Source organism: Saimiri boliviensis, chromosome 17, assembly GCF_048565385.1.
Source record: "Saimiri boliviensis isolate mSaiBol1 chromosome 17, mSaiBol1.pri, whole genome shotgun sequence".
Lineage (NCBI taxonomy): Eukaryota > Metazoa > Chordata > Mammalia > Primates > Cebidae > Saimiri > Saimiri boliviensis.
Window position 1 is genome coordinate 64,629,289 of NC_133465.1, and position 111,853 is coordinate 64,741,141.

A 111,853-nucleotide genomic window follows, 5' to 3' on the forward strand; every position below is an offset into this window, starting at 1 on the left:
GAGGTCAGCAGATCAAGACCATCCTGGCTAAGACAGTGAAATCCCATCTCTACTAAAAATACAAAAAAAAAAAAAAAAAGCCAGGTGTGGTGGCATGTGCCTGTAGTCCCAGCTACTTGGGAGGCTGAGGCAGAAGAATCGCTTGAACCAGGGAGGCAGAGGTTGCAGTGAGCCGAGATCGCACCACTGCACTCCAGCCTGGGTGACAGAGTGAGATTCTATCTTTAAAAAAAAAAAAAAAAAAAAAAAAAATAGGCCTGGTGCAGTGGCTCATGCCTGTAATCCCAGCTCTTTGGGAGGCCAAAATGTATCACTTGAGCTCAGAAGTTTGAGACCAGCTTGGGCAACATAGCAAGACCCTCTCTCTACAAACATGTAGCAGATCATGGTGGTGTGCACTTGTAATCCCAGCTGCTCAGGAGGCTGAGGTGGGAGGATCATGAGCCTGGGAGGTCAAAGCTGCAGTGACCTATGATCACACCACTGCACTCCAGCTTGGGCAACAAAGCAAGATTCTGTCTAAAAAAACAAAAAAGTGCCGGGCGCGGTGGCTCAAGCCTGTCATCCCAGCACTTTGAGGCTGAGGCGGGTGGATCACGAGGTCAAGAGCTCGAGACCATCCTGGTCAACACGGTGAAACCCCGTCTCTACTAAAAATACAAAAAGTTAGCTGGGCATGGTGGCGCGTGCCTGTAATCCCAGCTCCTCAGGAGGCTGAGGCAGGAGAATTGCCTGAACCCAGGAGGCGGAGGTTGCAGTGAGCCGAGATTGCGCCATGGCACTCCAGCCTGGGTAACAAGAGCGAAACTCTGTCTCAAAAAAAAAAAAATAAAAATAAAAAAAATAAAAAATAAAAAAACAAAAAAGACTTACATAATCATATCTAGATATATAAATACAGCACATGAAGAGATACACAGTGTCGCTGAAGTTCCTGGGGGAGGAATTGGCAATTGGGAGAAAATGTCTAAATAGGCTCTTTGAGGTGGGAAGGGGGGGGGCGATCGTGGGAAAAAAAGATTGAGAAATGCTCACTGAGGATGGTCAGGGCGCTGCTGGAGAGGTGATGAGGAAGCTGAAACCTGAAGTCTGGGGAGGAACCAACGGGAAGACCAGTGCAGGCCCAGGGAGCAGCCGGGGCAGAGGGTGGAGGCCAGCTCCCAAGGGCTCTGCAGGGAGAGCTTGGGCCTCCTCAGTGCAATGAGAAGCCACTGCAGGGAGTCCAGGGCCGGACTGACACCCTGAGTAGCCATGAAGGACAGAGAAGCTGACCTGTCCTTGGGGAGCCACCCATTGATGACACAGGTGGGAATGACAAGAGGGCCATCTCCTGGTGTTTTTCAAGCTGATAATCCCCACACCTCTCTTCCATATACATGAAAAACCTCACCACTCCCATTCTTCCTCGGTACATAGAGGGGCTCATCTTCTGGAGGGGTCCCCGTCACCCAGATTGCACCAGCCTCCCTCTTGTTCTGGAGGTGCAGCCACTCTGTTGGGTCTTCTGTTTTCCTCAATGCAAAATGATAGGCCGTGTGCAGTGGCTCACGCCTGTAATCCCAGCACATTAGGAGGCTGAGGCAGGCAGATCACATGAGGTCAAGAGTTTGAGACCAGCCTGGCCAACATGGTGAAACCTGGTCTCTAATAAAAACACAAAAAAATTAGTCAGACATGGTGATGCACTCCTATAATCCTAGCTACTTGGGAGGCTGAGGTGGGAGGATCACTTGAACCCGGTAAGTGGAGGTTGCAGTGAGCCGAGATGGTGCCACTGCAGTCCAACCTGGGTGACAGAGTGAGACTCTGTCAAAAAAAAAAAAGCATCAGGGGCGGTGGCTCACGCCTATAATCCCAATGCTTTGGGAGGCTTAGGTAGGCAAATCACAAAGTCAGGAATTCAAGACCATCCTGGCCAACATGGTGAAACCCCGTTTCTACTAAAAATACCAAAAAATTAGCTAAGTATATTGGTGGGTGCCTGTAATCCTAGCTACTCAGGAGACTAAGGCAGGATAATCACCTGAACCTGGAAGGTGGAGGTTGCAGTGAGCCAAGATCACACCACTAAACTCCAGCCTGGGCAACAGAGTGAGACTTGGTCTAAAAAAAAAAAAAAAAAAAAAATGCAAAATGGTAATGTTTTTTTCAAACTTCTCATGCTCTACCCAGCTCTCTCCAGATTTAGTAATTTCCATTCTGAACCTGAGAATTGCTGTCCAAGCTCAGCTATTGGAAGCCTAGAAACAGGACGGTGGGTCTTGATCAAAGGGACACCTCTGGGTATCTTTCTTCACCTCACACCGCCAACCCCACCCACCCCTTCTTGCACCAGCAGCCTGAGTAACTTCCAAAATCGGAGAGGAAAACGCTCCTGAATCTTTGAGGGGTTTCTTGCTGGCTTCTTCACTCTCCTATCTCCAGACAACAAAGGCAGCTCTGTGGACCCCAATTCCACCAGCCCACATGACCTGAGTCTGTGGAAAAGCTTCCAAGTCTTCCTGGGGAAGTAGATTCAGGACTCAGCTGGAGCTGGGGAGAAATGTAGCCTTCCCTCCAAAACTCTTTCCCTCATTGTCCTCACGGGGAACAACTTCCCTCAAACTCAGGAGGTAAGGTAAGTGTGGTGTGGGGCCAGGTGCAGCGGCTCACACCTGTAATCCCAGCACTTTGGGAGGCTGAGGCAGGAGGATCACTCGAGCCTAGGAGTTGGAGACCAGCCTGGCCAACATGGTGAAACCCCGTTTCTACTAAAAACACAAAAACTAGCAGGGCGTGGTGGTGCACACCTGTAATCCCAGCTGCTCCGGAGGCTGAGGTATAGGAATTGCTTGAACCCAGGAGGTGGAGGTTGCAGTGAGCCTAGACCACACCACTGCACTCTAGCCTGGGTGGCAGAGCCAGACTCTGTCTCGAAAAAAAAAAAAAAAAGTGATGTGGCAAGCCCAGGGCTGGGCCCCAAACTGCTGTGCCTACTACATCAACCGAACAGCATGGGGGTTTTACAAGGGCAGCATGCAAGTGGCTGTTGGGTTTTCCCATCCTGTTGTCACCTGTCACCAACAGGAGGGGAGCAGGTGGTGTTGTATACACGGAGCCATCACATCCAAGAATCACATCCAAGAGATGAAGGGAAGCAAGCCATGGCGTGTATCCAGCTGCCCTTCTTTCCCTCAGCATGTTTTTTAAGACAGGGTCTTGCTCTGTTGCCCAGGCTAGAGTGCAATGGCACAACAGTAGCTTACTGCAGCCTCCAACTCCTGCACTGAAGTGATCCTCTCTAGTAGAGGGGACTACAGGTGCACGCCACCATGATGGTTGTTTTTTTTTTAATTCGTTTTTGTTTTTGTTTTTGTTTTTGCAGAGACCAGATCTTACTATATTGTTCAGGCTGGTCTTGAACTCATGAGCTCAAGTGATCCTCCCACATTGGCCTCCCAAAGTGCTGGGATTACAGGCGTGAGCCACCATGCCTGGCCTCCCTCAGCCTTCTAAACTGCCCTGTGGATGCGTTTCTTTCCCTCTTCCCTCTTTGTCCTTGCTCAGTGGACAGATACTCCCTGCTGCCTCCCCAGGGGCTCTTCCCTCATTTTCTCCTCCCCTGAACTGGCACCCTTCTCCTCTCCCAGGCCAAACCCACTGCACCGTTTGGAGAGGGGAGCCAGCCAAACAGACCTGCCTCCACCCTCCCTGGGGATCCTGAGCTGAGAGCTGTGGGGTGGCTCCAGTTTTAGGGGACCAGACAGATAAGGGGAAGCAATGAAGGAAGTACCTTCCAGGGAGAGGGGGGCAGCTCTGCGCTGCCCATCCCCTCAGGGAAGAAGGAAAGAGGGTTTGGAATAGAGCTTGTCAGCCTCGATTTTCCACTCCAGGGCCGCAGAGGAAAAAAGACAATAGTAATCAGGTCTGTGAAAGAAAAAGAAAGTTCCCTTAAGGAACCTGCATCCCTCAGCAGCAGCTAATTTTTGTTGCCTGCTGAATTCATGCCAAGCACGGTGTTAAATGTTTCATATGTGTTTACTATCCTCAAAAACTTTATGAGACAGCTATAAAATCTATAAAATCTCCATTTTACTGATGAGGATACAAAAACATAGAGGTTGGGTTAGTAATTCAAGGTCACATTGAAATATTCGAGCTTAGCTAGGCACAGTGGCTCATGCTTATAATCCCAGCACTTTGGGGGACCAAGGTAAGCAGACTGCTTGAGCCCAGGAATTCAAGACCAGCCTGGGCAATATGGTGAAACCTTGTCTCTAAAAAAAAAATACAAAAATTAGCTGGTACATGACTGTGATCCCAACTACTCAGGACGCTGAGGTGGGAGGATCACTTGAGCTGGGGAGGCCATGGTTGCAATGACCTGGGATCACACCACTGCACTCCAGCCTGAGTGACAGAGCAAGACTTTGGCTCAAAAAATAATAATACAATTTTAAAATAAAGTCAGTCACAGCTACCAAGGGTTAGGATATGGACTTTTTTTTTTTTTTTTTTTTTTTTTTTTTTTTTTTTTTTGAGAGAGAGTCTCACTCTGACACCAGGCTGGAGTGCAGTGACACAATCTCGGCTCACTGCAACCTCTACCTCTCCGGTTCAAGCAATTCCCATGTCTCAGCCTACAGAGTAGCTACGACTACAGGCGTGTGCCACCATGCCCAGCTAATGTTTTGCATTTTAGTAGAGACTGGATTTCACCATGTTAGCCAGGATGGTCTCGATCTCCTGACCTTGTGATCTGCCCACCTCGGACTCCCAAAGTGCTGGAATTACAGGCATGAGCCACCGCGCCTGGCCTCCATTTGTTTAATAAAAAAATAAATATTCCAACTTAGACCTGACCAATCCACCATGCCTCATCAATCCACCATGCCTCATTGCACAATCCCTATCTACACAAAATGATGAGTTTGGTTTTTTGTTTATTTGTTTGTTTGGTTTTTTTTTTTTTTTGAGACGGAGTCCTGCTCTGTCACCCAGGCTGGAGTGCAGTGGCACTAGCTCAGCTTGGTACAACTTCCGCCTCCAGGGTTCAAGCAATTTTCCAGCCTTAGCCTCTTGAGTAGCTCGTATTACAGGCGCATGCCAACATGTCGCTAATTTTTGCATTTTTTGGTAGAGACAAGATTTCACCATGTTAGCCAGGCTGGTCTCAAACTCCTGACCTCAGGTGATCCACCCACCTTGGCCTCCCAGAGTGCCGAGATTACAGGCAAGAGACCATGTGCTCGGCCAGTGATGAGTTTTGAGGCCATCTGACCTGGGGCAGTCCAGAGAAGAAGAAAGGGGAATCCTGTGGACCCCCTACATAGGAATAGTGCCCCAACTCATGGGCCCTATAGAAGGGCTGATGTCCCCAAGCTCCCCAGCTGCCAGGAATGACCTCTTTCCTCTCTTCACTCATGAATGTCCCCTCCCTGAAGCACCATCTCAGCCTATAGAGACCCAAGGAGGGGAAAGGGAAGACTGGCCTCAGACTTCAGTGCCCATCTTTCTGGGGGAACAGGTGGCCCCTTTCTGGTCTGTTTCTCCCAGGGCCCCCATTCTGGATAGTTCACAGCAGCAGCAGGTAAGAGGAGTTTGCCAGCTGCTCTTCTCTCCACCCCAGGACAGCTTGTCTCTTTCTCTCTTCTACCCACCTCCTCTCCCAGAATCCAGGCCACCAGATGGCCTGAGCAGGCTGTGTTTATTTGGGGCCATGGAAACCTGCAGCTTCCTTTTCCTATTGCCTTGGGTCAGGTGCAGGGCTGGAGCCCAGCCTCTGAGCAATGATGTCATGGAAAGGTTCTGACTTTATTACTCATAATCCCTTAGCCCCCGATCTGAGTGAATGCCTGATTTTGCTCCCCTGAGCAGTTATTCCAGTTGCCATGGAGATACCCCTATTCACTTTGAGGTCTTGGGACTAAGTCAGATTGGGAGGGACCCAGGAGACTCCTTCCAACCAACTGCCGCCCCTTCCTAATCTAAACTTATAAAGCCGTTGCTTGGAAAGTGGTTTATTCCATCTTAAAGATTTGCTGTAGCAGTGATGTTAAGATGGTAAAGGCATGGTTTGATGAGAGTCTCCTGTTTCAATCAGCTAGCATCCCCAGGCTGCTAAGTTGTTTGCTACGCTTTGGGACGTTACACTGTCCATTGCCTCTGCTAACCCCAGGACAAACAAATAAAACGGCTTCTTTTTTGTTTTTTGTTTTTGTGTGTGTGTGTGTTTTTTTTGTATTTTTTTTTTTTTTTGTTATTTTGTTGTTGTTATAAAACGGCTTCTTGTTTGTTCCTTCAGGATGCATTTATTTAGCTTTTTCCTAAAAATAGAACATAACTATGATTTTTCCTAAAAATAGAACTCTTTATTAAGAAACCACTGCTAGCATTACTAATAATTACCAAAATTTATTCAGGTCTGTTTCCACTTAACCACATTGCCTTTCAACAAAGTAACTTAACTAAGGTTTAGCTGTTTTCAAACACTGCGCTCTACTTTGAACCTTTTTCAGAATTATAGCTTGTCTGGAGTTCATCCCCTAACAGCCCTATGAAAAGGCTCTAGTTGGCTGGCAGTTCTCTGAATTCTCTTCCTACCTCCCCAGGCTCCCCCTCTCTCCTGGCTGGAAAAAAAGCACCATCTTGCTCCATAAAGCTAGGGGGCGGGGGATGATGTTCGACGTTTTGGAAACATTTCTTTCGGTGACCTGCCTCCTTCTCCTCCCATCTGGTATTTGTCCTGCAGAGCAGCTGGGTATAAGGCATTGCACACACGTGCTCGGCGGGGAGTTTGCTCATAGGCTGACAGGTGAAAAGAGCCTAGCGTTCCCTAAAACTCAGCTCTACCAGAGCTCACCTTTCAAAAACACATTCTCGCCGGGCGCGGTGGCTCGAGCCTGTAATCCCAGCACTTTGGGAGGCCGAGGCGGGTGGATCACGAGGTCAAGAGATCGAGACCATCCTGGTCAACATGGTGAAACCCCGTCTCTACTAAAAATACAAAAAAATTAGCTGGGCATGGTGGCGCGTGCCTGTAATCCCAGCTACTCAGGAGGCTGAGGCAGGAGAATTGCCTGAACCCAGGAGGCGGAGGTTGCGGTGAGCCGAGATGGCGCCATTGCACTCCAGCCTGGGTAACAAGAGCGAAACTCCGGAAAAAAAAAAAAAAAAAAAAAAAAAAAAAAAAAAATCCATTCCCACAGGATTCATTTTATCAATACTCATGGGGTGCCCACGATGTGCCACGTTCTGGGTGCTGGGGATACAGCCGTGAGCTGGTGCCCTCCTGGAGCTCACATTCTGGCTAGCAGACAGCAATAAGACAATTAGGACTGAGTGATTATTTTTTTTATTATTAAAATTTAGAACTACCACTCAGACTAAATTTTTTTTTAAAAGAAGAGAAAAAGGATAAAGTAGAGCAGAGTAAAGGGGCTGGGAGACACGGGGCGGGCGGGCAGGAGATGGCCCAGGCTGGCCGGGAAGGCCTCGCTGATGTTTGATTTGGGCGGTGGACGGTCCAGGAAGGCGGCACGGACGCTGACAGGGAGAGAAGTGGTGTTTCTGGGGGACACGAGATCGGGGCACTCTTCCCGCAGGAGCTCGCTGTCTAGCTACTGTCTCCGCCCCCGCCAACCAGGCCTCCCCGAGGCGGCCGGCCCGGGAGCATAGCCGGGACCCCAGTTCGCCGCCTCCCCTCGGCGGGCCCTTGAAGCTGCGCGGAACCAAATCTTGGGAGCAGCGCGAGCTTGCGGAGCGCGAGGAGGAAGCGCCCGCCGGAAACAGTCGCAAAGCCTGAGCATGGCGGCCACCAGGTGTCTGCGCCGGGGCCTGAGCCGAGCCGGAGTCTGGCTGCTCCCACCGACCGCAGGGTGCCCACGCCGGGCTCTGCACAAGCAGGTAGACGGCACTGAGTTCAAGAGCATCTACAGCCTGGACAAGCTCTACCCCGAATCTCAGGGCTCGGAGACCGCCTGGAGGGTCCCGGTGAGCCAGGAAGGGCTGGACGGAAGGGGCGTTTTGTCCAGCTTTTGGGTGACGTTAGGAACCCTAGGCCCCATTGGCCGGATGTGGACCTATGTCGGGGGGCTACATGATAGTCGCCGCGAGAGGGGGCTGGCTGTCGGCGCAAACCTGGCCGGAGTGGGGTGCTCGCTGTGACGCGAGATGTGCGGGAGCCGGAAAGGCCGGCTGGGTATGCTTCCTTCGGGGCTGCCAGCTTTTTTCCACGTTCGTTTCCAGGCCTTCAAGACCAAATTCCAGTCCCAAGGGGAAATAGCATTCTGGCTCTCCAAAGCGGACAAAAAGGCAAGAGGCTGCCAATATATTTGCTACCCTTTGGGACGTTACACGGTCCATTGCCTTTAGTAACCCCAGCACACGCGAATAAAACGGCTTCACGTTCGTTCCTTCAGGATACATTTATTTAGCCCGCTGTGTGCAGGCAGTGTAGCAAGCCCCGGAGCAAGAAAGATAAGACCCACCCAAATCCACTGGGCTTCCGCTTACAGGACTGGAAGAGAATATTCGTTTATTCATTCACTCAACAAAAGCTGTGCGCACTGTGCTAGTCTGGGGCATGGAGTAGCGAACCATTTTAAAGCTTGTGGAGCTTATGTTCTAGTGGAGGGAGACAGGCAATAAATAACTAGGACTATAAGCATGTACCACCATGCCTAGAATGTGTGAGGTGGTACTTGGAGAAAAAGCCAAGAAGGAAGTAGTAGTACCAGAGGTAGGGAGTAGGGTTGCAATTTTAAGTAGGATTGTCTGGGAAGGCTGTCAATGACAAGGTGACATTTGAGTGAAGACCTGGAAGAAGCCAGACAGCAAGTCATGAGCATAGTGGGGAGATGAGCATCCCAGGCAGAGGGAAGACTTAAGTGCAACAACCTGAAGGCAGTAGCAGATCCCAGGTGCGGCTCAGCAGGGGAGTCAGGAGGGAAAGCCCGAGAGGAATGGCTGGGAAAGGCCTGTTTCCAGAACTTACTGGCCTCCAACCTTTCCTCTGAATGCAGGGGAGACCTTTTGGAGAACTTGAGGCAAGGGAGTAGAATTATCTTAGTTTTACAAGGATCATTCAGCCTTATAGAGAACAGATAGAGGATGCCAAGATCATGGAGACAAGTAAGGAGATTGCAATATATAGGCAAGAGATAATAAGCAGAGTGGAAGCAGTAGGAGTCATGAGAATTGGTCAGATCCTAGACATATTTTGTAGAGAAAGCCTGCAAGATTTGCTAACTGATTGGATATAAGAAGTGAGAATAAAAGACAAATTGAAGTCTGGAACTTTTTTTTTTTTTTGAGACAGGATCTCACTGTCATCTAGGCTGGAGTTCAGTGGCATGATCTCAACTCGCTGTAACCTCTGCCTCCTGGGTCTAAGTGATTCTTATGCCTCAGCCTCCTGAGTAGCTGGGATTATAAGCATGTACCACCACACCCAGCTCATTTTTTTTTTTTTTTTGTATTTTTAGTAGAGACAGGGTTTCACCATGTTGGCCAGGCTGGTCTCGAACTCCTGACCTCAAGTGATCTGCCTGCCTCAGCTACCCAAAGTGCTGGGATTACAGGCATGAGCCACCATGCCCAGCCAGGACTGGGACCTTGAGCAATGAAAGGATTGAGTTGCTATTCACTGAGATGAGAGAGTGGCAATAGCATTCGTTTGTTCATTCATTCAATAAAATGTTTATTGTATACCTACTGTGTCAGGCACTACTTCAGTCTAGCATATACTGCCATGATAAATAAAATAGACAGAATCTCTCCTTCATGGAGCCTAATTCCAGTGGAAGGAACAGACAGTAAACACATAGGGAAAACATCAGGTAGTGAGAAGTAGTGTAATGAATAGGCCAGGATGCTGCAGCAGAGTGCTGAGGCTACCTCAGATTGTTAGTAAGGGAAGTCCTCTGAGGAGGTTTGAGGTTTGAGTTCATTAGACATCTAAGAAGAGACATCGAGTTAGGTATATGAGTGTGGAGTTGAGGAGAGAGGTTTGAGTTTTAGCCAGAAAGTTGGCTGTCAAAGACAGGCTATTTTCTGGCCAAGCACAGTAGCTCACGACTGTAATCCCAGCACTTTGGGAGACTAAGGTTGGGGGGGATCACTTGAGGTCAGGAATTCGAGAGCAACCTGGCCAACATGATGAAACCCCATCTCTACTAAACATACAAAAATTAGCCGGGCATGGTGGCACACACTTGTAGTCCCAGCTACTCAGGAGGCTGAGGCAGGAGAATCACTTGAACCCAGAAGGTGGAGGTTGCAGTGAACCGAGATCGTGCCACTGCACTCCAGCCTGGGTGACAGAGTGAGGCTCTTTCTCTCAAAAAAAAAAAAAAAAAATAGGCTGTTTTCATCAGTATAGATGAAGTATTCCAGGGAAGGAAAGAGGAGAGAGAGGGAAGTATTTCAAGGGCATGTCAGTGTTTAAAAGTTGCAAAGACCTAGCAAAGGAAAGTGAGAAAGAGTCCTAGGGAGGTAAGAGAAAAATCTCAGAAGGAACAGGAAGAACATGCTTTAGGGAAGAGGCTGTGGCCCGTGATATTCAGTGCTGCAGACAGGTGGAGTAGGATAAGGGTGTCACCCCCAAATAATTCTTTTTTTTGTTGTTCTTTTCTGAGACAGAGTCTTGATCCATCACCCAGGCTGGAGTGCAGTGTTGTGATCTGAGCTCATTGCAACCTCCACCTCCTGAGTTCAAACAATCCTCCCACCTCAGCCTCCTCAAGTAGCTAGGATTACAGGTGTGTGCCACCATGCCTGGCTAATTTTTTTGTATTTTTAGTATAGGGGCGTTTCACCATGTTGGCCAGGCTGGTCTCCAACTCCTGACCTCAACTGACTCACTCATCTTGGCCTCCCAAAGTGCTGGGATTATAGGCGTGAGCCACCATGCCCAGCCAACCCCCAAATAATTCTAAGATAAAAGAAATGAAGGCAAGCCTGGCACAGTGGCTTACGCCTGTAGTCCTAGCACTTTGGGAGACCAAGGTGGGTGGATCACTTGAGGTCAGGAGTTCAAAACCAGCCTGGCCAACATGGTGAAACTCCATGTCTATAAAAATACAAAAAAAAAAAAAAAAAAAAAAAAAGCTGGGCATGGTGGCATGTGCCTGTAATCCCAGCTACTTAGGAGGCTGAGGCAGGAGAATCGCTTGAACCAGAGAGGTGGAGATTGCAGTGAGCTGAGATCGCACCATTTCACTCCAGCCTAGGCTACAGAACAAGACTTCATCTCAAAAAAAAAGAAATGAAAGTAGTCAGTGGGAGTGCCCCTGAGGATACTGATGCTTTGAGCTTAGAGGGCCAGAAAAGCCTCGGAGTGGGTAGAGTTTGCACTGGGCCTTGTAGATACAAAGATTTAAGGCTGAGGGGCATTGTTGCTTGAAGAACACCAAGGGAGAGAGAGACGTGGAGGTGAGAAGTCCTGAAGTGAGTATTTTGACAGAAACCCCCAGGGTGCATTTACAGCCACTGTCCAAGGTGGACTGCCTCATGTGGGAGCCTCCTGTGGCCCTGGAAGGAACAGGGTGGCCTACTGGGCTTGTTGCTCCAGGTTGACAGAGAGCGTGCCTTTGAAGGCTCCCTGATGCATGTGCACTGTGGCTTCCCCTCACCCTGGAGCCAGGCCTCTGATAGTGCCTAATGTTAGTTAAGGCCAGGGCAGAGAAGGCTAGAGACATCAGTTCCTTTTTCCTGGAGGAATGTTTCTGAGGTGTTACCCCTGGGGTCTGAGGATGCTTTTTCTGTCGTTGTGATATGATTTTGCGGTGAAAATAATATAATATTTGTGTTGTGGCTTTACATCTTTTTTGTTGTTGTTGCCTTGGACCAGCTAGGAGTCACCCAGCAGATAATACTTATTTATTTGACACTGTCTCATTACAGGATGGTGCAAAGCAAGGCGACAATGACATCCCTCTAGGTAAGTAATTTTGTTTTCTTAAAAATCAGTTGGCTGTGTGGTGGCATGTGTCTGTAATCTCAGCTACTCAGGAGGCTGAGGCAGGAGAATCACTTGAACCCAGGAGGTGGAGGTTGCAATGAGCTGAGATCATGCCATTGCACTCCAGCCTGGCGACAAAAGCAAAACGCTGTCTGAAAAAAAAAAAAAAAAAAAAAAAGTCAGTTGGCCAGGCATGGTGGCTCACACCTGTAATCCCAACAGTTTGGGAGGCTAAGGCGAGTAGATCATTTGAGGTCAGGAGATAAAGATCATCCAGGCCAACATGGTGAAACCCCGTCACTACTAAAAACACAAAAATTAGGCCAGGTGCAGTGGCTCACACCTGTAATCCCAACAATTTGGGAGACCGAGGCGAGTGGATTATCTGAAGTCAGGAGTTTGAGATCATCCTGGCCAACATGGTAAAACCCTATCTCTACTGAAAATATAAAATTAGCCGGGTGTGGGGCAAGCGCCTGTAATCCCAGCTACTTGGGAGGCTGAGGCAGGAGAGTCACTTGAACCCAGAGGCAAAGGATGCAGTGAGCCAAGATCCTGCCATTGCACTCCAGCCTGAGCAACAGAACGAGACTCCGTCTCAAAAATAAATAAATAGGCTGGGCCTGGTGGCTCACGCCTGTAACCCAAGCAGTTTGGAGGCCAAGGCAGGCGGATCACCTGAGGTCAGGAGTTCAAGACCAGCCTGACCAACATGGTGAAACCCTGTCTTTATATTTAAAAAAAGAAGAAGAAGAAGAAGAAAATAAATAAATAAATTGATTGATTGATTTAATCAAATTCGAAAATTAGCCAGGTGTGGTGGTGGGTGCCTGTGATCCCAGCTACTCGGGAGGCTGAGGCACAAGAATCACTTGAGCGTGGGGGGCAGAGGTTGCAGTGAGCTGAAATTGCGCCGCTGCACTCCAGCCTAGGCGAGACAGCGAGACTCTGTCTCAGAAAGAAAAAAAAAAATCAGTCATTTCTCTCATCCCTCACACATTCCTTCCAGATTTCTCCATCCCAATTAAAGTAAAGAGACTATCTCCGGGTGTGAAAAGTGGAATCTTTGCGACATATTTAGAATAAGAAATGAATCATGATTTATTCGAGCGTGGCCACTTGTGTTGTACTGTGCAATGTTCTGCATGAGTGGAGAGCTCTTAATGTTCTCATGACGTGGAGCACTCTACGATATATGAACTGAAAGAGGAAGATGCAGGAGAATGTATAAGCTACCATTTGTGTTTTACATATCTATATCTCTGAAACATGTATTTATTATTGTTTGTTTGTTTTTGAGACACAGTCTTGAGACACAGTCTTGCCCTATCGCTCAGGCTGGAGTGAAATGGCACAATCTCAGCTCACTGCAACCTCCGCCTCCCAGGTTCAAGCAATTCTCCTGTCTCATCCTTCCAAGTAGCTGGGATTACAGGCATACGCCACCACGCCCAGCTAATTTTGTATCTTTAGTAGAGATGGTGTTTCACCATGTTAGACAGGCTGGTCTTGAACTCCTGACCTTATGATCTGCCCGCTTCGGCCTCCCAAAATGCTGGGATTACAAGCATGAGCCACTGTGCCCAGCCTGAAATACCTATTTCTAAATATCTGTATCAGTATATGTGTATCTATATTTTTATCTATATCTGTTTGGAGGCATATGTGTATGTATGTATGTGTATATATATATATATATATATATATATACACACACACACATATATATATATGTATGTGTGTATGTGTATATATCTCTCTGAAAGGAACACCCTGGATACAGTGACTGCCTTGAGGAATAGAGAGATAAGAAGACAGGAGTGAGAGACATTTCCATGTAAATAAACCATTTGCATAACTTTAAATTTTTGTAGCTGTCAAGCAGAAGCAAGGCCTAACACTTATAGCCTATAAAGAAACAATGAGCCTTTTTTTAGACTCAGAGAGTGTATGATTTCCATAGATAGTGTGAGGAAGAGCAGCCAAAAGTGCTGGTTCCCTGTGACCCTTGTCAGGGTGACTCTAAAACAGGCCAGATGACTGCAACCCACAGGACACCCTGTGGCTGAGAAGCCAATACATGCTGCAGCGAAGCAGCTTTATAGCTTGAAGCTGTGCCCACCTGTAGTCTCAGCTACTTGGGACGCTGAGGTTCAAGGAAGGATCCCTTGAACCCAGGAGGATCGCTTGAGCCCAAGATGTTGAGGCTGCAGCAAGCCGTCATTGTGCCACTGGACTCCAGCCTGGGTGCCAGAGTGAGACTCTGTCTCAGAAAAAACTTGCTTTCCCAAAGAAGGAAATCCTCTTAAAAGTAGTCACAAGATAAGTCACTGCCGCTCACGGAGGCTCTCTACCACCATGGTGCCACAGTTCTTTGCCATGCAAAATTCTTGCGATTTACCATCCAGTCTTCTGAAATTTTTCCAATATCATGCCTTCCTTACATTCCTCAGACATGACAAGACTGCTTTTCATTAATTATAAAAGGGGAAGGATAAAACCTCTTTTTACAGGCTAAAAACAAACAAAAATGAGACCCAGAAAAAAACAGTGAGACTTTGTCAAGATCATGGTCACTTCATGATCAGGCCAGTGTTTGAAGCTAGAGCTCCCAGCTCCTCATTCATCCAACAGATGTTTTAACACTGTGATCTAGGCCTGGGGAACACCCATGAACACACCATGAATTAGATACAGTCCTGCCCTCTTGGAGCTTATAGTCTGTTGAGATTCCACAGCTGCCACATCTGGAATGAAAGTAACTCTGTCCCTTAGTTTGAACTTTTGAAATGATCCTTGCTTTGAAACAAACATAAAACAATCAGTAAAAAGCGAGGGCAGTAGATCTGGGGCAATGTATGGGAGTAGAAGCAGACAGCCAAGTCCTGATTTTACTTTCTTTGCTGTCTGTGTGACCTTGGGAAAGTCACTTGCTCTGATTTCAGTTTTGACATCTGTGAATAACTTCCAGCTTCACTGATCTGAATGTTACTTTTATATATACAGTTGACCCTCTGTATCTGTGAGTTCTACATCTATGGATTCCACCAACTGTGAATCAAAAATATTTGAAAAAGAGGCTGGGCACAGTGGCTTACACCTGTAATCACAACACTTTGGGAGGATCATTTTAGCCCAGAAGTTCAAGAACAGCCTGGGTGGGCAACATAGCAAGACCCTATAACTAACAAAAAAAAAAAAAAACAACTTAAAATATAATCAGCAGGGTATGGTGGCACATGCTTGAAGTCCTAGCTACTTGGGAGGCTGAAGCAGGAGGATCAGTTGAGCTCAGGAGTTTGAGGCTGCAGTGAGCTATGATCATGTCACTGCACTGCATCCTGGAAGACAGAGTGAGATCCTGTCTGTAAAAAAAAAAAAAAAAAAAAAAAAAAATTGAAAAAGAAAAAAGATGTTTGCAGCTTATGCAGAATTTTTTTCTCATTATTCCCTAAACAATACAGTATAACAACTATTTACATGGTGTTTATATTGTATTAGGTGTTATAAGTGATCTAGTTGTAAGTACGCAGTAGGATATGTGCCGGTTATTTGCAAATACTACACCATTTTTTTTTTTTTTTTTTTGAGGCGGAGTTTCACTCTTGTTACCCAGGCTGGAGTGCAATGACGCGATCTCAGCTCACCGCAACCTCCGCCTCCTGGGTTCAGGCAATTCTCCTGTCTCAGCCTCCTGAGTAGCTGGGATTACAGGCACGCGCCACCATGCCCAGCTAATTTTTTGTATTTTTAGTAGAGACGGGGTTTCATCATGTTGAGCAGGATGGTCTCGATCTCTTGACCTCGTGATCCACCCGCCTCGGCTTCCCAAAGTGCTGGAATTACAGGCTTGAGCCACCGCGCCCGGCAAATACTACACCGTTTTATATCGAGGACCATGCATTCGTGGATTTTGGTATCCATAGGGGTGCTAGAGCCAATCCCCCACAGCTACTGAGGGATGACTGTATATAAAAGTCATTGAAAGAGAAAGATACATAATAGGGATAGTTATGTTGATAGTAAATTAGTGGTTTGCACATTTGCCAGGAGGTAATCAGTTTTGCGTGTGTACTTTCTTCTATTTTACAGATTGCTTGACAATATCTTACTGTCGCAGTAGTGGTCCTGGGGGGCAGAATGTGAACAAAGGTACGGGGTGCTCGTTGCTTTCTTTTGCTTTCAAATGTAGCTGGGAGATGGGCTTTAGGAGCCCTGTGTTTATGTTCATATGGAATAAAGGGGATTTTCAGCAGAAGCTTAAGTACTGCCAGTTTATAATAATCCTCTTTATTCTTTTGAATGTGGTCTGATTTTCAGACGTTCAGCTGTGGGTTGCTAGGACTAGGATTGGCTTGTGAGTCTAAACAAAGGGAAATCACAGTGTGAGGCGGCAGCCAGCTCCAAGAACAGCTTTCCGTCATTCTGGTGAAATCCATTCCCTCCATTTTTTTTTTTTTTTTTTTTTTTTGTACCCGGTAAAACTGTAAGAGAAGCACTAGACGCTTAGTTACTGGAAGTCTATTTTTGTCCAAAAGTGCCTCACTGTCTTCGCAGGCTTGTTCATAGCCAACTTGGACGTAAGCTAGAATGTGCATGGTTGGGTGTCTGGCCTCCCTTTGTTTCAGGATGGTCACTGGTCACGCAGGGGTTGATCCTTCCCGGAAGTCTCAGGCACCCATGCTCCCCTCTCCCTTTCATCCACAGTGAATTCCAAGGCGGAAGTCAGGTTCCACTTGGCAACTGCCGACTGGATCGCAGAGCCTGTGAGGCAGAAGATAGCCATCATGGTAACCACCATCCCTTTCTTTCCCTAGAAATCCCTCAGTGGCTTTTAAACCTTTACTCTGTAGGACTCCAGTTTTTCCTTTGTTCTCTGCAGCACAAAAACAAGATCAACAAGTCAGGAGAGTTGGTCCTCACCTCTGAGAGCAGCCGCTATCAGTTCCGGAATCTGGCAGATTGCCTGCAGAAAATTCGAGACATGATCGCTGAGGCCAGCCAGACACCCAAGGAGCCATCGAAAGAAGATGCTAAACTTCAGAGACTCAGGTACCGGGAAATGTTCTAAACTGCTATAAACTGATTTGTGCGGACGATAGTCTACACAGGTAAGGAAGTGGCAGCGGAAAGTCCAGGACGTGCCCTGGAGAAGCTCTAGGAAGAGGAGGGAGCGCTAACCTGGGACGCAGGCCCGGCTCTAGTGCCTGCTAGTAAACTGCTCAGCTTGCCGTTGAGCTTCCAACTCTTCTCACCACTTTGAAAAGCACTGATTGGGCATCTGGGCCTAATTGCAGTCTTTTTGTTTTCAGGATAGAAAGCATGAATCGGGAAAGGCTGAGACAAAAGAGAATTCATTCTGCCATAAAGACAAGCAGGAGGGTCGACACGGACTGAAATCGCCCTCTGCAGCTGGAAGGCGCTTCTGGGCGTCCCGGCAGCTGCAGCTGAGAGGCCTTTCACACCATAAGGAGATTTCCTGTTCTCTTTTTTCACTGTTAATGCTTGTCGATAACATTGGAGCCATCACAAGAACGTTCATTGGGAATGAAGGTTGCAGGCACTGGCTGCAAAGGTCTTTCTAGGCAGTCACCATGTTGTCCAACCTTAATAATGCATCTGATGTTATTAGCCACAATAAAACTCGAAACTCATAGCGTTCCCTTCTCATTCAGAATGCTTCAGAAAGCAATTCCTACTTTCTCTCTCAGTTGAATTAGCCTCACAGTTGTTGACACAGCACCCAGGAACAGGAAAGGGTTCTGGTGTCTGCTGTGAAAGAACACACAGGCCAGGCGTGGTGGCTCACGCCTGTAATCTAAGCACTTTGGAGGCCAAGGCAGGAGAATCACACGAGGTCAGGAGTTTAAAAGCCTGAGCAACATAGCGAGACCTCATCTCTACAGAAAATACAAAAATTAGCTGGGCGTGGTGGCATATGTCCATAGTCCCAACTACTCAGGAGGCTGAGGCAGGAGAATCACTTGAGCCCAGTTCAAGGTTGCAGTGAACCATAATGGCACCTGAGTGACACTTCAGCCTGAGTGACAGAGCAAGACCGTGTCTCAAAATAAATAAATAAATAACCCACTGGGCACAGTGGCTCACACCTGTAATCCCAGCCCTTTGGGAGGCTGAGGCAGGGAAATCACCTGAGGTCAGGAATTCAAGACCAGCCTCGCCAACATGGTTAAACCCTGTCTCTACTAAAATACAAAAATTAGCTGGGTATGGTGGCAGGCACCTGTAATCTCAGCTACTCAGGGGCTGAGGCAGGAGAATCATTTGAACCCAAGAGGCAGGGGTTACAGTGAACCGAGATCACGCCACTGCACTCCAGCCTGGGCAACAGAGTGAGACTTCATCTAAAAAAAAAAAACCAAAAACCATACACACAGCCAGGTAGGAGGGCCGAGACAGGCAAGTGGGCATTTGAGCTTGGCTATGGAAAAGGTACAGGACTTTCATCAGTAGAGCGGAGGAGGACATGCCATTTGAAGGGGACACTGAACGCAGGAGACAGAGAAGAGGCAGGGGTGGAGGAGGTGGCAAGGAAGGTAGAGGCACTGAATGGTGGATTTGTGCAGGGCGATTCTGGGAAGTGAGCCTGGAGAGAGGTCAGCTTGATGTGGAGAGGCTTGAATTCAAGTTAAGGAGTTCAGGTTTTTTGTTTTTGAGACAGAATCTCACTCTGTGGCCCAGGCTGGCATGCAATATCGCTATCTCAGCTCCTTGCAACCTCCACCTCCCGGGTTCAAGCGATTCTCCCATCTCAGCCTCCTGAGTAGCTGGGATTACAGGCGCCTGCCACCACACTTAGCTAATTTTTGTATTTTGTAGAGACAGGGTTTCACCATGTTGGCCAGACTGGTCTTGAACTCCTGACCTTAGGTGATCTGCCCACCTCAGCCTCCCAAAGTGCTGGGATCACAGGTGTGAGCCACTACGCCAGACCAAGGCATTTAGGTTTTAAGAGACATGGGTAACAAAACCACCGCGTGTCCTGAATGAGAAGTATTTTGTGTCAGGTGCCGTATTAGGCAGTGGGTTTTAGAGGCAGGAAGAATAAGTTGGAACTGGAAGGAGATTTTTACAATGCTCTCAGGCTAGCATTGCAGTAGTACATTGCTCTAGCATGTATGAATTTCTTAAACTGTTCTATATGCTTTTGATCTAGTTTATGTGAGCACATGAGCCTAAGCAAGGGGGAAAATCATTTATAAATGACTTACAAAATACAAACATTTGCTCACTTCAGCAGCATATATACTAAATTAGAATGATACAGAGATCAGCATGGCTCCTTTAATGTAAATCAAAAATGTGTAAGACGTGGTCCGTGTCCTCAAGGCACTCATAGCCTGGGAGGGGACCAAGACTCACATGCAGGATGTGCATTTACCAGTTCATTCCATAATTCAGTAAGCGCTAAGTGAATCCCAGGCACTCACAGCATGAGGTGGGGAGGAGTCAGAGGCGAACAAAGCAAAAGTGTTTTCTTCCAGAGAATTGACATTTGATCAGGTGATAGTAAAAGCTGAGAGGAAAAGTGGATTCCTGTTCCGGTAGCAAGACCCGAAGCATGATGAATGACAAAAGAAAGGTCTCAGTAGATTGCAGGAGGCAGAGGAGTGACTAGTTCAGCTTGAGATGGGCCTGAAGGGAGGGGAGGAACCGGCATGATAAGAGCATGTCACTTGGAGGCTCCAGTGGTGGCCAACGGCAAAGGCTAAGAAAATGGCAACTTCAAGGCCTGCCTGTGGCTGGACAGGAAACTTGTGATTGAGAGAATGGGCCCTGAAGTGGACCGCATGGGTCAGTGCTCACCCGTCTACCTCTCCAGCTGCTACCTAACCTCTCTGAACCTTAAGTTTCCCCACGTATAAACTAGGATGGTTTGTTTTTTTTTTTTTTTCGAGACATAGTCTCACTACGTCACCCAGGCTGGAGTGCAATGGCACAATCTCGGCTGACTGCAACCTTTGCCTCCTGGGTTCAAGCGATTCTCCTGCCTCAGCCTCCTGAGTAGCTGAGATCCCAAACGCACACCACCACACTTGGCTAATTTTTGTATTTTTAGTAGAGATGGGGTTTCACCATGTTGGCCAGGCTGGTCTCAAACTCCTGACCTCAAGTGATCAGCCTGCCTTAGCCTCCCAAAGTGCTGGGATTACAGGCACAACTAGGCTCAGCCTAAACTAGGGGTTATGTTATTAACACCTACCTCAGGGTTACTGTGGGATTTCAGTGAATAACTACATGGTTAGTGGCACTGAGCTGATACCCGGAGAATGTCTGCCGCGATTTCTAGCCCAGTTTGGCTGGAACCCAGAGGACAAGAAGCTGTGAAAGATGAGTCTGCCAATTGACTGGGATCCAGGTCTAGAAAGGACTTAAAAGTGACAGCTAAGACATTTAGTCTTTCCCCTACAGAGGCTGAGACAGGAAGCCTGCTCTGCCCATGACAGAATGAAGAGAGGCTGTAGGAAGGTGTGCATGGATGACAACTGACCCCGTGTGAGCAGTCAGGGACTCGCTCTGGAACTAGGGCGGCAGCAGCAGGGGTGGGGAGGAAATACCGGATGCTGGAGGATTATGAGGACAGAAAATTGGCCTGGGTGGTGTGGGAGTGAGGGGCGTGACATGGGTGATGCTGTGCACTCACACAGGAACATCGTGAAGGGGAGTGGCCTTGGGAGGACAGCTTGATCATCGTGGTTTTGCCTGTGAGCAGAAGTGCCCAGTGCTGTTACCCAGGAGAGGGAATGGAGTGTTGGAGCTGGGAGTGAGGCTGGAGCTGGAAGATCCAAGACCCAGTGAGACAAGTGGACTCCTGGGGATGAACACAAGCAGCTGAGCGAGGCAAGGCTTAGTGGGGGCCGGAGGCGGAGGGGACGGACGCCTGGCTAGAGGTGGTGGTGGGAAAGCAGAGAAGGAATCCCTGCAGGTTGACCCTGGAGCAGAGTGCTGGGTCCCAGCAATGGACAAGTTAGTTAACTTAAACGGGGGCATCCTCAAGGCAGTAAACTGGAGCCAGGTGGGTTAAATTCTTCTTGCTGCTATTAAGGGGAGGAGGAGACAGGTTTCTGCAGACTATACATTTTGGAGAGAAACAAAAAAGAATATCCCCATGTTCCCTTTGCCCTGTGATGCTGGAGCAGATGGGCAAGGTCCCAAGACAAGCACAATGGGGACAGGCCCTTTGCTGACCTGTTAAATCCTTCGGCTGTGCGTAAGACTTTTTTTTATTTATTATTATTATTTTTTAATGAGACAGTGTCTCGCTATGTTGCCAGGCTGGTTTTGAACTCCTGGGCTCAAGCAATCCGCCCACCTCAGCTTTCCAAAGTGCTGGGATTACAGACGTGAGCCACAGCACCTGGCCTGTAGCCTTTAATAATGGATTTTATTTTATTTTATTTTATTTTATTTTTTTGAGACGGAGTTTCACTCTTGTTACCCAGGCTGGAGTGCAATGGCGCGATCTTGGCTTACCGCAACCTCCGCCTCCTGGGTTCAGGCAATTCTCCTGTCTCAGCCTCCTAATAATGGATTTTAAATGTGTGTTAACATTTTTAAATGTGCTTATTCTTTATTAGAATTAGGGTGAAATAGCTACTTGGCTGATTTTCCTTTCTATCTATGTATTTTTATTATAACTGGAAGGACTTGCTCCCCCGTTGTACATTCCCTCATGATAAGCAAGATTTTCAGTTTTTTTGTTTTTTATTTTTGTTTTTGTTTTTGAGACAGGGTTTCACCATGTTAGTCAGGCTGGTCTTGAACTCCTGACTTCAGGTGATCCGCCTGCCTCGGCCTCCCAAAGTGCTGGGATTACAGGCGTGAGCCACCGCGCCCGGCTACAAGATTTTCAGTGTTTATGTTTCAATATTCATGATTAATACTTCTCTGTTCTCCTTCACTTCCTATGCTACTTTTTCCTAAAATTCCTGGACTTTTTATCAGTTCTGTAGAGGCGGACAGAAAGGCTCCGGGCAGTAGGAAGGACACCCCTCCAAACCTCAGTCTTCATACATCATGGTCCGGGTGTGCAGGCAACCTCCGAAGGGACCCTCCAGACTCCATGGAGCGTCCCAGTGTGGGGGTGGGGCACGGAAGGGGGAGGGGGCTGGGGCCTGGTGCTTGCTAAATGGGGCGGTGGGGGGGCAGGTCCCCGAGCACTGCGGTATCCTCCAGCCAGCTCACCAAACGTGCGTGTGGCAGGGACGGAGCCCACTCGATGGAGCGCGCCTCTCAGACCTTGTCTAGGAGAAGGGGCCACCCGCTTATGAAAGTAAGGGATGTTGCAATCACGTGCCACAAGCCCCAGTGGCCTAATGGATAAGGCACTGGCCTCCTAAGCCAGGGATTGTGGGTTCGAGTCCCACCTGGGGTAAGACAAGCAAGTATTTCCTTTTGAAACAGAGTCTCGCTCTGTTGCCCAGGCTGGAGTGCAGCGAGCACATCTCGAATCACTGCAACCTCCGCCTTCCGAGTTCAAGCGATTCTTCTGCCTCAGCCTCCGGAGTAGCTGGGATTACAGGCGCCCGCCACCACGTCCAGCTAATTTTTGCATTTTTAGTAGAGACGAGGTTTCACCATATTGGCCAGGCTGGTCTCAAACTCCTGACCTCAGGTGATCCGCCCGCCTCGGCCTCCCAAAGTGTTGGGAATTACAGGCGTGAGCCACCGTGCCCAGCCAAAAAGTGACAACTTTTTACAAGATCTTTTATTTCCTTTTTTCTTTCCTTCTCAGGGACGTTGGAACTGACCTTGGTCTCTGGTTCGACTCCTGTGCAACGTCTTGATGTGGAGCCACCTCCTCCAAGCACCTAAAGCCGGTAAGCGCGGGTCATGCCAAGCCCTTGAATGAACAGCTTTCGTCAGGGCAGGGCGCCACAATTTTGAATCTGGGGGAACTCAGGAGAATAAAGTTGCTCAGAGGGTTCCCAGGATACCCCAACTCCACCTGGCGGGGCAGCCCCGGAGAACCAGGGGTAAATGACCGACTACGGCGACTGCAAATAGAGGGTTCTGCAGGAGAAGGCGTGGGGCGTAGACAGGGCAGACGCAAACAGGAAGCCGACGGATGGTGGTGGAGGTCGCTGGTTCCACGCACCAAAAGCGACTTCGGGAGCACAGCCCCCTCGACACCCCAGGTGGGACTCGAACCCACAATCCCTGGCTTAGGAGGCCAGTGCCTTATCCATTAGGCCACTGGGGCGCGGTAAGACGCCAAATCCACGTGCTCCGTGATAGGTGTTCAATAGCACGTGCCCAAACCCTGCCGTGGGTCACCGCGCTGCAAACTCGAGAAGCCATCCGGACGACCGGATGAGCTGCTCGCCGGGCGCGGCATCCCCACGAAGCTACTAAAGAGCTCCACGCGGTGGTGACGCGCGGGGACCAGGAGCCTGCAGTGCGCCCTAGCCGAGGGGAAGTTCTCGGCAAGCGCCTAGCCGGGTGGAGCGGAGCTGTGAGGAATACGCAGGGACCAGGACGGAGGGAAGAACGAATCTGCAAACTATGCTGGAGTTGGGGCACGGGCTGCTTGCTCAAAAGGAGCGCCACCACGAGGGGATTGGAATCCTCAATCTTCTGATCTGAAGTCAGACGCCTTATCCGTTAGGCCACGCAGCCACGGTGCCCAGCGAGGCTTAGAGACTGGGATGGGTGCTGTGCCGCTGGGGTGGCTGCTTGAGCAGCTGGGGCCACAGAAGAGAGCCAGCGCGTCGCTACAGGCAGCTGGGCTTGCGGGCGCTGTAGCCGCGCCACGCGGGGAGCGTTTAACAGTCACCAAATTAGTCTCCCAGGCAGGTATGCACAGTAGGAGACCGCGTGGCCTAATGGATAAGGCGTCTGACTTCGGATCAGAAGATTGAGGGTTCGAGTCCCTTCGTGGTCGGAACGTTTTAATCCATGCAACTGTAATTTCCGTCTTTTTTCTTGTTTTAGACCCAGAAATGCCTCCCGATCCCTCCATAACGCGGCTCTCGCGATCCGAAGCTGGGGAGCTGCCTCTGTCCAATCACGCTTTGCACCCCGGACGCTTCCGCTTATGACGTCATTGATCAGCCTGTGGCATCTGCATCTAAGAGGTATGTGATCAGTTACCTGCATTGTGAATCTAATGGTTAAAGGCTAACCTCTGAAATTGGTAGTTTTGGGTTTGAGAATCACCTGGGGTTGTGTTGCTGGAGCTGTGTTTTTAAAACCCACTTGAACAAAAGTAATTATTTATTTTATTTATTTATTTTTTTTTTTTTTTTGAGACGGAGTTTCGTTCTTGTTACCCAGGCTGGAGTGCAATGGCGCGACCTCGGCTCACCGCAACCTCCATCTCCTGGGTTCAGGCAATTCTCCTGCCTCAGCCTCCTGAGTAGCTGGGATTACAGGCACGCGCCACCATGCCCAGCTAATTTTTTGTATTTTTAGCAGAGACGGGGTTTCACCATGTTGACCAGGTTGGTCTCAATCTCTCCACCTTGTGATCCACCCGCCTCGGCCTCCCAAAGTGCTGGGATTACAGGCTTGAGCCACCGTGCCCGGCAATAAAAGTAATTCTTAAAAAAAAAAAAAAAAAAAAAAAAAAAAAAACCTAGGCTGGGCGCAGTGGCTCACGCCTGTATTCCCAGCACTTTGGGAAGCCAAGGTGGGCAGATCACAAGGTCAGGAGATCAAGACTATCCTGGCCAACATGGTAAAACCCCGTCTCTAATAAAAGTACAAAAATTAGCAGGGCATGGTGGCCTGTGCCTGCAATCCCAACTACTCGGGAGACTGAGGCAGAAGAATCACTTGAACCAGGGACTCGGAGGTTGCAGTGAGCCAATATTGTGTCACTGCACACCATCCTGGCGTCAGAAAAAGACTGTCTCAAAAGAAAAAAAAATCTATAACATAAAAAACAAAAACCAACTGGCACATTTTGCCTTTCTAATAATACTTAGCTACATTTTGTGCATATGTCTATTTATTATTTTTTATTTATTTTTTATTTATTTTATTTATTTTTTTTTTGAGACGGAGTTTCGCTCTTGTTACCCAGGCTGGAGTGCAATGGCACGATCTCGGCTCACCACAACCTCCGCCTCCTGGGTTCAGGCAATTCTCCTGTCTCAGCCTCCTGAGTAGCTGAGATTACAGGCACGCGCCACCACGCCCAGCTAATTTTTGTACTTTACTTAGTAGAGACGGGGTTTCACCATGTTGACCAGGATGATCTCGATCTCTTGACCTCGTGATCCACCTGCCTCGGCCTCCCAAAGTGCTGGGATTACAGGCTTGAGCCACCGTGCCCGGCACATATGCCTATTTCAATTAATTTTCCTTTTCTTCTCTAGGATGCCAGACTTCAAACCCATGTGAGGGCAAGTGGGGCCCCATTTCTTTTTGCCTCTCTTAGCTGGTACCTGGAATGAGTTCAACATTCAAACATTCACCTCCTAAATGTGCTGTACAAGCTACAAACCCACAAGCAAATGAAATGGAGCGGGTTATGTTTCAATCTATGGTATTGAAGTTAAACAGCAGACAGAACTCCAGTCCCTGGCCTCAAGGGCAGTGGGGGTGCAGCCCAACTCTGTGGCCTCGGTCTTCCTAGTGGCTCTGTGTACAGTGAGACGGCACCTACCACCCAACTGCCCTATGCTTGGAAGAGGGTGCCAGGACGCATGTGTGCAAGCGTACTTGGACATCGGGGAGAATAAATGCCAATCTTTGTACCAGTCAGAGTCTGGCATGAAGAAGATGGCACATTCCCACTGGGTAATCCGAGGAGCATTTAAAAGAGTCCCGTTTAGTACGGACAGGTGTAAGGAAACGAGGACTCCAGGATGGGCATTAGTGACGAGCTGTCCCCATCACCAGGCCCGAAGGGTCACAAAAGGCAGCAGCTCCTGGAACCCAGAGATCGGGTATTGAGAGTCGCCCCAGGAGCTAAGATGTCGAGTCCAGAGATGCAGAAAGCCCACGGCTACCTTGATATCACAGGGAGGTACCCGAGGGAATAAATGCCCACCTTCACCTTCCTCCTTCCCTCCACTATCCTGCTGCTGAGGCTCGGCCTGAAGCCAGTGGGAGTTTGGTGGGGCCTCTCCGACTCGGGCAGAGGAGCTGAGGAAGAGCGGAGAGTCGGGCTTCTGGAACAAAAGGATGTCATCGGGCATTCAGAGTTTGCCCCAAAAAAGCCTTCATTTTACTCATAACCCTCGAAACAACCCTGAGAGGGAGGAAGGAGTGGAAGGAGTAGGTGCAAAGAAGTGACAATGATGCTAGCCTGGGTTGGGGGCGTTTCAGAAGCACATTGGGGAGCTGCTCAAGTTGTTTCCCATGGGAATGGGTCTGTTCCCCTTGTAAAACATCAGAGCACTGTACACCTAATGATGTTCTCAATTTCCTCCATATGCATTTATTACACTTTAGCAAACTGCTTTGTTTTTTGTTTTTGTTTGAGATGGAGTCTCGCTCTTGTCACCCAGGCTGGAGTGCAATAGCAAGATCTCAGCTCACTGAAACCTCCACCTCCTGGGTTCAGGCGATTCTCATGCCTCAGCCTCCTATGTAGCTGAGATTACAGATGCCCGCCACCACACCCAGCTAATTTTCGTATTTTCAGTAGAGATGGGGTTTCGCCATGTTGGCCAGCCTGGTTTCAAACTCCTGAGCTCAAGCCATCCCCCAACACTGGCCTCCCAAAGTGCCTGGATTATAGATGTGAGCCACCATACCCGGCCTCTTCTCTTTTATTCATAATAAATTCACATTAAAATTCTTCTAAGTGTCAAGCACAGTGTTAGTCCCTGGACAATGTATGACTAAGGTATAGTGCCAGCACTCAACAAAGAATGCTCAAGAAGCCTCTAGATCTTTCTAGTCTTCTAGTGTGAGCAGGAATTGCAAATGCCTGATGGGAAGGGTGGAGTAGGAGATACAGTTAGCAATTTGCTGAGGTTACAATGGGAGGAGAACAGTGCGCAAGAGAGGGCCTGAGAGCCTTGCCCCCAAGGTAAAGAGACTGCATTTGATCTTGTGGGCAGTGTGGAGCCAGGGGAGGGTTTGAGAGGAGTCACGTGCAGGAATTTGCTTTTGGAAAAGCTCCCCTTGGCGGCAATATGAAGAATGGATTGGAGGTGGGCGAGAGTACAGGCAGTGAGGCCACTTTTAGGGTGAGGCATCATGGCTTAAGGAGGAAATTACCAAGGCCTGAACACAGGTGACAGCAGTGATGCCCAGAGGGAAGTAAGAGGAGATTCTTAGCAAGTGGACTCTAGGAGGTGGTGCTTGACTGATTGGGGATTAGAGCCTAGGAGGAGCCTGAGACGTTTTCCTAGGATTCCGGAGGGAGGTGGTGCCACATCCCCAGACAGATAGGGAAGGAGAGGGGTTTAGAGCTGGTTGCCCTAAGTCTAAGATGCCTGCAGGGTCCCAAGTAACTGACTATACACATTTCTCAGCCAGGCTTGGTGTCTCATACCTGTGATCCTAACACTTTGGGAGGCCAAGGTGGCTGGATCACCTGAGGTCAGGAGTTCAAGACCAGCCTGGTCATCATAGTGAAACCCCATCTTTAAAAGAAAAAAAGAGAAAGAAAGAAAAAAAGCCTACAGATTTCTCATCAGGCATTGTTGCTCTTCTCTAATATGGTCTGCCTGCAGTATTTGGCAGAAATGTCACATGTCTCCCCTGTGTGTGCTACCCTTTCCTATGTAGGATTTAAGCCATATCAAGTCAGCCTTTGCTTACTTTTTTTTTTTTTTGAGAGTGTTTTGCTCGTTGCCCAGGCTGGAATGCAGTGGCACGATCTCAGCTCACTGCAATCTCCGCCTCCCGGGTTCAAGCTACTCTCTCAGCCTCCAGAGTAGCTGAGATTACAGGTATGTGCCACCATGCCCAGCTAATTTTGTAGTTTTAGTCGAGATGGGGTTTCTCCATGTTGGTCAGGCCGGTCTCGAACTCCCGACCTTGGGTGATCGCCGACCTCGGCCTTGGAAGGTGCTGGGATTAGGCATGAGCCACCATGCCCGGCTGCTTACTTTCTACCTAGAAACTTACCAGGTTATCTCATTTAATTCTCATTACAATCCTGATATTTGTAAATGAGAAAACTAAAGTCTCAAGCTAGTAAACAATTAATCTAAAATCAGCAATTAGGTGGTAGGCATAACAGGTCCTCTGACTTTAAGGACAACTCTTTCTACTTTTTAAAACTTAACTGATGAAGTTAAAATAATTTTCCATGTTCAAATACAAAAAAACTGTACATTAACTTCGCAACATAAAAGTTTCCCTTTTAAGAGACAGTCTCGCTCTGCCTTCCAGGTTCAAGCAATTCTCCTGCCTCAGCCTCCTCAGTAGCTGGGATTACAAGTGTGCACCACCACATCTGAGTAATTTTTGTATCTTTAGTAGAGACGAGGTTTCACCATGTTGGTCAGGCCAGTCTTGAACTCCCGACCTGGTGATCCACTCACCTCAGCATCCCAAAGTGCTGGGATTATGGGCGTGAGCCACTGTGCCTGGCTAATTTTTGTTATTTTTAGTAGAAATGGGGTTTCCCCATGTTGGCCAGGTTAGTCTACAACTCCTGACCTCAGGTGATCCGCCTGCCTGAGTCTCCCAAAGCGCTGGGATTACAGGTGTAAGCCACCGCGCCCGGCCAAAGTTTCCTCTCCTAATACCACTTTCATGTTCAAAAGCTGGAGCACAGAAAAGTAAACACCTGCTCTTACAGCTAGCCATTTGGACCAGCTGTTCTTGTGACTTAGTAATGACAAGCAGGAGCACTCCCTTGGAACCAGGGGGTTTGAAAGCGAAGAGGAAGTTGAAGAGAATCAGCAGATAACAACCCCTTATCACATCGCAGTGAAATAAACTGCCACAGGCCCTGGTGTTAAATTTATTGCCATTTCAGTAGTCCTGGGGCCTCCGTAAGTGGCGCCTACATAGTCTATCAGACAACCAGCCCAACAAACCTCTCTTGGCTCACATTTCCATTTTAACAAAACCCAAATCCAGTGAGGCCACCTCAGAAGAGAGGCTTAACTATCTCACCCACAGAGTAGAAGACATACCCAGAACTATATAATTACTTTTATTTTTAATGTCCAGAATGTGTAATATAAGGGCCAGAGCCTCCTCCTGGACTCAACTTTATAAATTCTCAATTGGTTGGTGAGGCCAAAAGGGATACTTTTTCTTGTCCAATTTGGTTTCTGGGAAAGCTTCGTTCAAGTCCTCAACGGTCATCTGTTCAAATGGAATTAAGTTCTTATACTTCTCCAGCTGGAAAGAGGGGAAATGTGTTAGTTAAAGTAAACAGAGATGGAAAGCAGAATATCCAAGGCGGACTCCTGCCACCAGGTGAAAGATGTGTGGTCATGAAAGAAATGGTATTATAGCCGGGCGCAGTGGCTCAAGCCTGTAATCCCAGCACTTTGGGAGGCCGAGGCGGGCGGATCACAAGGTCAAGAGATCGAGGCCATCCTGGTCAACATGGTGAAACCCCGTCTCTACTAAAAATACAAAACATTAGCTGGGCATGGTGGGGCGTGCCTGTAATCCCAGCTACTCGGGAGGCTGAGGCAGGAGAATTGCCTGAACCCAGGAGGCGGAGTTTGTGATGAGCCGAGATTGCGCCATTGCACTCCAGCCTGGGTAACAAGAGCGAAACTCCATCTCAAAAAAAAAAAAAAATAGTATTATAGGCAATGGCTGCCCGTTGTCCTTACCTGTTTCTCATATTCTACAACCCTGGCCTTTGAGAGAGACACGCACTCAGCATAATACTTCGCCTTTAAGAAAAAAAAAAGAAATTCAGTTCTGAAACCAGGCTGCCTTCTACTCTAGCGGCTGCTAAGGCAGGAGTCCTCCCAGGGCCCACTCCTGCTTTCCCATTGCTCTACGGAGAATCCGTGGTTACCCGAACCACTCGGGGGCGCTCACTCTGAGAGGCAACCCACAGCTTTTCCTAACACTCACACAGAAGCCCATACAAGAAACCAGCTTAGGATGGCAGCACCGGGCTGCTTCTCCAAGTTCCTCACCCAGAAGACGTACAGAATGTCTGTTTTCATAGGGCCCAGCCACTGAATGGTCAGGACAAGCCACCTGAGCACCTAGCCAGACTTCTCTTTGGTGAAGCCACCGAGTTCCAAAGTTTGGCCTTCAGCACTTTCAAGCAAACAATTAGGTATCTGAATAGTACTTGGACATATTTTCTAATTCCATCTCCTTGTTTTCAACAGCTTTGTTGAGGTGTATCTGAAGTATGAGAAAATGCAAATACTTAAAGAACACCCTTTGCCAAGCTTGGATGTCTGTATCCACCTGTGAAACCAGCAGTCTCCTCTCAACCATCCCTGGCAGCCACTGTAGATTAAATACATTTTCTAGAATTTTTTTTTTTTTAACTTCAGTTTTCTGTGGAATTGAGTTTTATAAAGATGGAATCATATGCTGTACTCTTCTTTTTCTTGTTAGCTTCTTTCACTCAGCATAATTATTTTGAAATTCGTCCATGTCGCTGCATTTACTGACAAGCCATTTCTTTTTACGGCTGTTAACTCTTTCTCCATTTAACTCACTCCACCTTAACCTAGCTATAATATAGAGCTGCCAGGATCAAGAGAATTTTGGAATAAGCAAGAGCCTTAACTACTTACATCTTCTTTTTCTTCAGCATCCACCAGGGCAGTATATGGATCCTCTGGCATAGGAACCTTCAAGGCATTAAACTACAAACACAAGGACAGTGAGTCATCGCCAACACACCCAGGAGCCCAAAGGGCTGGAAGCTACTAATCCTTATAGACCATATTGAAAGACACACTGTGTCCCAATCGGATACCAGCATGCATCTCAAGTATTGTAGTGGAAAGAATATTAGACTGGGAACAAGAACTCAAGGGTCTCCTCAGCCCTATCACAAACTAGGAACCCTAGACAATTCTTTATTACAATGAGCTTCATTTTCTTCAGCTGAAAAGGACAGCTGGAATTGATGACCAAAATAAATGACGTCTTAGCACCTTGAATTGTAAAAAAAAATTCTGATTTCTCTTCTGCATGAAATCCTAGAGGGCTGACTGGTGGAAGCAGCACTGCATAATGGCTGGTCTCCTTAGAAAACTCCCTAGTGTTATGGCTCCAGCACTTAACACTGCCTGGCACAGAGCAGGCCCTCCATAAGCATCTTTGAATGAATAAGCAAATGAACTCTGGATATTGAGACTTGTGTAAACATCAGAGGAGGATAGGTGGATGAGAAATCACAGCTATAAGGGACAGTTAAAAAGAGAGCAGAGGCTGGGCGCGGTGGCTCAAGCCTGTAATCCCAGCTACTCAGGAGGTTGAGGCAGGAGAATTGCCTGAACCCAGGAGGCGGAGGTTGCGGTGAGCCGAGATCACGCCATTGCACTCCAGCCTGGGTGACAAGAGTGAAACTCCGTCTCAAAAAAAAAAAAAAAAAAAAAAAAAAGAGAGAGAGAGCAGAGACTGGGCGTGGTGGCTCACACCTGTACTACAAGCACTTTGGGAGGCTAAGGAGGGTGGATCGCCTGAGCTCACGAATTCAAGACCAGCCTGGGCAACATGGCAAAACCCTGTCTCCACCAAAAATACAAAAAATTAGCTGGGCATGGTGGCGCTGTGGTCCTAGTTACTTGGGAGGCTGAGGTGGGAGAATGCCTTCAGCCTGGGAGAAAGAGGTTGCCGTGAGCTGAGATGGCACCACTACCTCCAATCTGAATGACAGTGAAACTCTAACTCAAAAAAAAAAAAAAGGCCGGGTGCAGTGGCTCAAGCCTGTAATCCCAGCACTTTGGGAGGCCGAGGCGGGTGGATCACAAGGTCGAGAGATCGAGACCATCCTGGTCAACATGGTGAAACCCCATGTCTACTAAAAATACAAAAAATTAGCTGGGCATGGTGGCACGTGCCTATAATCCCAGCTACTCAGAAGGCTGAGGCAGGAGAATTGCCTGAACCCGGGAGGCGGAGGTTGCGGTGAGCTGAGATCGTGCCATTGCACTCCAGCCTGGATAACAAGAGCAAAACTCCGTCTCAAAAAAAAAAAAAGAGTAGAGAAGTGGATCACCTGAGCCCAGGAGTTTGAGACCAGCCTGGGCAACATGGCAAAACCCTGTCTTTACCAAAAAAGAAAAAACTACGAAAATTGGTCAGGTGTGGTGGCGGCATGCACCAGCTACTCAGGAGGCTAAGGTAAAAGGATGGCTTGAGCTTGGGAGGCAAAGGCTGTAGTGAGTCAAGATTGCACCACTGCACTCCAGCCCAGGCAACAGAGCCAGACCCTGTCTCAAAAAAACAAACAGGAGGCTGGGTGCAGTGGCTCAAATCTGTGATCCTAGCACTGTGGGAGGCTGAGGCAGGCAGATCACTTGAGGTTAGGAGTTTGAGACCAGCCTGGCCAACATGGTGAAACCCGGTCTCTACTAAAAATACCAAAAATTAGCTGGGTGTGGTGGTGTATACCTTTAGTTCCAGCTACTTAGGAGGCTGAGGCAGGAGAATCGCTTCAACTTGGGAGGCAGAGGTTGCAGTGAGCTGAGATCACGCCACTGCACTCCAGCCTGGGCAACAGAGCAAGACTCTATCTCCAAAAAAAAAAAAAAGAAAAGAAAAGAAAAAGGACAGGAAAAGAGTGGAAGAAACATTAGTTTGTTCCAAAGGGAGACAGGTAGGAAGCTAAAAGGAACCCAAGAGGTGGGCAAACATTTAACTTGAGAGCCCTCTGGGGCGTGGTGGCGCATGCCTATAGTCCCAGCTACTCGGAAGGCTGAGGCGGGAGGACCGCTTGAGCCCAGGAGTTCTAGGCTTAGTGCATTATATTGTTCGGGTGTCTGCACTAAGTTCGGCATCAATATGGTGACCTCCGGGGAGCAGGAGCCCACCAGGTTGCCTAAGGAGGGTGTGAAACAGCCCAGGTCAGAAACAGAGCAGGTCAAAACTCCCGTTCTAATCAGAAAGCCCTCTGGCTCCCAGATTAAGGCTACACTGTACTGCTGAATGGACAGAGCCTAAATACCTGCGCCTATTTACAGTTAAATCTACCACAAGGCCTTTGGCCATACTCATTTTTCCTAAGCTTCCTTAAGGGTCTGACTGTCATGCTGCGTATGTAACTATTCACATTCCTGCTCCCCACAACACACGAGCATATTACAAGCTCAGTGTTTTAGAGGTCTGGAAGTCTTACCTTCTTCTCAAAGTCATCCACCAAGCCTGCCTTGGCCACATTGGCCTTGTAGTAAGCCCAGTCAATAGATGGTGGATTCTCAGGTAAAGCAGCCAACCTGCTCACAAGGAAAGGCAAAGTTAGGATTGTTTATAAGCAGTAGAAAATTCACTATTTCCCATCCCTTCTTTCTATGGCCTGGAGAGTTATCACACTTTCCTCTCCTAGGATCATCATGAAAATGCAAGGATTGGCCAAGCATGGTGGCTCACACCTGTAATCCTGGCCCTTTGGAAGGCCGAGGCAGGCAGATCACCTGAGATCCGGAGTTCGAGACCACCCTGAGCAACATGAAGAAACCCACAAAAACCCCATCTCCACTAAAAATACAAAAAACTTAGCTGGTCATGGTGGCCCATGCCTGTGACCCCAGCTACTCAGGAGGCTGAGGCAGAATTGCTTGAACCTGGGAGGCAGAAGTGGTGGTGAGCTAAGATTATATACCATTGCACTCCAGCCTGGGCAACAAGAGTGAAACTCTGTCTGCAAAAAAAAAAGAAAGCAAGAATTTCTTTATATGTTGTCAGAAGGGCATCAAGAACTCATTTGTAATTCCTTGTGTGTGTGTGTGTTTTTTTTTTGAGACAGAGTTTCGCTCTTGTTACCCAGGCTGGAGTGCAATGGCGCGATCTCGGCTCACCACAACCTCCGCCTCCTGGGTTCAGGCAATTCTCCTGCCTCAGCCTCCTGAGTAGCTGGGATTACAGGCACGCGCCCAGCTAATTTATTTTTGTATTTTTAGTAGACACGGGGTTTCACCATGTTGACCAGAATGGTCTCGATCTCTTGACCTCGTGATCCACCCGCCTCGGCCTCCCAAAGTGCTGGGATTACAGGCTTGAGCCACTGTGCGCGGCTTGTAATTCCTTAATACTGTTTTCTTTCTTTCTTTTTTTTTTTTTTTTTTTGAGGCAGAGCCTTGCTCTGTCGCTGGAGTGCAGTGACGCAATCTCGGCTCACTGCAACCTCCGCCTCCTGGGTTCAAGCGATTCTTCCACCTCAGCCTTCCGAGTAGCTAGGACCACAGGCACATGCCACCACACCTGGCTAACTTTTTTGTATTTTTAGTAGAGTCAGGGTTTCACCATGTTGGCCAGGATGGTCTCGATCTCTTCACCTTGTGATCTGCCCGCCTTGGCCTCCCAAAGTGCTGGGATTACAAGCATGAGCAACCGCGCCCAGCCAATACTGTTTTCTTTCTAGATCCAGTGGCAAGTATGGGGTTCTCTCTCAGAAACATACTGACCTGGAGGTGAGGATCTCATTCCAGGATTTCAGGGTATTAGCAACGGCCTTTTGGTTTGGGGGTATGATCTCCCAAAAAGCTATCCAGTCAATGGTTTTTAGAGCAAGTTTTCGCCCAGCCATCTTGGGATCCTGAAAAATAAGTCAGATCAAAACAAGGCTTTTTTTATGAGGTGAATTTTCAGTTAGGAAAAAAATAATAAGTATCAAAATAAGAGCTCTTAGAGAGAATCCTTTAAATCTTAGAAACATCCAAGCCTTCACAAGAATCACTTGACCTCGGGAGGCGGAGGTTGCAGTGAGCCGAGATCACACCACTGCACTCCAGCCTGGCAACAGAGTGAGACTCTGACTTAAACAAATAAAAGGCCAGGTGAGGCGGCTCACGCCTGTAATCCTAGCACTTCGGGTGGCCCAGTCGGGTGGATCATCTGGGGTCAGGAGTTCGAGACCAGCCTGACCAATATGGAGAAACACCATGTCTACTAAAAATACAAAATTAGCCGGGAGTGGTGGCGCGTGCCTGTAATCCCAGCTACTGGGGAGGTTGAGGCAGGAGAATCGCTTGAACCTGGGAGGCAGAGGTTGTAGTGAGCGGAGATCGCGCCACAGCACTACAGCCTGGGCAACATGAGCGAAACTCCGTCTGAAAAAGAAGAAAATCTATTGCTTAATCCCGAGCACCTAGAACAGGTCATGCGCATAGGAGACGCACAATAAATCTTTCCTGAATGAGTAACTGAATCCTGCATTTGAGGAGCCCTGAACGCTCTACCCGTTCGAATCCTGGAAGCCGCCGGAGGGAGAGGAAGTGCGCAGCCCCGCAGCCCGCTGAGCGTCCCTAGGCAAGTTAACACCTTCTGCGTAACCTTTCCACAGTCCCCCCAGAAGACTATCGAAGTCTGCTGCGCTGGGAGCGGACTGCACGAGACACGACTTATGGCAAAGCCTAAATCAGCGGCGCCCAGGACACAGCCGGGCCCAGGTGACCCCGCGCCCGGGAGGGGTGAGAAAGGGATAGCGAGGAGAGGCGCGGCAGCTATACAAAGGACACTCTGCCAGCGGGGCAACCCAAGGGCCTGGCGTCCCTGACGAGGTGAGGTTTGGAGGTGGCAGAGCAAAGGAGAACTCCAGGGATGGGATCCAACGCCCGAAGCCCCACTCACCTTCACCACCTATCCCTGCGGCCTAAGGTCCACAGCAACAAGTAACGGAAGTGGGTCACCGGAAGGTCTTCCCTCAGCCAACTCCAAAGCCAAGGGGGTGGGCCTTGTTTCGCAGATCAGCCAATAGAAATGAGGGCTGGTTTCGGAAGTCTCGCCCCGGGGGCGGGCACAGCGCCTCCGCCGCGCGGGTCCCCGGGCGCTGGTTGGGGGCGCTCCCGTCCCTCTCCCCCCGCCCCACCCCCGCCGATGGGCCGGCCCGGCTCTCCCTGCCGAGAAATGGGCCGGCCCGGCTTGCGCGCGGGCAGCGGCGACGACGACGACGGCGGCAGCGGCGGCGGCGGCAGCCCAAGATGGCGGAGCTGCAGCTGGACCCGGCGATGGCGGGGCTGGGAGGGGGCGGTGGGAGCGGGGTGGGCGACGGAGGCGGCCCAGTCCGCGGGCCTCCCAGCCCACGCCCGGCTGGCCCCACGCCCCGCGGGCACGGCCGCCCGGCCGCCGCCGTCGCGCAGCCACTGGAGCCCGGTCCCGGACCCCCCGAGCGGGCAGGGGGCGGCGGCGCGGCCCGCTGGGTCAGGCTGAACGTGGGAGGCACCTACTTCGTGACCACCAGACAGACGTTAGGCCGGGAGCCCAAGTCTTTCCTCTGCCGCCTCTGCTGCCAGGAGGACCCGGAGCTGGACTCAGACAAGGTGTGCCCCGCCCTCGGGCGCGCCCCCGGGCCTTCGAACCCCGTCATTTCTCCTAGATCCGTCCCCAGAGGCCTGAGACAGGGTCCTCACAGGCAGTCCCCTCAGGCCTGGATCCCCTCCTCCCCCTGCCTTCCACGCTAAGCGCAGGGACCTCAGAGGGACCTCCCTCTTCCCATTCTCTCCCATGTTCAGGCACACTCCGGCTTTCTCCCTGACCCCGCCCTTCGTTCTCTGAGACTCCTTCCCACACTGCGCCCACCCGCACCCACGAGAACGCACTCCACACCCCTTCTCCATGTTCTCTGCCCCTGACATCCCACTGAGATCTGCCTGAGTTTTCCTTGGCTCTTCTTCGGCCCCCCACTGCCGGTGCCAGATGCATCCAGAACTGGGTCAGGGTGAGCTCAGCCATCCTTGTGGCTTTCTCAGACTTCCTCTCGGACCCCTCTGCCAAGTTGGGCTTCGACAGCTGCAGGAAGTGCTTCTTGTGATATCACACTGCTTTCCTATAGTCCTGGTCGAAGAACTTTTATCTGGTAACAGTCACTGGTTTAGGTCCATATTTAGATCAAATGCGTTTTTTGGAAAGAGGTTACCGTTTGCCGCTGCAAATCTAGGCTAACCGGCTAAGACAGAAGGAAAATGAAAATCTCAAGAGTGGTGGTGGGCAAGATGCATGGCTGCTAACCAAAGGGTTGAGAGATGACAAGACACTTAAGTCATTTCCAGTTTGAACTGTGTCAATTTCTTTTTGACTTTATGTGTTCACCTTCAAGTTCTCATATAGCACTCAGGTGGTCACCCCTCGAAACCGAGCTGGGGTTGCATAAACATTCGTTGTTTTTGTTTATTCCTCTTCCATCTCTCCTCTAAGAAATCTCAGATTGATGGAAACCTATCCTGCCCTAACTTTAAAGAGATTTCAAAACCCTTGCTGATAAAGGAATTATTTTTATCTACCCTATATCCTCCTTGTGGTAATAGAAGCAGTTTCTTCTTGTTCCTTTTACTGTAAAGATGAGTAGGATTAAAGCTTCTCAGAGCCAAGTCCTGGCAGTACCAAGCTTCCTCTGGGCACAGAGCTGGGGTGTGTGAGATTACAGCTGGCAGTGCAAACTCCCACTGATGTTGGCCTTGAGCTCTGGAGCATTGCCAGCTACACAGAGGTTTTCTTAGAATTAGGAATGCAGTTCAGGGGCAGTGGAGAAGTCAGAATGTCCATCTCAAGCAAAGACTTCAATTACACAGCTATGACATTTTCCCCCTTTCTTAATAACAGACAGTCTACAGAACAATGTTTGGCATTGTAATTATTGTCCAGGCAAAGATTTTCGAATTCCAGCCAGTAAGTAAACACCTAAATGAGTATCACTGTGTGTCTGTAACACCCTAAGATGATGTTCATGTACAAGATATATAAAGCCGGCTTTCTTACCAATAGTTTGTGATAAGCAAATGGGTAGCAAAACTTACCATCACTAAAATTTTTTTAGCTGATTGAATGAATTGTTGTCTTGGGGCGCTGACAAAGATGATGAAACCCTCTGCTGCCTTTGTTTAAAATGCTCCTCAAAGCTCTACAATGATACCCTTGTGTTCGGTTGGCAGGATGAGACGGGGGCATATCTGATTGACAGGGACCCCACCTACTTTGGTCCTATCCTGAACTACCTCCGCCATGGGAAACTCATCATTACTAAGGAGTTGGCAGAAGAAGGTAAGAGGACTGTTTGTATTGGGGGTTTTCAAAATTCAAGTCGAATCTTTAAAGTTGTTCTACTGATTTAAATTTCGTTTGAGAGTTTCATCAAGCTCACGTGCAGGTATAGTTTCGGGTTTATGAAACTGCACAGGAAGCCTTCAGTTACCAGGCTTGTCCGAGGGAGTCATGTTTAAGGAAGCCTTCTTAGGCTCTGTTCAGCTTCTTGGTGAGCAGGAAGATAGGTACCTCAGCTTTGCGGATAACTTCAGGAGTTCTTTCCAAATCTCTAAAATTGTCATGATCCTTTTTTTTACATTTATTTGTTTGCTACCAGTGAGTGTCTCTAGTCTGAAGAACCAAGACATCTCTGACATTCAGCTATTTATAGTTTCAACTTTGGTTTGAACTCGCAGTTGTACAAAAATGATAAAGGCTTGGCCTCATTTCTTTTAAGACTCTGGCCTCATGCTTCCCTGTAAATGCTTGCAGCTGACCTAATTCATTCTCTAGTTCATTGTCAGGTGTATCATCAGTTGCCTCATCTTTTGGTTTGTAGGGCATTGGGACTGTAAGTGGGTCTAGTCCACTTTCTACAAGGCTTGGCATGGTCCCACTGAAGGCATTCAGTTGTAAAGGGGACTGTCCATAAATCCAGGGCACCCTGATCTGGGAGCTTTGGCTCTGAGTAAGAAAGCTTGTAATGGCTGTAGTAGTTAATGAAGTGACTGCAAAACAACTCTGTTTCAGCCAGTAAAAAGAGGAATTGCCCTCTCTGGTTTTTTTAAATGTCTGTTTTTAAACAGTATTTCAAATGCATACAAAAGTAATGGGAATAGTACAGTGAAATCCGTGCATCCACTACCCAGCTTCAACAATTACCAACTCGTGGGCAGTCTTCTTTCTTTTTTAAAAAAAAATTTTAATTTTGGGGGGTACATAGTAGGTGTATATATATTTATGGAGTATGTAAGACTTTTCTTTTCTTTTCTTTTTGAGATGGACTCTCCCTCTGTTGCCCAGGCTGGAGTGCACTGGCATGATGTCAGCTCACTGCAACCTCTGCCTCCGGGTTCAAGAAATTCTCCTGCCTCAGCCCCCCCCAAGTAGCTGGGACTATAGGCGTGCGCCACCATGCCTGGCTAATTTTTTGTATTTTTAATAGAGACAGGGTTTCACCATGTTGGCCAGGCTGGTCTCCAATTTCTGACCTCAGGTGATGCACCCACCTCGGTCTCCCAGAGTGCTGGGATTACAGGCCTGAGCCCACGTGCCCGACCTGAGATGTTGTGATACAAGCATGCTGTGTGAAATAAGTATATCATGGAAAGTGAAGTATCCATCCCCTCAAGCATCTATCCTTTGTATTACAAACAATTCAATTATCCTCTTTTAGTTAAGTATCTTTTCTAATGCCTTTAATTAAAAAACTGTAGTTTGAAGTAATTCAAAACTTAGAGAAAAGAGTAAGAATAACACAGAGAACTCCCTTTATCCCAGATTAACCAATTTTCAATGTTATTTTTGTCATTTTTGGGGTTTGGGGAGATTTTGTTTGTTTGTTTTTTTAAAAGTCTGAGTCTCGCCGGGCGCGGTGGCTCAAGCCTGTAATCCCAGCACTTTGGGAGGCTGAGGCGGGTGGATCACGAGGTCGAGAGATCGAGACCATCCTGGTCAACATGGTGAAACCCCGTCTCTAGTAAAAATACAAAAAATTAGCTGGGCATGGTGGCGCGTGCCTGTAATCCCAGCTACTCAGGAGGCTGAGGCAGGAGAATTGCCTGAACCCAGGAGGCGGAGGTTGCGGTGAGCCGAGATCGCGCCATTGCACTCCAGCCTAGGTAACAAGAGCGAAACTCCGTCTCAAAAAAAAAAAATCATATTTGCATTGTCCTTCATCCTCTCTTTTTCCCTCGTCCTCCCCCATCCTCTTGCCTCTCCAACCACAATCCTTTTTTCTTTAAAGATGGGGTTTCACCATGTTGACCAGGCTGGTCTTGAACTCTTGACCTCAGGTGATCCACCCACTTCGGCCTCCCAAAGTCCTAGGATTATAGACGTAAGCCACCATGCCCGGCCTACAAGTTTTGTTTTTTTTTTTTTTTCCCCCCCACAAGTCTTATTTCTAAACCATTTAAGAATAAATTGCAGATTTCACCCCTTAATATTTGTATGATTTCTCAAGAACTAGGATATTCTCTTATATAACCACAAACAGTACAGTTATCAAACTCAGGAAATTTAATATTGATACTTTTTTTTTTTTTTTTTTTTTGAGACGGAGTTCCGCTCTTGTTACCCAGGCTGGAGTGCAATGGCGCGATCTCGGCTCACTGCAACCTCCGCCTCCTGGGTTCAGGCAATTCTCCTGCCTCAGCCTCCTGAGTAGCTGGGATTACAGGCACGCGCCACCATGCCCAGCTAATTTTTTGTATTTTTAGTAGAGACGGGGTTTCACCATGTTGACCAGGATGGTCTCCATCTCTCGACCTCGTGATCCACCCGCCTCGGCCTCCCAAAGTGCTGGGATTACAGGCTTGAGCCACCGCGCCCGGCCTAATATTGATACTTTTATATACAGCTTATTTTGTTGTCCTAGTAATAACCTTTTTTTTTTTTTTTTTTTTTTTTGAGACGGAGTTTCGCTCTTGTTACCCAGGCTGGAGTGCAATGGCGCGATCTCGGCTCACCGCAACCTCCGCCTCCTGGGTTCAGGCAATTCTCCTGCCTCAGCCTCCTGAGTAGCTGGGATTACAGGCACACACCACCATGCCCAGCTAATTTTTTGTATTTTTAGTAGAGACGGGGTTTCACCATGTTGACCAGGATGGTCTCGATCTCTTGACCTCGTGATCCACCCGCCTCGGCCTCCCAAAGTGCTGGGATTACAGGCTTGAGCCACCGCGCCCGGCCAGTAATAACCTTTATAGCAAATTTGTTCCTGTGTGATCACACATCTCATAGTTGTCCTAAGGCCTTTGAATTAATTTAGCATGGGAGTCTTTCAATGAGTGCCTTTTATGTTGTTTGTTTATTTATTTATTTATATATTTTTTTGAAAAGAGACGGGGTTTCACCATGTTGGCCAGGCTGGTCTTGAACTTCTGACCTTGTGATCCACACGCCTCGGCCTCCCAAAGTGCTGGGATTACAGGTGTGTGCCACCGCTCCCGGCTTATGTTGTTTAAATGATTAGCATCCTATTAATTTTGGTCCACATAAATTTGTGCACACACCTGCACCCACACTACTCCAGTTTTCTTAAGGGCAAATTGGGCATAAATATCCAGTTCAGGAGGTGTCCAACATGACTAGCTCCAGGAACTAAGTGACATATGGGAAAGGTATCCTGCAGCTAATGGGCAGGTGCCAGGTAGAGGAAGGAGGGTTGAAATGGAGTAAGCAGAGCATACCCTGGTGTTTGACTAATTTATGTTGGAGAAAAGGTCATGGGCATACTGAAAATAGCAAAGAGAGATTTCCTAGGCAGAGGGAGAGAGATTAGATTTGCATTTAAATAATGCCATTTTTAGGCCAGGAGCTGTGGCTCATGCCTGTAATCCTAGCACTTTGGCAGGTTGAGATGGGCAGATCACCTGCGGTCAGGAGTTTGAGACCAGCCTGGCCAACATGATGAAACCCCGTCTCTACTAAAAATTTTAAAAAAAATTAGCTGGTGGCGGGCACCTGTACTCCCAGCTACTCGGGAGGCTAAGGCAGGAGGATCGCCTGAACCCAGTAGGTGGAGGCTATGGTGAGCCGAGATCACGTCATTGTACTCCAGTCTGGGCAACAAGAGTGAAACTCCATCTGGGGGGAAAAAGCATACAAAAATTAGCCTGACGTCGTGGCCCGCACCTGTATTCCCTCTTACTCGGGAGGCTGAGGCAGGAGAATCGTTTGAACCCAGGAGGCGGAGGTTGCAGTGAGCCGAGATCCCACCATGGCACTCCAGCCTGGGTGACAGAGTGAGACTCTGTCTCAAAAAATAAGTAAGTAAGTAAGTAAATAGATAAATAAAGCAGTTTTTAGCAAGCATGTAACCTTCAACCTCTCCTTGGTGTTTTCCTGGCAAACTCACACACCTGTCTGACTGCGGTTTGGTCCTTGTTCCAGGTGTGCTAGAGGAAGCGGAGTTTTACAACATCGCGTCCCTTGTGCGGCTGGTTAAGGAAAGGATACGGGACAATGAGAACAGAACTTCACAAGTAATGTGTTTGGAACTGTTAAGTGGGGGATGTCTCAAGCGGCCCTCCGTCGGTTGTCTGTGATTGAAAAAGGATGCCTTTCCCCTTAGAGCTAGAGGTCTGTGTGGGGCACTGTCTGTTCGCAATGCAGGGAATGCACACTCAGCCAAACTGCACAGCAGAAAACAGGAAAGAAGAAACAACAAAGGAAACAGAATAGGTCTATGTCCCAGTAGAATGAGAAGATTGTGACTGCTCACCAGATGGCAGGAGGCGGCACCCAGGGCACTTAAGGTCCACAACCTATGCTCTCTGACTGAGCATGTCTCCCTCCTAAAGACTGGAGAAGTCTTGGTTCCACCTGTTGGCCACTCTCTATGGAGACAAGCCTTTAGCACGTAATGGAGTCACATACAGCTCCTACTTTGCAGGCTCAAGTGATTCTCCCACAACAGCCTCCCGAGTAGGTGGGACTACAGGTACAAGCCACCATGCCTGGCTAATTTTTTGTATTTTTGGTAGAGAGGAGGTTTCGCTTTGTTGACCAGGCTGATCTCAAACTCCTGGACTCAAGTAGTCCACCCACCTTGTCCTCCCAAGGTACTGGGATTACAGGTGTGAACTGCGCCTGGCCTTGATTTTTATACTAACTCAGAGTAACAAGAGTGAAAGGGAATTTGCCCACCTAGTTAGAGGAAAGGTGTTAGGGCATACCTATTTTACATCTTGCCATTCATCATGTGTTTGAATGGCCATAATAGCTTCTATTAGGCCCTTGGGACTCTGTAAGTAATTGAAAGTCCTTGCCCTCAAGAAGGTTGAAGTCTAGCCAGAAAAATAGACCCTCTCTTTTACGCGTTTAAACTCTGTTTTAAGAAACTGCAACTTTGGAATTAAGAGGTCTTGGGAAAATTAGAAAAGAAAAAAGAAAGAAACTGCAGCTACAGAGTTAACAGTAAGAGAGGGCAGAGTCTTACTCCACCATGGCTACCTGTCTTGTAGCATAATTGCTTCTTACCCTATCAGATACTGGTGTTAGATGCTTTAAGTGTAATCTGTTGCAGCACAGAATTTTCCAGCCGTTAAGAAGGCCGTATGTTTCTTTAAGTTTTTTCTTTTTTGAGACAAAGTCTCGGTCTGTGACCCAGGCTGGAGTGCGTAGAGATGGAGTTTCGCCGTATTGGCCAGGCTGGTCTTAAACTCCTTGAACTCAAGTGATCCACCCAGCTGGGCCTCCCAAGGTGCTAGGATTACAGGCATGAGCCACCATGCCTGGCATAAGTTTCTTTATAAAAGTAAAAAATAATACCTGTCCTTTTTGTGTTAGACTTCATGTTTCAAAGTTTTCTGGCTCTAGGCCAGGTGCGGTGGCTCACGCCTCTAATCCCAGCACTCTGAGAGGCTGAGGCGAGTGGATCACTTGATGTCAGAAGTTCAAGACCAGCCAGCCAGCATGGTGAAACCCCATCTCTACCAAAAATTGGCCGGATGTGGTAGCAGACGCCTGTAATTCCAGCTACTCTGGAGGCTGAAGCAGGAGAACCACTTGAACCAAGATAGCGGAGGTTGCAGTGAACTGAGATGCTACTACTGTACTCCAGCTTGGGCAACAGAGTGAGACTCCATCTCAAAAAAAAAAAAAAGTTTTCTGGCTCTAAATGGAATATGTGGATGAGTAACTGACACTAATGATGAAAAATTAACTCTCCTATCCACTTTCTCCAGCAGTTTGCAAAGGTGAAGAGAAGGGCTTTTATTCATTTAGTTTTCTTCCATCTGGCTTACAGCTGAAAGGCTCCTTTTTGATGTTCAAAGGTGGCTTTGTAGTTGGTTTGCAGATTATTACTTGAAATGTGATCCACTGTCACCAGTCTCTTTGGTATCTTAAATTTATGTGGTATCTTGTAGATTTTTTTTTTTTTTTTTTTTTTGAGACGGAGTTTCATTCTTGTTACCCAGGCTGGAGTGTGATGGCACGATCTTGGCTCACCGCAACCTCCGCCTCCTGGGTTGAGGCAATTCTCCTGCCTCAGCCTCCTGAGTTGCTGGGATTACAGGCACGTGCCACCATGCCCAGCTAATTTTTTTGTATTTTTAGTAGAGACGGGGTTTCACCATGTTGACCAGGATGGTCTCGATCTCTCGACCTCGTGATCCACCCGCCTCAGCCCCCCAAAGTGCTGGGATTACAGGCTTGAGCCACCGCGCCCGGCTTTTTTTTTTTTTTTTTTTTTTGAGGCAGACTTTCGCTCTTGTTATCTAGGCTGGAGTTTAATGGCGCGATCTCAGCTCATCGCAACCTCCGCCTCCTGGGTTCAGGCAATTCTCCTGCCTCAGCCTCCTGAGTAGCTGGGATTACAGGCACGCACCACCATGCCCAGCTTATTTTATTGTAGATATTTAATAGTTTAGACATTTTGGTAATCTAGTCTTATCTTCAATTTTCCACATTCTAAAAAATGACTGCTTACTGTAAATTTTGATGATACCATGAATTTTGTAATTTGAAATGATTCAAATCGTGGTACCTGAACATTCTCCCTTCTTCATCATCAGCTAATTCCTAGAGAGCATTATAAGATTTCTATTTGGTGACCACAATTAAATTAATTTGTCTTGTAGATTCTGAAGCCTTGTGGATTCATACCCCTTTGGAAGCTTTTTTGTTCTAGGAATGTCAAGACCTTTTGATCTTAGCTGATCTTTCCATCTGTCCTTTTTATGTAGTGAAACTGAAAACGAATTTGATGTTGTTCAAAGACACCCTCTTTGGCACTTATCATACATGGCTGTAAGATACGGTTGGCCATGTGTGGATTTTCATTTTGTTTCCTTTTTTTATTTTATTTTGTGTGTGTGGATTTTCAAACACGTTATCTCTTTGAACTTACCTGTAGTCCTTCACACATGCAGCATTCAAGCCAAGCCCAAGATGTGGGCCTCGACCCCATCTTTGTTCTTAGCTGTTAGTGGCTGCCACCTAACTACTTTCCTCTTTCTTTTTCCTTTTTTTTTTTTTTTGAGATGGAGTCTCGCTGTGTTGCCCAGGCTGGAATGCAGTGGTGCAATCTCAGCTTACTGCAGCCTCTGCCTCCTGGGTTCAAGCACTTCTCCTGCCTCAGCCTCTTGAGTAGCTGGAATTACAGAGTGCACCACCATGCCCGGCTAATTTTTGTATTTTTACTAGGGACAGGATTTCCCTGTGTTGGCCAGGCTGGTCTCGAACTCCTCACCTCAGGTGATCCACCCGCCTCAGCCTCCTGAAGTGCTGGAATTACAGGCATGAACCACCATACCCAGCCTTCTATTTCTTATGATAGCATTTTTTGCAGGTGATTGCTCTTGGTGCATTTGAGAGCACCAGTGGTTTACTTTGGAAGAGAGAAAAAAAAGAGGCAATATAATGGCATCTTAAATAACTGGGACTTTGACAACTGTGGCCAACGTCCCAGATCTTTTGTGACACTCTACATTTTGTACTATAAAACAATTGGGCCGGGCGCGGTGGCTCAAGCCTGTAATCCCAGCACTTTGGGAGGCCGAGGCGGGTAGATTACGAGGTCGAGAGATCGAGACCATCCTGGTCAACATGGTGAAACCCCGTCTCTACTAAAAATACAAAAAATTAGCCGGGCATGGTGGCTCGTGCCTGTAATCCCAGCTACTCAGGAGGCTGAGGCAGGAGAATTGCCTGAACCCAGGAGGCGGAGGTTGCCGTGAGCCGAGATGCGCCATTGCACTCCAGCCTGGGTAACGAGCGAAACTCCGTCTCAAAAAAAAAAAAAAAAACTAATAATAATAATACTAATTTTATCTTATTTTTGACTTGGGGAAATGCATTAAATCTAAGTTTGTCAGCATAGTTGCTCAATCATTCATCCCTCTGAAGTTAGAATTATTTTACCTTTTTTTTCTTTCTTTCCTTGGATAAGTTTTTATTGAAAAGCCACAGTATCCTGGCTTGTGGTCATTTAAAAAGAAAAACATTTTTTAAAGTGGGGGTGGGGAATAGAAACGCCATAGTACTATTTGTAAAAGGGGACAGTGGGTGGCTTCCAAGAAAAGATTTCCAAGCAAACTCCTTTTCAATGTTGATTCATTTGAAGAGCCCCCTCGGGGCACCTGCAAACTGTGGTGCCTTTGATGTTCTCAGTCTGTGCCTGGTTGTTGCAGGGCCCCGTGAAACATGTGTACAGAGTCCTGCAGTGTCAAGAAGAGGAGCTCACACAGATGGTCTCCACGATGTCCGACGGGTGGAAATTCGAACAGGTACATCTCTTACAGAGCAGCCACCCCAGACCCCCTTCAGGAGTTCTGCAGCTCTTCGAACAATCACTGTAGATGGCCAATTAATAACCCTGGGAGATGGGTAGAGCCACGTGGGATTCTTTTCCAAAACATGGACAAAGAGCCATTCGGTGGGCACTGCTGGTCAGTGGTATGTGAGGAGTTGGGGGAACAGAGATTCAGTGGGCACTGCTGGTCAGTGGCACATGAGGAGTAGGGAATAGAGATGCGGTGGTGCTGCTGCTCCGTGGCACACGAGGATTTGGGGGAACAGAGAAGCTTCATGTCTTAGCTTCACACCCAGACTTTGCAGGGGAGTCAGCGAGCACTTGAGGCTTCAAAGTGCCTCCCTTTGGTTTGTGTTGCCTCACAGGGATTCTAGAATGAGTCCCTAAAGGAGACTGGGATTCGACAACAAGCCTTCCATTTCTTTTCCCAGGATCAGAACTTTCTGGTTCTGAATGTCTGTGTAATCCGCCACGAAGAGCTTGGTGAACAGCTGTGCTAGGAAGGGCTCGGGCACCGTGGGAAGTGTGGTGTGGCCGTTTCCCCCATTGCTCCCCACTTCGAGTTCACGAATAAGCTATCAAAACAAAGCTGGCAGCAGGAGCTTCACTGTCTTCCTCCATTAGATGGCAGACTTGTTCAGTTGTCTTGTTGCCTTCAAAACACAGGAAGGCCAGAGCAAATAGAGTAAATATGATTTTATATGGATTATGCCTACTTACGTGTAGAGTTTTAAGAGGTCAGCAGCTGTCTCACCAGATGCTTACCTTTTTTTTTTTTTTTTTTTTTTTTTTTTTTTTTGAGACGGAGTTTCACTCTTGTTACCCAGGCTGGAGTGCAATGGCGCGATCTCGGCTCACCGCAACCTCCGCCTCCTGGGTTCAGGCAATTCTCCTGCCTCAGCCTCCTGAGTAGCTGGGATTACAGGCACGTGCCACCATGCCCAGCTAATGTTTTGTATTTTTAGTAGAGACGGGGTTTCACCATGTTGACCAGGATGGTCTCGATCTCTCGACCTCGTGATCCACCCGCCTCGGCCTCCCAAAGTGCTGGGATTACAAGCTTGAGCCACCGCGCCCGGCCCAGATGCTTACCTTCTAAAAGAAAACTCACACTTTGCATTAATGGTATGATCTTACAGATCAAGTGCAAAGCCGTCTCCGTCTTCAGAGACAGTGCTGATTATTCCTCACGTTTAGCTTCCACCACGGAATCCACTCTGCCTGTGCTGTCAGCTTGGTTCTCACTGGGCATGGGTTGTAAAACGTTGCCAAGAGTTTAATGCCCTCCACTGCAGAAGTATTTTTCCTGATACGAGGTCTTAAGCAAATGATTTTTTAAAAATTATTCTTTGTGAAACTAATGAATAATTTCTTGTTACATTTCTCATCTTATTACCGTCCTGTGGGAGGACGGAGGGTGTTCTCATTGCCTCCCTTCTGGATGAGGAAGTTAGTTTCAGCCAGGCGGAAGCACCCTGAGCCCCATCCTACCACAGTCAGCCGTGCTGCCCACATGACGCCTCACCTGCTCACTGGGATGCCCTCACTCTCTGCCTGAGCTGCTCCCCTGCATGTATATTTCCCCTTTAGAATTTTTCTTTTTTTTTTTTTTTTAAGACAGAGTTTCACTCTTGTTACCCAGGCTGGAGTGCAATGGTACAATCTCAGCTCACTGCAACCTCTGCCTCCTGGGTTCAAGCAATTCTTCTGCCTCAGCCTCCCGAGTAGCTGGGACTACAGGCACTCACCACCATGCCCAGCTAATTTTTGTATTTTTAGTAGAGACAGGGTTTCACCATGTTGACCAGGATGGTCTCAATCTCTTGACCTTGTGATCCACCCGCCTCGGCCTCCCAAAGTGCTGGGATTATAGGCGTGAGCCACCGCGCCCGGCCCCATTTAGAATTAAATACTGAATTTCATTCTCCAAAAAGGTTAAAAGTACTACGCGGTGGCTCACACCTGTAATCTCAGCACTTTGGGAGGCCATGGTGGGAGGATCGCTTGAGTCCTTGAGTTCAGAGGCCAGACTGGGCAACATAGTGAGACCCCACCCCTTCTTTATGAAAAATAAAATTAGCCAGGCATGGTGGCACACACCTGTAGTCCCAGCTACTCAGGAGGCTGAGGTGGGAGGATCACTTGAGCCCAGGAGGTGGAGGCTGCAGTGAGCTGTGATTGCACCATTGCACTCCAGCTTGGGTGACAGAGCAAGACCTTGTCTGGAAAAAAAAAAGTACCAGCACCATATGACTTCCAGTAGCTGATCAGTGATTCAATTGGTACTTTCCAGAGCCTTCTGAGTACCAGTCTCCTGTCTACAGCTTCTGCTGAAAGAGGAGCCAGCTCTTTGTGTGACTGAAGCACGTGTCCATTTTGTTCACAGATGTGTTGTCTCTGCCCTTGCTGTGATGAAGGGAGTGTGGGTGTGTTAATCCGGCCGGCCGCTGCCTATAGGGGGACTTCAGAGATTGGGTGAAGGGACAGTGCTGGAGCTCGTACTTTTTCCCCGGGGAAGCCTCACTGAGGATGCCCTGATGAAGAACAGGCCCATTTACACCCTGGGGCTTTGGTGGTCCCAGAGAATTCTTTATCCTTTGAGAAGTAAAACAAAAGTTCGGTCGGAGGAGGGTTGATTTGTGTAGCACTTTACTGTGTTAAGATCGCTTTGTGCAGCCGGGCGCGGTGGCTCAAGCCTGTAATCCCAGCACTTTGGGAGGCCGAGGTGGGTGGATCACGAGGTCAAGAGATCGAGACCATCCTGGTCAACATAGTGAAACCCCGTCTCTACTAAAAATACAAAAAATTAGCTGGGCATGGTGGTGCGTGCCTGTAATCCCAGCTACTCAGGAGGCTGAGGCAGGAGAATTGCCTGAACCCAGGAGGCGGAGGTTGCGGTGAGCCGAGATCATGCCATTGCACTCCAGCCTGGGCAACAAGAGCGAAACTCCGTCTCAAAAAAAAAAAAAAAAAAAAAAAAAAAAAAAAGATCGCTTTGTGCATGTTCACTGTATTCTTGGCTCATCAGCTCATCAGCATCGGATCTTCCTATAACTATGGCAATGAGGATCAGGCAGAATTCCTCTGTGTTGTCTCCAGAGAACTAAATAACTCTACCAATGGCATCGTCATAGAGCCGAGCGAAAAGGCGAAGGTAAGGAACCCCTCCCCGGGCAGCTGCCTGTGGCCTGCTTGTTCGAGGCCCCTCCATGGCATTTTCCTGAACTCTTGCTCCTCACTTCTTCCCTGGGTCTTCTAGAGCCAGCGTGGTGTTTTCCCCTCATTTTGTTGTTTTTGACTGTGTAATTGAAATTGGGATTTACAGAGCACTGATGGGTTTTTAGTTAGGAAATAGGAACCTAAAAAGGATAGGCTTTCTCCATCCTCTGCCAAATCAATGAAAAGAAAAGCTGGTTACCATTAATTACTGGAGGGTAGGAATTCTGAACTCAGACTTGGAAACTATTTTGCCTTTATTCTTTTTTTTCTTTTTTTTTTTTTTGAGACGGAATTTCGCTCTTGTTACCCAGGCTGGAGTGCAATGGCGCGATCTCGGCTCACTGCAACCTCCACCTCCTGGGTTCAGGCAATTCTCCTGCCTCAGCCCCCTGAGTAGCTGGGATTATAGGCATGCGCCACCATGCCCAGCTGATTTTTTTTGTATTTTTAGTAGAGACGGGGTTTCACCATGTTGACCAGGATGGTCTTGATCTCTTGACCTCGTGATCCATCCGCCTCGGCCTCCCAAAGTGCTGGGATTACAGGCTTGAGCCACTGCGCCCGGCCGCCTTTATTCTTTAAAACTTGTTTTTTCACTGCCTCAGGAGAAAAAGGGTGTTTTCTTACCTTTGTGACCTTTACCTTCCTTAAGTTCCTGGGAAATTGTTTGACAGTGTTTCTTTTCCCTCCACCATGCATCCCCCACATACACACAGACACACACGCGCACACAAGAGACACGCAGCTTCTAAATGGCGGATACCAGGTAAACTGGAACCACTCCCTTTAGGCTGGCAAAGCTTTGGTTCCACAGCGCATAGGCTTCAGACCCAGCTGTGTCCAGCAAGAGGGTGTTTTGCACCAAAGCACTGTGGGTGAGGCTGAGGCTGCACCCCTGCTTGCTTCCCGGGATGACAAGACTGTCATGCCGCTCACCGGGTCCAGTGGAAGGCAGCCCCCGACGTCTCTCTCTTTTCCTCAGCTGCTTCAGCCTCTCCCCCGTCTCCAACTTTCAGATTCTGCAGGAGAGAGGATCACGAATGTAAACTAAGACCCCGAAACTCCAGACCTTCAGGAGAGCAGTCAGCAGAGCCCCTCTGTGAAGTGAAACCTCACTCCTGTCCAGTGACTGAACCACTGCAAAGCACAGCTGAGCCTGGCCCCCTGTGAAGAAGTGTTCTGGTCAAAACTAAAGGAACTCCCTCGCCACCCGCAGGACTCTGAAGACAGATGCGACTTCTGGCTGCAGAATACCTTTTCAGAAACCCGTTTTCATTTTCTTAGCCAGTATTAGAACAGATCTTTACAACAGCAGCTGGGCTGGGTTCCCGTTCAGAGCCTTTTGGGAATCTGGGGGATGAGAGAAACCGCCTGCACTTTTAGGAAGGTGGAGCAAAGGAAAGAGGATTGTTCCTGCCCTGTGCCATGGTTTCACCCTATGTGTGCCACATTGGACGTTAGCAGCTGCTTTGGAACACCGCCCCTCCTGTGCGCCCTCAAAGACCTGCAGCAGATGCAAAGGGTTCTAGCTGCAATTTGTCGAATTGAGGTTTTAGGTAAAGCATAGAGATGCCATAGCACACCACATTCCCATCAATAGAGCCTCCAAGGAAAGGGAGAATGGGGTGTCCTTTATTGTATTGATCATTTCTCTGGATTTGGGGCTCTCAGCTGCTGCCACGTGCAGCTTTGCCTCAGTTTTCTCCAGCAGCCAGGACCCTCTGGAGAGCTTGCTTTCCCTCCAGTAGGAGGTTTGAGACAGGCAGCTTCCTGCCCTGAGTCAGCCAGCCAAGCAGGAGCTGTGGGAGCTGTGGGAGCTGGCGGAACTGCGCCTGCAGCCTCTCGTCCCCATTGACCCTGTTACCTTCCCTGGCTTTTTCAACTGGACCAAAGATGAAGGGACTTAACGGACCTTTTGATGGCTTGGGGTGGGGAAGGCTGTTTCTTTGAAAGTTGCCAAATGTGTTACGCTGTTTTATCTCAAAGAGTTGTTATTTCTGTGACTGTCTCTTGGAAATGCCTTGACTGAATGTGCAATATTTGTGTCTCTTCTTGGCTTCTGACCTTGACAAACCTGCTTCCCTCTGTGCTGTCCCCAGTGGTGTGTATATGTGTGCTAGACAGCCTGAGGACCCCTTGTGTGTCTGACCTTCCCTCACCATTACTTCCTTTTCTGGAGTGCCATGCTGGCAAGGATCCAGGGTGGCAGCGCTCTCCTTCGGGCTGTGTCTGCAGAGTTTGTGTCCACACTTTTCTCTCCGAGCGTCCGGGTCTTGCTGAGCAGTCGTGGAATGCAGTGAAGCCAGGGGACCCTGTCTGACCTCGATAACTTTCAGTAGCATAGCAGATGGCATGGAGAAGGGGAAGGGGCTCTGGAACTGCTCTTGTGAAAGCTGCCTCGAGCCAGGCTCTCCTGCCCACCTTCAGAGGCTATGTCCTCTGTTCCACAGCGCACCTGCTTGCCAGGTGCGTCTGGGTAGTAATTTCTGGAAATGACTATGCCAAACGTCTTTAGCTTCTGACCTAACCATGCCCAGATGGCTTAACTTCTCCCTAGGATCCTCACTCTCCTTGTTCCTCTGTATCTGTAGCATAGCACAGAACCCGGTATACAGGGGTTTCTGCTGACACATCAGTGTCTACACACCTGTGCGCCACGTTTTACAGCTGTAAAATGTTAGATGAACTGCCACCCTCAGTAAAAGCAGCCACCCCTTCAAAAGAGTCACAGGCATCCATCCAGTCCTATCTTTCAGGAAAAAAAAAAAAAAAAAAGATTTAGTGATTTAGATGTAGCCAAGGAAAGTAGCAATTGCGGGAAGGACTGCTCTGAGCCGAGGAGGGGGGACTTCGGAAGAGGTGGGTGCTCCTTGGCCAGGTCCAGTGAGTAACGTCAGACCGACAGGAGGAAAGCAGCTTCCACTGGGGTCTTGTGCCTGTCTGCTTTCCTGGGACATGCCTGATGATCAGCGCGGGCTGGGGCTTCTAGTCCCAACCCCAGCTTTCTCACCAGGTTCAGCAAGGAGGCCTGGCGGGCAGACACCAATGTCCAGCACCTCCTAAGGGCGCCGTTTCCTTCCTTCCTCTTCTCGGATTCCACATTTGCCCCGGTGAAAAGACTGCAATTGAGCCCTGAGCCACCTGCTCCGGGCAATGGGAGTGATATTTCCGCCCTCTGGGGGGGCTGGTGTTCACCAAGTTTCCCTCCTCGCTGCAACCCAATGACAACTGTATTGTTCCAGCACTCCAAGACTCTGAGGCCAGTTGGTTTCTTCAGATTTCTGGGAGCATTGTTCACCCACACCCTTTAGGAACCAGGCTGGTGTTCTTGCTTGAAAGCCTTGTGCCCTCAGAGTGTCTGGCTAATCACGTCAGAGAGGTCTGTGTGGCAGTTTGGGGCTGTCACGTGACCAGTGACCCACACTCTGTGCTGCCCAGTATTGCCAAGTGGGGAGGGGCCTGCCTTTTTCTCTGCCCTCGGTCTGGGACGCAGGTAATGCCAGCCAGGTCCAGGAGCGCCCAGCATCCCTCAAGCAATGACACAGTAGCACTGATTCTGTCTTTTCCTCAGAATCTGGCCTTTTTCCATGACAGTGAGGTGGGGCCCGGCCTCCTCTAAAGTGGCTTCCTTTCTGCACAGTTGTAACTGCTCTGGGGGTGTCAGCGAGGCTGGGGGCGGGGAGCCACAGGATGCTGAGGAGGAGGCCCAATAGGACACCCTCACCCTCCAGTGCGGCCTTTGATCCGGACCTTCGGGACGAGGCTGTCACTGGTAGGTACCCTCTGTTCCTGTTTGTGTGTTTAAATAGTCTGAAATGCTGTGACTTTTTTTTTTTTTTTTTTTTGTCAATACAAATAGGAAATAAACTTGTGAATCTCGAGAACTCCGGTGTGTTTTCCATCACTGCAGGCTCTGGGTTCCCACCATCACTTCCTGTCGAGGGTTCTCATAGGACCCTCAGGGGTCTCAGGAGATGACGTCACCTTTCCCACCAGGGCAGCTGACCACGTCCTTTTCTCCTGCTACTGAAACCGCCGAAGAGGGTGTTGCACCTTGTCTCTCCTGCCTTTCATTTTACTGAATCTGAAAAGACCCAGAGAGTGCAGAGAAACAGAAGGTGAGACAGATGGGCTGCCCACTAGAGAGCTGGAAAGAGACAGGGGAGGAGTGCGAGATGTGGGGTTTTTTTTGTATTTTGGTGTTTTTTTTTTTTTCTCTGAGATGGAGTTTTGCTCAGTCACCAAGGCTGGAGTGCAGTGGTACAGTCTTGCTCACTGCAACCTCTGCCTCCCAGGTTCAAGCAGGTCTCCAGCCTCACCTCCTGAGTAGCTAGGATTAAAGGTGCCTGCCTGCATGCCTGGCTAATTTTTGTATTTTTAGTAGACACAGGATTTTGCCATGTTGGCCAGGCTGGTCTTGAACTCCTGACCTCAGGTGATCCGTCTGCCTCAGCCTCCCAATGTGCTGGGATTACAGGCGTGAGTCACCATGCCTGGCTGTGAGATGGTTTTTAAGGACAATTCCTTCTGAAAGAGAGTGAGTGACTAGGTACAAAGAAGACAAGGAAGAGGATGAGTGAGAAACATTTGGTGACAAGTAATCAGCAAACAAGTATTGATCACTTTAGCATCAGGCAGGGCATGGGATCCTTAGAAAGTGTTAGTCCCGGCTGGGCGCGGTGGCTCAAGCCTGTAATCCCAGCACTTTGGGAGGCCGAGGCGGGTGGATCACGAGGTCAAGAGATCGAGACCATCCTGGTCAACACGGTGAAACCCCGTCTCTACTAAAAATACAAAAAAATTAGCTGGGCATGGTGGCGCGTGCCTGTAATCCCAGCTACTCAAGAGGCTGAGGCAGGAGAATTGCCTGATCCCAGGAGGCGGAGGTTGCGGTGAGCCAAGATCGCGCCATTGCACTCCAGCCTGGGTAACAAGAGCGAAACTCCGTCTCAAAAAAAAAAAAAAGAGATCGAGACCATCCTGGTCAACATGGTGAAACCCCGTCTCTACTAAAAATATTTTAAAAAATTAGGCCGGGCGCGGTGGCTCAAGCCTGTAATCCCAGCACTTTGGGAGGCCGAGGCGGGTGGATCACAAGGTCGAGAGATCGAGACCAACCTGGTCAACATGGTGAAACCCTGTCTCTACTAAAAATACAAAAAATTAGCTGGGCATGGCGGCGCGTGCCTATAATCCCAGCTACTCAGGAGGCTGAGGCAGGAGAATTGCCTGAACCCGGGAGGCGGAGGTTGCGGTGAGCCGAGATTGCGCCATTGCGCTCCAGCCTGGGTAACAAGAGCGAAACTCCGTCTCAAAATAAATAAATAAATAAATAAATAAGTGAGGGAAGGAGAAATGAAAGCAGATAATAGTGAAACAAGATTGGTTTCTTTTTTTGAGACAGAGTCTCACTTTGTCGTCCAGGCTGGAGTGCAATGGCACGATCTCATCTCACTGCAACCTCCACCTCCCAGGTTCAAGCAATTCTCCTGCCTCAGCCTCCCGATTACCTCAGATTACAGGCATGTGCCACCATGCCTGCCTAATTTTGTATTTTTAGTAGAGACGGGGTTTCACCATGTTGGTCAGGCTGGTCTCCAACTCCTGACCTCAGGTGATCCACCTGCCTTGGCCTCCCAAAGTGCTGGGATTACAGGCGAGAGCCACAGCCACCACACCCGGCCTAAAGTTAATTTCTTCAAGCATTTAAATACATCTTTTGTAAGGTTTTTAAAATAAAGGCAGATTTAGTCAAGTTTATTGAAACTTTACATCGAGGGAAAGAATATGCTAATTTGACATTTTAGAGAAGTTTAAATGCAAGCATTTGTTGTCCCAGCTTAGAGATTGGTGGGTGAGGTCTGTGTGTGTCATTTTCATCTTCCAAAACAGTAAGCATTATCTTGTGCTATTTTTGGTGGATGTTGACTTAGTTCATGAATGTTTGTCAGTTCTGAATGTGGACAGTTGGGCTGGAAGATGAAACTCAGCCTCTTTCAGATCCTAGTAACCCCTGCCAAGCCCCCATCAGTCATATTTCTAAATGAAGACATTATTTTTAAAAGACTTGGGGATTTTTCCCCTCTGTACTTCTGTGTATCTCAACCTCAACATTTCAAAAGGAAAAATGCAAAGAAATGTCTTACCTGGGTAACCACTGAAGATCACTCCAGAATCTATTTGATGTCCCAGTTTCGCTGTTTGCCAGCAAGACCTTGAAAGCCATATACCCTTGAGATTGTTTTGTTTGTTCCATTTTGGTTTCGGCTGACTTAGGACCTTAGAAGGAAAACAAACAGTAGCAGCTAGTAACATTCTCAAGTTATTAGCTTGCTGCTTAGAAAGCATTCTCAGAACAATAAGCAGTGATAAGCCTTGGAGAAGAAAAAAGAAGAAGGAGCAAGTAGAAATTCTAGAACTAAAAAATGCAATTAGGGCTGGGTGCAGTGGCTCATGCCTGTAATCCCAGTACAGTACTTTGGGAGGTCAAGGTGGAAGGATCACTAGAGCCCAGGAATTCAAAACCAGTCTGGGCAACATGGCAAAACCCCACCTCTACAAAAAAATACAAAAATTAGCTGGGCGTGGTGGCACACACCTGTAGTCCCAGCTACTTGAGAGGCAGAAGAATTGCTTGAACCTGGGAGGCAGAGGTTGCAGTGAGCAGAGATCACACCACCACATGCCAGCCTGGGTGACAGCAAGACTCTGGCTCAATAAGTAAATAAATAAATAAATAAATAGGAGGTCAAATAATAAATCACAATAGAAATTAGAAAATGTTTTTAATCCTTGGGCGTGGTGGCTCACACCTGTAATCCCAGCACCTTGGGAGACTGACTTGAGCAGATCACAAGGTCATGGGGTTGGAGACCATCCTGGCTAACACAGTGGAACCCCATTTCTACTAAAAATACAAAAAATTGGCTGGGTGTGGTGGCTCACACCTGTAATCCAAGCACTCTGGAAGCCAAGGTGGGCTGATCACCTGAAGTCGGGAGTTCAAGACCAGCCTGACCAACATCGTGAAACCCCATCTTAAAAAATATATATACAAAAAATTAGCCGGACGTGGTGGCATGAACCTGTAGTCCCAACTACTCCGAAGGCTGAGGCAGGAAAATCACTTGAACCAGGAGATGGAGGTTGAAGGGAGCCAAGATTGCGCCACTGCACTCCAGCCTGGGCAACGGAGAAAGGCTCAAAAAAAAAAAAAAAGTGTTTTTAATTTAGTGAAAATGATAATGCTGCTTTACTATGGGGTGCAGCCAAAGCCATACTTAAAAGGGAAAATGTATGTATTGCTAAGTAAAAAAGGCTGAAAATCAGGCCAGGCAAGGTGGCTCACATCTGTAATCCTAGCACTTTGGGTAGCCGAGGCAGGTAGATCATTTGGGGTTAGGAGTTTGAGATCAGGCTGGCCAACATGGTGAAACCCCGTCTCCACTAAAAATACCAAAAATTAGCCAGGCATGGTGGTGGACACCTGTAATCCCGGCTACTCAGGAGGCTGAAGCAGGAGAATCACTTGAACCTGGGAGGCAGAGGCTGCAGTGAGCCGCCACTGCACTCCAGCCTGGGCGACACAATGAGACTCCATCTCACAAAAACAGCAGCAAACAAGCAAGCAAGCAAGCAAGGAAGGAAGAAGAACCATGATCCAGTCAGATTAAATGAACTGCCAGCAGCTACTCTGTCTCCTGGGACAAAGGATCGGGGACAAACTGCTCCTAAAGAGGCAGACTAAATCAGCATCACAGCCCGTCCAGTGGCACCCCCTGCCCTGCTGACATCACAAGCGGAATGCTGGGGTTGGTCAAGCTTGAATTATGACCTCAGGGAGCAAAACTGCAGGCAACCTTCAAGGAGGGAAGACGCCTGGATAGGGAGATAGCAAAACATCAGCCAAAGGGAAAGGTGAGGAGGCGGCCATCAGACCCCAAAAGTTGCAAACCGCTTGGGGTGTGGGCACAATGGACTGATGGGGACCCTCCCGGCATCTGCAGAGTGGGGCTGGGACAAGGGCCAGGTGCCTGAGTGCTCAAGGTTCTTTTTCCTGTTGTCACAGGGCAGCCAAGCATCCAGCTCTCCCTGACACGCAGAGTTTCACGTGAGTACTTAGGCTCCTAACTCTTCCTCCAAGGAAGCAGCTCCTTCCCCTTGTCACAGTGTAACTTCCTTCTGCCTGTCAGCGCTCTTGTGTTCCAGAAATCAGGACTGGAACAAGAAGAACAGTCTTCTTTGTTTTTGAAACTGAGTCTTGCTCTGTGGCCCAGGCTGGAGTGAAGTGGCACAATGTCAGCTTCCTGCAGCCTCCGCCTCCCAGGCTCAAGTGATTCTCCTGCCCCAGCCTCCTGAGTAGCTGGGATTACAGGCAGCTAACTAATTTTTGTATTTTTATTTTATTTTATTTTATTTTTTTGAGATGGACTTTCGCTCTTGTTACCCAGGCTGGAGTGCAATGGCGCGATCTCGGCTCACCGCAACCTCCGCCTCCTGGGTTCAGGCAATTCTCCTGCCTCAGCCTCCTAAGTAGTTGGGATTACAGGCACGCGCCACCACGCCCAGCTAGTTTTTTGTATTTTTTTTTTTTTAGTAGAGACGGGGTTTCACCATGTTGACCAGGATGGTCTCGATCTCTCGACCTCGTGATCCACCCGCCTCGGCCTCCCAAAGTGCTGGGATTACAGGCTTGAGCCACCGCGCCCGGCAATTTTGTATTTTTAGTAGAGACGGAGTGTCACCATGCTGGCCAGGCTGGTCTCGAACTCCTAACCTCTGGTGATCGGCCCACCTCGGCCTCCCAAAGTGCTGGGATTACAGGCATGAGCCACTGCACCCAGCCACAATCTTCAATTTATGTCCCCCAAGTGGGTTGGTCAGTGACAGTCCCTGCCTGCCATGGGCAGACAGCTGCTGCTAAGGAGAAGACAGGAGAACTTCCTCTTCAATGCCCCTGCGCCCCGCCCCGGTCTCGGCTTCTGCATGGCTTTGCTCTGTCTTCCCAGGGCCACTACAGAACGAGGACCAAGGCCCAGCACTGCAGCCCCCTGTCCAGTCCTCGAGACCTCCCCAAGTCCAGCTCCTGATGAGGAACGGCAATATCCACACGCTAGAGGGCCAACTCCTCTGCCCCTTTTGCCGAGAGGTGTTCTGCAACCCGGTCACCACCGCCTGCGGTCACAACTTCTGCATGAGCTGCCTGCAAGGTTTCTGGAACCACCAGGCTGCCATGGGTGAGAAGCTCTATTGCCCCCAGTGCCGAGAGGGCTACGCCTCCAGGCCTTGCCTCTGTAAGAATGTCATTTTGGGGGAGATGGTGGCCAGCTTCATCCAGGCCAAGGGCCAGGCCTCAGGGTCCTTGTGGCCCCCGGCGCGGTCCCAGGACGTGGCCTGCGACTTCTGTTCCACCCCGAAGCTCAAATCTGTCAAGTCGTGCCTGCAGTGCGTGGCCTCCCTGTGCGAGAAACACCTGCGCAGCCACTTCAAGGACCAGATCTTCAAGGACCACCAGCTGCTGGAGCCCGTGTGGGATCTCAAGAACTGCTTGTGCCGGAAGCACCACAGTCTGCGGCAGATGTACTGTCGCACAGAAGGCTGCTGCGTGTGCGGGGTCTGTCTACTGGAGGAGCACAAGAACCATGACGTCACCTTGCTGGAGGAGGAGCGAGCCCACAAGGAGGTGAGGTGGGAGGAGGTGGGGGACTCTCAGTTCTCCGGGTCTTTCACATTTCCTTGGAAGAAAATCAAGCAGCTGGCCGGGTGCGGTGGCTCACGCCTATAATCCCAGCACTTTGGGAGGCCGAGATGGGTGGATCACGAGGTCAGGAGTTCAAGACCAGCCTGGCCAAGATGGTGAAACCCCATCTCTATTAAAAAAAAAAAAAGAAGGCCGGGCGCGGTGGCTCAAGCCTGTAATCCCAGCACTTTGGGAGGCCGAGGCGGGTGGATCACGAGGTCGAGAGATCGAGACCATCCTGGTCAACATGGTGAAACCCCGTCTCTACTAAAAATACAAAAAACTAGCTGGGCGTGGTGGTGCGTGCCTGTAATCCCAGCTACTCAGGAGGCTGAGGCAGGAGAATTGCCTGAACCCAGGAGGCGGAGGTTGCGGTGAGCCGAGATCGCGCCATTGCACTCCAGCCTGGGTAACAAGAGCGAAACTCCGTCTCAAAAAAAAAAAAAGAAAGAAAGAAAACCAAGTAGCTATTAAAGTCATGGTCACTGGGGTCATGCTGTGATGTAAAAAGGTACTAGTGAGTTAAATGAGTAAGGATTCAGAATTGTATGTATGAAGCCTATATCCACATATCAAAATACAAGCGCATCACCTTAGGTTGTGTGAACCATTTCGTCCATTTTCTTTTCTTTCTTTCTTTTCTTTTTTTTTTTTTGAGATGGAGTTTTGCTCTTGTCGACCAAGCTGGAGTGTAATGGCACAATCTCGACTCATTGCAACCTCTGCCTCCCGTGTTTAAGCGATTCTCCTGCCTCAGCCTCCCAAGTAGCTGGGATTATAGTTGTTAGCCACTACGCCCAGCTACGTTTTGTATTTTCAGTAGAGATGGGGTTGACCTCACCATGTTAACCAGGCTGATCTTGAATTCTGGGCCTTGGGTGATCCACCCACCTTGGCCTCCCAAAGTGCTGAAATTATAGGCCTGAGCCACCTCTCCTGGCCTGTGTGTGTGTGTGTGTGTGTGTGTGTGTGTGTGTGTTTTACTACTCTGAGTGTTTCTGTGACTATATTTTTTAATAGTGGAATTCTTATATTTTAGATTTCCTATCATGTATATTCCGTTAACAGTGCTATTCTAACATAGCCCTGTCAGTGGTTCACAGCAAGGTAAGGAACTTGTGCCAGAACATAAACCAACTTCACTAGGCAGAATTGGTTCGGTTGACACTTTTTTCTTTTCTCTCTCTCTCTCTCTCTGTGTGTGTGTGTGTGTGTGTGTGTATGTGTGTGTGTATTTCTGTGTCAATATATTGCTCTGTCTCCCAGGCTGGAATACAGTGGCTTGATCTCTGCTCACTGCAACCTCTGCCTCCCAGGTTCAAGCAATTCTCCTGCCTCAGCCTCCTGAGTAGCTGGGATTACAGGCACACATCACCACACCTGGCTAATTTTTGTATTTTTAGTAGAAATGGGGCTTCATCATGTTGGCCAGGCTGGTCTCAAACTCCTAACCTCGTGATCTGCCTGCCTCAGCCTCCCAAAGTGCTGGGATTACAGGCATGAGCCACTGAGTCCGGCTGACATGTTTTTCTTTTTTTTTTTTTTAGACGGAGTTTCGCTCTTGTTACCCAGGCTGGAGTACAATGGCGCGATCTCGGCTCACTGCAACCTCCGCCTCCTGGGTTCAAGCAATTCTCCTGCCTCAGCCTCCTGAGTAGCTGGGATTACAGGCACACGCCACCACGCCCAGCTTATTTTTTGTATTTTTAGTAGAGACGGGGTTTCACCATGTTGACCAGGAGGGTCTCGATCGCTTGACCTTGTGATCCACCTGCCTCGGCCTCCCAAAGTGCTGGGATTACAGGCTTGAGCCACCGCACCTGGCCCTTTTCTGTTTTTTTTTTGAGATGGAGTCTCGATCCTTTGCCCAGGCCTGAGGGCAGTGGTGTGATCTGGGCTCGCTGCAATCTCCAGCTCCTGGATTCAAGCGATTCTCCTGCCTCAGCCTCCCGAGTAGCTGGGATTATAGGCACGTGTCACCACACTCGGCTAATTTTTGTATTATTAGTAGAGACGGGGTTTCATCATGTTGGCCAGGCTGGTCTCAAACTCCTACCCTCGTCATCCACCGGCCTTGGGCTCCCAAAGTGCTGGGATTGGCTGGCCCCGGCCACACTTTTTACATTGCAAGATTTTGTAAAACAACTGGGCGTGGTGGCTCACTCCTGTAATCCCAGCACTTTGGGAGGCCAAGGCAGGAGAATCATTTGAGCTCAGGAGTTCGAGACCAGCTTTGGCAACATGGCAAGACTCCATCTCTACAAAAAGTAGAAAAATTAGCCTGGCATGGTGGTCAGGAGGCTGAGGTGGAAAGATGGCTTGAGCCGGGGAGGTGGCGGTTTCAGTAAGCTGAGATTGCACCACTGTGCTCCAGCCTGGGAGACAAAGCGAGACTCTGATTAAAAAAAAAAAAGACTTTCGTCAGTGAAGGACAGACTACATTGATTACCCTGATTTACAACGTGGCATGAACTTCTTATTTTGCTAAGGACCAGCAGTGGTTCATGGACAGCACTTGGAATCGCACTGTTTTATAACAGTGAAAATGCCTGTTGCTGGGATAGGTGGAGACTAAAGGCTTATGTGGGACTTGGGCCTGGCAGCACTGCCCCAGGGAGCCCACGTGGCTGTGTACCTGCTAAGCCCCTCCTGGCCCCACCGCCTCCCAAGCTCTCCAAGACCCTTTCCTGTGGCTTGAAACTCTATGGTTATCACTATTAGGAGCCAATAACCTGATTCCTTCAAATAGAGACAAGCGCTCAGGGAGCGAGAGCAGCCCTCCAAGCAGAGGGCTGGACCATGGGCCATCCAGCACTGCTCTCTCATTGTCATTGAAGCTGAGCAGATGAATGCACAAGGTACGTCTCTTCTGGGCTCAGATGTGGTCCTATCTGCAGAACGGCTTCTCCAAGGCCACCTCTCTAAATCAGGGGCCCCTCCTCTTCTCCAGGTCGAGGTTCAAAAGGTCCAGGACACTTTGGAGAACCAGATGCTGATCATTACTGCTGACAGCCAGAAGCACCAGGGCCAGGTGGCCTTTCTCTCTGTAAGGTTGGCCCACCCCACCCCAGGCCCAGACTTCCCCAGCGCCCTGCATTGGGGCTGCAGAGACTTAGGCTGGGAGTGGATCGCGCGGGACCAGGCAGGCAGAGGCAGGATGCCTAGACGGGCTCCGGGCTGTGACAGTGGGGGTGCTGGACTGGAACTCACAGACGCCTCTCTATATACACGCCAACCCCCAGAAACTGATCCAGACAATGCGAGATGAGGTGAACACCTGCTTCTCGGAGATCATCCAGGAGGTCAAACAGCTGCAGGTGAGGATCTTGGATTTCATGGAGAAGGAGGAGGCAGCCGCCCTGGAGAAGCTGAGCAGCTCCATACAGCAGAGCCACAACCGGCTCCTGAAGCTGAAGGGAGACAGCTTCTGGCTCCACACCCTGCTCATCAACCAGAGCAACCAGCAGTTTCTGCAGGCAAGGTCCCACCCCGAAACCTCTGGCTCAGGCCCCATCACGGCCTCCACTCTCCCTCCACCCACAAACATACCAGATCTTGGCGGGGCATGGTGACTGATGCCTGTAATCCGAGCACTTGGGGAGGCTGAGGTGGGCAGATCACCTGAGGTCAGGAGTTCAAGACCAGCCTAGCCAACATGGTGAAACCCTGTCTCTACTAAAAATACAAAAATTAGCCAGGCGTGGTGGCAGGCACCTGTAATCCCAGCTACTCAGGAGGCTGAGGCAGGAGAATCACTTGAACCCGGGAGGCAGAGGCTGCAGTGAGCCAAGATGGTGCTATTGCACTCCAGCTCTTGTTAGGCGACAAGAGTGAAACTCAGTCTCAAAAAAAAAAAACCACACACACACCAGATCTGGCCCAGACGTTGGATGAGGGATGAGTCTTTAGGGTACATCACTGTGTCATCCCCCGGCCTCAGGGAGCCTCCCCATTCCAGGCCATCTGTCTTGGGCTTGCACCAACACCCTTGTCTTTCTCCACTTCAGCGCTCAGCCTAACCCCAACTTTCCTGCCTTGGTTTCCCTGGACCACATGGGATTCCAGGCATCTGACACAGTCTAAGTTTCTTCAGATTTCCCTGGATCACAGCTGAAAGTGAGACCAGAACAATCTCTATAGCCTGGATTGAAACCCCTTTTCCAGCCCAGGAGGTGGAGGTTGTAGTGAGCCAGGATTGCACCACTGGACTGCAGCCTGGGCAGGAAACGAAGACCCTGTCTCAAAAAAAGAAAAAAAGAATTGTGAAATGCCTTTTCCTTCCCCAGTCCTGGTCTGGCCCCGAAGCCTGGATGCTGCTGCTGTAAGTAGCAGATGGGGCCAAGCAGCAGTTTCTGGATGAGGCCTGGAGCTGCCCAAAACCTGTGGTGGTCGGGAACTCCAGCTTCCTTTCTTTTTTTTCTTTTTTTTTTTTTTTTGAGATGGAGCCTCGCTCTTATTGCCCAGGCTGGAGTGCAATGGCACAACCTCAGTTCACCACAACCTCTGCCTCCCAGGTTCAACATTCCCTGCCTCAGCCTCCCAAGTAGCTGGGATTACAGGCATGCGCCACCACACCCACCCAGCTAATTTTGCATTTTTAATAGAGACTAGATTTCTCCATGTTGGTCAGGTCTCGAACTCCTAACCTCAGGTGATCCGCCTGCCTTGGCCTCTCAAAGTGCTGGGATTACAGGTGTGAGCCACTGCGTCCAGCCCCAGCTTCCTTTCTTCAGCTGCCAACACACCCTGGGCAGACGTCTAGGGCGACTGCTCACTTTATCCCCTGCACACAATAGGAAGCATTTGGCAATGGCTTTTACTAAGCAGTTCAAGGCGCAACAGAAATCCTCCCATCATTTTCTGAAAATCTCCTTTGCCTAATAATGCATACTAGGCCACAGTGCCCAAGCCCTTGGCAAAGCCCTGACCTCTGATGTCCAAACGGCTGGGAGGAGGGAAAGGAGATGCCCAGGTTTGAAAAGGGGGAACTTCCACTCCACCAGACCATGGTTTGGGGGGCCTCTGGGCCCCTGGCATCTGCCTAGGCCCTGGCTAACAGGTGGTACCTCTGGCACCTCTCTGCATCCAGGAATTCCCCAGGCTGAAGCAATTCTCAGCCCACATGGAACCCCTGATGGGCATCAACTGTGAGGAAACACAGAGCTTATCCCAGCTGCCAGAGACCCTGGCTGAGCTCCGGACCCGGATGCTGGACGTGGGCCTCAGCTTCTTCAACCAGCTCCTTCTGAAGGGTGAGTCCCTGGCAGCCTGGGGCCTGCATTCCAAGGGCTGGGATGGCCCTGCAGGGCAGTGGTTGGTGTTCCAGGCACTGGGAGAGCCCTGCCTGCTGTGTGCACCATCCCCAGATGCAACAGCCCCCTGGATGCCCATGCCTCTCTCCAGGAGGATATGGGGCTATGAGAATGTCCTCAGCAAAGCCCCTCCATCTCCCCCAGGCATTAAGATGAGCTCCTATGAGGTGCTGCCCACAGCTGTGGACAGGAAGACACTCCTCAAGTGTGAGTCCTGGGTCCTGGGATCTACCCTCCAGGATGGGAAGGAAAGGAGCAGGGTCCTGGGTGCCTCATCTTCCCCAGCCCCTCCTCTACTCAGGGCAGGGCCTCCACGGAGCTGCCAGCTCTCTCTTGCCCTAACCTCTCCCTTGGGACTGGAGACCTCAGAAGGACTTGGTCTCAACCTCAGGCCCCTGGTAGGAAAAGGAGAAGAAGCTGTCCCATCCTACCCCCAAGGGTGAAGCAAGGACTCACTACCACCCCAGCAGCTGGCTCCTTGGCCCAGGTGTGGCACAACCCCTGCCCTCAGTCAGATGCCTGCCAACCTCCCTTGGGCTTCACCCAAGTCAGCTTGGATGGGCTCTGTTCATTTCATTTCTTTCTTTCTTTCTTTCTTTCTTTCTTTTTTGAGACAGAGTTTTGCGCTGTCACCCAGGCTGGAGTGCAGTGGCGTGATCTCGGCTCACTGTAACCTCTGCTCCCCGGTTCAAGCGATTCTTCTGCCTCAGTCTCCCGAGTAACTGGGACTACAGGCACGTGCCACCATACCCAGCTAATTTTTGGATTTTTTCCTTCCTTCCTTCCTCCCTCCTTCCTTCCTTCCTTCCTTCCTTTCTTTTGTTTGAGATGGAGTTTCACTCTTGTTACCCAAGCTGGAGTGCAATGGCGCGATCTTGGCTCACCGCAACCTCTGCCTCCTGGGTTCAAGCAATTCTCCTGCCTCAGCCTCCCGAGTAGCTGGGACTACAGGCACACGCCACCATGCCCAGCTAATTTTTGTATTTTTAGTAGAGACGGATTTCACCTTGTTAACCAGGATGGTCTTGATCTCTTGACCTCGCAATCCACCCGCCTGGGCCTCCCAAAGTGCTGGGATTATAGGCGTGAACCACCACGCCTGGCCTCTTTCTTTCTTTCTTTTTTTGAGAGGAAGTCTTGCCCCGTCGCCCAGGCTGGAGTGCAATGACACAATCACTGCAACCTCCGGCTCCAGGTTCAAGCGATTTTCCTGCCTCAGCCTCCTGAGTAACTGGGATTACAGGCACGCGCCACCATGCCCGGCTAATTTTTCCATTTTTAGTATAGACGGAGTTTCACCATGCTAGCCAGGCTGGTCTCAAACTCATAACCTCAGAGGATCCGCCCACCTCGGCCTCTCCAAGTGTTGGGATTACAGGTGTGAGCCAATTCGCCAGGCCCCAACTCAGTCTTGTGTCCCTGAACAAACAGAAAAGGAGATTGATGTTAGTGTCTGATGGCAGGAGGAAGGGGATGACCTAGTGCAGCACTCACTTACCCTACAGGCTATGGCTGGGCAGCGGGCGAGTTCAGGGTCGGAAGGGGTGAGTGGGTCAGCGATGGCTCCCAGGAGCCTGCGTGGAAACATCCCCTGACTTCCACGCAAATGCTTAGCAACCCAGCGCCCTGCCCTGGGGGCTGCTGATCCAGCTTCCCTACCTCCACCCGCCAGCTTTCTGCAACCTGAACTTCGACCCCACCACGGCAGGCAAGGAGCTGTTCCTCCTCAAGGAGACCCACTCGGTGCTGCACCTGGGCATCCACCTGGAACCCCCGAGACAGGGCGGCCCCTTCCCGGGCTTCAAGCAGTGGCCGCAGGTGCTGTGCTCACGCGGCCTGTCCGAGGGCCGCCACTACTGGGAGGTGGAGGTGTCCAACTCGTGGGTGTGCCTGGGGGTCACCTACCGCCCCTGCTCCGCGCTCCGCGGCCGCCTGCGCTGCAGCGTGGTCTATCTGCTGGGCCGCAACCCCTACTCCTGGTGCCTGGAGTGGGACTCGCTCAAGTTCTCGGTGTGGCACGACAACGCGCAGACGGTGCTGCGCGGCGCCTACCACCGCATGCTGGGCGTGGCGCTCGACTGGAGTGCCGGCTGCCTGTCCTTCTACGGCCTGGCGGGTGGCGCCAGCCTCCTCTATCGCTTCCTGGCCGCCTTCCTCGAGCCGCTCTACCCCGCGGTCATGGTCAGCAGCGGCGCCTCGGCCACTCTAAAGCAGCGCCCGGACCCCGAGCCGCAGGCGGCGGCCGTCCATAAATAAAGCTGGATTTATCTAAGCGCTGGCTGACGCGCTAGGGGAGTCGCCGGCCCTGCGCGGTCCCACCTCCCAAAACGCAGGCGACCCTTCCTCGCCACAGCCACAGGAGGGCTCTGAATCCGGCTGGAGTTCCCCAAGTCACGGCGCGGGACGGGGAGGGGAGGCAGTCTTGTGGCCTTATGGGTGGGGGGTTCCACAGCCCACTCCCAACCCTCATCCCAGCAGATGCCCGGCCTTGGTTCTCCAGGCTGCTCTTGGCTACTCCGCGCTGGGGCCTGTCCCAAAGGCCTTGTCGTCTGAGAGTGGGCAAAGCTTGGGCCAGGTGGTCAGACTGAGAGGTGGCACTGGATGGATTGGGGTACGGGTGGACTATCTGACTGGCTTCATTGGCGGCTGGGAGGTCAAACTGGAGGAGCCCAGGCCTCCCTCAGATCCAAAAATGATAGGCTGGGGACCCAAGCCCAGGCAGGGGTGGCGCTGCTGTCCCTGCTGCCCAGAGCAGAGCTGCTCACTCAGCTGGTGTTTTACAGCCTGGAGAAGGCGTGATGCTGTCGTGGGTGGGTAAACCTTAAACCCCCTCCACCTCGCTGAATGCTGCTGAAAGTCGCGCCCCCATCCCCAGCCATCACCAACCCACTCAGCTTCCAGAGGGTAGCACTGCCCACAGCAGAGGGGCCGTGTCCACAGCCAGGCCTCTGCCATCCGACTAGAGCTGAATCCAGGCCAAGACACTGCTGGGGGACTCCTCTGTCTGGGGAAGCTGAAGATTTGGGCACACCTTGGAGCCCTCTCCGCATTTTCAGCCACAGCCAGCCACTTGTTCCTGTGGCTTCTCAAGCGAGGACTCTCAGTGAGGTTAATGATTGGCTCTGAAGAGGAAGTGATACCAATCATGGGAGAAAAAAAATCCCAAGAGCAACGCATTCCGAACCAGGCTGCACACTGCCCCCGGCGTGTTCCTGAATTGCGTCTCCACCTGGCCTGTTCCTGGAGAAATTAGTGACTCAGGTTTTTCCTTCGAGGTGGTCATTTTGGAGCCAGGATGGCACAGGGAGTGCAGAGTATGCTCTGAAAGTTGTGGGGGAGGGGGTGGACTCCTCTGAGGAAGCCCTGGCTGTGACTTCGTGGTGGCCTTTCTCCTTGGAGTCTTCACCCCGCAACAGTCCCAGTGACCCATTCGACGAAGGCTGCCGCCCCTATGAAGTAAGGAATGAGCTCAAATTCTTTCTGCCTTATTGAGAGACCTTTTACCCAAAACTCACATCTTGCCTCCCCACCCCAGTCTTCCTCCTGGCCCCAGTGGCCGCAGGCTTCTGCAGAGGAGGGCTCAGGTCAGGAAATGCTGAAAAGGTGAATGCATGACCCAAGTGGATATCACCAGCCACATCTCAGAGTCTTCCCACGTCACAGGGCTGGCGAGGACGACGGGGGCTTCCTCGCCAAGTCCTCCCAGCTCTGAAAGACACTTGGCAGGATAGTGCGTGACACCCCCAGGCACATCCAAATGTCCCAGGGGTGTTACTTGCTCTCAAACAGCTGTTCCTTATTTTGGGGAGTCCTGGGCCCCCAATAGGTCCACAATGGTAGTTCTGAGGGTCCTGAAATTCTTTTAGGCATTCCCACGAGCCAGATGGCAAGCAGGCCCACACTTTCAAGGAGACCTGTTAGCAAAACCGAATGTCAGAATGTCTGGTCTCTGCCTGGACTATTCCTGAAGAAATTAGTGACCCAGGTTTCAGCCTGTGCCTCATTGGGGGAAACATAATGGGAGCCAGGCACGGTGGCGCATGCCTCTCATCTCAGCATTTTGAGAAGCCAGTGCAAGAGGATCACTTCAGCCTACGAGTTCCAGACCAGCCTGGGCAATTAGCTGGGTGTGATGGCACACATCTGTGGTCCCAGCTATTCAAGAGGCTGAGGTTGGAGGATTGCTTGAACCCAGGAGGTTGAGGCTGTACAGTGAGCTGTGATCGCACCACTGCACTCCAGCCTGGGTGACAGAGGGAGACTCTGCCTCAAAAAAAAAAAAAAAAAAACACAGAGGGGCCCTTTGGGGGGCAGCAAGTTCAGCCAGTGCTCATGAATGACCCACATCAGTGGGCCCTGCCCCTCCCTTTTCCCCACTGAGGCCCAGGGCAGGGACTGTCCCTGAAAGCCACCCACTCACTCTTCCCGTCCTGCTTTAGCACTCAGGCTAAATCCAAACAGGCTATAAACAAATCTGCCTCCACGAATTATTTGAAAAAGGTTTCTGGCCGGGCGCGGTGGCTCACGCCTGTAATCCCAGCACTTTGGGAGGCCGAGGCGGGTGGATCACGAGGTCAAAAGATCGAGACCATCCTGGTCAACATGGTGAAACCCCGTCTCTACTAAAAATACAAAAAATTAGCTGGGCATGGTGGCACGTGCCTGTAATCCCAGCTACTCAGGAGGCTGAGGCAGGAGAATTGCCTGAACCCAGGAGGCGGAGGTTGCGGTGAGCCGAGATCGCGCCATTGCACTCCAGCCTGGGTAACAAGAGCGAAACTCCGTCTCAAAAAAAAAATAATAATAATAATAATAATAATAGAAAAAGGTTTCTGCTTTTACATTATTCCTGTAAAAGATTGTGTTCATGTATTACTTGAGTAATTATTGACAAAACCTTGTGGGGTTTTTTGTTTGTTGATTTGTTTGTTTTGAGTTGGAGTCTTACTTTGTCACCAGGCTGGAGTGCAGTGGTGTGATCTCAGGTCACTGCAACCTCCGCCACCTGGGTTCAAGCGATTCCCCTGCCTCATCTTCCTGAGTAGCTGGGACTACAGGCATGCACCACCATGCCCAGCTAATTTTTTGTATTTTAGTAGAGACTGGGTTTCACCATGTTGGCCAGGATGGTCTCTATCTCCTGATGTCATGATCTGCCTCCCTCGGCCTCCCAAAGTCCTGGGATTACTGGTGTGAGCCATTGCACCCAGCCTGCTTTTTCTTTTTTGAAACAGGAACTCATTCCCATTGCATGTGACATGTTAATAAGTATGAACTTGCCAGAAGAGGTGGCTCACGCCTATAATCCCAGCACTTTGGGAGGCCAAGGCAGGCAGATCACCTGAGGTCAGGAGTTTGAGACTTCCCTGGCCAACATGGTGTTGGCTGCACCTGCAATCCCAGCTATTGGGAAGCTGAGGTGGAAAAATTGCTTGAACCAGGGCAGCAGAGAGATGGAGTCATGGCACTCCAGCCTGGGTAACAGAAAAAAAAAAAGAAAAGATAAAAAGTGAAATCACATTTGTGTAGCCAGTCACTCACTCTTGCCAAAATAAATAAGAATCAAAGTGTCAGAAACCCGGGGCACTGGTTTTTGATTCCCTGCCAAGTGTTTCTGGGAGTTGCATCTTTCTTGTTGATGTTTCCTGCCTGGAGGTCAAAGGCCTTGTTGCTTTTGTGTTTAACACAGCCAGCTACACAGCTGGAGATGGTTCCATCTCTGCCTGGTTTACTTCAGTGCTCCGTAAGTGTCCCGTGAGTGGCTGCTGGGGGCCAGGCACAAGGTTCTGCAGGGCAGGTGCGGTGGGGAGCAACATAGACCCAGTCCCTGCCCCACCATAGCTCAGGTGAACAGACCCTCAGGTTGGTCACAGTGGTGCCCACACCGAGCTGCATACTGAAATAAAGGCTTTTCGGGGCTGGGGGCGGTGGCTCAAGCCTGTAATCCCAGCACTTTGGGAGGCCAAGGCGGGTGGATCACGAGGTCAAGAGATCGAGACCATCCTGGTCAACATGGCGAAACCCCGTCTCTACTAAAAATACAAAAAATTAGCTGGGCATGGTGGCACGTGCCTGTAATCCCAGCTACTCAGGAGGCTGAGGCAGGAGAATTGCCTGAACCCAGGAGGCGGAGGTTGCGGTGAGCCAAGATCACGCCATTGCACCCCAGCCTGGGTAACAAGAGTGAAACTCCGTCTCAAAAAAAAAAAAAAATAATAATAATAATACAAAAACTAGCTGGGCGTTGTGGTGGGCACCTGTAATCCCAGCTACTCAGGAGGTGGAGGCAGGAGAATCACTTGAACCTAGGAGGCAGAGGTTGCAGTGAGCTGAGATTGTGCCACTGCACTTCAGCTGGGGCAACAGAGCGAGACACTGTCTCAAAAACAAACAAACAAACAAACAAAAAACCTTTCTGACCTTAAAGTAAACAAAGATGGACACAAAAAGAACAAACTGGGCCGGGCGCGGTGGCTCAAGCCTGTAATCCCAGCACTTTGGGAGGCTGAGGCGGGTGGATCACGAGGTCAAGACATCGAGACCATCCTGGTCAACATGGTGAAACCCCGTCTGGTCTCAAACTCCTGACCTCAAGTGATGCACCTGCCTCAGCCTCCTGAAGTGCTGGGATTACAGATGTTTACAGATGTGAGCCACCGTGCCTGGCCCCATGGAGCCAATCTTACTGGGTCCTGTCCCCTCCTCCTGTTTGTCTCCAGTGAACCTCAGACTGAGCCAAATGTCCCCTTTGTCAAAGCTCGACCTTTCCCTGGCAATAAAGACCCACTCTACAGGCAAGAGAATGAGCCATGAGCACCACAGTGACATCTGTCTCAATGTTCTTACAACCTGACACTACTGTCTCCTGTGTAAGTCACCCAGAAGCAAAGCCATCCCCGTAGATGTGAAGTAGTGTCTTCTTGTGTTTTGTTTTTTCTTGTTTTTGTTTTTATTTTTTTGAGACGGAGTTTCACTCTGTCTTCAGGCTGGAGTGCAGTGGAGCAATCTTGGCTCACTGCAACCTCCGACTCCCTGGTTCAAGCGATTCTCCTGCCTCAGCCTCCTGAGTAGCTGGGATTACAGGCATGTGCCACCACGCCCAGCTAAATTTTGTATTTTTAGTAAATATGGGGTTTCACCATGTTGGCCAGGATGTTCTCTATCTCTTGACTTTGTGATCTGCCCAGCTTTTCCTCCCAAAGGGCTGGGATTACAGGCATGAGCCACCACGCCCAGCCTTTATTGTGGTTTTCATCTGTATTTCCTTGATGACTAATGAGGTTGAGCATCTTTCCTTGTGTTTATTGAATATTTGCATATCTTGTTTGGAAAAATGTCTATTCAGATCCTTTGTCTAATTTTTATTTATTTTTATTTTTTGAGACAGGGTCTCGCTCTGTTACCCAGGCTGGAGTGCAGTGGCATGATCTCGGCTCACTGCAACCTCCACCTCCTGGATTCAAGCAATTCGCCTGCCTCAGCCTCCTGAGTAGCTGAGACTACAGGCATGTACAGCCTGGCCTGGCTAATTTTTGTATTTTTGGTAGAGACGGCGTTTTACCGTGTTGGCCAGAATAGTCACAAATCCACCTGCCTTGGCCTCCCAAAATGCTGAGATTACAGGCAATAGCCACCTCGCCCGGCCCCTTTGACCTTTTTTTTTTTTTTTTTTAAGACAAAGTCTCGGCCGGGCGCAGTGGTTCAAGCCTGTAATCCCAGCACTTTGGGAGGCCGAGGCGGGTGGATCACAAGGTCGAGAGATCGAGACCATCCCGGTCAACGTGGTGAAACCCCGTCTCTACTAAAAATACAAAAAATTAGCTGGGCATGGTGGTGCATGCCTGTAATCCCAGCTACTCAGGAGGCTGAGGCAGGAGAATTGCCTGAACTCAGGAGGCGGAGGTTGCGGTGAGCCGAGATCGTGCCATTGCATTCGAGCCTGGGTAACAAGAGTGAAACTCCGTTTCAAAAAAAAAAAAAAGACAAAGTGTCACTCTCGCCCAGGCTGGAGTATAGTGGCGTGATCTCAGTTCATTGCAACCTCCTTCTCCCAGATTCAAGTGATTTCCTGCCTCAGCCTCCTGAATAGCTGGGAGGTGCCATCATACCCGGCTAATTTTTGTATTTTTTTTCTTGGTTTTTTTTTTTTTTTTTTTTTTTTTTTTTTTATGAGAGGGAGTTTCGCTCTTGTTACCCAGGCTGGAGTGCAATGGCTCGATCTCGGCTCACCGCAACCTCTGCCTCCTGGGTTCAGGCAATTCTCCTGCCTCAGCCTCCTGAGTAGCTGGGATTACAGGCACGCGCTACCATGCCCAGCTAATTTTTTGTATTTTTGGTAGAGACGGGGTTTCACCATGTTGACCAGGATGGTCTCGATCTCTTGACCTCGTGATCCACCCGCCTCGGCCTCCCAAAGTGCTGGGATTACAGGCTTGAGCCACCGCGCCCGGCCTTTCTTGGTTTTTAAGATGGGGTTTCACCATGATGGCCAGGCTGGTCTTGTTTGGACTCCTGACCTCAGGTGATCCATCCACCTCGGCCTCCCAAAGTGCTAGGATTACAGGCATGAGCCGCCCGGCCTAATTTTTGTATTTCTAGTAGAGATGGGTTTCACCATGTTGGCCAGGCTAGTCTCGAACTCCTGACCTCGTGATCCATCTGCTTTGGCCTTCCCAAGTGCTGGGATTACAGGCATGAGCCACTGCTGCTCCTGGCCCCCTTTGACCATTTTTAATGGGGTTATTTGTCTTTTTATTGAGTTGTAAGAGTTGTTTTTTGTGTTTTTTTTTTTGGAGATGGAGTCTTACTCTGTCTCCCAGGCTGGAGTACAGTGCTCACTGCAACCTCTGCTTCCCAGGTTCAAGCGATCCTCCTGCCTCAGCCTCCCAAGTAGCTGGGACTACAGGTGAGCACCACTGCACCCAGCTAATTTTTTTTTTTTTTTTTTTTTTTGAGATTGGAGTCTTGCTCTGTTGTGCTCTGTTGCTCAGGCTGGAGTGCAGTGGCACGATTAGGCTCACCGCAAACTCTGCCTTCAGGTTCAAGCAATTCTCCTGTCTCAGCCTCCCAAGTAACTGGGATTACAGGCACACGCCACCACACTTGGCTAATTTTTTTGTGTTTTTAGTAGAGACAGGGTTTCACCATGTTGGTCAGGCTAGTCTTGAACTCCTGACCGTGATTTGCCAGCCTTAGCCTCCCAAAGTGCTGGAATTACAGGCATGAGCCACTGCACCCGGCCTTTGCCCTATGCATTCTAGGAGCTTTGACGTTTTAGGTCTTACTTGTGGCCTAGCTAGCGAGAAGTGGACGTTCAACCTCATTCTTTTTTTTTTTTTTTTTTTTTTGAGACGGAGTTTCGCTCTTGTTACCCAGGCTGGAGTGCAATGGCGCGATCTCGGCTCACCGCAACCTCCGCCTCCTGGGTTCAGGCAATTCTCCTGCCTCAGCCTCCTGAGTAGCTGGGATTATAGGCACGCACCACCATGCCCAGCTAATTTTTTGTATTTTTAGTAGAGACGGGGTTTCACCATGTTGACCATGGTTGGTCTCAATCTCTCGACCTCGTGATCCACCCGCCTCGGCCTCCCAAAGTGCTGGGATTACAGGCTTGAGCCACCGCGCCCGGCCAGTCAACCTCATTCTTTTACATGGATGTCGTTATTCCAGCACAATTTTGCTAAAAACCTCTTGTTTCCACATCAGATGGTCTCAGGACCCTCTGGAAAAGCAATTGACCATAAATGTAAGGGCTGACATCAGTTCCGTTCCATTAGTCTCTATATTTAGCCTTATGCCAGTACCACACTGTCTTGATTTCCTACACCTTTGCAGTAACTCAGTCCTTTTTTTTTTTTTTTTTTGAGATGGAGTCTTGCTCTGTCACCCAGGTTGGAGTGCAGTGGCACGATCTTGGCTCACTGCAACCGATTATCCTGCCTCAGCCTCCCAAGTAGCTGGGACTGCAGGCACCCGCCACCACACGCAGTTAATTTTTGTACTTTTAGTAGAGATAGGTTTTCACCATGTTGGCCAGGATGGTCTCGATCTCTTGACCTCGTGATCTGCCGCCTCGGCCTCCCAAAGTGCTGGGATTACTGACCTGTCCACAGCACCCGGCCAACTGAGTACATTTTAACTAATGCACAAGGGCTGCCCAGGTAGGGGAAGGGTGAGAAACCTGAAAAGGGCCTGTAGTTGTGAGGACTTCATGCACAGGTGCTGGGTGTTCCCTCACCGGTTCCCAGGGCTGAGGGGTCGGCCTGCTCCCCTACATCGGACTGCCTGGACTCCCACTAGCAGGCGCAGCCCTCAAAGCTCGAGACTTTCATTGGAAGGGTTCCTGGGCTGGGAAAGCGCAAAATGAAGGGATCCTCAGCCTCTGCCTCGCCCTCCGCTCCTTCCCCACCCCATTTCCTGGGAGGTGTGGTCTCTTTATGGCAAGTTACCTCCGCCCCACGCCCGGGGCTGTAGACCCTGAGCGGGGAAACCTGAACCCGGAAAGAGGGCATCCGGGCTGTGCAAATTTCAGACACGCGAATGTCCCGCGGCGCCTGCGGCAGGAGCCCGGCCCGGGTGCTGGACGGTCCTCGGCCACGCCCGCCGCCCCGCCATCCCGAGGCCTGGCTCCTTCCCCACCCGACGGAATCCCGGGGAGGCTGGAAGGTGGGTCCCGTCGCGCCGCCCGGGGCCTGCCCTCCCGGGCCGCGGCGCTCGGCCCAGTCCCAACATCATCGCCACCGGTCCGGGCCGCAGGACGCGGCGCCTGGGGGAGCGGAGCGGCGTCTCCGCCGGGCCCATGCAAGAGGGTGAGCGGGCTCCCCGGGTCCCACTGCCTCGGAGGGGTCCCCTCCTCGCCCGGTCCCCTCTAGCGCCGTCGCAGACCCCCTGCCGGGGCCCCTGAACCCTTCCTGCCTGGGCAGGCTCAGTGCGGTGAGGATCTAGAAAAGTCTTCCTGTACCAGTCCTGGTCTGCCCTGGGGCCTGGGTGATGACCCCCACGCCCGAGGGCACTCGGACTCCTGGCTGGACATTTCAAGGCAGGCACAGCTGGGAATCCCAGCAGCCCCACTCAGAGGAACTCTGCCCCAGGGTGGGTGGAACACCCGAGTGGAAAACAGATTTCGGGGCAGAACTGCAGGGATGGGCAGGGTGAGAGTATGGCATGAGGTCGGGGTTGCCTGTCCCAAACCCTTCCTGGTTCCTCAGGGAATGTGGGGGGACAAGGGAAAGGGAGAGAGTGACTTGCCCCAGCCAGCCCACCTCTGGGGCTGCCTCCCTCCTCCCCTAGCCAGCCACAGGGTTGAGGGTTCCTCAGTCCCAAGGTCAAGCTTGCCCTTGGTGCTCTCTGCTGGGCAGGAGCCCTTCTGCTGCCGTCCTGGGCCCTGGGCTCCAGCTCAGGAGCCTGCTTGATACGGGATCTGGGGAGGGAGGGGTCCCCAGGGCCTGCCTCATTTCCAGCCCTGGGCTCTGTCACCATGGGAGGAGAGCAGGGAAGAGAAAGAGGGAGTCCCCTCGACTGTAGACACCAGGCCCCTGGCCCCAGACCCCTGCGTCAGCTCTCCCCTGTGACTAGGCCTTCCAGCTCCAGTAACAAAGAAAGGATTCCCAGGGCCTATCAGATGAGGCACCCTGAAAATGTAGGCTGGGCTTCCGTGAGATGGGAGGAGGACCAGAAATATGATTTAAATTTCACCCTGCTCACACACCCAGCTTGATGGCACTTGGCTATGAAGCTGGTCTCATTGGGCCTAAGGGTCTCTGAGAGCTGAGCCTGGAAGTGAGAGTGAAGCATCTTGCACTATGTCCCTCCTTGCCCAAAGTACACACCAGGCAGTGACCATGACTCATGGTTCCCAGTACAAAGAAAAGACCACTTCCCACGTGGGGCAGAGGCCAAGTCAGAGCCCCAGCCCCTTCGCCTCTCTGCTCTGCTTGAGTCTGGAATGGACCTGCCTGCCTGGAAGCTGCATTGCCCTTGGTCCTGGGCCTGCCCGCCCCCTGGGGAACACAGGTGGGTCACATTCATCTCCTCTTTTGTGCTCAGCCAGAGGGTGGGTGGGGGTTCATGAACAGGTTCTGCTCATAGTGTGGAGGGGGGTGGGAGGGGTAGGGACGACAATAAACAAGGGGATGATCCACTCTAGTGTGGTCTGAAGACCACTATTAAAGTGAGAAAACAGGCCAGGCACAGTGGCTCACACCTGTAATCCCAGCACTTTGAGAGGCCAAGGCAGGCGGATCACTTGAGTCAGGAGTTCAAGACCAGCCTGGTGGACATAGCAAAACCCCGTCTCTACTAAAAATACAAAAATTAGCCTGGCATAGTGGCACCTGCCTTTATACAGGCACCTGCACCTTTAATCCCAGGTACTCCGGAGGCTGAGGCAGGAGAATTGCTTGAACCCGGGAGGCAGAGATTGCAGTGAGCTGAGATTGCACCACTGCTCTCCAGCCTGGAAGACAGAGTGAGATGCCATCTCAAAAAAAGAAAGAAAGAAAGAAAGAAAACAGGAAGGGGGCGTAGCCCAGCCTGGGGTAGGCATCAGGGTAGCCTCCCAGGTATGCTGCTAGGGCTGAATCTTCTTTTAAGACTACTCAGGAGTGGTAGTGGGAAGCCGGGAAAACGTAGAACAAGTAGTTTGATCAGTACCTGCCTGTGAACAGTCAACTGAAATAACTCACTACCAGACCAGCCTAAGGGCTGAGTTTTGAAGGATCAATCGGCTTCTCTCTGGCTAAGAATTCCGGAGCCACAGCAGCCAAGGTCAGCAGGAGAAACCGCTGGCTGGGAGGGGAGGCTGGGCATCTACACCATGTATCTGAGCTGGGACTTGCTGGGAGTGGGAGAGGAGACCAGGAAGGCCAAGTCTGCAAGGGGAATCCCAGAGGGAGGTTGGGGAGGGGAGTCCTCAGACCTTGGTATAAGGGCTTTTTTTTTTTTTTTGAGACGGAGTTTCGCTCTTGTTACCCAGGCTGGAGTGCAATGGCGCGATCTCGGCTCACCGCAACCTCCGCCTCCTGGGCTCAGGCAATTCTCCTGCCTCAGCCTCCTAAGTAGCTGGGATTACAGGCAAGCACCACCACGCCCAGCTAGTTTTTTTGTATTTTTAGTAGAGACGGGGTTTCACCATGTTGACCAGGATGGTCTCGATCTCTCGACCTCGTGATCCACCCGCCTCGGCCTCCCAAAGTGCTGGGATTACAGGCTTGAGCCACCGCGCCCGGCCTGGGCTTTTTTTTTTTTTTTTTGAGACAGTCTCTCTCTGTTGCCCAGGCTGGAGTGACACCATCTCAGCTCACCACAGCCTGCCTCCCAGGTTCAAGTGATTCTCCTGTCTTAGCCTCCCAAGTAGCTGGGCCTACAGGTGTGCGCCACCACGCCAGGTTAATTTTTGTATTTTTAGTAGAGATGACGTTTCAGTATGTTGACCAGGCTGGTCTCGAACTCATGACCTCATGATCCACCTGCCTCAGCCTCCCACAGTGCTGGCATTACAGGCGTGAGCCACTGCGCCTGGCCTAGTGGCAGGGCTTCTAGTGTGCAGAGGTGCCTGGGGGTTCCTGGGCTCGGGTTGGCCTGGGGCCTAGAGAGAGGACTTGTTCAGGAACAGCCAGCCCCACTGAAAGGTTCTGGAGGGAAGGTGGAATTCAGAGTGAAGGTCACAGGAGCCTGGGCAAAGTCCCCAAAAACAGTGCCCCAAAAAATGGATGCTGAGAAAAGCTCTTCTCAGAGAAAGAGACTTCTCCATAGACTTCCTGCCAGGTCAGGACATGGTGGATCAAGACTAGGACACGGACCAGAGCTGGGCAGCGGGGAGAGGGAGCAGGGCTGGGGTCCAGCCTCCAGGCCTCCCAAATGCCGCTAGGGCCTTGGGGCCTGGGAGTGCCAGGGCTGGGTGTCAGGAAACAGGGAAAGGCAGGAGAAAGCCAGGAAGGCTGTGGCCTTTCCGGGAGGAAGAGGTGAAAGTGTCAACTGGGAGAGGAAAGAGCTGGGGAGGAGGGGCAAGCTATGGAGCAGGGCTGGAAACTTGACATTGGGGCAAGACACAAGATCAGGTGGCGCCTGTGGCCTTTCCGTTTGCTGAGGGAACAGAAATCGTGGGAGAGGCGAGGGCTAGTTTGCTGGAGAAGCCCCATCTGCGAATATTTCCCAACCTGAAGCTAGGCCAGGAGGAGGGCCAGGCTGGGAGGATCTCTAGCCAGACTTCCCATGCAGAGGGCAGGAGGGCAGGCGGTGCTGCACCCTGCACAAGGGTCTCGAACCCTCTCACCCCAGGCTGTGATGAATGGGACACTCACCTTGGCAGGGCTCCCACGCTCCTCTGGGAGGGCCGAGGATTGGAGATGGAGAAGGAGGTAGTTCAGGGTGGGGCCGGCTTAGGTGCTGCTTCAAAATTCCTTGGCCTGGGGGAAGTATTGAGGTGGTGGGCTTGGCAGGAAGAGGGGGTTTCATGTTTCTGGCAGTTTTCCAAGTTTCTCCGGATCTTCCCAGGACCTGGGGTGAAAGGGAGGGAGGCTGTGGAACAGCAGCTCTGGGATGCTTGGGCTTCACTGAGGTGGAGGCTGCTCTGGGTAGCGTCTGCTGCAGCCTAGAGCCCCCAGGCCATGAGGTCTGGGGGGGCAGGGCACAGGAGGCAGGACTCAAGGGGGTTGAAAAAGGGGTACAAACTTGGGAGGGGACCTTGGGACTTGGAGGCCAGGTGGTGGCAGCTTCTGTGATGAGAGTGGCCTGGCTGGTATTCAGCAAAGATAGGACTGGCTGCACCTTGCTGAGCCAAAGATGTAAGACGTGTGTGTGTGTGTGTGTGTGTGTGTGTGTTCGCACATGTGCACGTTTGCATAGTGTGTGACTGTGTGTTTGTGTGTGTCTTTGTCTAGCATGTGTGACTCTGGGTATGTCTGTATGTGTGTACATGTGCGTGGGTCTCTGTTTCTCTGTGTGTAACTGTGTGTGTGTCTAATGTGCCTTGTGTACCTGCTTGTATGACTCTGTGTGTGAGTTCATCTGCGTGCATCGTGTGGGACGGTGTGTATCTCTGTGTTTTCATAAGTATCTACGTGTCTGTGTAGTACGTGTCTGTCCCTGTCTCTTCGTGTCTCTGGACTTTTTTTGTGTCTATGTAAGTGTGTCTTTACGTGAGTTTGTGTGCCTGTGTGGTCTTTGTGTGGGTCAGTGGATATCCGTATATGTGACTGTGTGTCTCTGTGTGTGTGCATGTGTCTGTATGTCTCTGTGCTTGTCTGAGTGTATGCTGTGACTGTGTCTGTGTGTGACTGGGGGTATGTGTGTGTGTGTATGTGTGTGGCAGGGGTACACAGAGAAGCTCTTGCAGGCAGTTGATCATTGTTCTGTGTGATCGCTTAACTTGAGTCTCAGCCTTGAGCTGTGTGTTGCAGGGCGATTGCAAAGGGGCCAGTGGGAAAGGCTTGGGGGCATGGGGGTGGATGAGACCCAGGCTTTCTCCAAAGCTGCTGGTTGGGTAGTTGTTAAAGTCTTTTGTGTACACTCTGTGGCTGCACCCAGCACCGGCCCGCTTACTCCCGCCTTCACAGTGGCACCAATAGTAACTTCGCTGCTTCTAAGGCATTGCAAAAGTCCGTGTTCGTATACAAGAAGCCTGGGCATGAGTGTCTGAAATGTATCCGTGTGTGCATTTGGGGACATTGGGACCACACTTACCCCAGAGGTCTGCTGCATTCTACAAGCAGTGACTGAGTGGGCCAGGAGGTCCCCTGCTGACTTCTAAGTGATGTGACAATGAGAAACAATTGCACCCCGTTGCCTGGTGCCACCTGCCCTGCCCCATCCTTTCCCTCCTGTCCTTCCTGCCACCTCCTGCCAGGCTGGCTCTGGGAAGTGGGTGAAAGGAGATGCCAAGGCCAACGCATGGGCCTCTGGCCACCTCCCAGGGGCGGTGCCCCTCTGTGACACCTGGTACTGGGGCATAAGGAAGGGACGGCCTCAGCTGCCCAAAGAAGGTGGCAGGTAGGCCAGGAGAGACGGGCAGCCTGCATCAGGCTCCATTCTGTCCCCTCCCCAGGCAGTGGTCACAGTGGCAGTGAAGCCGTGGCAGCATCAGCAGCAGAGGATGCCCCAGGCCCTGGAGCGTGCAGATGGCAGCTGGGCCTGGGTGGTGCTTCTGGCCACCGTGGTGAGCCAGGGCCTCACCCTGGGCTTCCCCACATGTATTGGCATCTTCTTCACTGAACTGCAGTGGGAGTTCCAGGCCAGCAACAGCGAGACCTCTTGGTTCCCCTCCATCCTCACGGCTGTGGTCCACATGGCAGGTGAGTGGCCTGGGGAGGGGCCGATGAGATAAGGCCTAAGGGTGGGGAGGAAGCCACAGCCTCCCTGACCTCCTGGTTTCCTCTCTCTGAGGCCACAGGCTTTGCCTCCTGGGTGAATTCCTAAGATTTCACCTGATTTCAGTGGGGCCCCTGGCTGGAATCCAGCTGGACTGGGCTGGAGCTCGAGAGAGAGTGCGGAGAGTTGGGGGAGGTGCCTGGGAAGCAGAGACAGGCAGAACCTTGTGTACTTTCTTTGGGATCCATCCAGACATAGACGTAGGTGTGCTGGGGCGCTCAGTGCCAGGCTGGGAGGAGCGCTGGGGCCACCCGACTAAGACTCTCCTGCTTTCCAGCTGGGCGGTCTCTCTGAACCTCAGTTGCTTCCTCTGCAATCCAAGGGTAATGCCTGTCATCCCGCCCAGCTCCACATAGCATAGCAGGGAAGACCACTGTCTTCCCTGGAGGTGCTGGCAGCTGGGAAATGTGTGCAGCTGGGAATGGTTAATATTTTGGAGACCCGGCCGGGCGCGGTGGCTCAAGCCTGTAATCCCAGCACTTTGGGAGGCTGAGGCGGGTGGATCACGAGGTCGAGAGATCGAGACCATCCTGGTCAACATGGTGAAACCCCGTCTCTACTAAAAATACAAAAAAATTAGCTGGGCATGGTGGCACGTGCCTGTAATCCCAGCTACTCAGGAGGCTGAGGCAGGAGAATTGCCTGAACCCAGGAGGCGGAGGTTGCGGTGAGCCGAGATCGCGCCATTGCACTCCAGCCTGGGTAACAAGAGCGAAACTCCGTCTCAAAAAAAAAAAAAAAAAAAAAAAATATTTTGGAGACCCTCACTGGGGCAGGGAGTGGCTTCGGGATAGGAAAGGGGATGCAAGGAAGATACCAGAAACAAGAGGGGGACAAGGTCAAAGCCTCATCTCCCCCGGGACTCCCTGTGGGGAGGAGGTTGCAGAGTTGGGGTGATGGAGGAAGGCAGGCCCTGCCCGTCTCTTCTCCTGGCTCTGTCACCACAGGCCTCAGAGGGTCCTGTTCCTGGCTGGCTTTTCCAGGAGCCTGATGCCTCACCGACCCTAGCGTTGGGAGCTGGGCAGAGGGAGGGTTCTCTGCAGTAGCCCTGGACCCAGGGACCTGCCCTCGTCTCCTGGGAGCTCTCCAGGGAGACTGCACAGACCCTGGCCTTGGAGGAGCCTAGTGGACAGGAGCCTGAGCTGATGGCCCACAGCTCTCTGCAGGCATGTGTTTGCTGGCCGCGGCTGCCCATCTCCCCAGCTACCTCCCGGCCACTCCCTCCACTTGCCACCAGCAGCCAGCTTGTTATTCCAGGTCCTGCCCTCAAACCAGGAGGGAGGGCAGGCTGGGAGAGAGCACCACCTGGGTGAGCTCTGAAGCTGCCTCATGGCCTCTGGCCTGCAGGGTTGGGGCAGGGAGTGGGGATCCCAGAGGGTGTCTTCTCACACAGGCAGAGCAGGGCATGGGCCAGGGGCTAGGAACCGGGCATCCGGTGGGGAACCAACTCCCCAGCCGACTCTGGGCTCACCACCCCCTAGCAGGCATCTCGGCATCTCCATCGGCGTGGGATTCCTGGCCGGACAGTTCTCATGTACATGAGTCCATACTCATTCAGAGTACTGCAGCCATTTTATTTGGTTTATCTTTATTTATTTGCTTATTTTTATTTATTATTATTATTATTTTTTTGTTTGTTTGTTTGTTTTTTGCTTTGTTTTGTTTTTTTTGTTTTTGAGACGGAGTTTCGCTGTTGTTACCCAGGCTGAAGTGCAATGGCGCGATCTCGGCTCACCGCAACCTCCGCCTCCTGGGTTCAGGCAATTCTCCTGCCTCAGCCTCCTGAGTAGCTGGGATTACAGGCACGCGCCACCATGCCCAGCTAATTTTTCGTATTTTTAGTAGAGACGGGGTTTCACCATGTTGACCAGGATGGTCTCGATCTCTCGACCTCGTGATCCACCTGCCTCAGCCTCCCAAAGTGCTGGGATTACAGGCTTGAGCCACCGCGCCCGGCCTATTATTATTTTTAAAGATGGCGTTTCACCATGTTGGTCAGGCTGGTCTTGAACTCCCAACCTTAGGTGATCCTCCCACCTTGGCCTTCAAAGTGCTTGGATTACAGGCGTGAGCCACCATGCCCGGCCCTTATTTGCTTATTTTTGAGACAGGGTCTCCCTTTGTCACCTGTGCTGGAGTGCAGTGGTGTGATCACAGCTCACTATAGCCTTGACCTCCCAGGCTCAAGCAATCCCCTCACCTCAGCCTCCCAAGTAGCTGGGACTACAGGTGTGCACCACCATACCCAACTAATCAACTAATGTTTTTACTTTCCGTAGAGACAGGGTCTCACTATGTTGCTCAGGCTGGTCTCAAACTCCTGGGCTCAAGTGATCTACCTGCCTGGGCCTCTCAAAGTGCTGGAATTATGGGCATGAGCCACGGCACCTGACCACAGTATTGCAGAAATTTTTCTTTTCTTTTTTTTTTTTTTTTTTTTTTTTTTTTGAGACAGAGTTTCGCTCTTGTTACCCAGGCTGGAGTGCAATGGCGCGATCTCGGCTCACCGCAACCTCCGCCTCCTGGGTTCAGGCAATTCTCCTGCCTCAGCCTCCTGAGTAGCTGGGATTACAGGCATGTGCCACCATGCCCAGCTAATTTTTTGTATTTTTAGTAGAGACAGGGTTTCACCATGTTGACCAGGATGGTCTCGATCTCTTGACCTCGTGATCCACCCGCCTCGGCCTCCCAAAGTGCTGGGATTACAGGCTTGAGCCACCGCATCCGGCCTAGAAATTTTTCAACATGATGAATCATGGATACTTTCACTGCCCCTGCCCCTACACCTTTTAGAGGTAAGGCAAACAAGCAGGCACAAAGTAAAAGACCTGCCCAAGGCTGCAGAGTGAGTTCACTGCCCTGCAGAGGAAACACCCTGCCTCCGCCCGCCCTGCTACTACACCCTCAGCTATGCAGCTGGCCAGCAGCCCTGTCCTGATGACTCAGGGCTTTCCCCAATGTCACCTTCCCTAAGTCAGGCCAAAGTCTCTGGTATGGGGAAGATCTGTGGGTCGGTCCTCTTCAGAGCCACCTCCCCGTCTACAGGGGCAGAGATGCTGGGCCACCAGCCTCTGCTTGATTATGTCTGAGGACGGGCTGCTCACTTACTCCATAGCTTTTTTTTTTTTTTTTTGGACACAGAGTCTTGCTCTGTGGCCCAGGCTGGAGTGTAGTGGCCTGATCTCGGCTCACTGCAACCTCCACCTTCTAGGTTCAAGTGATTCTCTTGCCTCAGCCTCCCGAGTAACTGGGACTACAGGCACATGCCACCACACCCAACTAATTTTTTTTTTTTTTTTGAGACAGCGTCTCACTCTGTTACCAGGCTGGAGTGCAGTGGCATGATCTTGGCTCACTACAGCCTCCCCCTCTGGGTTCAAGTGATCCTCCTGCCTCAGCCTGCCAAGTAGCTGGGACTGCAGGCACACACCACCAGGCCCAGCTAATTTTTGTATTTTTAGTAGAGACAGGGTTTCACCATGTTGACTAGGATGGTCTCGATCTCCTAACCTTGTGATCCGCCTGCCTTGGCCTCCCAAAGTGCTGGGACTTTGCCCGGCCTAATTTTTGTATTTTTAGTGGAGATAGGAGTTCACCATGTTACTTAGGCTGGTCTCGAACTCCTGACCTCAGGTGATCTGCCTGCCTTGGCCTCCCAAAGTGCTGGGATTACAGGCGTAAGCCACCGCGCCCGGCCCACTCTGTCACTTTTTTTTTTTTTTTTTTTTTGAGACGGAGTTTCGCTCTCGTTACCCAGGCTGGAGTGCAATGGCGCGATCTCGGCTCACCGCAACCTCCGCCTCCTGGGCTCAGGCAATTCTCCTGCCTCAGCCTCCTAAGTAGCTGGGATTACAGGCACGCACCACCATGCCCAGCTAACTTTTTGTATTTTTAGTAGAGACGGGGTTTCACCTTGTTGACCAGGATGGTCTCGATCTCTCGACCTCGTGATCCACCCGCCTCGGCCTCCCAAAGTGCTGGGATTACAGGCTTGAGCCACCGCGCCCGGCCACTCTGTCACTTTTTATACTCACACTGGCTCACACTACCCATCCCCCTCCACCCCAGACACACATAGGTATCTCATGCACACACACTTCCCCCATCCTTTTAGTTGCACTCTTGGAGAGTGAGTTAGAGAAGCTCCACAAGTGCTTGGGTGAATGCGGCCCCTGCGAGGTGCCAAAGAGCAGTCCCCAGCTCTTTTCTACTTTTCTGGGGTGTGGATTGGTGAGAAAGCATTTGGGAGCCGGGCAAGAAACAGGCCCCTGTCCACATGCAGCCAAACCTCTAGGTGCAGACTTTGGTGGTGCTGGAGGTGGTGTGGGAGCGGAGTATGTACCCTGCCTGATTTTCCGCAGCACACTCTAGAGGCCAAGGAGGTGTGAAGGGGCCCAGGGCTCCCCAAACTGTAGGGCTGGGAAGGTGGTGGGAGGGTGGTGGCCAGTCTTCCTGAGGATGTGGTGGGGGGAGGTGGGGCAGGTAAAACAGGTGGACACTGTGATCTAGATGTCCTGGAACACTGCCCCAACTCCTCCCACCAGCAGACCCCCAGCGAAGTGGGGGAGGTGGTGAAGTCATGAACCAATCCTGTTTCACCCAGATAGAATGAGCAGTCTCAGCCGGGAGCAGTGGCTCATATCTGTAATCCCAGCACTTTGGGAGGCCGAGGAGGGCAGATCACGAGGTTAGGAGATCGAGACCATCCTGGCTAACATGGTGCAACCCTGTCTCTACTAAAAATGCAAAAAAAATTAGCCGGGCATGGTGGTGCACGCCTGAAGTCCCAGCTACTCGGGAGGCTGAGGTAGGAGAATTGTTTGAACCCGGAGGCAGAGGTTGCAGTGAGCCAAGATCACACCATTGCACTCCAGCCTGTGCAACAGAGGGAGACTCTGTCTCAAAAAAAAAAAAAAAAAAAAAAAGAATGAGTAGCCTCAGGGTGGTGCCATGCAGGGCCTTGGTTGACCTTTCTGGGAATCCTCATCAGGGTCAAACGTCGTCCAGTCTGAATCCTCACTCTGTGGGGAGAAAACTGAGGCACGGAGAGGGATCAGGCCTTGCTCGGGCCACATGGCCAGTCTGCAGCAGGTGGGCATCAGAATCCAGTCCTGTTCCTTGAAACCACCTGGCTATCCCTGCTGGAACTGCCCTCCCCCTGCCCCACTCTCCTCCTCGTCCCCTGCCCCCTCCTCATTCAGCTGCCACCTGCTGGCTGTCTTGTCCCACAGGGCCCCTGTGCAGCATCCTGGTGGTACGCTTCGGCTGCCGAGTGACTGCGATGCTGGGAGGCGTGCTGGCCAGTCTGGGCATGGTGGCTGGCTCCTTCTCCCGCAGCCTCAGCCAGCTCTACTTCACAGCAGGATTCATCACAGGTGACTATTATTCCATCTCCAGAATTTATAGGCACCTGCTAGAAAGTGTTGGGCACACAGGCATGGTGGCTTATGCCTGTAATCCCAGCACTTTCGGAGGCCGAGGCAAGAGGATCACAAAGTCAGGAGTTTGAGACTAGCCTGGCCAACATGGAGAAACCCCATCTCTACTAAAAATACAAAAGTTAGCCAGGCGTGGTGGTGGGTCCCTGTAGTCCCAGCTACTTGGGAGGCTGAGGCAGGAGAATCACTTGAACCCGGAAAGCAGAGGTTGCCAAGATCGCACCACTGCACTCCAGCCTTGGCAACAGAACAAGACTCCATCTCAAAAAAAAAAAAAAAAGACAGGCCGGGCGTGGTGGCTCATGCCTGTAATCCAAGCACTTTGGAGGCCAAGGCAGGCGGATCACCTGAAGTCGGGAGTTCAAGGGGATCAGCCTGATCAAGATGGGGAAACCATATATATATATATATATATATATATATATATTTTTTTTTTTTTTTTGAGACGGAGTTTCGCTCTTGTTACCCAGGCTGGAGTGCAATGGCGCGATCTCGGCTCACTGCAACCCCCGCCTCCTGGGTTCAGGCAATTCTCCTGCCTCAACCTCCTGAGTAGCTGGGATTACAGGCACGCGCCACCATGCCCAGCTGATTTTTTGTATTTTTAATAGAGACGGGGTTTCACCATGTTGACCAGGATGGTCTCGATCTCTTGACCTCGTGATCCACCCGCCTCGGCCTCCCAAAGTGCTGGGATTACAGGCTTGAGCCACCGCGCCCGGCCCTTATATTTTTTAATATTAAAAAAAAATTAAAAAAAAAAAAAAAGACAAAGTGCTGGAATTACAGGTGTGAGCCCATCGCACCCAGCCCTTCCACAGCATTTTGTTGTAAGGGGACCGGAGGAATGGACTATATCCAGAAGTGGTTATGAGGTCAAGAGAGGGTTGTTTTTTTTTTTTTAATGGGAGAAATAATGAAGGAGAATGATCAAGGAAAGAGAAAAGGGATGATGCAGGAGAGAAGGGACCTGCTAGAGAGGTGCCTCTGAGTGGAGAGGGTGCAGGGCAGAAGGGAGGGACAGCCACTGGGGCATGGGCAGGCCATTGTCACCAGTGGGCATGTGGACAGCTGAGCATGAGGACAGGGAGGAAGTGTTGGGATGCACAGAGGAGAAGACCCAGTACTCACGCAGCAGGGCAGGCGAGGGGTGACTGAGGGAGCTGTACTGGCGGCACAGGCAGCCTGAGGCCATGGTCACACGTGATTGAGAGCTTTCTCTCCAGCATGCTCAGGTGTGCAGGTGCAGACACTGAGTGGGTGGGGAGCTGGGAAGGCCCCTCTGGAGAGGTGGCGGCTGAATTGAGAGGAGCACGGAAAATCTGGAGGAAGCAGATTCCAAGCAGAAGGAACAGTAGCTACAAATGTCTCGAGGTAGGGGCAGCTTCATGTCCAGAGGCAGATCATAGTGAGTGACAGGGAGTGGCCTGAGATGGCATCTGAGGGGTGGGCTGGAGCCAGACCACAGAGAGCCTTCCAGCGCATCGTGGATACTTTGGATCTGTTTTCAAGTGGGATGGGAAGTCTTTGGAAGGTGTTAAGCCAAGAGAGAACCTAATCCAGTTTGGGAGTTGGTTTGTTTTTGAGACAGAATCTCGCTCTGTTGCCTAGGCTGGAGTACAGTGGCAATATCTTGGCTCACTGCACCCTCCACTTCCTGGGTTCAAACAATTCTCCTGACTCAGCCTCCCAAGTAGCTGGGACTACAGGCACCTACCATTATGCTCAGCTAATTTTTGTATTTTTAGTAGAGAGGAGGTTTCACTATGTTGGCCAGGATGGTCTCAAACTCCTGAGCTCAAGTGATCCGCCAGCCTCAGCCTCCCAAAGTGCTGTGATTACAGGAATGAGCCACGGCGCCCAGCCCAATTTGGGTTTTTAAAAGATAACTCTCATGCTACACCAAGGGGAACAGGAATGCCCTGGCAGCCTTGGGAGAGCAGATCTGGGAAGGGGTGCTTACAGGGAGGTGGTGAGGCCAGCTGATTCCATCTTCAGTCCCCGGGGACTTAGACCTGAGTATGGACTAGAACCAGAGGAGGGCAGGTGTGTGGAATGGGCCGACACCACCCCTGGGTGCAGGTGGAAGGCCCCAGCATGCTTCCAGGCTGGTCTTCCCTCTTGCCCCGCAGGCCTGGGCATGTGCTTCAGCTTCCAGTCGAGCATCACGGTGCTGGGCTTCTACTTTGTCCGCCGGCGGGTGCTGGCCAACGCACTGGCCTCTATGGGCGTCTCCCTGGGCATCACGCTCTGGCCGCTGCTCTCCCGCTACCTCCTGGAGGATCTGGGCTGGAGGGGTACCTTCCTTGTCTTTGGTGGGGTCTTTCTCCACTGCTGCATCTGCGGGGCCGTCATGAGGCCTGTGGCCACCAGCATAGCCCCTGAGACCAAAGAATGTCCCCCGCCACCTCCCAAGACACCTGCGCTCGGCTGCCTGGCTGCCTGTGGCCAGACCATCCAGCGCCACCTGGCCTTCGACATCCTGCGGCACAACACAGGCTACCGCGTGTACACACTGGGCGTGATGTGGTCAATCCTGGGCTTCCCATTGCCACATGTCTTCCTGGTGCCATATGCCACGCGGCACAGAGTGGACGAGCAGCAGGCAGCCCTCCTCATCTCCATCATTGGCTTCAGCAACATCTTCCTGCGGCCCCTAGCTGGGCTGGTGGCAGGACGGCGGGCCTTTGCCAGCCACCGCAAGTACCTGTTCAGCCTGGCGGTCCTGCTCAACGGGCTCACTAATCTGGTGTGCGCGGCATCAGCCGACTTCTGGGTGCTTGTGGGCTACTGCCTGGTGTACAGCGTGTCCATGAGTGGTATCGGCGCCCTCATCTTCCAGGTCCTCATGGATATCGTCCCCATGGATCGTTTCCCCAGCGCCCTGGGACTCTTCACTGTCCTGGAAGGTCTTGCTTTCCTCATCTCCCCGCCACTGGCAGGTGAGGAGCTGGGAAGGAGGGCAGCCAGGTAATGTGGTAAAAGGAGAACAGTCTAGACAGCTCTGGGCCCTGTCCAGCATCTCCAGGGGGTGTGCTACAGCCGGTTTTCCACCTGACACTCAGGGTACAAACAGCTGAAAGCATGGCTTTGTGTACCAGACCTCAGTCCTCTTTTTTTTTTTTTTTTTTTGAGACAGAGTTTCGCTCTTGTTACCCAGGCTGGAGTGCAATGGCGCGATCTCGGCTCACCGCAACCTCCGCCTCCTGGGTTCAGGCAATTCTCCTGCCTCAGCCTCCTGTCCTTTTTTTTTTTTTTGAGACATGGAGTCTCACTCTGTCACCCAGGCTGGAGTGTACTGGCACAATCTTGGCTCACTGCAACCTCTGCCTCCTGGGTTCAAGTGATTCTCCTGCATCAGCCTCCTGAGTAGCTGGGACTACAGGTGTGTGCCACCACGCCTGACTAATTTTTTTGTATTTTTAGTAGAGATGGGGTTTGACCATGTTAGCCAGGATGGTCTCAATCTCCTGACCTCATGATTCGCCCACCTCATGGCCTCCCAAGGTGTTGGGATTACAGGCGTGAGCCACTGTGCCCGGTGCATCCAAGGGAATTTTTTTTTCTTTTTTTTTTTTTTTTTTTCGTTTAGACGGAGTCTCACTCTGTCACCCAGGCTGGAGTGCAGTGGTGTGATCTCAACCCACTGCAATTGCTGTTGCCCGGATTCAAGTGATTCTCCTGCCTCAGCCTCCCAAGTAGCTGGGATTACAGGCGCCTGGGATTACCATCACGCCTGGCTAATTTTTACAGTTTTAGTAGAGACGAGGTTTCATCATCTTGGCCAGGCTGGTCTTGAACACCTGACTTCGTGATCCACCCACCTCAGCCTCCCAAAGTGCTGGGATTATAGGCTTGAGCCACTGTGCCTGGCCACAAGGGGGCGGGGAGCCACAGGATGCTGAGGAGGAGGCCCAATAGGACACCCTCACCCTCCAGTGCGGCCTTTGATCCGGACCTTCGGGACGAGGCTGTCACTGGTAGGTACCCTCTGTTCCTGTTTGTGTGTTTAAATAGTCTGAAATGCTGTGACTTTTTTTTTTTTTTTTTTTGTCAATACAAATAGGAAATAAACTTGTGAATCTCGAGAACTCCGGTGTGTTTTCCATCACTGCAGGCTCTGGGTTCCCACCATCACTTCCTGTCGAGGGTTCTCATAGGACCCTCAGGGGTCTCAGGAGATGACGTCACCTTTCCCACCAGGGCAGCTGACCACGTCCTTTTCTCCTGCTACTGAAACCGCCGAAGAGGGTGTTGCACCTTGTCTCTCCTGCCTTTCATTTTACTGAATCTGAAAAGACCCAGAGAGTGCAGAGAAACAGAAGGTGAGACAGATGGGCTGCCCACTAGAGAGCTGGAAAGAGACAGGGGAGGAGTGCGAGATGTGGGGTTTTTTTTGTATTTTGGTGTTTTTTTTTTTTTCTCTGAGATGGAGTTTTGCTCAGTCACCAAGGCTGGAGTGCAGTGGTACAGTCTTGCTCACTGCAACCTCTGCCTCCCAGGTTCAAGCAGGTCTCCAGCCTCACCTCCTGAGTAGCTAGGATTAAAGGTGCCTGCCTGCATGCCTGGCTAATTTTTGTATTTTTAGTAGACACAGGATTTTGCCATGTTGGCCAGGCTGGTCTTGAACTCCTGACCTCAGGTGATCCGTCTGCCTCAGCCTCCCAATGTGCTGGGATTACAGGCGTGAGTCACCATGCCTGGCTGTGAGATGGTTTTTAAGGACAATTCCTTCTGAAAGAGAGTGAGTGACTAGGTACAAAGAAGACAAGGAAGAGGATGAGTGAGAAACATTTGGTGACAAGTAATCAGCAAACAAGTATTGATCACTTTAGCATCAGGCAGGGCATGGGATCCTTAGAAAGTGTTAGTCCCGGCTGGGCGCGGTGGCTCAAGCCTGTAATCCCAGCACTTTGGGAGGCCGAGGCGGGTGGATCACGAGGTCAAGAGATCGAGACCATCCTGGTCAACACGGTGAAACCCCGTCTCTACTAAAAATACAAAAAAATTAGCTGGGCATGGTGGCGCGTGCCTGTAATCCCAGCTACTCAAGAGGCTGAGGCAGGAGAATTGCCTGATCCCAGGAGGCGGAGGTTGCGGTGAGCCAAGATCGCGCCATTGCACTCCAGCCTGGGTAACAAGAGCGAAACTCCGTCTCAAAAAAAAAAAAAAGAGATCGAGACCATCCTGGTCAACATGGTGAAACCCCGTCTCTACTAAAAATATTTTAAAAAATTAGGCCGGGCGCGGTGGCTCAAGCCTGTAATCCCAGCACTTTGGGAGGCCGAGGCGGGTGGATCACAAGGTCGAGAGATCGAGACCAACCTGGTCAACATGGTGAAACCCTGTCTCTACTAAAAATACAAAAAATTAGCTGGGCATGGCGGCGCGTGCCTATAATCCCAGCTACTCAGGAGGCTGAGGCAGGAGAATTGCCTGAACCCGGGAGGCGGAGGTTGCGGTGAGCCGAGATTGCGCCATTGCGCTCCAGCCTGGGTAACAAGAGCGAAACTCCGTCTCAAAATAAATAAATAAATAAATAAATAAGTGAGGGAAGGAGAAATGAAAGCAGATAATAGTGAAACAAGATTGGTTTCTTTTTTTGAGACAGAGTCTCACTTTGTCGTCCAGGCTGGAGTGCAATGGCACGATCTCATCTCACTGCAACCTCCACCTCCCAGGTTCAAGCAATTCTCCTGCCTCAGCCTCCCGATTACCTCAGATTACAGGCATGTGCCACCATGCCTGCCTAATTTTGTATTTTTAGTAGAGACGGGGTTTCACCATGTTGGTCAGGCTGGTCTCCAACTCCTGACCTCAGGTGATCCACCTGCCTTGGCCTCCCAAAGTGCTGGGATTACAGGCGAGAGCCACAGCCACCACACCCGGCCTAAAGTTAATTTCTTCAAGCATTTAAATACATCTTTTGTAAGGTTTTTAAAATAAAGGCAGATTTAGTCAAGTTTATTGAAACTTTACATCGAGGGAAAGAATATGCTAATTTGACATTTTAGAGAAGTTTAAATGCAAGCATTTGTTGTCCCAGCTTAGAGATTGGTGGGTGAGGTCTGTGTGTGTCATTTTCATCTTCCAAAACAGTAAGCATTATCTTGTGCTATTTTTGGTGGATGTTGACTTAGTTCATGAATGTTTGTCAGTTCTGAATGTGGACAGTTGGGCTGGAAGATGAAACTCAGCCTCTTTCAGATCCTAGTAACCCCTGCCAAGCCCCCATCAGTCATATTTCTAAATGAAGACATTATTTTTAAAAGACTTGGGGATTTTTCCCCTCTGTACTTCTGTGTATCTCAACCTCAACATTTCAAAAGGAAAAATGCAAAGAAATGTCTTACCTGGGTAACCACTGAAGATCACTCCAGAATCTATTTGATGTCCCAGTTTCGCTGTTTGCCAGCAAGACCTTGAAAGCCATATACCCTTGAGATTGTTTTGTTTGTTCCATTTTGGTTTCGGCTGACTTAGGACCTTAGAAGGAAAACAAACAGTAGCAGCTAGTAACATTCTCAAGTTATTAGCTTGCTGCTTAGAAAGCATTCTCAGAACAATAAGCAGTGATAAGCCTTGGAGAAGAAAAAAGAAGAAGGAGCAAGTAGAAATTCTAGAACTAAAAAATGCAATTAGGGCTGGGTGCAGTGGCTCATGCCTGTAATCCCAGTACAGTACTTTGGGAGGTCAAGGTGGAAGGATCACTAGAGCCCAGGAATTCAAAACCAGTCTGGGCAACATGGCAAAACCCCACCTCTACAAAAAAATACAAAAATTAGCTGGGCGTGGTGGCACACACCTGTAGTCCCAGCTACTTGAGAGGCAGAAGAATTGCTTGAACCTGGGAGGCAGAGGTTGCAGTGAGCAGAGATCACACCACCACATGCCAGCCTGGGTGACAGCAAGACTCTGGCTCAATAAGTAAATAAATAAATAAATAAATAGGAGGTCAAATAATAAATCACAATAGAAATTAGAAAATGTTTTTAATCCTTGGGCGTGGTGGCTCACACCTGTAATCCCAGCACCTTGGGAGACTGACTTGAGCAGATCACAAGGTCATGGGGTTGGAGACCATCCTGGCTAACACAGTGGAACCCCATTTCTACTAAAAATACAAAAAATTGGCTGGGTGTGGTGGCTCACACCTGTAATCCAAGCACTCTGGAAGCCAAGGTGGGCTGATCACCTGAAGTCGGGAGTTCAAGACCAGCCTGACCAACATCGTGAAACCCCATCTTAAAAAATATATATACAAAAAATTAGCCGGACGTGGTGGCATGAACCTGTAGTCCCAACTACTCCGAAGGCTGAGGCAGGAAAATCACTTGAACCAGGAGATGGAGGTTGAAGGGAGCCAAGATTGCGCCACTGCACTCCAGCCTGGGCAACGGAGAAAGGCTCAAAAAAAAAAAAAAAGTGTTTTTAATTTAGTGAAAATGATAATGCTGCTTTACTATGGGGTGCAGCCAAAGCCATACTTAAAAGGGAAAATGTATGTATTGCTAAGTAAAAAAGGCTGAAAATCAGGCCAGGCAAGGTGGCTCACATCTGTAATCCTAGCACTTTGGGTAGCCGAGGCAGGTAGATCATTTGGGGTTAGGAGTTTGAGATCAGGCTGGCCAACATGGTGAAACCCCGTCTCCACTAAAAATACCAAAAATTAGCCAGGCATGGTGGTGGACACCTGTAATCCCGGCTACTCAGGAGGCTGAAGCAGGAGAATCACTTGAACCTGGGAGGCAGAGGCTGCAGTGAGCCGCCACTGCACTCCAGCCTGGGCGACACAATGAGACTCCATCTCACAAAAACAGCAGCAAACAAGCAAGCAAGCAAGCAAGGAAGGAAGAAGAACCATGATCCAGTCAGATTAAATGAACTGCCAGCAGCTACTCTGTCTCCTGGGACAAAGGATCGGGGACAAACTGCTCCTAAAGAGGCAGACTAAATCAGCATCACAGCCCGTCCAGTGGCACCCCCTGCCCTGCTGACATCACAAGCGGAATGCTGGGGTTGGTCAAGCTTGAATTATGACCTCAGGGAGCAAAACTGCAGGCAACCTTCAAGGAGGGAAGACGCCTGGATAGGGAGATAGCAAAACATCAGCCAAAGGGAAAGGTGAGGAGGCGGCCATCAGACCCCAAAAGTTGCAAACCGCTTGGGGTGTGGGCACAATGGACTGATGGGGACCCTCCCGGCATCTGCAGAGTGGGGCTGGGACAAGGGCCAGGTGCCTGAGTGCTCAAGGTTCTTTTTCCTGTTGTCACAGGGCAGCCAAGCATCCAGCTCTCCCTGACACGCAGAGTTTCACGTGAGTACTTAGGCTCCTAACTCTTCCTCCAAGGAAGCAGCTCCTTCCCCTTGTCACAGTGTAACTTCCTTCTGCCTGTCAGCGCTCTTGTGTTCCAGAAATCAGGACTGGAACAAGAAGAACAGTCTTCTTTGTTTTTGAAACTGAGTCTTGCTCTGTGGCCCAGGCTGGAGTGAAGTGGCACAATGTCAGCTTCCTGCAGCCTCCGCCTCCCAGGCTCAAGTGATTCTCCTGCCCCAGCCTCCTGAGTAGCTGGGATTACAGGCAGCTAACTAATTTTTGTATTTTTATTTTATTTTATTTTATTTTTTTGAGATGGACTTTCGCTCTTGTTACCCAGGCTGGAGTGCAATGGCGCGATCTCGGCTCACCGCAACCTCCGCCTCCTGGGTTCAGGCAATTCTCCTGCCTCAGCCTCCTAAGTAGTTGGGATTACAGGCACGCGCCACCACGCCCAGCTAGTTTTTTGTATTTTTTTTTTTTTAGTAGAGACGGGGTTTCACCATGTTGACCAGGATGGTCTCGATCTCTCGACCTCGTGATCCACCCGCCTCGGCCTCCCAAAGTGCTGGGATTACAGGCTTGAGCCACCGCGCCCGGCAATTTTGTATTTTTAGTAGAGACGGAGTGTCACCATGCTGGCCAGGCTGGTCTCGAACTCCTAACCTCTGGTGATCGGCCCACCTCGGCCTCCCAAAGTGCTGGGATTACAGGCATGAGCCACTGCACCCAGCCACAATCTTCAATTTATGTCCCCCAAGTGGGTTGGTCAGTGACAGTCCCTGCCTGCCATGGGCAGACAGCTGCTGCTAAGGAGAAGACAGGAGAACTTCCTCTTCAATGCCCCTGCGCCCCGCCCCGGTCTCGGCTTCTGCATGGCTTTGCTCTGTCTTCCCAGGGCCACTACAGAACGAGGACCAAGGCCCAGCACTGCAGCCCCCTGTCCAGTCCTCGAGACCTCCCCAAGTCCAGCTCCTGATGAGGAACGGCAATATCCACACGCTAGAGGGCCAACTCCTCTGCCCCTTTTGCCGAGAGGTGTTCTGCAACCCGGTCACCACCGCCTGCGGTCACAACTTCTGCATGAGCTGCCTGCAAGGTTTCTGGAACCACCAGGCTGCCATGGGTGAGAAGCTCTATTGCCCCCAGTGCCGAGAGGGCTACGCCTCCAGGCCTTGCCTCTGTAAGAATGTCATTTTGGGGGAGATGGTGGCCAGCTTCATCCAGGCCAAGGGCCAGGCCTCAGGGTCCTTGTGGCCCCCGGCGCGGTCCCAGGACGTGGCCTGCGACTTCTGTTCCACCCCGAAGCTCAAATCTGTCAAGTCGTGCCTGCAGTGCGTGGCCTCCCTGTGCGAGAAACACCTGCGCAGCCACTTCAAGGACCAGATCTTCAAGGACCACCAGCTGCTGGAGCCCGTGTGGGATCTCAAGAACTGCTTGTGCCGGAAGCACCACAGTCTGCGGCAGATGTACTGTCGCACAGAAGGCTGCTGCGTGTGCGGGGTCTGTCTACTGGAGGAGCACAAGAACCATGACGTCACCTTGCTGGAGGAGGAGCGAGCCCACAAGGAGGTGAGGTGGGAGGAGGTGGGGGACTCTCAGTTCTCCGGGTCTTTCACATTTCCTTGGAAGAAAATCAAGCAGCTGGCCGGGTGCGGTGGCTCACGCCTATAATCCCAGCACTTTGGGAGGCCGAGATGGGTGGATCACGAGGTCAGGAGTTCAAGACCAGCCTGGCCAAGATGGTGAAACCCCATCTCTATTAAAAAAAAAAAAAGAAGGCCGGGCGCGGTGGCTCAAGCCTGTAATCCCAGCACTTTGGGAGGCCGAGGCGGGTGGATCACGAGGTCGAGAGATCGAGACCATCCTGGTCAACATGGTGAAACCCCGTCTCTACTAAAAATACAAAAAACTAGCTGGGCGTGGTGGTGCGTGCCTGTAATCCCAGCTACTCAGGAGGCTGAGGCAGGAGAATTGCCTGAACCCAGGAGGCGGAGGTTGCGGTGAGCCGAGATCGCGCCATTGCACTCCAGCCTGGGTAACAAGAGCGAAACTCCGTCTCAAAAAAAAAAAAAGAAAGAAAGAAAACCAAGTAGCTATTAAAGTCATGGTCACTGGGGTCATGCTGTGATGTAAAAAGGTACTAGTGAGTTAAATGAGTAAGGATTCAGAATTGTATGTATGAAGCCTATATCCACATATCAAAATACAAGCGCATCACCTTAGGTTGTGTGAACCATTTCGTCCATTTTCTTTTCTTTCTTTCTTTTCTTTTTTTTTTTTTGAGATGGAGTTTTGCTCTTGTCGACCAAGCTGGAGTGTAATGGCACAATCTCGACTCATTGCAACCTCTGCCTCCCGTGTTTAAGCGATTCTCCTGCCTCAGCCTCCCAAGTAGCTGGGATTATAGTTGTTAGCCACTACGCCCAGCTACGTTTTGTATTTTCAGTAGAGATGGGGTTGACCTCACCATGTTAACCAGGCTGATCTTGAATTCTGGGCCTTGGGTGATCCACCCACCTTGGCCTCCCAAAGTGCTGAAATTATAGGCCTGAGCCACCTCTCCTGGCCTGTGTGTGTGTGTGTGTGTGTGTGTGTGTGTGTGTGTTTTACTACTCTGAGTGTTTCTGTGACTATATTTTTTAATAGTGGAATTCTTATATTTTAGATTTCCTATCATGTATATTCCGTTAACAGTGCTATTCTAACATAGCCCTGTCAGTGGTTCACAGCAAGGTAAGGAACTTGTGCCAGAACATAAACCAACTTCACTAGGCAGAATTGGTTCGGTTGACACTTTTTTCTTTTCTCTCTCTCTCTCTCTCTGTGTGTGTGTGTGTGTGTGTGTGTATGTGTGTGTGTATTTCTGTGTCAATATATTGCTCTGTCTCCCAGGCTGGAATACAGTGGCTTGATCTCTGCTCACTGCAACCTCTGCCTCCCAGGTTCAAGCAATTCTCCTGCCTCAGCCTCCTGAGTAGCTGGGATTACAGGCACACATCACCACACCTGGCTAATTTTTGTATTTTTAGTAGAAATGGGGCTTCATCATGTTGGCCAGGCTGGTCTCAAACTCCTAACCTCGTGATCTGCCTGCCTCAGCCTCCCAAAGTGCTGGGATTACAGGCATGAGCCACTGAGTCCGGCTGACATGTTTTTCTTTTTTTTTTTTTTAGACGGAGTTTCGCTCTTGTTACCCAGGCTGGAGTACAATGGCGCGATCTCGGCTCACTGCAACCTCCGCCTCCTGGGTTCAAGCAATTCTCCTGCCTCAGCCTCCTGAGTAGCTGGGATTACAGGCACACGCCACCACGCCCAGCTTATTTTTTGTATTTTTAGTAGAGACGGGGTTTCACCATGTTGACCAGGAGGGTCTCGATCGCTTGACCTTGTGATCCACCTGCCTCGGCCTCCCAAAGTGCTGGGATTACAGGCTTGAGCCACCGCACCTGGCCCTTTTCTGTTTTTTTTTTGAGATGGAGTCTCGATCCTTTGCCCAGGCCTGAGGGCAGTGGTGTGATCTGGGCTCGCTGCAATCTCCAGCTCCTGGATTCAAGCGATTCTCCTGCCTCAGCCTCCCGAGTAGCTGGGATTATAGGCACGTGTCACCACACTCGGCTAATTTTTGTATTATTAGTAGAGACGGGGTTTCATCATGTTGGCCAGGCTGGTCTCAAACTCCTACCCTCGTCATCCACCGGCCTTGGGCTCCCAAAGTGCTGGGATTGGCTGGCCCCGGCCACACTTTTTACATTGCAAGATTTTGTAAAACAACTGGGCGTGGTGGCTCACTCCTGTAATCCCAGCACTTTGGGAGGCCAAGGCAGGAGAATCATTTGAGCTCAGGAGTTCGAGACCAGCTTTGGCAACATGGCAAGACTCCATCTCTACAAAAAGTAGAAAAATTAGCCTGGCATGGTGGTCAGGAGGCTGAGGTGGAAAGATGGCTTGAGCCGGGGAGGTGGCGGTTTCAGTAAGCTGAGATTGCACCACTGTGCTCCAGCCTGGGAGACAAAGCGAGACTCTGATTAAAAAAAAAAAAGACTTTCGTCAGTGAAGGACAGACTACATTGATTACCCTGATTTACAACGTGGCATGAACTTCTTATTTTGCTAAGGACCAGCAGTGGTTCATGGACAGCACTTGGAATCGCACTGTTTTATAACAGTGAAAATGCCTGTTGCTGGGATAGGTGGAGACTAAAGGCTTATGTGGGACTTGGGCCTGGCAGCACTGCCCCAGGGAGCCCACGTGGCTGTGTACCTGCTAAGCCCCTCCTGGCCCCACCGCCTCCCAAGCTCTCCAAGACCCTTTCCTGTGGCTTGAAACTCTATGGTTATCACTATTAGGAGCCAATAACCTGATTCCTTCAAATAGAGACAAGCGCTCAGGGAGCGAGAGCAGCCCTCCAAGCAGAGGGCTGGACCATGGGCCATCCAGCACTGCTCTCTCATTGTCATTGAAGCTGAGCAGATGAATGCACAAGGTACGTCTCTTCTGGGCTCAGATGTGGTCCTATCTGCAGAACGGCTTCTCCAAGGCCACCTCTCTAAATCAGGGGCCCCTCCTCTTCTCCAGGTCGAGGTTCAAAAGGTCCAGGACACTTTGGAGAACCAGATGCTGATCATTACTGCTGACAGCCAGAAGCACCAGGGCCAGGTGGCCTTTCTCTCTGTAAGGTTGGCCCACCCCACCCCAGGCCCAGACTTCCCCAGCGCCCTGCATTGGGGCTGCAGAGACTTAGGCTGGGAGTGGATCGCGCGGGACCAGGCAGGCAGAGGCAGGATGCCTAGACGGGCTCCGGGCTGTGACAGTGGGGGTGCTGGACTGGAACTCACAGACGCCTCTCTATATACACGCCAACCCCCAGAAACTGATCCAGACAATGCGAGATGAGGTGAACACCTGCTTCTCGGAGATCATCCAGGAGGTCAAACAGCTGCAGGTGAGGATCTTGGATTTCATGGAGAAGGAGGAGGCAGCCGCCCTGGAGAAGCTGAGCAGCTCCATACAGCAGAGCCACAACCGGCTCCTGAAGCTGAAGGGAGACAGCTTCTGGCTCCACACCCTGCTCATCAACCAGAGCAACCAGCAGTTTCTGCAGGCAAGGTCCCACCCCGAAACCTCTGGCTCAGGCCCCATCACGGCCTCCACTCTCCCTCCACCCACAAACATACCAGATCTTGGCGGGGCATGGTGACTGATGCCTGTAATCCGAGCACTTGGGGAGGCTGAGGTGGGCAGATCACCTGAGGTCAGGAGTTCAAGACCAGCCTAGCCAACATGGTGAAACCCTGTCTCTACTAAAAATACAAAAATTAGCCAGGCGTGGTGGCAGGCACCTGTAATCCCAGCTACTCAGGAGGCTGAGGCAGGAGAATCACTTGAACCCGGGAGGCAGAGGCTGCAGTGAGCCAAGATGGTGCTATTGCACTCCAGCTCTTGTTAGGCGACAAGAGTGAAACTCAGTCTCAAAAAAAAAAAACCACACACACACCAGATCTGGCCCAGACGTTGGATGAGGGATGAGTCTTTAGGGTACATCACTGTGTCATCCCCCGGCCTCAGGGAGCCTCCCCATTCCAGGCCATCTGTCTTGGGCTTGCACCAACACCCTTGTCTTTCTCCACTTCAGCGCTCAGCCTAACCCCAACTTTCCTGCCTTGGTTTCCCTGGACCACATGGGATTCCAGGCATCTGACACAGTCTAAGTTTCTTCAGATTTCCCTGGATCACAGCTGAAAGTGAGACCAGAACAATCTCTATAGCCTGGATTGAAACCCCTTTTCCAGCCCAGGAGGTGGAGGTTGTAGTGAGCCAGGATTGCACCACTGGACTGCAGCCTGGGCAGGAAACGAAGACCCTGTCTCAAAAAAAGAAAAAAAGAATTGTGAAATGCCTTTTCCTTCCCCAGTCCTGGTCTGGCCCCGAAGCCTGGATGCTGCTGCTGTAAGTAGCAGATGGGGCCAAGCAGCAGTTTCTGGATGAGGCCTGGAGCTGCCCAAAACCTGTGGTGGTCGGGAACTCCAGCTTCCTTTCTTTTTTTTCTTTTTTTTTTTTTTTTGAGATGGAGCCTCGCTCTTATTGCCCAGGCTGGAGTGCAATGGCACAACCTCAGTTCACCACAACCTCTGCCTCCCAGGTTCAACATTCCCTGCCTCAGCCTCCCAAGTAGCTGGGATTACAGGCATGCGCCACCACACCCACCCAGCTAATTTTGCATTTTTAATAGAGACTAGATTTCTCCATGTTGGTCAGGTCTCGAACTCCTAACCTCAGGTGATCCGCCTGCCTTGGCCTCTCAAAGTGCTGGGATTACAGGTGTGAGCCACTGCGTCCAGCCCCAGCTTCCTTTCTTCAGCTGCCAACACACCCTGGGCAGACGTCTAGGGCGACTGCTCACTTTATCCCCTGCACACAATAGGAAGCATTTGGCAATGGCTTTTACTAAGCAGTTCAAGGCGCAACAGAAATCCTCCCATCATTTTCTGAAAATCTCCTTTGCCTAATAATGCATACTAGGCCACAGTGCCCAAGCCCTTGGCAAAGCCCTGACCTCTGATGTCCAAACGGCTGGGAGGAGGGAAAGGAGATGCCCAGGTTTGAAAAGGGGGAACTTCCACTCCACCAGACCATGGTTTGGGGGGCCTCTGGGCCCCTGGCATCTGCCTAGGCCCTGGCTAACAGGTGGTACCTCTGGCACCTCTCTGCATCCAGGAATTCCCCAGGCTGAAGCAATTCTCAGCCCACATGGAACCCCTGATGGGCATCAACTGTGAGGAAACACAGAGCTTATCCCAGCTGCCAGAGACCCTGGCTGAGCTCCGGACCCGGATGCTGGACGTGGGCCTCAGCTTCTTCAACCAGCTCCTTCTGAAGGGTGAGTCCCTGGCAGCCTGGGGCCTGCATTCCAAGGGCTGGGATGGCCCTGCAGGGCAGTGGTTGGTGTTCCAGGCACTGGGAGAGCCCTGCCTGCTGTGTGCACCATCCCCAGATGCAACAGCCCCCTGGATGCCCATGCCTCTCTCCAGGAGGATATGGGGCTATGAGAATGTCCTCAGCAAAGCCCCTCCATCTCCCCCAGGCATTAAGATGAGCTCCTATGAGGTGCTGCCCACAGCTGTGGACAGGAAGACACTCCTCAAGTGTGAGTCCTGGGTCCTGGGATCTACCCTCCAGGATGGGAAGGAAAGGAGCAGGGTCCTGGGTGCCTCATCTTCCCCAGCCCCTCCTCTACTCAGGGCAGGGCCTCCACGGAGCTGCCAGCTCTCTCTTGCCCTAACCTCTCCCTTGGGACTGGAGACCTCAGAAGGACTTGGTCTCAACCTCAGGCCCCTGGTAGGAAAAGGAGAAGAAGCTGTCCCATCCTACCCCCAAGGGTGAAGCAAGGACTCACTACCACCCCAGCAGCTGGCTCCTTGGCCCAGGTGTGGCACAACCCCTGCCCTCAGTCAGATGCCTGCCAACCTCCCTTGGGCTTCACCCAAGTCAGCTTGGATGGGCTCTGTTCATTTCATTTCTTTCTTTCTTTCTTTCTTTCTTTCTTTTTTGAGACAGAGTTTTGCGCTGTCACCCAGGCTGGAGTGCAGTGGCGTGATCTCGGCTCACTGTAACCTCTGCTCCCCGGTTCAAGCGATTCTTCTGCCTCAGTCTCCCGAGTAACTGGGACTACAGGCACGTGCCACCATACCCAGCTAATTTTTGGATTTTTTCCTTCCTTCCTTCCTCCCTCCTTCCTTCCTTCCTTCCTTCCTTTCTTTTGTTTGAGATGGAGTTTCACTCTTGTTACCCAAGCTGGAGTGCAATGGCGCGATCTTGGCTCACCGCAACCTCTGCCTCCTGGGTTCAAGCAATTCTCCTGCCTCAGCCTCCCGAGTAGCTGGGACTACAGGCACACGCCACCATGCCCAGCTAATTTTTGTATTTTTAGTAGAGACGGATTTCACCTTGTTAACCAGGATGGTCTTGATCTCTTGACCTCGCAATCCACCCGCCTGGGCCTCCCAAAGTGCTGGGATTATAGGCGTGAACCACCACGCCTGGCCTCTTTCTTTCTTTCTTTTTTTGAGAGGAAGTCTTGCCCCGTCGCCCAGGCTGGAGTGCAATGACACAATCACTGCAACCTCCGGCTCCAGGTTCAAGCGATTTTCCTGCCTCAGCCTCCTGAGTAACTGGGATTACAGGCACGCGCCACCATGCCCGGCTAATTTTTCCATTTTTAGTATAGACGGAGTTTCACCATGCTAGCCAGGCTGGTCTCAAACTCATAACCTCAGAGGATCCGCCCACCTCGGCCTCTCCAAGTGTTGGGATTACAGGTGTGAGCCAATTCGCCAGGCCCCAACTCAGTCTTGTGTCCCTGAACAAACAGAAAAGGAGATTGATGTTAGTGTCTGATGGCAGGAGGAAGGGGATGACCTAGTGCAGCACTCACTTACCCTACAGGCTATGGCTGGGCAGCGGGCGAGTTCAGGGTCGGAAGGGGTGAGTGGGTCAGCGATGGCTCCCAGGAGCCTGCGTGGAAACATCCCCTGACTTCCACGCAAATGCTTAGCAACCCAGCGCCCTGCCCTGGGGGCTGCTGATCCAGCTTCCCTACCTCCACCCGCCAGCTTTCTGCAACCTGAACTTCGACCCCACCACGGCAGGCAAGGAGCTGTTCCTCCTCAAGGAGACCCACTCGGTGCTGCACCTGGGCATCCACCTGGAACCCCCGAGACAGGGCGGCCCCTTCCCGGGCTTCAAGCAGTGGCCGCAGGTGCTGTGCTCACGCGGCCTGTCCGAGGGCCGCCACTACTGGGAGGTGGAGGTGTCCAACTCGTGGGTGTGCCTGGGGGTCACCTACCGCCCCTGCTCCGCGCTCCGCGGCCGCCTGCGCTGCAGCGTGGTCTATCTGCTGGGCCGCAACCCCTACTCCTGGTGCCTGGAGTGGGACTCGCTCAAGTTCTCGGTGTGGCACGACAACGCGCAGACGGTGCTGCGCGGCGCCTACCACCGCATGCTGGGCGTGGCGCTCGACTGGAGTGCCGGCTGCCTGTCCTTCTACGGCCTGGCGGGTGGCGCCAGCCTCCTCTATCGCTTCCTGGCCGCCTTCCTCGAGCCGCTCTACCCCGCGGTCATGGTCAGCAGCGGCGCCTCGGCCACTCTAAAGCAGCGCCCGGACCCCGAGCCGCAGGCGGCGGCCGTCCATAAATAAAGCTGGATTTATCTAAGCGCTGGCTGACGCGCTAGGGGAGTCGCCGGCCCTGCGCGGTCCCACCTCCCAAAACGCAGGCGACCCTTCCTCGCCACAGCCACAGGAGGGCTCTGAATCCGGCTGGAGTTCCCCAAGTCACGGCGCGGGACGGGGAGGGGAGGCAGTCTTGTGGCCTTATGGGTGGGGGGTTCCACAGCCCACTCCCAACCCTCATCCCAGCAGATGCCCGGCCTTGGTTCTCCAGGCTGCTCTTGGCTACTCCGCGCTGGGGCCTGTCCCAAAGGCCTTGTCGTCTGAGAGTGGGCAAAGCTTGGGCCAGGTGGTCAGACTGAGAGGTGGCACTGGATGGATTGGGGTACGGGTGGACTATCTGACTGGCTTCATTGGCGGCTGGGAGGTCAAACTGGAGGAGCCCAGGCCTCCCTCAGATCCAAAAATGATAGGCTGGGGACCCAAGCCCAGGCAGGGGTGGCGCTGCTGTCCCTGCTGCCCAGAGCAGAGCTGCTCACTCAGCTGGTGTTTTACAGCCTGGAGAAGGCGTGATGCTGTCGTGGGTGGGTAAACCTTAAACCCCCTCCACCTCGCTGAATGCTGCTGAAAGTCGCGCCCCCATCCCCAGCCATCACCAACCCACTCAGCTTCCAGAGGGTAGCACTGCCCACAGCAGAGGGGCCGTGTCCACAGCCAGGCCTCTGCCATCCGACTAGAGCTGAATCCAGGCCAAGACACTGCTGGGGGACTCCTCTGTCTGGGGAAGCTGAAGATTTGGGCACACCTTGGAGCCCTCTCCGCATTTTCAGCCACAGCCAGCCACTTGTTCCTGTGGCTTCTCAAGCGAGGACTCTCAGTGAGGTTAATGATTGGCTCTGAAGAGGAAGTGATACCAATCATGGGAGAAAAAAAATCCCAAGAGCAACGCATTCCGAACCAGGCTGCACACTGCCCCCGGCGTGTTCCTGAATTGCGTCTCCACCTGGCCTGTTCCTGGAGAAATTAGTGACTCAGGTTTTTCCTTCGAGGTGGTCATTTTGGAGCCAGGATGGCACAGGGAGTGCAGAGTATGCTCTGAAAGTTGTGGGGGAGGGGGTGGACTCCTCTGAGGAAGCCCTGGCTGTGACTTCGTGGTGGCCTTTCTCCTTGGAGTCTTCACCCCGCAACAGTCCCAGTGACCCATTCGACGAAGGCTGCCGCCCCTATGAAGTAAGGAATGAGCTCAAATTCTTTCTGCCTTATTGAGAGACCTTTTACCCAAAACTCACATCTTGCCTCCCCACCCCAGTCTTCCTCCTGGCCCCAGTGGCCGCAGGCTTCTGCAGAGGAGGGCTCAGGTCAGGAAATGCTGAAAAGGTGAATGCATGACCCAAGTGGATATCACCAGCCACATCTCAGAGTCTTCCCACGTCACAGGGCTGGCGAGGACGACGGGGGCTTCCTCGCCAAGTCCTCCCAGCTCTGAAAGACACTTGGCAGGATAGTGCGTGACACCCCCAGGCACATCCAAATGTCCCAGGGGTGTTACTTGCTCTCAAACAGCTGTTCCTTATTTTGGGGAGTCCTGGGCCCCCAATAGGTCCACAATGGTAGTTCTGAGGGTCCTGAAATTCTTTTAGGCATTCCCACGAGCCAGATGGCAAGCAGGCCCACACTTTCAAGGAGACCTGTTAGCAAAACCGAATGTCAGAATGTCTGGTCTCTGCCTGGACTATTCCTGAAGAAATTAGTGACCCAGGTTTCAGCCTGTGCCTCATTGGGGGAAACATAATGGGAGCCAGGCACGGTGGCGCATGCCTCTCATCTCAGCATTTTGAGAAGCCAGTGCAAGAGGATCACTTCAGCCTACGAGTTCCAGACCAGCCTGGGCAATTAGCTGGGTGTGATGGCACACATCTGTGGTCCCAGCTATTCAAGAGGCTGAGGTTGGAGGATTGCTTGAACCCAGGAGGTTGAGGCTGTACAGTGAGCTGTGATCGCACCACTGCACTCCAGCCTGGGTGACAGAGGGAGACTCTGCCTCAAAAAAAAAAAAAAAAAAACACAGAGGGGCCCTTTGGGGGGCAGCAAGTTCAGCCAGTGCTCATGAATGACCCACATCAGTGGGCCCTGCCCCTCCCTTTTCCCCACTGAGGCCCAGGGCAGGGACTGTCCCTGAAAGCCACCCACTCACTCTTCCCGTCCTGCTTTAGCACTCAGGCTAAATCCAAACAGGCTATAAACAAATCTGCCTCCACGAATTATTTGAAAAAGGTTTCTGGCCGGGCGCGGTGGCTCACGCCTGTAATCCCAGCACTTTGGGAGGCCGAGGCGGGTGGATCACGAGGTCAAAAGATCGAGACCATCCTGGTCAACATGGTGAAACCCCGTCTCTACTAAAAATACAAAAAATTAGCTGGGCATGGTGGCACGTGCCTGTAATCCCAGCTACTCAGGAGGCTGAGGCAGGAGAATTGCCTGAACCCAGGAGGCGGAGGTTGCGGTGAGCCGAGATCGCGCCATTGCACTCCAGCCTGGGTAACAAGAGCGAAACTCCGTCTCAAAAAAAAAAAAATAATAATAATAATAATAATAGAAAAAGGTTTCTGCTTTTACATTATTCCTGTAAAAGATTGTGTTCATGTATTACTTGAGTAATTATTGACAAAACCTTGTGGGGTTTTTTGTTTGTTGATTTGTTTGTTTTGAGTTGGAGTCTTACTTTGTCACCAGGCTGGAGTGCAGTGGTGTGATCTCAGGTCACTGCAACCTCCGCCACCTGGGTTCAAGCGATTCCCCTGCCTCATCTTCCTGAGTAGCTGGGACTACAGGCATGCACCACCATGCCCAGCTAATTTTTTGTATTTTAGTAGAGACTGGGTTTCACCATGTTGGCCAGGATGGTCTCTATCTCCTGATGTCGTGATCTGCCTCCCTCAGCCTCCCAAAGTCCTGGGATTACTGGTGTGAGCCATTGCACCCAGCCTGCTTTTTCTTTTTTGAAACAGGATCTCATTCCCATTGCATGTGACATGTTAATAAGTATGAACTTGCCAGAAGAGGTGGCTCACGCCTATAATCCCAGCACTTTGGGAGGCCAAGGCAGGCAGATCACCTGAGGTCAGGAGTTTGAGACTTCCCTGGCCAACATGGTGTTGGCTGCACCTGCAATCCCAGCTATTGGGAAGCTGAGGTGGAAAAATTGCTTGAACCAGGGCAGCAGAGAGATGGAGTCATGGCACTCCAGCCTGGGTAACAGAAAAAAAAAAAGAAAAGATAAAAAGTGAAATCACATTTGTGTAGCCAGTCACTCACTCTTGCCAAAATAAATAAGAATCAAAGTGTCAGAAACCCGGGGCACTGGTTTTTGATTCCCTGCCAAGTGTTTCTGGGAGTTGCATCTTTCTTGTTGATGTTTCCTGCCTGGAGGTCAAAGGCCTTGTTGCTTTTGTGTTTAACACAGCCAGCTACACAGCTGGAGATGGTTCCATCTCTGCCTGGTTTACTTCAGTGCTCCGTAAGTGTCCCGTGAGTGGCTGCTGGGGGCCAGGCACAAGGTTCTGCAGGGCAGGTGCGGTGGGGAGCAACATAGACCCAGTCCCTGCCCCACCATAGCTCAGGTGAACAGACCCTCAGGTTGGTCACAGTGGTGCCCACACCGAGCTGCATACTGAAATAAAGGCTTTTCGGGGCTGGGGGCGGTGGCTCAAGCCTGTAATCCCAGCACTTTGGGAGGCCAAGGCGGGTGGATCACGAGGTCAAGAGATCGAGACCATCCTGGTCAACATGGCGAAACCCCGTCTCTACTAAAAATACAAAAAATTAGCTGGGCATGGTGGCACGTGCCTGTAATCCCAGCTACTCAGGAGGCTGAGGCAGGAGAATTGCCTGAACCCAGGAGGCGGAGGTTGCGGTGAGCCAAGATCACGCCATTGCACCCCAGCCTGGGTAACAAGAGTGAAACTCCGTCTCAAAAAAAAAAAAAATAATAATAATAATACAAAAACTAGCTGGGCGTTGTGGTGGGCACCTGTAATCCCAGCTACTCAGGAGGTGGAGGCAGGAGAATCACTTGAACCTAGGAGGCAGAGGTTGCAGTGAGCTGAGATTGTGCCACTGCACTTCAGCTGGGGCAACAGAGCGAGACACTGTCTCAAAAACAAACAAACAAACAAACAAAAAACCTTTCTGACCTTAAAGTAAACAAAGATGGACACAAAAAGAACAAACTGGGCCGGGCGCGGTGGCTCAAGCCTGTAATCCCAGCACTTTGGGAGGCTGAGGCGGGTGGATCACGAGGTCAAGACATCGAGACCATCCTGGTCAACATGGTGAAACCCCGTCTGGTCTCAAACTCCTGACCTCAAGTGATGCACCTGCCTCAGCCTCCTGAAGTGCTGGGATTACAGATGTTTACAGATGTGAGCCACCGTGCCTGGCCCCATGGAGCCAATCTTACTGGGTCCTGTCCCCTCCTCCTGTTTGTCTCCAGTGAACCTCAGACTGAGCCAAATGTCCCCTTTGTCAAAGCTCGACCTTTCCCTGGCAATAAAGACCCACTCTACAGGCAAGAGAATGAGCCATGAGCACCACAGTGACATCTGTCTCAATGTTCTTACAACCTGACACTACTGTCTCCTGTGTAAGTCACCCAGAAGCAAAGCCATCCCCGTAGATGTGAAGTAGTGTCTTCTTGTGTTTTGTTTTTTCTTGTTTTTGTTTTTATTTTTTTGAGACGGAGTTTCACTCTGTCTTCAGGCTGGAGTGCAGTGGAGCAATCTTGGCTCACTGCAACCTCCGACTCCCTGGTTCAAGCGATTCTCCTGCCTCAGCCTCCTGAGTAGCTGGGATTACAGGCATGTGCCACCACGCCCAGCTAAATTTTGTATTTTTAGTAAATATGGGGTTTCACCATGTTGGCCAGGATGTTCTCTATCTCTTGACTTTGTGATCTGCCCAGCTTTTCCTCCCAAAGGGCTGGGATTACAGGCATGAGCCACCACGCCCAGCCTTTATTGTGGTTTTCATCTGTATTTCCTTGATGACTAATGAGGTTGAGCATCTTTCCTTGTGTTTATTGAATATTTGCATATCTTGTTTGGAAAAATGTCTATTCAGATCCTTTGTCTAATTTTTATTTATTTTTATTTTTTGAGACAGGGTCTCGCTCTGTTACCCAGGCTGGAGTGCAGTGGCATGATCTCGGCTCACTGCAACCTCCACCTCCTGGATTCAAGCAATTCGCCTGCCTCAGCCTCCTGAGTAGCTGAGACTACAGGCATGTACAGCCTGGCCTGGCTAATTTTTGTATTTTTGGTAGAGACGGCGTTTTACCGTGTTGGCCAGAATAGTCACAAATCCACCTGCCTTGGCCTCCCAAAATGCTGAGATTACAGGCAATAGCCACCTCGCCCGGCCCCTTTGACCTTTTTTTTTTTTTTTTTTAAGACAAAGTCTCGGCCGGGCGCAGTGGTTCAAGCCTGTAATCCCAGCACTTTGGGAGGCCGAGGCGGGTGGATCACAAGGTCGAGAGATCGAGACCATCCCGGTCAACGTGGTGAAACCCCGTCTCTACTAAAAATACAAAAAATTAGCTGGGCATGGTGGTGCATGCCTGTAATCCCAGCTACTCAGGAGGCTGAGGCAGGAGAATTGCCTGAACTCAGGAGGCGGAGGTTGCGGTGAGCCGAGATCGTGCCATTGCATTCGAGCCTGGGTAACAAGAGTGAAACTCCGTTTCAAAAAAAAAAAAAAGACAAAGTGTCACTCTCGCCCAGGCTGGAGTATAGTGGCGTGATCTCAGTTCATTGCAACCTCCTTCTCCCAGATTCAAGTGATTTCCTGCCTCAGCCTCCTGAATAGCTGGGAGGTGCCATCATACCCGGCTAATTTTTGTATTTTTTTTCTTGTTTTTTTTTTTTTTTTTTTTTTTTTTTTTTTTTTTTTTTATGAGAGGGAGTTTCGCTCTTGTTACCCAGGCTGGAGTGCAATGGCTCGATCTCGGCTCACCGCAACCTCTGCCTCCTGGGTTCAGGCAATTCTCCTGCCTCAGCCTCCTGAGTAGCTGGGATTACAGGCACGCGCTACCATGCCCAGCTAATTTTTTGTATTTTTGGTAGAGACGGGGTTTCACCATGTTGACCAGGATGGTCTCGATCTCTTGACCTCGTGATCCACCCGCCTCGGCCTCCCAAAGTGCTGGGATTACAGGCTTGAGCCACCGCGCCCGGCCTTTCTTGGTTTTTAAGATGGGGTTTCACCATGATGGCCAGGCTGGTCTTGTTTGGACTCCTGACCTCAGGTGATCCATCCACCTCGGCCTCCCAAAGTGCTAGGATTACAGGCATGAGCCGCCCGGCCTAATTTTTGTATTTCTAGTAGAGATGGGTTTCACCATGTTGGCCAGGCTAGTCTCGAACTCCTGACCTCGTGATCCATCTGCTTTGGCCTTCCCAAGTGCTGGGATTACAGGCATGAGCCACTGCTGCTCCTGGCCCCCTTTGACCATTTTTAATGGGGTTATTTGTCTTTTTATTGAGTTGTAAGAGTTGTTTTTTGTGTTTTTTTTTTTGGAGATGGAGTCTTACTCTGTCTCCCAGGCTGGAGTACAGTGCTCACTGCAACCTCTGCTTCCCAGGTTCAAGCGATCCTCCTGCCTCAGCCTCCCAAGTAGCTGGGACTACAGGTGAGCACCACTGCACCCAGCTAATTTTTTTTTTTTTTTTTTTTTTTGAGATTGGAGTCTTGCTCTGTTGTGCTCTGTTGCTCAGGCTGGAGTGCAGTGGCACGATTAGGCTCACCGCAAACTCTGCCTTCAGGTTCAAGCAATTCTCCTGTCTCAGCCTCCCAAGTAACTGGGATTACAGGCACACGCCACCACACTTGGCTAATTTTTTTGTGTTTTTAGTAGAGACAGGGTTTCACCATGTTGGTCAGGCTAGTCTTGAACTCCTGACCGTGATTTGCCAGCCTTAGCCTCCCAAAGTGCTGGAATTACAGGCATGAGCCACTGCACCCGGCCTTTGCCCTATGCATTCTAGGAGCTTTGACGTTTTAGGTCTTACTTGTGGCCTAGCTAGCGAGAAGTGGACGTTCAACCTCATTCTTTTTTTTTTTTTTTTTTTTTTGAGACGGAGTTTCGCTCTTGTTACCCAGGCTGGAGTGCAATGGCGCGATCTCGGCTCACCGCAACCTCCGCCTCCTGGGTTCAGGCAATTCTCCTGCCTCAGCCTCCTGAGTAGCTGGGATTATAGGCACGCACCACCATGCCCAGCTAATTTTTTGTATTTTTAGTAGAGACGGGGTTTCACCATGTTGACCATGGTTGGTCTCAATCTCTCGACCTCGTGATCCACCCGCCTCGGCCTCCCAAAGTGCTGGGATTACAGGCTTGAGCCACCGCGCCCGGCCAGTCAACCTCATTCTTTTACATGGATGTCGTTATTCCAGCACAATTTTGCTAAAAACCTCTTGTTTCCACATCAGATGGTCTCAGGACCCTCTGGAAAAGCAATTGACCATAAATGTAAGGGCTGACATCAGTTCCGTTCCATTAGTCTCTATATTTAGCCTTATGCCAGTACCACACTGTCTTGATTTCCTACACCTTTGCAGTAACTCAGTCCTTTTTTTTTTTTTTTTTTTTTTTTTTTTGAGATGGAGTCTTGCTCTGTCACCCAGGTTGGAGTGCAGTGGCACGATCTCGGCTCACTGCAACCGATTATCCTGCCTCAGCCTCCCAAGTAGCTGGGACTGCAGGCACCCGCCACCACACGCAGTTAATTTTTGTACTTTTAGTAGAGATAGGTTTTCACCATGTTG

The 111,853-nt window shown here is 50.8% G+C and overlaps 6 protein-coding genes, 4 long non-coding RNA genes and 3 other non-coding genes across 18 annotated transcripts; 8 read left to right on the plus strand and 5 right to left on the minus strand.

Moving 5' to 3' along the window:
- Positions 1 to 7,737: 7,737 nt before the first annotated feature.
- Positions 7,738 to 17,595, plus strand: MRPL58 (mitochondrial ribosomal protein L58). 3 transcript variants are annotated; one of them, XM_010342440.3, is made up of 6 exons: positions 7,738 to 7,884; positions 11,884 to 11,920; positions 16,034 to 16,093; positions 16,649 to 16,731; positions 16,824 to 16,993; positions 17,254 to 17,595. In XM_010342440.3, the coding sequence occupies exons 1-6, from the start codon at positions 7,786 to 7,788 to the stop codon at positions 17,336 to 17,338; spliced, it is 534 nt and encodes a 177-aa protein (XP_010340742.1). In that variant the 5' UTR covers positions 7,738 to 7,785; the 3' UTR covers positions 17,339 to 17,595. The 3 variants fall into 3 exon arrangements, with proteins under 3 accessions (XP_010340742.1, XP_003931798.1, XP_010340741.1); XM_003931749.4 differs by having other exon boundaries at positions 7,740 to 7,971; XM_010342439.3 differs by lacking the exon at positions 7,738 to 7,884 and adding an exon at positions 7,997 to 8,292.
- A 4,669-nt stretch (positions 17,596 to 22,264) lies between these two features.
- TRNAR-CCU (transfer RNA arginine (anticodon CCU)) lies at positions 22,265 to 22,337 on the plus strand. The gene has a single exon. It is a non-coding gene; the product is annotated as a tRNA-Arg (tRNA).
- On the plus strand, positions 22,294 to 27,372 carry LOC104651989 (uncharacterized). Its single transcript, XR_745358.3, has 3 exons — positions 22,294 to 22,782; positions 23,897 to 24,039; positions 25,285 to 27,372. It is a non-coding gene; the product is annotated as an uncharacterized LOC104651989 (long non-coding RNA).
- TRNAR-CCU (transfer RNA arginine (anticodon CCU)) lies at positions 23,093 to 23,165 on the minus strand. Its single transcript has one exon. It is a non-coding gene; the product is annotated as a tRNA-Arg (tRNA).
- TRNAR-UCG (transfer RNA arginine (anticodon UCG)) lies at positions 23,774 to 23,846 on the plus strand. Its single transcript has one exon. It is a non-coding gene; the product is annotated as a tRNA-Arg (tRNA).
- A 1,648-nt stretch (positions 27,373 to 29,020) lies between the features above and the next one.
- On the minus strand, positions 29,021 to 35,708 carry ATP5PD (ATP synthase peripheral stalk subunit d). 2 transcript variants are annotated; one of them, XM_003931747.4, is made up of 6 exons: positions 35,606 to 35,708; positions 34,441 to 34,571; positions 33,156 to 33,252; positions 30,604 to 30,675; positions 29,671 to 29,733; positions 29,021 to 29,224 (listed from the first exon to the last, which is right to left on the minus strand). In XM_003931747.4, the coding sequence occupies exons 2-6, from the start codon at positions 34,560 to 34,562 to the stop codon at positions 29,093 to 29,095; spliced, it is 486 nt and encodes a 161-aa protein (XP_003931796.1). In that variant the 5' UTR covers positions 34,563 to 34,571; positions 35,606 to 35,708; the 3' UTR covers positions 29,021 to 29,092. The 2 variants fall into 2 exon arrangements, with proteins under 2 accessions (XP_003931796.1, XP_074245049.1); XM_074388948.1 differs by lacking the exon at positions 35,606 to 35,708 and adding an exon at positions 35,215 to 35,313.
- A 51-nt stretch (positions 35,709 to 35,759) lies between these two features.
- Positions 35,760 to 51,731, plus strand: KCTD2 (potassium channel tetramerization domain containing 2). Its single transcript, XM_039476430.2, has 6 exons — positions 35,760 to 36,294; positions 37,903 to 38,011; positions 42,110 to 42,201; positions 46,354 to 46,449; positions 49,504 to 49,629; positions 50,711 to 51,731. The coding sequence occupies exons 1-6, from the start codon at positions 35,956 to 35,958 to the stop codon at positions 50,738 to 50,740; spliced, it is 792 nt and encodes a 263-aa protein (XP_039332364.1). The 5' UTR covers positions 35,760 to 35,955; the 3' UTR covers positions 50,741 to 51,731.
- Positions 40,523 to 40,967, minus strand: LOC141581898 (uncharacterized). Its single transcript, XR_012514715.1, has 2 exons — positions 40,916 to 40,967; positions 40,523 to 40,599 (listed from the first exon to the last, which is right to left on the minus strand). It is a non-coding gene; the product is annotated as an uncharacterized LOC141581898 (long non-coding RNA).
- A 1,763-nt stretch (positions 51,732 to 53,494) lies between the features above and the next one.
- On the minus strand, positions 53,495 to 66,756 carry LOC141581897 (uncharacterized). Its single transcript, XR_012514714.1, has 4 exons — positions 66,651 to 66,756; positions 66,095 to 66,164; positions 55,841 to 55,973; positions 53,495 to 53,778 (listed from the first exon to the last, which is right to left on the minus strand). It is a non-coding gene; the product is annotated as an uncharacterized LOC141581897 (long non-coding RNA).
- On the plus strand, positions 55,941 to 71,994 carry LOC141581896 (E3 ubiquitin/ISG15 ligase TRIM25-like). The gene is made up of 8 exons (XM_074388949.1): positions 55,941 to 57,611; positions 57,763 to 57,804; positions 58,703 to 59,376; positions 62,384 to 62,479; positions 62,676 to 62,909; positions 64,523 to 64,685; positions 64,890 to 64,952; positions 66,418 to 71,994. Exons 3-8 carry the CDS (start codon positions 58,783 to 58,785, stop codon positions 66,999 to 67,001), a joined length of 1,734 nt encoding a protein of 577 aa, XP_074245050.1. The 5' UTR covers positions 55,941 to 57,611; positions 57,763 to 57,804; positions 58,703 to 58,782; the 3' UTR covers positions 67,002 to 71,994.
- Positions 71,995 to 75,190: 3,196 nt separating this feature from the next.
- LOC141581899 (monocarboxylate transporter 6-like) lies at positions 75,191 to 89,635 on the plus strand. 3 transcript variants are annotated; one of them, XM_074388951.1, is made up of 5 exons: positions 75,342 to 75,553; positions 76,567 to 76,757; positions 80,788 to 81,034; positions 86,342 to 86,485; positions 88,681 to 89,635. In XM_074388951.1, the coding sequence occupies exons 3-5, from the start codon at positions 80,836 to 80,838 to the stop codon at positions 89,520 to 89,522; spliced, it is 1,185 nt and encodes a 394-aa protein (XP_074245052.1). In that variant the 5' UTR covers positions 75,342 to 75,553; positions 76,567 to 76,757; positions 80,788 to 80,835; the 3' UTR covers positions 89,523 to 89,635. The 3 variants fall into 3 exon arrangements, with proteins under 3 accessions (XP_074245051.1, XP_074245052.1, XP_074245053.1); XM_074388952.1 differs by having other exon boundaries at positions 76,604 to 76,757; XM_074388950.1 differs by lacking the exon at positions 76,567 to 76,757 and having other exon boundaries at positions 75,191 to 75,410.
- A 934-nt stretch (positions 89,636 to 90,569) lies between these two features.
- On the minus strand, positions 90,570 to 103,817 carry LOC141581901 (uncharacterized). Its single transcript, XR_012514716.1, has 4 exons — positions 103,712 to 103,817; positions 103,156 to 103,225; positions 92,902 to 93,034; positions 90,570 to 90,839 (listed from the first exon to the last, which is right to left on the minus strand). It is a non-coding gene; the product is annotated as an uncharacterized LOC141581901 (long non-coding RNA).
- On the plus strand, positions 93,002 to 106,613 carry LOC141581900 (E3 ubiquitin/ISG15 ligase TRIM25-like). Its single transcript, XM_074388953.1, has 8 exons — positions 93,002 to 94,672; positions 94,824 to 94,865; positions 95,764 to 96,437; positions 99,445 to 99,540; positions 99,737 to 99,970; positions 101,584 to 101,746; positions 101,951 to 102,013; positions 103,479 to 106,613. Exons 3-8 carry the CDS (start codon positions 95,844 to 95,846, stop codon positions 104,060 to 104,062), a joined length of 1,734 nt encoding a protein of 577 aa, XP_074245054.1. The 5' UTR covers positions 93,002 to 94,672; positions 94,824 to 94,865; positions 95,764 to 95,843; the 3' UTR covers positions 104,063 to 106,613.
- The last annotated feature ends 5,240 nt before the right edge of the window (positions 106,614 to 111,853 follow it).

What these genes read in the sequence shown, in the direction of transcription:
- MRPL58 (XM_003931749.4), top strand. Translation starts at nt 7,786, where the DNA reads ATGGCGGCCACCAGGTGTCTGCGCCGGGGCCTGAGCCGAGCCGGAGTC. An exon ending in AGACCGCCTGGAGGGTCCCG is followed by an intron (nt 7,972 to 11,883) that starts GTGAGCCAGGAA and finishes GTCTCATTACAG; the next exon opens with GATGGTGCAAAGCAAGGCGA. An exon ending in CGACAATGACATCCCTCTAG is followed by an intron (nt 11,921 to 16,033) that starts GTAAGTAATTTT and finishes TCTATTTTACAG; the next exon opens with ATTGCTTGACAATATCTTAC.
- LOC141581900 (XM_074388953.1), top strand. Translation starts at nt 95,844, where the DNA reads ATGAGGAACGGCAATATCCACACGCTAGAGGGCCAACTCCTCTGCCCC. An exon ending in CAACCAGCTCCTTCTGAAGG is followed by an intron (nt 101,747 to 101,950) that starts GTGAGTCCCTGG and finishes CATCTCCCCCAG; the next exon opens with GCATTAAGATGAGCTCCTAT. An exon ending in CAGGAAGACACTCCTCAAGT is followed by an intron (nt 102,014 to 103,478) that starts GTGAGTCCTGGG and finishes TCCACCCGCCAG; the next exon opens with CTTTCTGCAACCTGAACTTC.
- ATP5PD (XM_003931747.4), bottom strand. Translation starts at nt 34,562, where the DNA reads ATGGCTGGGCGAAAACTTGCTCTAAAAACCATTGACTGGATAGCTTTT. An exon ending in AATGAGATCCTCACCTCCAG is followed by an intron (nt 33,253 to 34,440) that starts GTCAGTATGTTT and finishes CCTTGTGAGCAG; the next exon opens with GTTGGCTGCTTTACCTGAGA. An exon ending in TGGATGACTTTGAGAAGAAG is followed by an intron (nt 30,676 to 33,155) that starts GTAAGACTTCCA and finishes TTGTGTTTGTAG; the next exon opens with TTTAATGCCTTGAAGGTTCC.
- KCTD2 (XM_039476430.2), top strand. Translation starts at nt 35,956, where the DNA reads ATGGCGGAGCTGCAGCTGGACCCGGCGATGGCGGGGCTGGGAGGGGGC. An exon ending in CGGAGCTGGACTCAGACAAG is followed by an intron (nt 36,295 to 37,902) that starts GTGTGCCCCGCC and finishes TTCGGTTGGCAG; the next exon opens with GATGAGACGGGGGCATATCT. An exon ending in AGCCGAGCGAAAAGGCGAAG is followed by an intron (nt 49,630 to 50,710) that starts GTAAGGAACCCC and finishes TCCAACTTTCAG; the next exon opens with ATTCTGCAGGAGAGAGGATC.
- LOC141581899 (XM_074388950.1), top strand. Translation starts at nt 75,285, where the DNA reads ATGTCCCGCGGCGCCTGCGGCAGGAGCCCGGCCCGGGTGCTGGACGGT. An exon ending in AATCCCGGGGAGGCTGGAAG is followed by an intron (nt 75,411 to 80,787) that starts GTGGGTCCCGTC and finishes TCCCCTCCCCAG; the next exon opens with GCAGTGGTCACAGTGGCAGT. An exon ending in GGCTGTGGTCCACATGGCAG is followed by an intron (nt 81,035 to 86,341) that starts GTGAGTGGCCTG and finishes CTTGTCCCACAG; the next exon opens with GGCCCCTGTGCAGCATCCTG.
- LOC141581896 (XM_074388949.1), top strand. Translation starts at nt 58,783, where the DNA reads ATGAGGAACGGCAATATCCACACGCTAGAGGGCCAACTCCTCTGCCCC. An exon ending in AGGAGCGAGCCCACAAGGAG is followed by an intron (nt 59,377 to 62,383) that starts GTGAGGTGGGAG and finishes CCTCTTCTCCAG; the next exon opens with GTCGAGGTTCAAAAGGTCCA. An exon ending in GCCAGGTGGCCTTTCTCTCT is followed by an intron (nt 62,480 to 62,675) that starts GTAAGGTTGGCC and finishes GCCAACCCCCAG; the next exon opens with AAACTGATCCAGACAATGCG.